Source organism: Apium graveolens, chromosome 3 (assembly GCF_009905375.1).
Source record: "Apium graveolens cultivar Ventura chromosome 3, ASM990537v1, whole genome shotgun sequence".
NCBI lineage: Eukaryota > Viridiplantae > Streptophyta > Magnoliopsida > Apiales > Apiaceae > Apium > Apium graveolens.
In genome coordinates this window covers 16,955,414-17,099,592 of record NC_133649.1, presented here as the reverse complement: position 1 = coordinate 17,099,592, position 144,179 = coordinate 16,955,414, and the positions used below count along the sequence as shown (strand labels likewise).

At 36.2% G+C, this 144,179-nt stretch overlaps 6 protein-coding genes, 1 long non-coding RNA gene, 2 other non-coding genes and 1 pseudogene across 10 annotated transcripts; 5 read left to right on the top strand and 5 right to left on the bottom strand.

Annotated features, from left to right (window-relative positions):
• The first annotated feature begins 7,512 nt into the window (after positions 1 to 7,512).
• LOC141715900 (small nucleolar RNA R71) lies at positions 7,513 to 7,619 on the top strand. The gene has a single exon (XR_012572642.1). It is a non-coding gene; the product is annotated as a small nucleolar RNA R71 (small nucleolar RNA).
• A 2,811-nt stretch (positions 7,620 to 10,430) lies between these two features.
• On the bottom strand, positions 10,431 to 10,537 carry LOC141715982 (small nucleolar RNA R71). Its single transcript, XR_012572719.1, has one exon. It is a non-coding gene; the product is annotated as a small nucleolar RNA R71 (small nucleolar RNA).
• A 33,613-nt stretch (positions 10,538 to 44,150) lies between these two features.
• On the bottom strand, positions 44,151 to 59,526 carry LOC141713935 (protein FAR1-RELATED SEQUENCE 5-like). Its single transcript, XM_074517494.1, has 3 exons — positions 59,327 to 59,526; positions 56,975 to 57,943; positions 44,151 to 44,604 (listed from the first exon to the last, which is right to left on the bottom strand). The coding sequence occupies exons 1-3, from the start codon at positions 59,524 to 59,526 to the stop codon at positions 44,151 to 44,153; spliced, it is 1,623 nt and encodes a 540-aa protein (XP_074373595.1).
• LOC141711842 (uncharacterized) lies at positions 59,446 to 78,406 on the top strand. 2 transcript variants are annotated; one of them, XM_074514528.1, is made up of 15 exons: positions 59,446 to 59,862; positions 62,651 to 62,777; positions 62,899 to 62,939; positions 63,454 to 63,556; positions 64,777 to 65,750; positions 66,753 to 66,884; positions 67,574 to 67,646; positions 68,339 to 68,378; positions 68,535 to 68,607; positions 68,965 to 69,030; positions 75,582 to 75,659; positions 75,749 to 75,921; positions 76,937 to 76,983; positions 77,538 to 77,739; positions 78,043 to 78,406. In XM_074514528.1, exons 1-15 carry the CDS (start codon positions 59,525 to 59,527, stop codon positions 78,357 to 78,359), a joined length of 2,784 nt encoding a protein of 927 aa, XP_074370629.1. In that variant the 5' UTR covers positions 59,446 to 59,524; the 3' UTR covers positions 78,360 to 78,406. The 2 variants fall into 2 exon arrangements, with proteins under 2 accessions (XP_074370629.1, XP_074370628.1); XM_074514527.1 differs by having other exon boundaries at positions 63,442 to 63,556.
• Positions 78,407 to 78,693: 287 nt separating this feature from the next.
• On the bottom strand, positions 78,694 to 81,803 carry LOC141711843 (IQ domain-containing protein IQM3-like). The gene is made up of 9 exons (XM_074514529.1): positions 81,284 to 81,803; positions 80,968 to 81,082; positions 80,783 to 80,848; positions 80,580 to 80,668; positions 80,273 to 80,360; positions 79,998 to 80,144; positions 79,803 to 79,895; positions 79,446 to 79,547; positions 78,694 to 79,319 (listed from the first exon to the last, which is right to left on the bottom strand). The coding sequence occupies exons 1-9, from the start codon at positions 81,541 to 81,543 to the stop codon at positions 78,771 to 78,773; spliced, it is 1,509 nt and encodes a 502-aa protein (XP_074370630.1). The 5' UTR covers positions 81,544 to 81,803; the 3' UTR covers positions 78,694 to 78,770.
• Positions 80,985 to 81,424, top strand: LOC141711844 (uncharacterized). The gene is made up of 2 exons (XR_012571469.1): positions 80,985 to 81,123; positions 81,216 to 81,424. It is a non-coding gene; the product is annotated as an uncharacterized LOC141711844 (long non-coding RNA).
• A 2,884-nt stretch (positions 81,804 to 84,687) lies between the features above and the next one.
• LOC141710609 (large ribosomal subunit protein P2-like) lies at positions 84,688 to 86,882 on the bottom strand. The gene is made up of 3 exons (XM_074513177.1): positions 86,649 to 86,882; positions 85,230 to 85,459; positions 84,688 to 84,940 (listed from the first exon to the last, which is right to left on the bottom strand). The coding sequence occupies exons 1-3, from the start codon at positions 86,734 to 86,736 to the stop codon at positions 84,914 to 84,916; spliced, it is 345 nt and encodes a 114-aa protein (XP_074369278.1). The 5' UTR covers positions 86,737 to 86,882; the 3' UTR covers positions 84,688 to 84,913.
• Positions 86,883 to 87,658: 776 nt separating this feature from the next.
• LOC141711839 (monodehydroascorbate reductase-like) lies at positions 87,659 to 94,290 on the bottom strand. Its single transcript, XM_074514525.1, has 10 exons — positions 94,229 to 94,290; positions 94,068 to 94,139; positions 93,831 to 93,882; positions 93,630 to 93,710; positions 93,415 to 93,533; positions 93,092 to 93,308; positions 92,869 to 92,984; positions 92,672 to 92,797; positions 88,449 to 88,589; positions 87,659 to 88,075 (listed from the first exon to the last, which is right to left on the bottom strand). Exons 1-10 carry the CDS (start codon positions 94,277 to 94,279, stop codon positions 88,046 to 88,048), a joined length of 1,005 nt encoding a protein of 334 aa, XP_074370626.1. The 5' UTR covers positions 94,280 to 94,290; the 3' UTR covers positions 87,659 to 88,045.
• Positions 94,291 to 96,911: 2,621 nt separating this feature from the next.
• LOC141711840 (tyrosine-protein phosphatase RLPH2-like) lies at positions 96,912 to 100,341 on the top strand. Its single transcript, XM_074514526.1, has 4 exons — positions 96,912 to 97,560; positions 99,126 to 99,193; positions 99,382 to 99,561; positions 100,016 to 100,341. The coding sequence occupies exons 1-4, from the start codon at positions 97,032 to 97,034 to the stop codon at positions 100,184 to 100,186; spliced, it is 948 nt and encodes a 315-aa protein (XP_074370627.1). The 5' UTR covers positions 96,912 to 97,031; the 3' UTR covers positions 100,187 to 100,341.
• Positions 100,342 to 100,492: 151 nt separating this feature from the next.
• On the top strand, positions 100,493 to 103,714 carry LOC141711841 (tyrosine-protein phosphatase RLPH2-like; annotated as a pseudogene).
• Positions 103,715 to 144,179: the final 40,465 nt, after the last annotated feature.

Sequence of the window (144,179 nt, the reverse complement as noted above, 5' to 3'; positions counted from 1 at the left end):
GTCACAGACTCAAAACAACTAAAAATATGCATGAATGCAATCTATATGAAAATGCAACGATCCCCCTTACTACAATTAACCAACCAAATTGTCACGTCTCAACGAATGCAGTTAGACACTAAAGATCAATAAACTCATGCAAACGGACATACAGCCAGAAACGTGGTGTGTGCAAATGCTTAACAGATATGCTTCAGAACTAGACCAATTACTATGACTAGACTATCCTCAAGGCAATCCTACGATTATACAAAGAATAAAAATTCTAGGCAAAAAGTGATATACAACACTACAAGAACTTTGGAGCTTACTACGGAATCGTGCTTTTTATTTACAACTCAAATGCTTATTTGACCGTGCAATGAGTGAGGTCCACAAAAGACTTATACAATGGTATCCATATAACGAGCGTTAGGTTAGCGGATCCCAGACTCTAAAAGCCTTAGGTCACTAGGCACAAAGTCCCCTAAGAACTTAATAACTCGAATACCAAAGAACCCACTCTTGATCAATTATGCAAATTTTTTTTTTTCTCTGAGCAAGTGCGTTTCGCTCCATCTTGCTCAACCCTAGACTACTCGCATAACATGCGAGCCGGCTACTAGCCATTTGACGCCTAGCCACAACTAGCAACAAATTCCATTTTTACTCCATTTTTTTTTCTTTTTCATGCCTTTACCACTAAGAACCTATTATCAAATTCTAAGCATAATAAATAGATTATCCTCAAAAATAATCAGATCATAACAACAATCTAGCCCTTAAGCATTCTCTAAGACTTAGTGAAAATACAAGTGCTTCTAGCATGCATATCAACCTACACAACTTAATAACACTTTAATGCTATCACTACACTCGCATCAATATCACAATTCAGTCGATAAATCATTGCAAAAGGGATCATGGTATATGCATGAGCTATATGATATGACAAACAAATAAAGCTATATAAAAAAACTATATGGCAAAAATTATGTAACTATATGAACTAACTATCATGAATATGCAGCTATATGACACACACAAAATATTCCTTAACTACCACCCCCAAACTTAAAATCTTCACTGTCCCCAGTGAAGGTAGTAGAAAGGAACACAGGGTATACCTACTCGGAGTCATCATCATCATCCCCCTCAGTGGGTGGAGTATCAGGCGGCGGGTATGCAGAGTCCTCACCAAAAACTGGCCACTAGATATCAGCTCCAAGGCCTCGAAAAGCAGTCCCTAACGCAAGGGTGAGCTCCTGAGCAAACCTGCTCTGCGTCTCATACATGGCATCCATCCGCCGTGAAAGCCTCCTATACTGGGCATCACCCATCCCAGCACCCTCCTGAGCTCTCGAAGAACCAGCCTCACCACGCCCTGGCCTAGCCATAGTAGCACCTCGTGCTGGACGCCCTCCTGGAAGACGATAACCCAGCCCATGCTCCTCAGGCTCACCACCGGTCCACTCCTGCATCCCATTCAGAGTGCCAGAATCTATCGGAGCTGCTGGCAACTGCAACTGCTCATGAGCCGGCCAGTTCACTCCTACTGCTCGACATAGCTTCGTAACCGTGGATGCATAAGGGATGTTCATATGCTTTGCTCCCCTCAAAAACTTTAGAATTCCTTGGTAGATAAACTCACCAAGGTCCACATAGTATTCCTCATTCAGAATTCCCCACAACAACTGTGCTCTCTCAACTGTGACCTCGTGTGCATGTGAAGAAGGCAAAATATTAGCACATATAAATGCATTCCATGCACGGGCATACCTGTTCATGGCGATCGCCGGAAAGTGACGATACTCATTATTGGCTGGACTGCGGTTCCAAACTGTGCCCGGTCGACAGAGAGTCGCACAAATCAAATCCAAGTCAAAATCCTCAGCAATTCTTTTCATTCCAGTTCTCCTCCTCGGGCTTCCTCTCTCGCTGTCCAATCACACGGTGAATCGCCGCAGGATGATAATCAACTGTCAGCCCACGAACTACAGAAAACCCATTCTTTTCAGCCTTCGCGTTCGCGTAGAACTCGCGAACAACACTCATCGGTACTGCTTCGGGTGACTCACAAAAAGCTATCCACCCCTTCTCTGCAATCATGGGCAACAACTCACCATCCCTCCATGATGGTAAAAACCCCCTCTCCTTCAGAATCGGCTTCCCCAACAGCCTAGTGTACTCCTCCTCCGCAGCTCTGTCAGTTAACCGAGGCCTTGCAGCAGTACCCCTTGATGAATCAGCAGTAGGAACTGTGCTGCTGCTGTCAATAGTGCGTGCTCTCTTGGGTGCCATTGATTTGTGAATAAAAGTGTGTAAGAACTGATTTTTGATGTTTATGAGAGGGTTTAAGTGTAGGAAGTTTGTGGGAGATATGTAGGATAGGTGTATGTATATATAGTGTGTGGAGTAGGTTAAATTAGATTAGGAGTGGGGTTGAGGGATAAAATCATGGGGTAATGGGAAAAGAATTCGTGGGTTTATGGGCTGTGATGGGTTTTTGTGTTTTTTTTTTTTTTTTCTGAACTGTAAAAAAATTTCTGGAACTCGACCCCTGCGCGGCCGCTCAGCATTTCTGCGCGGGCGCGCAGCAAGCTGCGCGGCCGCTCAGCATAGCTGTGCGGGCGCGCAGAGGGTCTCTGGAAAAAAAATTTGCAGCCCCTTTTTTCTGATTTTTTTTGTGTTTTTGGATAGGTTATTAACTTCTAAGGGATCCTGTAACAACAATTCATGGGTTGCCTCCCACGCAGCGCTTTCTTTTTCGTCATTAGCTTGACGTTCCGTACCTTTCTCAAGTAGTCAACAAAATGGCACTAACCACCTCTCGGTTTGCCATGTCCCCATAGTAGTGCTTCAACCGCTGACCGTTAACCTTGAATGCTTGGTCCGAATCATTCTCAAAAATTTCCACCGCTCCATGTGGAAACACAGTTTTGACAATAAAAGGTCCAGACCACCTTGATTTTAACTTCCCAGGAAAAAGTCGGAGCCGAGAGTTGAATAACAGAACTTGTTGCCCTGGCACAAATAACTTAGGATGTAGCTTCCTATCGTGCCACCTCTTCACCTTTTCCTTATACATTTTGTTATTCTCGTACGCTTGAAGTCGAAATTCATCAAGTTCATTAAGCTGAAGCATTCTTTTCTTACCAGATGCATCTAAATCCAGGTTCAATTTCTTCAATGCCCAGTAGGCCTTATGCTCAAGCTCCGCCGGTAGATGACATCCCTTACCGTACACCAACTGAAACGGTGACATCCCAAGTGGAGTTTTGTATGCTGTTCTGTAAGCCCAAACAGCTTCATCGAGCTTTAAAGACCAATCCTTCCTTGACGGACAAACAACCTTCTCTAGAATGCGCTTTATCTCTCTGTTAGACACTTCCGCTTGACCATTTGTTTGCGGATGATAGGCAGTAGCTACTCGATGATTCACATTATAACGCTGCATCATAGAAGTGAACTTACGGTTGCAAAAATGCGATCCTTCATCACTTATGATTACCCGAGGCGTTCCAAACCTTGTGAAAATTTGCTTATGAAGAAAATTTAGTACTACCTTTGCATCATTTGTCGGTAAAGCTTTAACTTCGACCCATTTTGAGACATAATCGACTGCCAGCAAGATGTACTGATTATTGCAAGATGAGATAAAAGGCCCCATAAAATCTATTCCCCATACATCAAAGACCTCGACTTCAAGCATCACATTTAATGGCATCTCATCCTTCCTTGATAAATTTCCCACTCTTTGGCAACAATCACACCTTAAAATAAACTGATGAGCATCCTTGAACAAAGTAGGCCAGAAAAAACCTGCTTGCAGAATACGAGCTGCCGTCTTCTCACCTCCATAGTGTCCACCATAAACCGTGGAATGGCAGTCTCGTAATATCCCCTCCGTCTCACAGAACGGGATACATCTCCTGATGATCTGATCAGCTCCCTGTCTAAACAAATATGGTTCATCCCACATATACCACTTCACCTCATGCAGAAACTTCTTCTTTTGAGCGGATGTCAAATTAAGCGGCATTATATTGCTGACAAGATAGTTTACAATATCTGCAAACCATGGTTCTTCCTCCTGAATTGCAAACAACTGCTTATCCGGAAAAGATTCATTGATTAACGTCCTATCTTGTGAAGTAGAATCGGGATTCTCCAACCTAGAGAGATGGTCAGCTACTTGATTCTCGGTACCTTTTCTATCTTTGATCTCTAACTCAAATTCCTGAAGTAAAAGCACCCAACGAATGAGTCTCGGCTTCGAATCCTTCTTAGAAACCAGATAGCGAATAGCTGCATGATCAGTGAATACTGTTACTTTCGTACCAAGCAGATAAGATCGAAATTTCTCAAAGCCAAAGACTATAGCCAAAAGCTCCTTCTCAGTAGTGGTGTAGTTTAATTGGGCCCCATTTAAAGTCTTACTCGCATAGTAGACCACATGGAAGAGATTTTTCTTGTGCTGTCCCAGAACTGCACCTACCGTATAGTCACTCGCATCACACATCATCTCAAACGGTTCTGTCCAATCTGGTGCTGTAATAACTGGTGCCGTGATCAAACTCTCCTTGAGAGTCTCGAATGCTGCCAAACATTCATCATCAAATATTGAAAGGCACATCTTTCTCAAGTAAATTGCACAACGGCTTAGATATCTTTGAAAAGTCCTTGATGAATCGCCGATAAAAACCCGCATGACCGAGAAAACTATGGATTCCTTTCACCGAATTAGGTGGGGGAAGATTTTCAATGACTCCCACCTTGGCCTTGTCCACCTCCAGACCTTTGCTAGAGACCTTATGCCCAAGGATAATGCCTTCACGCACCATAAAATGACATTTCTCCCAATTAAGCACCAAATTAGTTTCCATGCATCTTTTGAGTACGGCGCGCAGATTATTCAAACATTCATCATAGGAGTGTCCAAAGACGGAGAAGTCATCCATGAACACTTCGACGTTATTTCCAATCATGTCAGAGAATATAGCCATCATACATCTCTGAAAGATGGCCGGGGCGCCACATAACCCAAACGAAACTCTACGAAAAGCAAATGTGCCAAATGGACAAGTGAAGGTAGTCTTTTCCTGATCCTCTGGTGCAATACAAATCTGATTATACCCGGAATAACCATCCAGAAGACAAAAATACTCATGTCCCGCCAATCTGTCAAGCATTTGATCAATAAATGGGAGAGAGAAGTGATCTTTCCTTGTGGCTTTGTTCAATTTTCTATAATCCATGCATACTCTCCATCCTGTAACTGTTCGAGTAGGGATGAGCTCATTCTTTTCATTTGCGACCACAGTGATACCTCCTTTCTTAGGTACACATTGCACGGGGCTCACCCACGAGCTGTCAGAAATAGGATAAATGATGCTTGCATCTAGCCATTTCAGAATTTCTTTCTTCACCACCTCCTTCATGATCGGGTTCAGTCTTCGCTGCTGTTCCACAGTTGGCTTACTACCTTCCTCTAACAGAATTTTATGCATACAATATGAAGGACTTATCCCCTTGATGTCTGCTATGGTCCATCCTATAGCCGATTTGAATTCTCTCAAAATCCTTAAGAGCTTGTCTTCCTCACTACCTGAAAGGTCAGCTGAAATAATAACAGGTAACGTAGATGAATCACCTAAAAAAGCATACCTCAAGTGTTCAGGTAATGGTTTGAGCTCCAAGGTAGGTGCTTCCTCTATTGATGGTTTGAGCTTCCCTTCAGCATTCTTAAGGTCAGAAGTACCAAGAGATTCAAATGGTATGTCGAGCTTTCGCTTCCATGGAGAAGCGTTCAGATATTGTAATTGCTCGTTGCTATCTTCATCATCGCTGTCAAAATCCCCCACTAAGGCCTTTTCCAATGCATCAGACATTAGCATGTGATCGAGTTCCGAAGTAACTGCGGAATCAATCACATCCACTTTTAAACACTCCTCATCTTCTGTAGGGAATTTCATTGCCTTGAATACGTTGAAGGTCACATCCTGATCTTGGACCCGCATAGTAAGTTCCCCTTTTTGCACATCTATCAAGGTACGGCCAGTAGCCAAGAAAGGCCTCCCCAAGATTATAGGAATCTTCTTATCTTCCTCAAAATCCAGAATAACAAAATCTGCAGGAAAGAAGAGCTTATCCACCTTGACGAGCACATCCTCAACTATGCCCCTTGGGTAAGTAATGGAACGGTCCGCCAATTGTAGCGACATGTATGTGGGTTTTGGATCAGGCAGATCCAGCTTTTTAAAGATCGACAAGGGCATCAGATTAATGCTTGCTCCCAAATCACAAAGGCACTTGTCAAAAGTTAGATTGCCAATGGTGCAAGGAATGGTGAAGCTTCCTGGATCTTTCAGTTTTGGTGGTAACTTTTGCTGCAGAACAGCGCTGCATTCTTCCGTGAGAGCAACGGTTTCAAGGTCATCCAGTTTCACCTTCCTTGAAAGAATAGTCTTCATAAACTTCGCATAACTAGGCATTTGTTCCAGAGCCTCAGCGAAAGGTATATTGATGTGAAGTTTCTTGAACACCTCCAGAAACTTCCCGAACTGTCTATCCAGCTTTTGTTGCTGCAATCTCTTAGGAAAATGTGGTGGAGGATAGAGCTGTTTCTCCCCTGTATTAGCCTCAGGCAGAGTGTGTTCAACAGTAGTCTTCCTTGGTTCCGCCACTTTCTCCTTTTGCTTAGATTTTTCATCTCTAACTTCAGCTTCGACTTCTTTTGCCTTTTCAGCATCAGCTACTTTTCCAGACCTTAAGGTAATAGCCTTGACTTGCTCTTTAGCTTCCTTCCTGCCTGGTACTTCCGTGTCACTGGGAAGAGTGCCAGGTTGACGATTGAGCACTGCATTGGCTAATTGACCGATTTGATTTTCCAAGGTCTTGATAGAAACCGCCTGACTCTTGCACAACAGCTTAAGTTCCTCAAAATCAGCACTAGTAGGTGCAGCTGCACTTCCCTGTTGAGGATATGATTGCCTTGTAGCATACTGTTGTGGTTGCTGGAATCCAGGTGGGTTAAACTGTTTACTCACTCCTTGCTGATATGGTGGCTGAATAGCATTCTGATTATTCCCCCAGCTGAAATTTGGATGATTTCTGTTGTTAGGATGATAGGTTGCTGGCACAGGCTGCTGTTGTCGCTGATAATTATTCACATACTGAACAGATTCATTGACAAGAGAACACTGATCCGTAGCATGAGAACCTGCACAAAGCTCACAAACCATAGCTATTTGATTAACTCCATACGTAGCCAAAGAATCAACCTTCATTGATAGCGCTTGGAGCTGGGCTGCAATAGCGGTGGCTGTATCAACTTCCAGAATACCTGCTACCTTGCCTGACATCATCCTCTGAGTTGGGTTTTGATGCTCATTTGCAGCCATCGTCTCGATAAGATTATACGCCTCAGCATAGCTTTTAGCCCATAAGGCGCCTCCAGCTGCTGCATCGAGCATGGGCCGAGATTGGGCCCCCAAACCATTATAAAAACCAGTGATTACCATCCAATCCGGCATTTCATGATGTGGACATTTTCTCAACATTTCCTTGTAGCATTCCCAAGCCTCGCACATAGATTCTGTAGGTTGCTGCGCAAACTGAGTAAGAGCACTCCTCATAGCAGCAGTCTTTGCCATTGGATAAAACTTCACCAGAAACTTTTACGCAAGATCTTGCCACGTAGTGATGGACCCAGCTGGTTCAGAATGTAACCAGTCTTTAGCCTTATCCCTCAGTGAGAATGGGAAAAGCCTCAACTTGATAGCCTCATCAGTCACGCCATTATACTTAAAAGTGCTGCAGATCTCGACAAAATTCCTTATGTGCATGTTGGGGTCTTCAGTTGCCGCTCCTCCAAAAGAAACAGAATTCTGCACCATCTGAATAGTGCTCGGCTTGATTTCAAAGGTGTTAGCTTGAATAGCCGGATGAAGGATGCTTGACTGAATGTCATCAATTTTAGGCCGAGAAAAATCCATAAGAGCTGGATCAGCTTGAACAATACGATCTCCCATGTTTACTGGTTCTTTCTGCTCAGTTCCTGAATCCGAATCCTCAAAATCTAACTTCTCCGGAGTATCAAGAACTTCGTCTTTCTCCTCAGCTGTATCTAAGGTCCTCTTGTGAGCACGAGAATGAGTTTGCATAAACGCTTTCTAAAGTACATGAAACACAACCGAAAAGAGTAATTAACTACTACGTCCTAATCACTGAGTCCTAATGACCAATGATGGTAAGTACATAAACTAAACAAATACGCCGAGTCCCCGGCAGCGGCGCCAAAAACTTGTTAGGGCGAAATCACGCACTAATATTCACGCAAGTATACGCGTTCGCAAGTAATATAGAATACTTTCTAGTTCGTTCCCTCAGAGACTCAGACTAAGTTATTGTCTAATTAAACTCACTCACCAATGTATGATTACTTCTCAATGTTAAGATAACACTTAAAATTGTTGATTAAATATTAACTATAATTAACTACTTACTTAACCACTTAACTAACACTTCAATTTATCAATAATAAAACACTCATGAGATCACAACTTCATTATTACTTCCTTCTATAGCCATTGTTATTACCTTTAGCATGTGACAGTGATGATATTAATTGAATAACACGAAACTGATAAAAGCCAACTTTCATTATACTAATACCATTCTACCAAGCATCCACAATTAAGATAGAAGTTGAATAGTCATCAATTATGTTGAGTTCCTATATGTCTACAGAAATTGACAACACAACGATTTAAGCACAAGTTATTCCTTTTGATTACATAAGGCAAATAAAACTGTTAGAGTTACCCACTAATCATGCACAACGTACATGAACCTATGCTAGCATGGCAAGTTCTAAATCTCAAGATCCACCGTCGCTTCACAAGAGATTAACACCCTATCTTATATGTTCGCGACGCACATAAGACGAATACGCACAACCAATACTAGATATCATGCAATCATCACACACTAAAGTATTACACAATTAACTAAAGAATTTCATAATAAATCCGTTGCAACCCCATGATCACGATTAGCCCATAATAGAACTTATCACCATCATGGGTTCATATGAAATCATGATAAACGACACAAGAAAATAATAACTAAACTAATTATATTAAAACAGAGTACGTCACAAGAGTAAATAAGTCAAAGCAAGAAAACTAGCATCCAACGTTACAACGAAACAAGAATCACAAGAATATATTCTTCCTCTTCGTTGCGGTGTGCTAAATCGGTCTCCTTCCTTATCTCCTTCGCTTCTTGCGCAAAACACAATCTAAAACATAATCTCTTTCATATTCTCTATGAAAACGTCTCAAATCTACTTATATAATAGTCCCATAAAACTCAGATTACATAGAAGTTGGAAGCCAAACAGAAGTAGAAGTCTAAAATAATTCAGTTTTTTCCCCGACCCTGCGCGGCCGCTCAGCATTTCTGCGCGGGCGCGCAAGGCTGCTTGCAGCATTGCTGCGCGGGCGCGCAGGACCCTACTGGAAAAATTCCAGGTTTGCTCCGTTTCTTTGCCGTAATCTGCCCGTTCTTTTCCTCTCGCAATGGTGAACACATGCCAAGGCTTATTCTTGATGATTCCTCCTCCGAAATGCAACTAATACCCTGAAATGCATAAACACTAGAAAAACGCATCAAATACACAAAATACTTGATTTCAAGACACCAATTTAAGCCATTTTAAGATGTTCTAAGTGGTATAAAATGCCACTTATCAGTGTGTTCTTAGCGCGTGTTTTTGCCCTAACAAGTTTTTGGCGCCGCTGCCGGGGACTCGACGTATTTGTTCAGTTTATGTACTTACCATCATTGGTCATTAGGACTCAGTGATTAAGACGTGTTACTTATTATTTCCGGTTGTGTTTCAGGTACTTTAGCGAGCGTTTATGCAAACACGTTCTCGTACTCACAAGAGCACTTTAGATACGGCTGAGGAGACAGACGAAGTTCTTGATATTCCGGAGAAGATAGATTTTGAAGATTCGGATTCAGGAAGTGAGCAGAAAGAGCCAGTAACCATGGGTGGTCATTTAGTTCCGGCAGATCCAGCTCTTATGGACTTTTCTCGGCCCAAAATTGATGACATTCAGTCTAGCATTCTTCATCCGGCTATTCAGGCTAATACCTTTGAAATCAAGCCGGGCACTATTCAGATGGTGCAGAATTCTGTTTCTTTCGGAGGTGATGCGACTGAAGACCCCAACATGCACATAAGGAATTTTGTCAAGATCTGCAGTACTTTTAAATATAATGGTGTGACTGATGAGGCTATCAAGCTGAGGCTTTTCCCATTCTCACTGAGGGATAAAGCTAAGGACTGGTTACATTCTGAACCAGCTGGGTCTATCACTACTTGGCAAGATCTTGCACAAAAGTTTCTGGTGAAGTTTTATCCAATGGCGAAGACTGCTGCTATGAGGAGTGCTCTTACTCAGTTTGCGCAGCAACCTACAGAATCTATGTGCGAAACTTGGGAGCGCTACAAAGAGATGTTGAGAAAGTGTCCACATCATGGAATTCCTGATTGGATCGTGATCACTGGTTTCTATAATGGTTTGGGGGCCCAATCTCGGCCCATACTCGATGCAGCAGCTGGAGGCGCCTTGTGGGCCAAAAGCTATACTGAGGCTTATAATCTTATTGAGACTATGGCTGTAAATGAGCATTAAAACCCAACTCAAAGGATGATGCCTGGGAAGGTAGCAGGTATTCTGGAAGTCGATGCAGCTACAGCTATTGCAGTGCAGCTCCAAGCGCTGTCTATGAAGGTCGATTCTCTAGCCACCTATGGGGTCAATCAGGTAGCTATGGTCTATGAGCTTTGTGCAGGTTCTCATGCTATGGATCAGTGTTCTCTTGTTAATGAATCCGTTCAGTATGTGAACAATTATCAGCGACAGCAGCAGCCTGTGCCAGCTACGTATCATCCTAATAACAGAAATCATCCAAACTTCAGCTGGAGTAATAATCAGAATGCTATTCAGCAACCATATCAGCAAGGCGTAAGTAAACAGTTCAATCCACCTGGATTCCAGGAACCACAGCATTATGCTCAAAGGCAATCATATCCTCAACAAGGAGGTGCAGCTCCACCCTCTAGTGCTGATTTTGAGGAACTTAAGTTGTTGTGCAAAAGTCAGGCGGTTTCTATCAAGACCTTGGAAAATCAAATCGGTCAAATAGCCAATGCAGTGCTCAATCGTCAACCTGGCACACTTCCCAGTGATACTGAAGTGTCAGGCAGGAAGGAAGCTAAAGAGCAAATCAAGGCTATTACCTTAAGGTCTGGAAAAGTTGTTAATGCTGAAAAAGCAAAAGAAGGAGAAGCTGAAGTTGGTGATGAAGAAGCTAAGCAAAAGGAGAAAGCGGCGGAACCAAGGAAGACTACTGTTGAACACACTCTGCCTGAGGGTAATACAAGGGAGAAACAGCTCTATCCTCCACCACATTTCCCTAAGAGATTGCAATAACAAAAGCTGGATAAGCAGTTCGGTAAGTTTCTGGAGGTGTTCAAGAAACTTCACATCAATATACCTTTCGCTGAGGCTCTGGAGCAAATGCCTAGTTATGCGAAATTTATGAAGAGTATTCTTTCAAGGAAGGTGAAACTGGATGACCTTGAGACCGTTGCTCTAACGGAAGAATGCAGTGCTGTACTGCAACAAAAGTTACCTCCAAAGCTTAAAGATCCAGGTAGCTTCACCATTCCTTGTACCATTGACAAGTTGTCTTTTGACAAGTGCATGTGTGATTTGGGAGCAAGCATCAATCTGATGTCGTTGTCGATCTTTAAAAAGTTGAATTTGCATGATCCAAAGCCCACCTACATGTCTCTACAATTGGCCGATCGTTCTATTACTTACCCACGAGGCATAGTGGAGGATGTGCTAGTAAAGGTGGATAAGCTCTTCTTTCCTGTAGACTTTGTTATTCTGGATTTCGAGGAAGATAAGAAGATTCTCATAATCTTGGGAAGACCTTTCTTGGCTACAGGTCGTACCTTGATAGATGTGCAGAAAGGTGAACTTACAATGCGGGTGCGGGATCAGGATGTGACATTCAATGTATTCAAAGTAATGAAATTCCCTACAGAAGATGAGGAGTGCTTAAAAGTGGATTTGATTGATTCTGCGGTTACTTCAGAACTTGATCATATGCTAATGTCTGATGCATTAGAGAAGGCTTTAGTGGGGGATTTTGACAGTGATGATGAGGATGGCAATGAGCAACTACAATATCTAAATGCTTATCCCTGGAGGCGAAAGCTAGACATGCCATTTGAATCTCTTGGTACTTCTGACCTCAAAAATGCTGAAGGAAAGCTCAAACCATCTATTGAGGAAGCACCTACCTTGGAGCTTAAACCATTGCTTGAACACTTGAGGTATGTTTTTTTAGGTGATGCGTCTACTTTACCTGTTATTATTGCATCTGACCTTTCAGGTAGTGAGGAGGACAAGCTCTTAAGGATCTTGAGAGAATTCAAATCGGCTATCGAATGGACTATAGCAGACATCAAAGGGATCAACCCTTCATACTGCATGCATAAGATTCTGCTAGAAGAGGGTAATAAGCCGACTGTTGAGCAACAACGCAGACTTAATCCTATCATGAAAGAAGTGGTGAAGAAAAAAATTCTGAAGTGGCTGGATGCAGGTGTCATTTATCCTATTTCTGACAGTTCTTGGGTGTGCCCCGTGCAATGTGTACCTAAGAAAGGAGGTATCACTGTGGTAGCAAATGAGAAGAACGAACTCATCCCCACTCGAACAGTCACCGGATGGAGAGTATGCATGGACTACAAAAAGTTGAACAAGGTCACGAGGAAGGATCACTTCCCTCTTCCGTTTATTGATCAGATGCTTGACAGATTGGCCGGTCATGAGTATTATTGTCTTCTGGATGGCTATTCAGGGTATAATCAGATTTGTATTGTACCAGAGGATCAAGAAAAAACTACCTTCACTTGTCCATTTGGCACGTTTGCTTTTCGCAGAGTTTCGTTTGGGTTATGTGGCGCACCGACCACTTTTCAGAGATGTATGATGGCTATATTCTCTGATATGATTGAAAATAATGTCGAGGTGTTCATGGACGACTTCTCCGTCTTTGGACATTCGTATGATGAATGTTTGAATAATCTTCGTGCAGTACTCAAAAGGTGTGTGGAAACTAATTTGGTGCTCAATTGGGAAAAATATCATTTTATGGTGCGTGAAGGCATTATTCTTGGGCATAAGGTCTCTAGCAAGGGTCTTGAGGTGGACAAAGGCAAGGTGGAAGTCATTGAAAATCTTCCACCACCTATTTATGTGAAAGGAATCCGTAGTTTTCTTGGTCATGCGGGTTTTTATCGGCGTTTCATCAAAGACTTTTCGAAGATATCTAAGCCGTTGTGCAACTTGCTTGAGAAGGATGTGCCTTTCAAATTTGATGATGAATGCTTGACGGCATTCGAGACTCTCAAGAAGAGTTTGATAACTGCACCAGTTATTACAGCACCTGATTGGATAGAGCCTTTTGAGATGATGTGTGATGCGAGTGATTATGCGGTGGGCGCAGTTCTTGGGCGGCGCAAGAATAATCTCTTTCATGTGATCTACTATGCTAACAAGACCGTAAATGGGGCCCAAATAAATTACACCACTATTGAGAAAGAGATCTTGGCTATAGTCTTTGGTTTCGAAAAATTTCGATCTTATTTGCTTGGGACAAAGGTGACAGTGTTCACTGATCATGCGGCCATTCGCTATTTGGTTTCCAAGAAGGATTCGAAGCCGAGACTCATTCGTTGGGTGCTCTTGCTATAGGAATTTGAGTTAGAGATCAAGGATCGAAAAGGTACTGAGAATCAAGTAGCTGACCATCTCTCTAGATTGGAGAATTCCGAGTCTACTTCACATGATAAGACATTGATCAACGAATCTTTTCCGGATGAGCAGTTGTTCGCAGTTCAGGAGGAAGAGCTATGGTTTGCAGATATTGTGAATTATCTTGTCAGCAATATAATGCCTCCTAATTTGACCACGGCTCAAAAGAAGAAGTTTCTGCATGAGGTGAAGTGGTATATGTGGGATGAACCATATTTATTTAGACAGGGAGCTGACCAGATCATCAGGAGATGTATCCCATTCTGTGAGACAGAGGGGATATTACGAGACTGCCACTCCACAGTTTATGGTTGACACTATGTTGGTGAGAAGACGGCAGCTCGTATTCTGCAAGCAGGTTTTTTCTGGCCTACTTTGTTTAAGGATGCTCATCAGTTCGTTTTAAGGTGTAATCGTTGCCAAAGAGTGAGAAATCTTACGAGAAAGGATGAGATGCCGTTAAATGTGATGCTTGAAGTCAAGGTCTTTGATGTTTGGGGAATCGATTTCATGGGGCCTTTTGTCTCGTCCTGCAATAATCAGTACATCTTGCTGGCAGTCGATTATGTCTCAAAATGGGTAGAAGTCAAAGCTCTACCAACGAATGATGTCTAGTAGCCGGCTCGTATTTTTATGCGAGTAGTCTAGGGTTGAGCAAGAGGGAGCGAAACACACTTGCTCAGAAATTTTGAAAAATAAGAAAAAATAAAGAGAAAAAAAATAGAAAAAAGAAAAAAAAAGAAAAAAAAAAGATTTAATGCATAATTGATCACGAGTGGGCTCTTTGGTATTCGAGTTATTAAGTTCTTAGGGGACTTTGTGCCTAGTGACCTAATGCTTTTATAGTCTGGGATCCGCTAACCCAACGCTCGCTACATGGATACCATTGTATAAGTCTTTTGTGGACCTCACTCATTGCTCGGTTAAATAAACATTTGTTGTTATAAATAAAAAGCATGATTCCGTAATAAGCTCCAGAGTCTTGAAGTGTTATAAGTCACTTTGTGCCTAGAATTTTTATTCTTCGTATAATCATGCGATTGCCTTGAGGATAGTTGAGTTATGATAATTGATCTAGTTTCGAAGCATATCTGTTAAGCATCTGCACACACCAAGTTTCTGGTTGTATGTTAGTTTGCATGATTTGATTGATCTTTATTCGCCAAATTGAATTTGTTGAGATGTAGTAAGTTGGTTGGGTTGCTCGTAGTAAGGGGGATCGCTGCATTTCATATAGATTGCATTCATACATGTTTTTGTTTTGTTTTTGAGTCTGTGACGCTTGAGGACAAGCATCGATTTAAGTTTGGGGGTCTGATAAGTGGCATTTTATACCACTTAGAACGTCTTATAATGGCTTGAATTGATGTCTTGAAATCAAGTATTTTGTGTATTTGATGCGTTTTTCTAGTGTTTGTGCATTTCAGGATATTAATTGCATTTCGGGAGAGATTTCGTCAATAATAAGCCTTGGCATGTGTTTAGCATTGCAAGTGGGAAGATAGGAGCAGATTGCAGCGAAGAAACGGAAGAAAAATAGATCAGTTTCCAGTAAGGGGCTGAGCGCCCGCTCAGGAATGCTGAGCGGCCGCGCAGGGTCGGATTTTTAGAATTAATATTTTAGACTCCTATTTATGTTTGACTTCCAACTTCTGAGTTAACTGGGCTTTATGGGACTCCTATATAAGTAGATTTCAGAGACATTTCACAAAGGTTGGATCGTAGTATTAATCGAAGAGCGAGGAGATAAGGAAGAAGACCGTTTTAGCACACCGCAACGAAGAAGAAACATATTTTCTTGTGATTCTTTATTTCGTTGTAACGTTGGATGCTAGTTTTCTTTACTTTGAACCTATTTACTCTTGTGACGTACTCTGGTTTAATATAAGTAGTTTTAGTTATTATTCTCGTGTGTTATTATCATGTTTTCATATGAACCCATGATGACGATGAGTGCTATCATGGGCTAATCGTGATCATGGGTTCGTAACGGATTTACTATGAAATTCTTTAGTTAGTTGTTTAATACCTTAGTGTGTGATGATTGTATGATATCTAGTATTGGTTGTGCGTATTCGTCTTAAGTGCGTCGCGAACATATAAGATAGGGTGTTAATCTCTTGTGAAGCGACGGTGGATCTTGAGATTTAGAACTTGCCATGCTAGCATAGGTTCATGTAAGAGTATGCATGATTAGTGGATAACTATAACCTTTTATTCGCCCTGTGTAATCAAAAGGAATAACTTGTGCTTAAATCGTTATGTTGTCAACTTCTGTAGACATATAGGGACTCAACATAATTGATGCCTATTCAACTTCTATCTTAATTGTGGATGCTTGGTAGAATGGTATTAGTACAATGAAAGTTGGCTTTTATCAGTTTCGTGTTATTCGATTAATATCATCACTGTTGTATGCTAAGGGTAATAACAATAGTTATTGAAGGAAGTAGTAATAAAGTTGTGATCTCATGAGTGTTTTAATACTGTTAATTCAAGTGTTAATTGTAATATCCCATATTTTTAAATATTATTATTATAATTATTTGGAATTATTTATGTGATTTTAGGTGAATTTTAGTAAATTATCTGATAAGTGGAATTGATGTTTGGGTGTTTAGATGTAATATTATTTGAGTATTTGAATTTTTATATGTCCAGAATAAAATATAAATAATTGTGGTATTTTTCTGGTAATTTTTGGACTGTTATATGATGTTATAATGATTTATGAATTATTAATTATTTTCTGAATAATTACAGAAAAATTATTTTATAAAGCCGGGAATCATCCGACTTCAACCGTTTTTGCGTTTTTACAACCCGAAACTCCTCCGAAAATTCCTTCCTAACCTAATCGGGTAATTCCGGACATTTTCCGTGTTTTGACTTTTTCGATTCGGATTACGGTTTAACCCGTGCGTGGCCCGGCGCAAGATTTTCGATACGATAGTTATTTCGGTAATCAATAAAACCCGTATTTTCGAGAGACGGGATATTTTTATATTATTCTCGTATATAATGTTTTATAAAAAGCTCGGTTTTGATAATTATCTAATTTTGGTATTGAATCGGATCGTTATTGCAGTTACTTAGCGGCTAAGCAACTAATTTAACGATCCAAAACGATCCAAAACGATCCAGAACGATCCAATATTCCATAAATATAAATAGCCTATTTCTTATTTCGTTTATTCCGTTTATTCATTTGCAACCAGTTAAAACACCGTAAATACAGAGAAAACCCCGAGAAAACCGATACGTTCCCGAGAATCAAACACACGAACGAAGGCGTTATCGAACTCCGATTCGGGCGTGCAGCATATCAAAACGAAGCTCTCGGAATCCTCTATCTGAATCAATCATCAGTTTCCTTCCAGAAATCACAGTAATTTTCTTATTTAATTATTTATATTCGAATTATTTGATAATTAAATTACGAATTTTTGTTCTTGATGTTGTTGAGGTGATTTGATGCTTCCATGTTGTAGAGCATGTTTTTTCTGGTCAATTTGGTATATTATATGTCAAAAATAGAGTTCAATATCATATAGAAATTAAGGTTTGATTTTCTGAAAATTCTTTGAATATGTGTTCTTGGTGTTCTTGGAGAATTCCGAGAATCAAAGTCAATTTTGAAGGTGTTATTGAACACCAAATCACAAGTATGAATAACCAAAATGAATCACAGATGATTCTCTATCATTTTATATCATCAAATCGTTTCAAGAGTTGTTAAATTTTAAAAACGATTTTTAGGGTAATATTCGAATTTTTGGGGGTTTATGATTTAGTGGGTTTTGATTGTGTATGATGACCTGAGTAGATTGTAATCGTTCTTGGCGTTATTTTGACACTGGAATCATCGTGTTTGGTTAAGGATTGAGTGAATTCGAGTTTTTGCCGGAAAACTCGAAGAAACCGCCGGCGTTAATGGTGATTCTCGCCGGAAACGGAGTCGCGGGGATGATTTTGATACGTCAAATCGTTGTTGTTGTTGCTGTAGTAGACTGGAACTGAACAGTAGTAAGAATTGAGTCAGACGATTCGTAAATCACCTGGATTAGGGTCGCCGGAGTTTGTTCCCGGTCGCCGGAATCTGCACCGGCCGGCCTGTTCTTGAACGACCCGGTCGGGTCAGTTTCGACCCGGGATATAACCCGGTTTTGATCTTAATTTTCCCAAAATCCTATTTTGAAAGTGTTTCTGCATTTTCTGTTTTATTATAATTCAAAAATTCTATTTTTAATTTCTAAAAATTCATTTCTATTTTAAAAATCATTATTTTAATTCTGAAAATTTATTTTAATTCAAAAATAAATCCAAATTATTTAATTAATTAATTTTAGTGAATAATTAATTATTTAATTAGTCAATTAATTTAAATGTTAATTGATTAATTAATTTAATTAGTTATTAATTAATTTTAATTGATTATTTAATTAGATTTAATTATTTAAAATTGATTTAAAAATTCTGAAAAATAGTTTCGAGCTTTAAGATATTATTTTAAATTATTTTCCAGGCTCGATAAATCTTATAAAATTATTTTAGGGTGTTTGAGCCCTATTATTTAATTATTAAATGATTCGGAGACCGTTTTAATTCCGAAAAATGTTCAAAAATTCATAATAAATAAACCGTTTATCTGTTTAATATGAAACGAACGCGTACAGACTCAGAAAAATATTCCGCTTTCATTAAAAATACTTTCGAGACCCAAATCCTTTTTGTTTCAAAAGGTCGTTTGTTTTACAAGTTATTCTGAGTTGATTATTGATCGAAAAATCATATTTTTGACCTGATTTCAATTTTAAACGTATCGAGTCGAACCTTTAGACGAACTGAGTCATATGTGATATGAATTATGTGATACGTGGATTATGTGCTTACGTGCTATGTGAATTATGTGCATATGTGGGTCAAGATTCCTGTGTTTGGCTGATATAATTATGTGTGTGGGCTATCGTATGGGTAGACGATAGGCTTTTGACGCGTAGTTCGTCGAGTGGTTATCGATTAGACAATTAAAGTTCTATATTTTAATTATAGATACGGATCATTCGAGTTGATCAAGACAAGATGTTGGATAAAGAATGAGATGGAATGGTATTGGGTAGCTGACTTCTAGTAATCGCAGGAGCAGCATATCAGTAAAGTGTTGGAAGGGAAGACGATGATGTTTTGAGACAGAATGTCAGAATTGATGCGTTATTGCGAGTGTGCTAACTGCTAAAAACCTAAAGGCAAGTACCCCTGACATCACTTATTGTTCAAGTGATATTTATTTAAAATCTTATCATGCAAGTATTGCTTTTCCTATTTTCAGTTCAAGATAGATAAATGTTTTACATATCGCTGAATTAAATAATTCTGTTTGTGCAAATGCTCATCTGCTATTCTATATTAAGAATAGGCAAGTATTTTTACTTATCCAATTATCGGATTTATAAATGTTTTGGATTTTGAGAAAAGTTATTTGGTTGCGAATATTCCTACCTAAGAATTGGAGGAATAAAATTATTTCGGGTGTCGAATATTATGACCCCTTTTTCAATAAAATGTTTTAATATTGGATGGTTACTGATTGCGTAAGAGGCCGAGGCACCGGTCCAGCGTGAGCTATTATACAGAAGTGTAATACGGAAGTGTAATATCTTACAAGGCTTGTTATGCCTTTTCTGGCGCCCTATAGGTACCTTATGGTTGCGGGATACGGGTAGTACCTATATTTACGGTATGGCTGCGGGATACCGGTGTTGTTTCGTGACTGATCATCAGGAACAGCATAGTGCATAATTGGTTCCAATCTAAATAGATATCTAAAATTCTTTATTATTTTGATAATCATAGCATAAATGATTTATCAACTGATTCTGTTTTGGATTAAAAGTACTAATTTCGTTTTGGATTAAAAGTGAATTGTGGCTTTGATTCAGTTTCTGATTTTGTGGATACTTAGGTTGTTGTTAAATATCAAAGGTGGTATTAGTATAGATGATTGATGTTGACTTCAGTATGGGATGTTGTGAGCATCAAAGTTCGTAGTAATATCTAATTTGATATGACAGCAAAATAAGTATTAATTTCAAGAGTTCGGTTTTTGAGTAAAGTTTACGATTCAATCCATAATCATTGTTTCATGTTAGAATTGTTTACGATATTTCCGTAAACACTATTTTACGAGTTTTATTCTCGTCAAGATTCAAAGTAGTGCTGAAGCATTTCGCTTGAAAATATCAAAAAGAGTTTTATGATTCAGCAATTATGATTTCTAAATGTTCTGCACTGATGCAGATGTCGGTTTTATATCAAACGACCCTATATTTACTATAATGATCTTGCTGAGCATTTCTTCCGCTCATACTTGCCTGTTTTTAAATTTAACCTCCAGTGAGGATTAGCTTGCGCTGTTTAGCTGCATAATTTGAGGAAGCAAAGAAGAAGCTCTTGGAAGGTGGTTGATCCAGGGTTTGCGGGCTAGTGTAAGTTTTATTGTGTTATATTATATTATATTATATTATAGTTTTGTATTTTATTTGGGCCTAGTATACTTCATTTCGAAGTTATACTAGTGAGTTTAGTTTTGAGTTGGAATTTATTGAAAAGAGTTTTAAAAGAAAGTGAAAAATTTATTTATGAAATTTGGAATTCTTGTTTCTAGAACTGTAACCTTAAAAGATCTTGGATTAGTTTGGGGTCATTTATGCTAAATATCTTCCGCTGGCATTTGTTTATTGATTAAACAGGTTGATTTAGATTGAAGTTTTATAGTGACGACCAAATCCCCTGACCCCGGATTTGGGGGCGTTACAGGTTGGTATCAGAGCTGAGGTTATAGTAAACTAGAAACGAGAGTGTGTAGGAGTGTGTATAGCTATGTGAGGACGTTTGAGCTCATATGGAGTTCCTGTTGGACTATCGGATATAGTACCAACGAGTAAGTTAAGATAGGCGCATTCGTTTGAGATGATTGTGCTGAGCTGGATGGAACTCCGGGAAGCTGCAAAATTCTATTCTGGAATCTACCGAGGCTGCTACGATTCGACGACGATGGAGATTATCGATATCCTTAGAAAATGAAGAAGTATCTAGAATCGGATGACGAGTCAACAGAAGAATTCAAATTCAAGATAAATATTAAGACTTTGGCAATACCTTTTCTTTCTATAATTCATTTTGACATCTCTCAAAAGAAGTGATTGATAGAGGATATATTCCCTAACACTCATTTTCAATCCTATCTGTGTTTTAAATGTGTCAGAGGCTGTCATGAAGCCTATTTTTCAGGTTTTGATAGCTCTGTCAACTTATGATAATTAATTCCACTTTTCTTATTTGGTGGATAGTTTCTTGGTGATGTGACACCATTTGCTTATTTGGTGACATAATTTTGTTCTCTGGATTTCATTTCCTTCAGAAATATCAGCTTTGAAATCTTTCCAATTTTATTCATTTGATCTTGGATTCCTTTGATATTCTCTTATTCTAACTGAGATGAACAACCCTATCTATAGGGGACACAAGGTATACTTGTCTGTGTGATAGGAGTTGGATGGGACGCCATCACTTGTGTGTATTGTGAATACATGAAGGTTAACAACCTTTAGTAGTGTCTTAATTTGGACACGCAATACCAAGTTCGTTTGATCATATTGATCTCTCAGTTATTCTTTTATTTCAACAATATTTTTCTCAAATTCAGATTTTGGTTCCATGGTGATATGAAATTCTTTTCTTTTCTATGATTTTATCATCCCAAATATTCGAAGGTATGCCAATCAAGTTAAGTTGAGTATCCTGGTCAAGTCAAAGTAAGGCGGTATGACGGAAAGTTGGTTAGAAAACCCTTAGTGCTTTCTTCTGCTGATTCCGAGGACGGAATCCTTATAAGGAGGGTAGATTGTAATATCCCATATTTTCAAATATTATTATTATAATTATTTGGAATTATTTATGTGATTTTAGGTGAATTTTAGTAAATTATCTGATAAGTGGAATTGATGTTTGGGTGTTTAGATGTAATATTATTTGAGTATTTGAATTTTTATATGTCCAGAATAAAATATAAATAATTGTGGTATTTTTCTGGTAATTTTTGGACTGTTATATGATGTTATAATGATTTATGAATTATTAATTATTTTCTGAATAATTACAGAAAAATTATTTTATAAAGCCGGGAATCATCCGACTTCAACCGTTTTTGCGTTTTTACAACCCGAAACTCCTCCGAAAATTCCTTCCTAACCTAATCGGGTAATTCCGGACATTTTCCGTGTTTTGACTTTTTCGATTCGGATTACGGTTTAACCCGTGCGTGGCCCGGCGCAAGATTTTCGATACGATAGTTATTTCGGTAATCAATAAAACCCGTATTTTCGAGAGACGGGATATTTTTATATTATTCTCGTATATAATGTTTTATAAAAAGCTCGGTTTTGATAATTATCTAATTTTGGTATTGAATCGGATCGTTATTGCAGTTACTTAGCGGCTAAGCAACTAATTTAACGATCCAAAACGATCCAAAACGATCCAAAACGATCCAATATTCCATAAATATAAATAGCCTATTTCTTATTTCGTTTATTCCGTTTATTCATTTGCAACCAGTTAAAACACCGTAAATACAGAGAAAAACCCGAGAAAACCGATACGTTCCCGAGAATCAAACACACGAACGAAGGCGTTATCGAACTCCGATTCGGGCGTGCAGCATATCAAAACGAAGCTCTCGGAATCCTCTATCTGAATCAATCATCAGTTTCCTTCCAGAAATCACAGTAATTTTCTTATTTAATTATTTATATTCGAATTATTTGATAATTAAATTACGAATTTTTGTTCTTGATGTTGTTGAGGTGATTTGATGCTTCCATGTTGTAGAGCATGTTTTTTCTGGTCAATTTGGTATATTATATGTCAAAAATAGAGTTCAATATCATATAGAAATTAAGGTTTGATTTTCTGAAAATTCTTTGAATATGTGTTCTTGGTGTTCTTGGAGAATTCCGAGAATCAAAGTCAATTTTGAAGGTGTTATTGAACACCAAATCACAAGTATGAATAACCAAAATGAATCACAGATGATTCTCTATCATTTTATATCATCAAATCGTTTCAAGAGTTGTTAAATTTTAAAAACGATTTTTAGGGTAATATTCGAATTTTTGGGGGTTTATGATTTAGTGGGTTTTGATTGTGTATGATGACCTGAGTAGATTGTAATCGTTCTTGGCGTTATTTTGACACTGGAATCATCGTGTTTGGTTAAGGATTGAGTGAATTCGAGTTTTTGCCGGAAAACTCGAAGAAACCGCCGGCGTTAATGGCGATTCTCGCCGGAAACGGAGTCGCGGGGATGATTTTGATACGTCAAATCGTTGTTGTTGTTGCTGTAGTAGACTGGAACTGAACAGTAGTAAGAATTGAGTCAGACGATTCGTAAATCACCTGGATTAGGGTCGCCGGAGTTTGTTCCCGGCCGCCGGAATCTGCACCGGCCGGCCTGTTCTTGAACGACCCGGTCGGGTCAGTTTCGACCCGGGATATAACCCGGTTTTGATCTTAATTTTCCCAAAATCCTATTTTGAAAGTGTTTCTGCATTTTCTGTTTTATTATAATTCAAAAATTCTATTTTTAATTTCTAAAAATTCATTTCTATTTTAAAAATCATTATTTTAATTCTGAAAATTTATTTTAATTCAAAAATAAATCCAAATTATTTAATTAATTAATTTTAGTGAATAATTAATTATTTAATTAGTTAATTAATTTAAATGTTAATTGATTAATTAATTTAATTAGTTATTAATTAATTTTAATTGATTATTTAATTAGATTTAATTATTTAAAATTGATTTAAAAATTCTGAAAAATAGTTTCGAGCTTTAAGATATTATTTTAAATTATTTTCCAGGCTCGATAAATCTTATAAAATTATTTTAGGGTGTTTGAGCCCTATTATTTAATTATTAAATGATTCGGAGACCGTTTTAATTCCGAAAAATGTTCAAAAATTCATAATAAATAAACCGTTTATCTGTTTAATATGAAACGAACGCGTACAGACTCAGAAAAATATTCCGCTTTCATTAAAAATACTTTCGAGACCCAAATCCTTTTTGTTTCGAAAGGTCGTTTGTTTTACAAGTTATTCTGAGTCGATTATTGATCGAAAAATCATATTTTTGACCTGATTTCAATTTTAAACGTATCGAGTCGAACCTTTAGACGAACTGAGTCATATGTGATATGAATTATGTGATACGTGGATTATGTGCTTACGTGCTATGTGAATTATGTGCATATGTGGGTCAAGATTCCTGTGTTTGGCTGATATAATTATGTGTGTGGGCTATCGTATGGGTAGACGATAGGCTTTTGACGCGTAGTTCGTCGAGTGGTTATCGATTAGACAATTAAAGTTCTATATTTTAATTATAGATACGGATCATTCGAGTTGATCAAGACAAGATGTTGGATAAAGAATGAGATGGAATGGTATTGGGTAGCTGACTTCTAGTAATCGCAGGAGCAGCATATCAGTAAAGTGTTGGAAGGGAAGACGATGATGTTTTGAGACAGAATGTCAGAATTGATGCGTTATTGCGAGTGTGCTAACTGCTAAAAACCTAAAGGCAAGTACCCCTGACATCACTTATTGTTCAAGTGATATTTATTTAAAATCTTATCATGCAAGTATTGCTTTTCCTATTTTCAGTTCAAGATAGATAAATGTTTTACATATCGCTGAATTAAATAATTCTGTTTGTGCAAATGCTCATCTGCTATTCTATATTAAGAATAGGCAAGTATTTTTACTTATCCAATTATCGGATTTATAAATGTTTTGGATTTTGAGAAAAGTTATTTGGTTGCGAATATTCCTACCTAAGAATTGGAGGAATAAAATTATTTCGGGTGTCGAATATTATGACCCCTTTTTCAATAAAATGTTTTAATATTGGATGGTTACTGATTGCGTAAGAGGCCGAGGCACCGGTCCAGCGTGAGCTATTATACAGAAGTGTAATACGGAAGTGTAATATCTTACAAGGCTTGTTATGCCTTTTCTGGCGCCCTATAGGTACCTTATGGTTGCGGGATACGGGTAGTACCTATATTTACGGTATGGCTGCGGGATACCGGTGTTGTTTCGTGACTGATCATCAGGAACAGCATAGTGCATAATTGGTTCCAATCTAAATAGATATCTAAAATTCTTTATTATTTTGATAATCATAGCATAAATGATTTATCAACTGATTCTGTTTTGGATTAAAAGTACTAATTTCGTTTTGGATTAAAAGTGAATTGTGGCTTTGATTCAGTTTCTGATTTTGTGGATACTTAGGTTGTTGTTAAATATCAAAGGTGGTATTAGTATAGATGATTGATGTTGACTTCAGTATGGGATGTTGTGAGCATCAAAGTTCGTAGTAATATCTAATTTGATATGACAGCAAAATAAGTATTAATTTCAAGAGTTCGGTTTTTGAGTAAAGTTTACGATTCAATCCATAATCATTGTTTCATGTTAGAATTGTTTACGATATTTCCGTAAACACTATTTTACGAGTTTTATTCTCGTCAAGATTCAAAGTAGTGCTGAAGCATTTCGCTTGAAAATATCAAAAAGAGTTTTATGATTCAGCAATTATGATTTCTAAATGTTCTGCACTGATGCAGATGTCGGTTTTATATCAAACGACCATATATTTACTATAATGATCTTGCTGAGCATTTCTTCCGCTCATACTTGCCTGTTTTTAAATTTAACCTCCAGTGAGGATTAGCTTGCGCTGTTTAGCTGCATAATTTGAGGAAGCAAAGAAGAAGCTCTTGGAAGGTGGTTGATCCAGGGTTTGCGGGCTAGTGTAAGTTTTATTGTGTTATATTATATTATATTATATTATAGTTTTGTATTTTATTTGGGCCTAGTATACTTCATTTCGAAGTTATACTAGTGAGTTTAGTTTTGAGTTGGAATTTATTGAAAAGAGTTTTAAAAGAAAGTGAAAAATTTATTTATGGAATTTGGAATTCTTGTTTCTAGAACTGTAACCTTAAAAGATCTTGGATTAGTTTGGGGTCATTTATGCTAAATATCTTCCGCTGGCATTTGTTTATTGATTAAACAGGTTGATTTAGATTGAAGTTTTATAGTGACGACCAAATCCCCTGACCCCGGATTTGGGGGCGTTACATTAATTAAGTGTTTAATTCTAGTAGTTAATTGTAGTTAATAATTAGTTAACCAAATCTAAGTGTTATTGTCTTAACATTGAGAAGTAGTCATACATTGGTGAGTGAGTTTAATTGAACATAATTAGTCCGAGTCTCTGTGAGAACGAACTAGAAAGTATTATATATTACTTGCGAACGCGTATACTTGCGTGTGTTATTAGTGCGTGTTTTCGCCCTAACATATACCAGGGAGCCACCTAAATTAGATGTTGAGAATAAAGTTGGATACACACATTTTTCACTGTTAATGTTAGATATTGAATACAACACAGAGGGTGAATGTGTTTTATATATTTTTAAGCCTTTTTCGATTTGTTTGGTTGTGTGAACAAAGCAGATAAGAGATGCAGTTTTATTATGTTAGCAGAAATAAACTAGCAAACACAATATTTTAAAACTCACTTAATTTTGTATTAAAATTAAGTTATGTCTTGCTACAAATCCTGGGTTCTTTGTAAGTAAAGAACTCAGCTTCTATCTTGAGAGAGTACAAGAAAAACTAGATCTATTTGTTACTTTTTTAAAAACAAAGGACCAGTGTTTACTTTATATATTAATAAACACAGGTTTACACAACATGCAATAAAATGTACTAAACCCTACTTTAAGTTATTTCTAAAATTTTCTATTTATGGCTTAGTAAATCCTTGCAAATCTTGTAGGTCTGTGACCTTCCTTTGTCAGTTAATCTTGACCCTTGATCTTGCACTCTTCAAACTGCTTTTCTAGACTTTTCAATCTAAGTGATTAGATCGTTTGTTGATTGATAATCTTGAATTTTTAACTTGTCCGCATTCTGTACTTGAGGTTCATATCGAGATCTCCAGTTTGTTCTATAGAAAACTGACATCTCGAAAAGTATAATGGCTTATCGATATCTTTGAGTTCTCTATAAGTGTCTTTGACTTGTCGAGGTCTCTGAGTTCTTCATAAGTGAACTTGGCTTGTCGAGGTCTACAAATCTCTGCATGTAGAAATGACTTGTCGATAACTCTGAGATCTCTATATGCATTTTGACTTGTCGATATCTATGAGATCTCTAATGAGAATTTGAATTGTCGATATCTCCAATCTTCATATCTTCACTTTGCCTTGTCGATATCTCTGACTTCTCTATATGCAGAAATGACTTGTCGATATCTCAGAGATCTCTATATACGTTTTGACTTGTCGATATCTCTGAGATCTCTAACGGGAATTTGACTTGTAAATATCTCCAATCTTCATTTGACTTGTCGATATCTCCAATCTTCATTTGACTTGTCGATATCTCTAAGACTTCTATGTAAGCCATTTTGGACTTCTCGATAAGTCATTTTGGAGTTCTCGAATGACTTCTCTATATGACTTGATCTGTGACTTGTAGATTTCTTGACTTAGAATATTTTTCCTAGAACAGATTTATTCAACTCCAAGCTTCTTCACTTTTCTCTGAGGCATGATCTTGTTGATCTTCTTTCAAAGTTTATTCTTAGGCTTGAGACTGTTCATAGAAAAATACTTCAGTCTGATCTTTAACAACTTTATAGACTCAAGTAATACAATACAAAATATAAATTTAGACTATCATACAACTAATTATTAGGGCTATCAATTTGACTTAGTCTTGTTATAATATAGACATGTCTTGCACAACAGTTAAACAAAAGACATACATAAACTCAAAGTTGTCAATTGGAAACACAATCATACCGCAGAGGCAAACAAAAGACTACTGCCCAAGTGATAGTGTTTGAATTAAAAAGTTAGTGGTGGGGAATGAGAACCCCATTCCCTTTTGGTGGGTAAATCAAACCCATCATAGCCCCGTATTTCCATTTCATTCCCATTCCCATTAACCCCATTCCTATCCCCTCAATTCCCATTCTCGATTCCCATTCCCCCAACGCATCTAAACGCCCCTACATAGAATTGTCGAATAATTAATATATCAGTAGTTTACAATTCCACATAATTTCTTAAATTATAAATATATATATATATATTGAGCATGAGATTTTGAGTCTCGCGTGTCTACCATTTCACCACCAAGGCATCTTGAAAGTGAATCGTATTCCATGAATTTGATATCTATCTAGTGTGATGTATGGAATATATGACAAGGGTGGAGTATTTATATTGATCGGTCATGTTATATAGGCCCGAGTTGGACATCCAATTACTTCGATTTGAATTATTCGTAAAATGCCTTATATAGATATCCAATCTATCAAAAAGATATACACAATCAACCCATTTCTCGATTCAATAGAAGCCCAAAAAGGTGAATGGGTTCCAAATAACGAGAGATATGTAAAAAGCAGGTCTGATGCCTACGCCTATTCCTAATCCTAAATGTAATGTAACGATGTAGGGATTTATTTGTAAACATATTATCTATTTAGATACGCACAAATGACCCCTTATCATAGTGAGAATGTATATAACCCTATTCCGCTCTGGTCTGGTATGAAATGAACTTGTTAGGTCACACACACTGTAGAAGGGGGTTGAATATAGTGTATACTACAATCAAATCGAATTAAGAACACAAGTATGAAACACATAATAATCTTATTAATAAAACAATATTACAATGGAACCGTTTTCTCTCAGTGATGAACAAATATCACGAGAGCTGCTAGTAATTACAATGAATAAGATTCTCGATTACAATAACACATCTAGTGTAAACCCTATGTTGTGTTTATATACCACACAGTTACAAGATAATCTTCTAATTGATATCGAATATAAGTCTGCATCCTAAAATATATCAATTAGTTATCTTTTTTCTCCAAATCTTCTATTTTTCATAAAATTCTTCTCCATGCATATCTCTTCTTGTGTTTGTCTTAATCTTCTTTCCTTCAATCATCCGCCTTCCTTATCTGAAAGTCTTCTTAAGTTCTGATATCTTAAGTTCTGATAACTTAAGTTCTGATATCTTAAGTTCTGACTTCAGTATAAATACTGATTTCCAGTTAAGTCCTGATTTGTTATGTTACTCAAGATCTGAAAACTAAACATAAATCATTATTAGACATGACATCACAAATATATCTAACAATCTCCCCCAACTTGTAAATTAGCATAATATACTAGTTCAATAGATATTTGATGATGTCAAAAATATTAAGTATAAATACATATGAGAATTTGACTAGATAACTACAACTCACAGTCCTTGTAGCTTTTACCATCCTTAAAGTCTGATATCAGCTTTAGCCTGTATATTCTTCAAAACTTAACAGTTGTAGTCCTTGACTTGGCTTCAGTTTGTGATCTCTTAAATGTCAGGAGTTGTTCTGAGATAATTTTTCAAAAGAGTTCTCTCAGCATATTCAAGTTCATTTATCATCCTCCTTTTAGCATCTTCAAGTTCAACTGTATCTTCCCCTGTCTGAAAGATAGCAGCCCTGAGATCATTAATCTTTGCTTTCCTTATTTCCTGATACAGTCTGATCAGATAAGCTTTGTCAGACTCCAGATTAAATTCAACACCCTTAATACCCAGAAAAGTAGTGATCTTGGTACTATTAGGCTTCATCTCAAATATTTCACCATTGTGAGGTCTGTACTTTGGATAGTATGGCCTGTCAGACTTTACAGAGTAAAGTTTCTTCTGTCTTTGAATATCAGATTTTAAGTAACTGGCAGCACCATCTGTTGACCTGTTCTTCACTTGAAGTAGAAATAAAACATGATGCAGTTCTTCATAATACTTTAATTGAATTGCATTTTTTCTTATCTGGAATACTCTCTCATCTGTCATAAAATAAAGCATTATATCTTCTTTCAGCTTGGAATTGTAAACCATCTGTACAGACTCTAATTGATTTAGTCTTTCTGGAGTTGTCCCTACTCCTAGTTCAGAAAGAGATGTAGGATCTAAGGCAGAGTTGTTTACTCTTTTCTCATCAGCATTACCTAGTCCTGTTTTATCTCTGGCTTCCTTCCCTTGAAGCAATCTACCCTTAAAAACATTTGTTAAAGTCTTCATAGGTTGAGCAGATTGTTGAGCTTTAGTAAATCCAGGTAGTAGAATTTTTGAAGGTTTAACATGAGCAATGTCAGAGGTTTCCTTTTCTTCTGATGTCAAGACAACTTGAGCTCTGTCAGGGGTTTCTTGAATATTGCTTTTCTTCTTCAAAATCAGAGTTGCATCTTCATCAGATTTTGCTTCCAGATCCATAATTGGCATATATATCTTTACAGGTTCATCAACTTTTTCCTTACCCTTGAATCTAGGATCAACTCCCACCTGTGATTTGGAGTTGGCCTTAGATGCCTCAGTATTTGTCCTCTCTTTGATCACAATGCCCTTAGGCTTAGGTGGTTTCTTTACTGTAACTTGAGCTTTAGACTTTGACTTAGATTTGTCATTTTCAGCTTTCAGTCTAATCTCTTCTTCCTTCAGACTTTCAATATCCATGCCTGGATTATCCTCTAGGAACAGCCTTTTGGAGATCTTTTCATCAAGCTTCAGAGTTTATTCATTAGAAGTTATCCTTTTACCAGTATCAGAACTTGTTCTTAGACTTGTAGTTCTGGCTTCCCTTGATAAAGAACCCCTGCCTTGACTTAGACCTCTACTCCTTTCAGAGTTTCCCTGGTCTTCATTATCATCATCCTTACCCTTTAGTGGTTGATCAGTTTTGCATTTGGACTTAATCACTTTCTCCCCCTTTTTGGCATCATCTGGTAGAAGCAGGGAGACAAACAATTTCACAGAGTTTTGGATTTCATTGAGTTGGTCTTGTTGAGCAACTTGATTCTTCAAAATATCAGATAGTTGAGCTTGCTGCTTTTCTTGAGTCTTTTCTATATACCCAATACGGTCAAAGGCTGGCTTAAAAACCTGTTCTTTTCGAATTTGACATTCATGTCTTGCTGAATCAGTGTTTCTTGAATTTTGTTCACCTTGGCTTGAGTTATTGAGTGTTGACCTTGAAGGTTCCTGGTACTCAATACGGTAACTCTGAGCTGTGCTTTGAAGTCATCATTCATCAGCATCTCATCAGCTTAAGCCAGGTGCTCAGCAAGAATATTTGCAGTAGGAACAAAATCAACTTTGTTCCGCTCCTTGATCCACTCTCTTCCTCTGGAGGTTTCACTCCAAGGTACTGGTGCATCCTCTCTCACAAACTTTTTAATCAAATCAGCTTTATTAACTGTTTGTAGAGGTGCATGTCCTGAAGGATCAGCTGCATCAACATTTACATTTGTAGTAGCTTCACCAGTATTATCAGCATTTACTTCAACAGAACTTGCAGAATCTTCAGTATCAGCATCTTGTGATAGAATAACTGTATGTGAAGCAATAGAAGAGTCATCTGCATGAACATCAACATCTAGCAGTAGAGTTGCTGGTGGAGTTTGCTGAGGAATGGTTGGAGCTTCCAAGTACAGAACCTCAGGCACATTCAAGTTGTGAATATCTATTTCAGCACGTGTACCTGGATTATCAGCATGTACTTGATCAATGATATGAGACACATGAGGTGTAGGCATGTATTCTTGTGTATTCTCTGGCTCTTGAATAGGAGATTTATGAGCTTCAGTAAAGTCTGGTTCAGTAGTGGGAAGAGATTCAATCACAATTGGGTCTTTTGAGATCAGAAATTCCTGACCTCCTTCCTCAGCTGCTGCTTCCATTCCTTCTTCAGAGATTGATGATTCTACAGCCCTCCTTGCTCTTTGTTTTTTAAGTCTCTTAGCTGACGGAGAGACTCTGGGAGATTGATCATCAGAGTAGCTTTCTAAGCCTTTTTAGGGGCCTAGAACTCCCAGTTTCTTAAGTTGTCTGAGAAATGACCTTCTCAGCTACTTCAACAACAGGTTCTGATGGTTGAACCTGTACCTCATCATCAGACTCATCTCTTAAAATCATTTTCCTTCTTTTTTGCTGTGACTGAGGTACTATCTTAGTCCTCTTTGCTCTAGAAGGAGAAGGCTTCACTTGATTATGTGTTGATGGTTGGTTGGCATGTTCTGATGTGAGTGTTTGTTGAGTGACAGTAGTAGGTGTTGATGGTTGTTGTATGTTGGTGGGTTGGACATCAGGATATAGCCATGAATAGGTAACATAATCAGCATTAACCAGAGCTTGCTTTACTGATAAAGGAATCCTAAGGAGTCTCAAAACTCCCTTCTTGTTGTCAGCAGTTAAGAGATCAGTAAAAGCCCTCTTAGCTAACCTAAAAGGTTCTATGTGTTCACTTGCTGGTTGTGGTTCATCTGATGTACAGTAACTGTAAATTAACTGATGGAACCTAGCAAAGTAAACTATATTCCTGTCTTCTTTCATTCTATCTCCTATAAAACATAACACAGTCTTTGCATAATCAAAATGAGACTGGTTTAGGAGTGCATACCCAATTTGTTGTGTCAGAATAGGAATGGCATCAAAATTTGAGCACTTGTTGGTAAACGTCTTCGTGATGCAATCGAAGAAGAAGCTCCATTCCTTTCGAATATATGGGCGTTTCAGTTGACCCAATTTAGCCAAACTCTGTTCATACCCAAGATTAGCCATCATTTGCTGTAGCAATGGCTCCTCAACAGCAGAACTGAATTGACAGTTTTCAGGTAGGTGTAGAGCCTTTCGAACTGTTGCCGGAGTAACAACATACTCAACATCCTTTGTTGTAAACACGATGCTTGGAGTCCCATGCTTGCCACCATCATCATAAAGTCCTGTACGCCAAAATGTCAGAACTTGAGTTCTAGATAAATAGGATGGTTGCGTCAAAGCGAACCCAATTTCACTATGAGATAAGAAATCCTGAATAAAATGAAGTTCCGAAGGAGCTTCACTCTTAGTGAGAATGGCAACATAGTTGTTGGGGACGAACTTTGCTCCATTAAAGATTATATCCTTGGGTGCCATTGAAAATGAGTGAGAATTTAGAGTGCCTGAAAGGTGTTTGATAAAATGTCTGTATAGAAAACCATCAGAGAATGTGAGAAAATAAGAAAAATAGAGAGAGTATAGAATACAAAAGTAGATAAAAGATTTAAAATCTTTTCTCTCTTTTACTTATACACGCTCCACTTGACAGCAGTTATTGAGAAGTGGAACAGACTATACACCTGTCAGCCATGCAGTAATTAAGACAAAAGTTAATGGGCATGGGAAATAAGTAATGATTACTATGCACATGCAGTTTTTCAAAAAAAAAATTGTTCCGACTTAACAAATGATTATTACTGTCTTTATCTCATTTAAACCAATATTCTGATAAAATATAACCGTTCAAGTATTGACCCAAAAATAAATCAAGGAAATAAATACTGCCATGTAAGCATCAGAACTTGATTATTATCAGAATTTAAAAGTCATCAGAATACGGCTCCTTCACTCAAAAAGTGAATGTTTATTTTTATAATTCTTCACACAAATACTGATATGGTTTCAACAGAACTTAATCATCAGAACTTCCATCAGAACTTGTCCTCAGAATTTATGCAACTGACACTTAAACTGTTCATCTAAAATAACATTGATCACCACAGTAATTTTCATCATTCATATGGAGTGTAAGTGTGTGCATTAAGCTAAATATCAGGCAAAGGGTAAAGTCTGATTCACTTCAGTACATCTTAGAAATAAGGCATAACTAAGAACTTTGCTCATAATTTGTCATTAGTCTGAAGTCTACTATAGAATGAGTTCATGCATGAGTCCACCTCAACAGTTTTGTGCTCATTTTATGCATCTTTTGAAATTCCTTTTTACAGTGGCTTCTCAGTGTAAGTGAGTCACGACTGCTTGTCAGAATTTATGTTATTATCAGAGTATTTCTCCAGTAATCAGAGAATGTGAAAAGTCACCAAGAAAATTTTATTTTGCTTTTCTAATGCATATTACTTAATACCAGTAATGCACTTGGGTCTTCCCTTCCACATACATTTTTCTCTAGATCTCAAGGGAGTACCTGATAGTTATTTCTTTTCTGTATTTTTTTTCTTTTGATAAGTGAGGCTTATCAGCACCTAGTTAATCCATAAGATTTACCAACATCAGAACTTAATAGATAAGAAGCACTATTCTAGTTTTTGACTTAGTAATAAGATACACAAAGTAAACCTAACCAAACTCAATATCAGAATTTGCTTGTGTTAAAAGATTTCTACATAAACAATTACTTCAAACATGGGATCTTTAGTATATTAGAGACTACTAGGTCTGCATCTAACACAGTTATCCTCATTGGATTGAATAGTCACAGAAACATTTATATCACTATAGGTATTAGAAATTCACATCAGACAACAATCATCACTTAGGTAAATTTCAATTTAAGCACATATTACACAAAGATAGTAATATCTGTTGATACTGATCATTAAGTCTGATGTATCAGAACATAAACTAAACAGATTTAGAGAAAGAACCTGAAACCATTCCAAGTTCATTTACCAATCTTGTAAAAGTAGCTTCACACAGTGGTTTTGTGAAGATATCTGCCAGTTGTTGATCTGTTGGAATAAAATGCAATTCCACTGTATCTTCCATCACATGTTCCCTTATGAAGTGGTACCTAATGCTGATGTGCTTTGTCATTGAGTGTTGAACTGGAGTACATGTCATAGCAATAGCACTTTGATTATCACAGTAAATAGGGATTTTAGAAAATTCTAACCCATAATCCAGTAACTGATTCGTCATCCAAAGAATTTGTGCACAACAGCTCCCTGCAGCAATGTACTCTGCTTCTGCAGTTGATGTGGAAATTGAATTTTATTTCTTGCTAAACTAAGAAACTAATCAGCCTCCAAGAAATTGGCAGCTTCCACTTGTGCTTTTCCTGTCAATTTTACACCCTGCAAAATCTGCATCTGAGTAACCTATTAGCTTAAAGTCTGATTCCCTAGGATACCACAATCCTAGATCAGTTGTACCCTTAAGGTACTTAAAAATTCATTTCACAACTGTTAAGTGAGGTTCTCTTGGATCTGCTTGAAATCTTGCACAAAGACAGGTAGCATACATAATATCAGGTCTACTTGCAGTTAGATAGAGTAGTGAGCCAATCATACCTCTGTAATCAGTAATATCTACTGATGTACCAGTATCCTTATCCAGTTTTGTTGCAGTGGCCATATGAGTGGATGCACTTGAACAGTCTTGCATTCCAAATTTCTTCAACAAATTTCTGATGTACTTAGATTGACAAATAAAAGTTCCTTCTTCATTCTGCTTGACTTGAAGGCCCATAAAATAACTAAATTATCTCATCATACTCATTTGATATCTTGTCTGCATTAGCTTGGCAAACCTTTTACAAAGTTTGTCATTTGTAGAACCAAAAATGATATCATCAACATATATCTGCACCAAAAGTAAGTCCTTTCCATGGTTGAGATAGAATAAGGTTTTGTCAATAGTCCCTCTGTTAAATCCACTTTCCAGAAGAAACTGAGCTAATGTCTCATACCATGCTCTTGGAGCTTGCTTAAGGCCATAAAGTGCTTTATCAAGTCTGTAGACATGATTAAGAAATTTTGAATCTACAAAACCTGGAGGTTGTTCAACATATACTTCTTCTTCCAATTCTCCATTAAAAAAACACTTTTTACATCTATTTGAAAGACTTTAAACTTTTTATGAGCAACATAAGCCAAAAATATCCTTATGGCTTCCAATCTAGCAACTGGTGCAAATGTTTCATCATAATCAATTCCCTCATGTTGAGAATATCCTTTTGCAACTAGCCTTGCTTTATTTCTTGTAATTATGCCATCACTATCAGTTTTGTTTATGAACACCCATTTTGTACCAACAACTGATCTGTTGTTTGGTCTTGGCACTAGTGTCCAGACTTTATTTCTTTCAAATTCATTTAACTCTTCCTGCATTGCTTGCACCCAATCAGCATCTTGAAGAGCTTCTTCCACTTTCTTTGGTTCAGCCTGAGAAAGAAAAAAATGATAGAGACATTCATTTGATGTTGTTGTTCTAGTTCTAATACCTTCTTCAGGATCTCCAATTATCAAGTCAGGTGTATGTGCTTTAGTCCACTTCCTTGCAGATGGAAGGTGATCTCTAGAACTAGATGCTCCCCCATGATCCATGCTATCTCCATCAACATTTTCTGATGCTCCCCCTAAAATTATGTTGTCTGAGTTGGATTCTTCAGAATTTGAATTTCCAGAATTATCAGAACTTGGCCCATCAGAACTTGATGAATCAGAATTTGAGTTTCCAGAATTATCAGAACTTGGCCCATCAGAACTTGATGAATCAGAACTTGAAGAGCCTGTTCTAGATTCTAATGCTTCTTGAGATGTGGTTGGATCTTCAATATGCTCCCCCTGTACAGGTGCATTTTCCTTTGGCGTAGTCATCACAGTTTCAATAACATCAGAGTTTAACCCATCAGAGTTTGTAACATCAGGATTTAGACTATCAGAATTTAAAACTTCATTCTCAAATCTCAGTTGATCGTGATCATTGAAATCTTCAAGTCCAGTAATCTTCTTATTATCAAAAGAGACATTGATAGATTCCATGATAACCCTTGTTCTTAAATTGTAGACTCTGAAGGCTTTTGTGGAAAGTGGATATCCAACAAAAATTCCTTCATCAACTTTTAGATCAAATTTGGATAGCTGTTCAGGATGAGTCTTAAGAACAAAACACTTGCATCCAAATACATGAAAGTATTTCAGATTTGGCTTCTTTTTCTTCACCATCTCATATGGTGTCTTTCCATGCTTGTTGATAAGTGTTGCATTCTGAGTAAAATAAGCAGTCTGCACAGCTTCAGCCCAAAAGTAGGTTGGTAACTTTGCTTCATCAAGCATAGTTCTTGCAGCTTCAATAAGAGTTCTATTCTTTCTTTCAATAACTCCATTTTGCTGTGGAGTTCCAGGAGCAGAGAATTCCTGCTTTATTTCATGGTCTTTGCAGAACTCTTCCATATTCATATTCTTGAACTCAGTGCCATTATCACTTCTTATAATTTTCACATAGTCTTTGACCAATTTATCCAGTTGTTTGACATGATCAATCATAAAAATACAGTTTCACTTTTTGTGTGCAAGAAATACACCCATGTGTATCTGGTAAACTCATCTACTATTACCATAACATATTTCTTATTTGCAATAGACATGACATTCACTGGACCAAATAGATCAACATGTAGTAGGTGATAAGGCTCAAGAATTGAAGATTCGGTCTTGCTCTTGGATGCAGATTTTCTTTATTTTGCCTTTTGACATGAATCATAAAGGCCATCGGGGGCAAATATTGATTTTGGCAGTCCTCTCACAAGATCTTTTTTGACTAGTTCATTTATATTGTTAAAATTTAAATGAGAGAGTTTCTGTGCCAATCCTAGCTTTCTTCAATTGATGCTCTGCTTAACAGACAGATTGCAGAACCATCACAACTTGTTGAAAGCTTGGCTTCATAAATGTTACCATGCCTGTATCCCTTTAGAATAACTTTGCCTGTAGATTTGCTTACAACTTTACAGTGTTCTTCAAAGAAATCCACATGATAACCTCTGTCATAGATTTGACTAACACTCAGCAGATTATGTTTAAGTCCTGAGACTAGACCTACTTTTTCAATGATGACATTCCCAAGATTGATATTGCCATATCCCAGAGTTTTTCCCATGTTGCCATCTCCATAAGAAACTCCTGGGCCAGCTTTCTCCACAAAGTCTGATAGCAGGGCTTTATTTCCAGTCATATGTCCTGAACATCCACTTTCCAGAACTAGGATATTTTTCTTGTTGCCCTGCAATCACAAAGACCACTAATGATTAGTTTTAAGGACCCATACTTGCTTGGATCCTTTGGCCTTATTAAGTTTGTTAACATTTACAGCGGATTTAACATCAGAGTTTATGTTAACATTTTTCTTATCAGAATTTACAGTATCAGATTTTGCATCAGAACTTACACTAGAAGGAATAATGCTAACTTTCTTTAAAGAAGGTTTTATTTCATAATAATCATAGTACAAACTATGATATTCCTTACAAGTATAAATGAAATTCCATAAACAACCACAATGAAAACAAGGATTTTGTGGTTTAAACCTAACAGACTGACTCTTAACTCCTGATTTAGGAGGTAAAGAGTTGATATCATTATTCTTCCTGTAAAAAGAAGCAAGATGATTAGAGTTTCCACAGTTATAACATTTTTTTCTAGGAGCATTAGGAACAGACTTATAATTATTGCTTTTATTCGCACCTTCCTTTCCATTCCTATTTTTCCTAGGTGGCTTGACCTTGTTTACATTTTTAATCTCTTTTAGCTTATACTTAAGCTGCTTCTTTGTCATTAAGCCTATGTTAACTTCAGCTGGTTTATCCTGTTTTAATTTATCAGAAGTTGACTCTGCCTTAACTTCTGTCTCAATATCTTTCATCTTTTCAGAATCAGACTTTACAATTTTAGCTACAAACTTAACAGGATTTACCTTTGGCTTATTAGTCTGTTTAACAATAATTGGCTTAATTAGTTCAGTTCCTATTTCACTTTTATCATCTCCATAACCTAAGCCCTCTATCCAGTTTCCACTATTTAGCAAATTCTGAGTTGTTCTGCCAGAGTTAGTCCAAGTCATGATAATCTCTCTTTCCTTTTCTAACTCAGTTTTTAGAGATTGATTGAATTTTAACATTTCATCTCTAACATAAAAAGCATCATCTCTTTCTTTCCGAGTTTGATGGAACATAACTAATTTTTTTTTATATAATCATTCCTTTTTTTAAAAGCCAGATTTTCAGAATTTAACCTATCACATGTTAAAGTCTGATCTCTATAGATAATGAATATGGTTTTAAGATAATATCTCAACTCAGTAATATCATCAATATGAAAAGCATAAGTTGTTTGAGGTACCTTAAACTCAGCAGCATCAGAACTACTATCAGCATTTGCCATCAAGGCATAATTCACCTCATCTTCAGAATCTAAAATGTATGTCCTGTTTTTCTTCTTTGTGACAAGTGCCTTGCCTTTGTCCCCTTTTCTTTCTTGCCATCAGGAGATATGTTTCCTTTCTCACCATAATTGTAGCATTTAACATTTGAGTAATCTCCAATGTCAGACTTTCCTGCTTTGCCTTCAGATTTTCTGAATCCCTTCTTATCAGAACTTCCACTTTTCCTGGAAAACTTCTTTCCCTTTCTGAATTTCCTGTAGGCTATCTTTGTGATACCCTTCACCATAAGAGCACACAATTTCATCATCTCTTCATCAGCATCCATCTCAGAAAGACTTTCAGTTTCTGAATCCTCATCATTATCAGAACTTGATGACTCAGTATCAGACTTTATGATGAGAGCCTTTCCTTTGCCTTTCTTTGAGACAGCCACTTTGGGGGATTCCTCCTCAGCCTTAAGAGCAATTGTTCTTGACTTTCTTCCATGCCTCTTGCTTCTTTGTTCCATCTCAAGTTCATGAGTTTTAAGCATACCATAAATTTCATCAAGAGTAGTTTCATCAAGAGCATAGTTATCTCTTATAAAAATTGCCTTCAAATCCCAACTTTCAGGAAGAGCTAAAAGGAATTTAAGATTAGAATCTTCAAGATCATATTCCTTATCCACCAGTGACAAATCATTCAAGAGTTTGACAAATCTATCATATAAATCAGTTAATGACTCATCAGGTTTTGAGTCAATGTGTTCATACTCTTGAGTGAGTATAGTTTTCATGTTCTTCTTAATTGCATCAGTTCCCTGGCATCTTGTCTCCAAGGCATCCCATATCTCCTTTGCAGTCTTGCAGTTAATTACCCTATTTGACATGACATTATCAATGGCACTATGCAACAAATGCCTTACCTTTGCATCCTTGGCAATAAATGAGATATCTTCAACTGTATATTCACTTTTCTCCTTTGGTACAGTCGTTGTTGGCTGATCTGCAACTACAACAGAGAGCTTGGTTGGCTTATGTGGTCATTCATTAATTCTGTCAAGGTATTCTGGATCTGTAGCTTCCAGAAACATAGTCATCCTCACTTTCCATATAGAATACTCAGAAGGTCTTAGTATGGGAACCCTAATAGTCTCATATCGACTATGGATTTGAGTCTTTGGAGTTTCTTCAATTTTGGTGGGCTTGGTTGGAGTTTGTTCTTCTTCAGACATGATTGTTTTGGATCTTTATTATATATATGTTAACAGATTAGCTTTGATACCACTTGTTAGGTCACACACGCTGTAGAAGGGGGTTGAATACAGTGTATACTACAATCAAATCAAATTAAGAACACAAGTATGAAACACAGAATAATCTTATTAATAAAAAAGTATTTCAATGGAATCGTTCTCTCTCAGTGATGAACAAATATCACGAGAGCTGCTAGGGTTACAATGAATAATATTCTCGATTACAATAACACATCTAGTGTAAACCATATGTTGTGTTTATATACCATACAATTACAAGATAATCTTCTAATTGATATCAAATATAATTCTGCATCCTAAAATATATCAATTAGTTATCTTTTCCTCCAAGTCTTCTATTCTTCATAGAATTCTTTCTCCATGCATATCGCTTCTTGTGTTTATCTTAATCTTCTTTCCTTCAATCGGCCGCTTTCCTTATCTGAAAGTCTTTTTAAGTCCTGATATTATCTCCTGATGAATATCTTCTGATATCTTAAGTTCTGATAACTTAAGCTCTGACTTCAGTATAAGGACTTATTTCAAGTTAAGTCCTGATTTGTTCTGTTAGTCAAGATCTGAAAACTAAACACGAATCATTATTAGACATGACATCACAAATATATCTAACAAAACTTATAAGCATGGAATCGATTCGATCATCAGAATATAGATTATAAGTTCATAACCCTAGCCCATTCCCATTTTGGGCGGAACAGATCTACTAATTCTTTGATTTCAGTTAGTAAGATTGAGCTTGAACTAAGAAATAGACCCTAGATACTAAAAAAAAAGGTATCATGAGCAATTACAATAGTAGGGTTTATTGATATTTATGGTATAATAGATGTTATCGCACATACAATCATACTTTCATTACGGTATTTCTGAACAAGTTCCTGGATAATCTTAGTGAGGATATTGACGCTAGTGAGGATTTAACTCATTTTTTTCAATTATTTGAATATTATTATGGTTCGAGAGAAAGTAACAGTATCTACTCGGACACTAATTTTTTCTTTTCATTGATATTTTTCTTTTTATTTTAAAAAGAAGAAATTTGTTGTGAAGTGGGAGAGGAGGGATGTCATAACTGGGGTTTTACTCCAATTACTTGAAATGCGCTATTACGAATAATTATGACAACTTCATGATAAAAAATTGTAAGATTTAGTTACGATTAGAAATCTATTCGATGGAATTATTTGATCTGAAAAGAGATCTTCTATAATTTCGCACGTGAAGGGTTATTTCTTGGGTTCGTCTAGTCATTAATAACTTCATTATTTCTAGATAATAGTAGATAGAAACAATGCTTGTAAGTATTCCTATTAAAACCAAGAAATATAGGACTCTCATCCATACCAATATATATATATATATATATATATATATGCGTATGGTTCTAGAGAGAACACTCTTAAAAATGGAACGAGAGAACCTTTTATATAAAATAAGATTTTAAATATTTTTAGCTTATTTAAAGAAATAATTATTTATTAATATTATAGTGGTCATTACATAAATTTTAAAACCAAAATTCATGAGATTCAATTACAGATTCTTATAATTTATGAGATTCAAAAATAGATTCTAAACTTTTTTTCATGAATTTTTGAAAATTTTAAACAAATTGTTGTTTGTAATTAAGTTTATGGAAGCACCATGAAAATAAAAATAAAATATTTACACCTTTTTTGTATATATATATATATAGGGTCCCTATCCACAACCATAGTTGGATATGGACCCCTTACAACCAACAAATCAGGACCGTTGAAGCGGTAAACGGAAGGTTGGGGTCCGCTACTGCCGCTATGTTTCATTGCGTCAGTCACAATGAAACATTGCGGCAGTGGTCCACATACTTCATTTCCCTTTTTGTCATTTTTCTCTATTAATTCATTTATCAATGCTTTTTTATCTACATAAATATTAATTTAATAAGATATTATTCTTAATATTTTTGATTAAAGATTGTATAATAAAAAAATACTATAAAATATTTTTATAATATTATTAAATATTATATTTAATATTTAATATTTATTTTTTTTAAAATTATTGAAATATTAAAATGAAATTAATATATTCAAATATTTAATAATAAATAATAAAATAATAAATGAAAATATTTTGATATTTAAATATTTTAATTATTCAATATTTTTAATAATAAATGAAAATATTTGAATATTTGAAAATATTAATAATATTAAATATTATATCGAATATAAAATAAACATATCTCTACAAAGAGGTCATGCCGATTTTTTTTCAAAAAAACTGTCGAAATCTAAAAAATATGTAATAAAAACTATCATTTATTCGGTTTGTTTTTGTTTAGCATTATTGGAATTTGTTAATATGAACTTTAAAATATTAATAAATTTTAATTAAATATTTTCGATATTGTTAATGTTGGTACTTGTTGGAATTATTAATAATTCCAAAAAAAGAAGTGACTCCAAAAAAAAAATTTAAAAAAAAGTTATATTTGAAGTTTTTTTTTTCAAAGTTGTGCAGAAAGTTTTCTGTAAAACAGAAAAAGTATTATATAAAAAATATAACATTTGCAAGTACAGTGACCAATCTGCAAAACTCTGAAAAGGTGCCTTACCCCCGCTATGCTTCATTGCGGGGATAATTCCAGTTTTTCGGAATTTTGCAGATTGGTCACTGCACTTACAAATGTTTTATATTTTATATAATACTTTTTCTGTTTTACAGAAAACTTTCTGTCCAACTTTGAAAAAAAAATCTTCAAAAATAATTTTTGTAAAAATTTTTTTTGGAGTCACTTCTTTTTTTGGGATTATTAATAATGTCAACAAGTACTAACATTAACAACATTGAAAATATTTAATTAAAATTCATTAATATTTCAAAGTACATGATAAGAAATTACAATCATTTTTATCCTTTTTTTCCTAATAATCTCAAGGGACAATTTCTTCTATCATGGCCTTCTTCCCTCGCCCCACAAAAACTGCACTTTCGAAATTATTTATTTGAACTTGACGTCTCGATACCCCTTTTGAATCTACCCGCTTTTGGACATCCTTTTGTTTATGACCTTGGGGGATCTAGTAACGGATCATCTTCTTCATCATCACTTTCATAGTCCTCATTTATTTTTCTCTCTCTCTCTTCTCCCGAAAAAGACTTAATCACATACTCCTTTTCTCTCTCGATCACGCTCATCAAGTAATTGTACCGCGGAACGGAGCAACTACCAACAACGGACAAACCTTGGAAAGCTTTACACAATGCACTATATCTTGTCGTTTGAGATTTTACAACATTACCAAGCATCCGAGGGGTACACGGTAGAGGTCCCGCAACTTTGTTTTCGTTTATTGTCCACCTCATTGTGACAAGATCTGGCGGTATCATCGTCTTTTGTTTCTTGTTAAGATAACGGATCATGTGTCTACAAATCATCCCAGAATGTTCAAATTTTTTACATGTACAAGAATAACTCCCGTCGATAGAAACCTTCAAGAAAAAATTCCTTCTATAAATCTCCGGCAAGGTGGACTTTTCTACCAAATACATCTTTGAAAGATAATCTCCACCACCTTTCATGCTTTTCACAACAAAAGATTGACTTTTTTGAAGCTCTTTTTGAAACCGCTTAAATATCTCTTTTGTGTATATCTTGGAGGCATGTATCTTCATTGACGAGTTAGAGAATAGTCTCCTTTCCTTGTACTCGGTGTCAAAATCGGCTTGAACCTCCCGTAAATATTGTGACTCCAAAGCTTTTTGTGAATTCTCAATGAAATCTTTCAAACCGGTCGACGCTTTCACATACTCATCAAAAAATGAATTCATAGACTCGCTCCTTGAGGTGGTAGTCATACCGGAGGCAAAATGTTATTTCGTTAAAGCAAAAACCCATTGTCGTCTAATTGTATACATATCATTTAGCCAATTGTGATTTTCAAGATCATATTTCTCTTTCAAATCCTCCCATCTACCTTCAAATTCCGTTGGTGACAATGACTTGTAGATACATGCATTAAAATCCGTCTTGAACTCCGAGTATTGAATATACAAAATAGATAGTTTCTCGGGAAACTTGCTACTAATATGCCACGTACAATATGTATGGTTGGTGTTAGGCATAACCTCGGCAATGGCATTACTTAAAGCGATGTCATGATCCGTAATAATGGTAATAGGTGGCTTGTTATCGACCGCTTCCAACCAAGTCTTCAAAACCCATCTATAAGAAGTCTCTTTCTCGTCCCTTACAAGTGCAAATCCAAACAAAATATTTTGGTAGTGGTGATTCACTCCCGTAATTTGAATAAAAGGCATGTCATACCTATTAGTCCGATATGTCGAGTCGAAAGTTACCACATCTCCGAAATTCTTGTACGCGTTATGTTAGATATATTTGATAATGTCATGACTAATATGATTTATGTTTAGTTTTCAGATCTTACTTAAACAGGACAAATCAGTACTTAACTGTAATCAGCACTTATACTGAAGTCAGAACTTAAGTCGTCAGTACTTAAGGTTCAGGAGATATTTATCAGAAGATAATATCAGGACTTAATGGAAACATTCAGATAAAGGCGGCTGATTGAAGGAAGAGAAGATCGAGACAAACGTAAGAAGAGATATGCATGAAGAAGGAATTCTATGAAGAATATAATACTTGGAAAAAAAGATATCTGATTGATATATCTTAGGAAGCAGAATTATATTCCATATCAATTAGCGATTATCTTGTAACTGTGTAGTATATAAACACAGACATAGGGTTTACACTATATGTGTTATCATTATCGAGAATATTATTCATTGTAACCCTAGCAGCTCTCATGATATTTGTTCATCACTGAGAGAGGACAGTTCCATATTGTAACAGAGTTTATTGCTTTGAATAAAGTTTGTTTTCTGTTACTTGTGTTATTTGAATTCGATTTGATTGTACTATACACTGTATTCAACCCCCTTCTACAGTGTGTGTGACCTAACAAGTGGTATCAAAGCCTATCTGTTAACACACAAACAGTTTAAGATCCAAAAACAATCATGTCTGAAGTAGAAACTCCAACTAAGCCCACCAAAACTGAAGAACCTCCAAAAACACAAATCCATAGTCGATATGAGGCTATTAGAGTTCCCATATTGAAACCATATTAATATCCCATATGGAAGGTGAGGATGACTATGTTTCTGGAAGCTACAGATCCAGAATATCTTGATAGAATCAAGGAAGGACCTCACAATCCAACAAAACTCACTGTTGCAGTTGCAGGTGAAGCAGCAAAGTCTGTACCAAAAGAGAAGAGTGATTACACTGCTGAAGATATCGCATCAATTGCCAAGGATGCTAAGGTACGACACTTACTGCATAGTGCCATTGATAATGTAATGTCAAATAGGGTAATAAACTGCAAAACTGCAAAGGATATATGGGATGCCTTGGAAACAAGATGTCAGGGAACTGATTCGATTAAGAAGAACAGGAAGACAATACTCACTCAAGAGTATGAACATTTTAACTCAAAGCCTAATGAGTCATTGACTGATCTATATGACAGATTTGTCAAACTTTTGAATAATTTGTCACTGGTTGATAAAGAGTATGATCTTGAAGATTCAAACCTTAAATTCATGTTAGCTCTTACTGAAAGCTGGGATTTGAAGGCAACAACTGTAAGAGACAACTATAATCTTGAAGAAACAACTCTTGATGAAATTTATGGGATGCTCAAGACTCACGAACTTGAGATGGAACAAAGAAGCAAGAGGAAAGGAGGAAAGTCAAGGACAGTTGCACTTAAGGCTGAAGAAGAATCCCCAAAGACAGCTACCTCAAGGAAAGGCAAGGGAAAAGCGCTCATCACAAAGTCTGATACTGAGTCATCAAGTTCTGATAGTGATGGTGACTCAGAAACTGAAAGCTCGCCTGAGATGGATGCTGATGAAGAGATGATAAAGCTGTGTGCTCTTATGGTGAAAGGAATCCCAAGGATTGCATACAGGAAGTTCAGGAAGAGAAAGAAGTTTTCCAGGAAAGGTGCAAGTTCTGATAAGAAGAATTTCAGAAAATCTGAAGGCAAAGGAGGAAAGTCTGACAGAGGAGATTACACAAATGTCAAATGCTACAACTATGGTGAGAAAGGCCACATATCTCCTGATTGCAAGAAAGTGAAGAGTGACAAAGGCAAGGCTCTTGTCAAAAAGAAGAAAAGCTGAACAGACACTTCAGATTTTGAAAGTGAGGAGAACTATGCCTTGATGGCAAATGCTGATAGCAGTCCTGAAGCTGCTGAGTTAAAGGTACCTCAAACTACTTATGCCTTTCATACTGATGATATTAATGAGTTGAGAAGATATCTTAAAACCATGTTCATTAGCTATAGAGATCAAACTTTAACATGTGAAAGATTAACTTCTGAAAATCTTGCTTGTAAAAAGAGGAATGATTATTTAGAAAAAAAGTTAGTCATGTTTCATCAAACTCAGAAAGATAGAGATGATGCTTTCTATGTTAGGGATGAAGTACTTAAAATGAATGAATCTCTAAAAATTGAGTTAGAAAAGGAAAGAGAGATTATCAGGACTTGGACTAACTCTGGCAAGACAACTCAGAATTTGTTAAGTAGTGGAAACTGGACAGAGGGCTTAGGTTATGGAGATGATAAGAATGATAAAGGAACTGTAGATATTAAGCCTATAGTTGTTAAACAAAAGCCAAAGTTAAAACCTGTTAAGTTTGTAGCTGTAAAGTCTGATACTGAGAAATCAGAAGTTAAAAATGAATTAACTTCTGACAAACTAAAACAGGAAAAGACAACTGAAGTAAACGTAGGCTTAATGACTAAGAAGCAGCTTAAGCATAAGCTGAAAGAAGTTAAGAATGTAAACAAAGTAAAATCACCTAGGAAAAATAGGAATGGAAAGGAAGGTGTGAATAAAAGCAATGATTATAAGCCTGTTCCTGATGCTCCTAGAAAAACGTGTCATAACTGTGGAAGTTCTAACCATCTGACTTCTTTTTGCAGGAAGAATAAGAACATAAACTCATTACCTACAAAGTCAGGAGTTAAGAGTCAGTCTGTTAGATATAAGCCACAAAATCCTTGTTTTCATTGTGGTAGTTCATGGCATTCTATTTATACTTGTAAGGAATATCATAGTTTGTACTATGATTATTATCAAATAAAACCTTCTTTAAAGAAAGTTAGCATTGTTCCTTCTAGTGTAAGTTCTGATTTAAAGTCTGATAGTATAAATTCTGATAAGAGAAATGTTAACATAAACTCTGATGCTAAATCCGCTGTAAATGTTAACAAACTTAATAAGACCAAAGGATCCAAGCAAGTCTGGGTCCTTAAAACTAATCATTAGTGGTCTTTGTGATTGCAGGGCAACAAGAAAAACATCCTAGTTCTGGACAGTGGATGTTCAGGACAGTGGATGTTCAGATATATGTTGATGATATCATCTTTGGTTCTATAAATGACAGACTTTGCAAAAATTTTGCCAAATTGATGCAGTCAAGATATCAAATGAGTATGATGGGGGAACTTAGCTATTTTCTGGGCCTTCAAGTCAAGCAGAATGAAGAAGGCACTTTTATTTGTCAAACCAAGTACACCAGATGCTTGCTGAAGAAATTTGGAATACAAGATTGTTCAAGTGCATCCACTCCCATGGCCACTACAACAAAACTGGATAAGGATACTGGTAAATCAATAGATATTACTGATTACAGAGGTATGATTGGCTCTTTACTCTATCTAACTGCTAGTAGACCTGATATCATGTATGCTACCTGTCTTTGTGCAAGATTCCAATCAGATCCAAGAGAACCTCACTTAACAGCTGTGAAAACAATTTTCAAGTATCTTAAGGGAACAGCTGATCTGGGATTGTGGTATCCCAGAGAATCAGACTTTAAACTAATAGGTTACTCAGATGCAGATTTTGCAGGTTGCAAAATTGACAGGAAAAGCACTAGTAGAAGCTGCCAATTTCTTGGAGGAAGATTGGTTTCTTGGTTTAGCAAGAAACAAAAGTCAATTTCCACATCAACTGCAGAAGCAGAGTACATTGTTGCAGGAAGCTTTTGTGCACAGATTCTTTGGATGAAGAATCAGTTACTGGATTATGGGTTAACATATTTAAAATCCCTATTTACTGTGATAATCAAAGTGCTATTGCTATGACAGGTAATCCAGTTCAACACTCAATGACAAAGCACACCAGCATTAGGTACCACTTCATAAGGGAACATGTGGATGAAGGTACAGTGGAATTATACTTTGTTCCAACAGATCAACCACTAGCAGATATCTTCACAAAACCACTATGTGAAGCTACTTTTACAAGATTGGTAAATGAACTTGGAATGGTTTCAGGTTCTTTCTCTAAATCTGCTTAGCTTTTGTTCTGATGCATCAGACTTTATGAATCAGTATTTACAGATATCACTATCTTTGTGTATTCTGTGCTTAATTGAAAATTGCTTAAGTACTGATTGTTGTCTGATGTGTACTTCTAAACTCTGATAGTGATATGAATGTTTCTGTGATTAATCAATCCAATGAGGATAACCGTGCTAGATGCTGACCCAGTAGTCTTTAATATGCTAAAAATCCCATGTTTGAAGTAATTGTTTATGTGGAAATCTCTTAACACAAGCAAATTCTGATATTGAGCTTAGTTAAATTTACTTTGTGTATCTTATTACTAAGTCAAAAACTAGAATAATGCTTCTTATCTGTTAAGTTCTGATGTTAGTAAATCTGATGGATGTCCTAAGTGCTGATAAACCTCACTTATCAAAAGAAAAAGGAAAAGAAAAAGGAATAAAAATCAAGTACTCCTTTGAGATCTAGAGTAAAAAAAATGTGAAAGGGACGACCCAAGTGCATTGCTGGTATTAAGTAATATGCATCAGAAAAGAAAAATAATTATTTTTCTTGGTGAATTTTCACACTCTATGATTACTGGAGAAATACTCTGATAATAGCATAAATTCTGATAAGCAGTCGTGACTCACTTACACTGAGAAGCCACTGTAAAATGGAATTTCAAAAGATGCATAAAATGAGCACAAAACAGTTGAGGTAGACTCATGCATGAACTCATTCTAAAGTAGACTTCAGAATTTTGACAGATTTTGAGCAAAGTTCTTAGTTATGACTTATTTCTAAGATGTACTGAAGTGAATCAGACTTTAATCCTTATCTGATATTTAGCTAACTACACACACATACACACCATATGAATGATGAAAATTACTATGGTGATAAATGATGTTTTAGATTAACAGTTTATGTGTCAGATTGCATTAATTCTGAGGACAGGTTCTGATGAAAGTTTTGATGATTAAGTTCTGAAGAACCGAAATCAGAATTTGTGTGAAGAATTACAGAGATAAGCATTCATTTTTTGAGTTAAGAAATCATGTTCAGATGACTGTTAAGTTCTGATATAAGTCTAAGTTCTGATATTAAATTCTGATTCTTTACTTGACTTATTTATGGTTAAAATCTGAAGCAGTCTTATTTTACATCAGAATATGTTCGGGTGAGATATTAACAGTCACTACAATTAGGGTCAGTGGTACACGTCCATGCACAGTAATGTTTACTTGTTTCTTGTGCGCATTAAACCCTGTTTTACACTTCCAATGACTGTTTTTATTCTCCTCAGTCTAGGGAGACGAGGTAGAATTATTTCTACCTGTAAGCATTAAATTTTCCTTGCGTCTCCTGGCATTCTATTTCCTATATAAACCAACACTTCATTCCAGCCAGTACATCTCTCATTTACACTTAAACTCTCAAACTCATTTCTTTTTCACTCATCACAATCATGGTTAATTACAACTTAGCTCTGAACTATGATACTTTCTCTTTCACCATGAGCTGTCCAGAATGGCAGCAGGAATGGCATGTTACTGCCATTCCTGATGAGGTTTGGGACTCTGTTCCCCAAGAGGTTCTGACAGACCTCTTGTTCTTCTATATGGATTACCATCGCCATGTTGAGCGACTGGAAGAAGAACGGTTGGAAGCTCTTTGACAGCATGAGTGAATCATTCGTCTCGCTGTTCTTTTTGTTGAAAGTAGGAAGAAGAAATATGATTTGTAGCTTAGGACAATCTTGTAATTTTGTGTTGTAATTTAAATTTCATGAATGTATTTTCTCAATATATTAATGAAATTTTATATTTTTTGCAAGATTTTGTCTCTGAGTCGTTTGAAATTCTGATGCATTTTTAAATCCTGATTTATCCATATTCTGATGACCATTTTATCTCTGATACAAATCAAGTTCTGATTCTGACGTGGCAGTACCTGTTTACTTGATTTATTTTTTTGGTCATTCTCTCACTTAGTGTATTTATATAGAATATTGGTCTCGCAGTAAAAATAATTTATTAAGTGGGAACAATTTAAATTTTAAATTAAAACTGAACTACCTTAATTAATGGGATTACTTGGTAAGTGGAACGGTTTTTCCTTGAAAAACTGCATGTGCTAAGTAATGATTACTGTTTTCCCGTGCCCATTAATTATTCTTTATTGCTGCATGTCTGACAGGTGTCCAACGGTTACTTTTTCTACCGTGTATAAGTAAAAGAGAGAGAAGATTGTAAAATCTTTTATTTACTTTCACACTTTATCTCTCTTTCTTTACTTCTATTCTCTCTCATCTCCTGACGTTTTTTTTCTTACAGACATTTTATCAAACACCTTACAGGCAATCTTATTTCTCACTTTTACTCATGGCACCTAAGGATTTGATTATAGATGGAGCCAAGTTTGTACCCAACAACTATACTGCAATCTTAAACCATGATGAAGCTCCATCTGATTTGCACTTTGTGCAAGATCTTCTAGCACACAGTGAGATTGGGTATGCATTAACCCAGCCTCAAGTCATTTCCAGCCAACAAGTCCTGACGTTCTGGCGGACTGGGCATTTTGATAATGGTGGTGCTACTGGTACTCCAAGCATTATTTTCAAAGTAAATGATGTTGAGCATGTGGTCACTCCTGGAGCAGTTCGTAAAGCTCTACACTTACCAGAAGGCTGCATTTTCTCAACACCGGAGGAACCCGTTCTACAGCAGCTCATGGCCAATTTGGGGTATGAGAAGAGTTTGGCCAAGCTTGGACAGTTGAAAAGAGCTCATATCAGAAATGAATGGAGCTTTTTCTTCGCCTGCATCACTAAGGCATTCGGCAATAAGTGTTCCAACTTTGATGTCATTCCTATTATGAGTCAGCACATCGAGTATGCTATTATTCACCAAACTCATTTTGATTTTGCAAGTGTTGTGCTAGGCTTTATAGGGGATAGAATGACAGAGGATAGGAATGTAGTATACTTTGCTAGATTCTGTCAGCTTATATATATTTTTTGCTGTGCTAATGAACCTTAACCAGCCAGTTCTTTATTTCCACCCTTTAAACTTGCAAAACGGGCTTTTAATTACTTGGTAAATGCTGACCTTAAGAAAAAGGTGGTTAGACCCTTACAGATACCTCAGTCTGTAAAACAGATCCTGGTAAATACTGATCCTCACACTTACAGATATGTTTACCCTGATATTCAACCCACCACCACATCCCAGACACCACAACAACCATCAGAACATACCACACATACTCCTCAACCTACTTAACCCTCTATCAGAACACATCTCAACCCTTCACAGATATCTCAACCCTCATCATCAGCACATATTGTGAAGCCTTCATCTTCCAAGCCCAAGAGGACAAAGACTGTACCTCAGACACCACAGAAGAGAAGGAGGATTGTTCTAAGAGATGAGTCAGACAGTGAGGAACATGTTTTTGTATCAGAATCTGTTATTAAAGAAGCTGAGAAGGTCCCTTCTCAGAAGAATACTGGAATTGGGGGATCTAAGCTTCTCAAAAGGCTTAGAAGAATGTCTTATGCTGAAACTCCCAAGGAATCTCCATCTTCAAAGAAAAGAAAGAAACAGAGAGCTCACAGGCCAGTTTCAGAGGATGAGGATGAAGTAGCTAAGGAAGGAGATCAGGAATCTCTGATCTCACAAGAGCCAGAATTTGCTGAAGCTACTGCATCTCCACCTCCATTGTCACCAACTCAGGAAGCTACTATAGATAAAGCATCTACACCACCTGTATCTCCTGTACATGAACCAGTATCTACTGCAGACCCAGGCACAAGTGCTGAAATTGATATTCATAACCTAATTGTGCCTGAGGTTCTCTACTTAGAAGCTCCAATAGCTCCAATTAATCCATCAACAACACCAATTATTGATGCTAATGAAACTCCAGAATTGTCTACAACGCCTTCTTTGTATCTCGATGTTGATGATCGGATTATAGGTGAGCATCAGACTATGGCTGTTGATCAGAACTTGGAAGCAGATCAGCACTTAGAGGATGATGTTGAAGCCTCAATAGCTTCTCATACTGTTCTTTTATCAGAAGATGCTGACTCTGTAAGTTCTAATGCTGCAAATGCTGATACTACTGGTGATGCTGCTATAAATGAAGATGCTACTGCAGCTGGTCCATCAGGACATGCACCTCAATAAACTGTTCACAAAAGTGAGATAGTCAAGAAGTTTGTTACAGGGGAAGCACCAGTACCTTGGAGTGAAACTCCTAGAGGACATGAGTGGACTAAGGAGTGGAACACAGCTACTTTTGTTCCTTCTCAATCGATTCTTGTTAAGCACTTGGCAAAAGCTGATGAGATGCTAATTAATGATGATTTCAAGACACAACTTCGAGTTACTGCATTGAGTACTAGACATTTTCAAGGTCTACATTCAACAACTCATGCAGAGGTGCATAAAATTCAGGAAGAATTGCTCAAGCAAGAAATGACTAAGAAAATTGACAAGAAAACTTTCTTCCAACATACCTTTGACAGAGTTGCTTACATTGAGAAGATCCAAGAGAAGCAACAATCTCAGATTGATGAAATTTTAAAAAATAAGCTTCTCAGCAATCTCAACTCGATGACATCCAATCCTCAGTGGAATTGCTTGTCTCTCTTCTCTTACCTGCTGATGCCAAAAAGGGGGAGAAAGTAATTAAGTCCAAATGCAAAACTGTTAAGACACTGAAGGGGAAGGATGATGAAAAAGATGATCAGGGAAACTCTGGAATGGGTGGAGGTCATGGTCAATGTAGAAGTCTCTCATCAAGAAGAGTTGAAACTATAAGTCATAGAACAAGTTCTGATACTGGAAGAAGAATTACTTCTGATACTGGTAAAAGGATATGTTCTGATGAACTTTTGGATCTTGATGAAAAAATTTCAAGACAGTTATTTCTGAAGGAAAATCCAGGAATGGACTTTGAGAGTCTATTGGAAGAAGAAGCTAGACTTAAGTCAGAAAAAGTGTTAGGTCCCAATTTGTTTGTAGAAGGGGGGGGTTGAATACAAACAGTACCAAATAATCGAATAAATGCGGAATAAAAAATGTGAAACAAAATTCAAGTTAAATAAAAATATTATTAAACTTGAAAGGTGTTACAACAACTGTATCGATTACAAGGTATTAATCTCAAATCAATTATCACAAATCTAGAATAAATTCGACATGAACTTTTTCTATTTTTGCAATAATTAGAATCAAATGCTAAACGCGATTTGAGATTAAGTTCTAGGGATTTTGATCCGCTAGATTGTTACGCAAGAACAAGATAAAGATTTCTAGTTGATTGGATTTAACTTTGCAATCTAGAAATTGATCTTTGAATTTCAGCAGAGAACAATGAAATATTTCTTAGGCGGCTGCTGTGTTCTTGTATTTTTCAGTGTATGAATGTCTTCTGCTTCTTTTTCTTTTTGTATGCAATCCAACAAAATTACTTGAACTGCAATGACAATCGGTAGGACAATCTCTTTGGCTCAGCAAGACTTTCAGTAGGACTTTCAATTGTACTAGCAAGACAATCTGATTGAACTACAATGACTATCGGTATGACAATCAGTTGAACTAGCAAGACAATCTCCTTCCTAGTGTAACTTTCGGTATGACAATTGAAATGACTTGGCATGACAATCGGTATGACAATCCAGATTGTCATGCTAGTTCATTTTCAATTGTCTTGCTGATTTAAGACTGTTTTTAAACCAATTAAACTTCTGAAAATTCCTAAAATTAATTCAGAATTAATTAATCAATTAATTCAATTAATAAATAAATTATTCTTCGCAGATATAATTTATTTTCTTAATTAAATTAGATGACTTAATTAATTAATAGAGAATTAATTCTAGTCTTGAGCAGCAACCATTCTTCTGCAAATCTTCTGAAAATCTCTGAAAATTATGAATCAATTCCACCACTTCAACATTGACACTCGATGTACTGTCTGGTTCATGAGTGACTAACTTCCGTGACGTTTCTTCATGTATTGACTTTGATACTCTGATTTTCTTCAGATTAAATCCTTGTAATTAATGATACTCTGACGAGATCTCTGTCACTTGATTAAATCCACGATCTTGATTTATATCACTGAGGCATGATCAACTTCTTGAACTTCTTCCAGTGAATTAACTCCTCAAGTCTGTAGATGAACCTTGTTTCTGAATCCTTTGACAGATATTACTTTGCGAGATCTCTCTGACGGTCGATCCACTATTTACTTATTACATTCTTATTTGAGTTGAGTTGAATCCTCGAATATACAAATAGGCCTATGACATATGACTTACAAAAAGTTAACTCTAAATCTGAAGCTTCTGTTGGTAAAAAGAAACTTCCAAAGGCCAAAGGCATTGTGATAAAAGAAAGGACAAATATTGAGGCAACCAAGGCCAAATCACAATTGCAGATAGATCCAAGGTCCAAGGGCAAAGAAAAAGTTGGTGAACCTATAAAGGTTTATGTGCCTCCTGTGGATGAAGAAATTTCTGTTGAAGATGCTAATCTTACTCTGACTTCAAGAAAGATTTCTAAGACAACCTCTGACATGGCTCAAGTTGTTCAGAGTCAAGATTTAGTTAGTTCTGATATTACAAAGAAGCAAGTAACCTCTGACATAGCTCAAGTTGACTTGATATCAGAAGATAAATCAAAGGAAACCTCTGATATTGCTCATGTTAAATCCTCAAAATTACTCCTACCAGGATTCACCAAAGCCAAACAGACTCAACCTTTGAAGACTGCAACAAGTGGTTTTGAAGCAAGAGTGGTTACCGGAAAGAAAGCAAGAGATAAATCTGGATTGGGTAGTGCTGATGAAAGAAGAGTACAGAACACAACCAATGATCCAAGTTCCTTAAGTGTACCAGGTGTTGGAGCAACTCCTGAAAGATTGAATCAACTAGAATCTGTACAAATGGTTTACCATACTTACTTGAAAGAACACATCTTGATATATTTCATGACAGATGGTAGGGTTTACCATATAAGGGAAAATGCTATTCCACTGAAGTATTTTGAAGAACTGGAACATGTTTTTTTTTACTTCAAGTGAATGACAGAATAACAGAAAGTGCTGCAAACTATTTGAAGACTCAAATTCAGAGACAGAAAAGGCTTTACTCTGTAAAGTCTGATAGCACATATCTTCCAAAGTATAGAGATCACAAGGGTGATATTGTTGAGATGAAGCCTAACTCTGCTAAGATTATAACTACCTTTCTAGGTTATAAGGCTGTAGAATTCAATCTTGAGTCTGAAAAGGCGTATTTGATCAGACTGGATCAGGACATAAGGAAAGCTAGAATTAATGATCTCAGGGTTGCTATCTTCCAAACTGGTGAAGATTCTGCAGAGCTTAAAGATGCTAAAAGGGGGATGATTGATGAACTCAGATATGCTGAGAGATGTTTGTTAAAGAACTATCTCTGAACAACTCCTGACATCAGAGAGATCAGAAAGTGAAGCCAAGTCAAGATCTACAACTGCTCAAATTCTGATATGTATACAGACTGAAGTTGTTATCAGAAGTTAAAGTTGGTAAAGCTTTAAGGACTGTAAGTTGTAGTTATCTAGTCAATTTCTCATGCATTTGTACTTAATATTTTTGACATCATCAAATATCTGTTAAACTTGTATATTATGCTAATTTACAAGTTGGGGGAGATTGTTAGATATATTTGATAATGTCATGACTAATATGATTTATGTTTAGTTTTCAGATCTTACTTAAACAGGACAAATCAATACTTAACTGAAATCAACACTTATACTGAAGTCAGAACTTAAGTCATCAGTACTTAAGGTTCAGGAGATATTTATCAGAAGATAATATCAGGACTTAAAGGAAACGTTCAGATAAGGAAGGCGGCTGATTGAAGGAAGAGAAGATCGAGACAAACGTAAGAAGAGATATGCATGAAGAAGGAATTCTATGAAGAATAGAATACTTGGAAGAAAAGATATCTGATTGATATATCTTAGGAAGCAGAATTATATTTCATATCAATTAGCGATTATCTTGTAACTGTGTAGTATATAAACACAGACATAGGGTTTACACTATTAGTGTTATCATTATCGAGAATATTATTCATTGTAACCCTAGCAGCTCTCGTGATATTTGTTCATCACTAAGAGAGGACAGTTCCATATTGTAACAGAGTTTATTGCTTTGAATAAAGTCTGTTTTCTGTTACTTGTGTTATTAGAATTCGATTTGATTGGGCTATACACTGTATTCAACCCCCTTCTACAGTGTGTGTGACCTAACACGTTAAGCGAACGAGGATCAACCCACACCAAACCCCTAACCCAATTTTCCTCATCCACATCCACTCGGTAGAAAAAATTTCCATCACTTTGTTTTTGCAAGTCTCGTAACAAAACCAATCCACACTTCGCATCACCGGAATCAAAAACCCGTCTTCGAATGTCACGTATTACATTTCGTACGTCTTGAGCGGAAAAATCAACTTTTTCAATACCACCACACGTCTCACTAAGTAAATTCATCACTTTCGGGGTCTCGATACCCGATTTGTTGAATAACTCAATCAAAGATCGGGTAAATGGATCTATGTTGCGTGATCTTTGCATGAATTGTACCTTATCCGATGTAACCATAGCATGATTGTGCTCTAGGTTAACCTTGGTTACTTCCCATTTGTTTGAGCTTACTTTGTGAGCAACACACATACGAGCACGACAACAAGTTCGAGGAATGGCATCTCGAGGTCGTTTCCCTTTAACCCTATCTTCAACTTCCAAGGGTTTTGGGCCCAATCTTCCACCCTTTCGACATATATACAAACGTGACGATATACCACCATTTCTTGAATGCCTATGACTAATTCGAATAATTATCTCGAACCCTATACTTCGACCATAACCTCGATAAAAACTTTCCGCTTTATCCAATGAATCAAATATCATACCAACACAAGGAACTACATCATTCATATTTCCAATAAAATTTTCATCATTAATTTTATCATCATCATCGCCATTAAAAGAATCATTACTATAATCGGAATCACCTTGAACATCGTGATTCTTCCAACCGAAACCAACATCATCATCACTATGAACATGCGTTTTTCCCTTCCCCAGATCATTAACTTTGTCTTTAATACTATCAACATCTATTACTTCATCATCATTAAAATTTTTACAATAAACCCTCTTTTTTGTGGGGGGGGGGGGGGTAACATAATTAAAATCGTTATGATCACTAGATGAACTTGAATAATCAAATAAATAAGAAGCAATGAATTTTGAATACTAACCTTGATTTTTAGAAGAAGAAATTTGTGTAGAATGTTAAGCAACAGCAAAAACAACAGTATAAGATCAAAAATACAGACAAATTAAGGTAGGTGTGTGCATTTAGTGCACTACAACATTGTTTCATTACGGGGGCCGCAATGAAACAATACGACAGTGCATACACTGTACACGCCCCCCAAGCCAACAGCTGTAAGTATTTACAGTTTTAAAAAAAATGTACAACACCCCCCCACAATGTTTCATTGCGGTGGGTTTTTTTTGTTTTTTCTTTAAAATTAGAAAATTAATCAAAAAAAATATTAAAAAATAGTTTCCAGACTTATTATATTTCATTTAATATGTTAAATTTAATTTCAAAATATAAATATTTATAAGAGTAACTTAATTATAATATGCAACTATTTTACATATTAATATTAATATTAATATATGATGAGTAGTATTTAATATTATTATTTTATATCATTATATTGAATTATTATATGATGAATATGATTTATTATTAAATTAGTATTTAATATTGAAATCTTAAGATATTCATATTTAATATTATTAAAATATTTAATATTTAAAAACTACAGAAATAATAAAATAAAAAGAATAATTTAAAGTATTAAATAGTTATTAATATTAATAAATTAAATGAGCTATATTATAATATTTTAAAATATTACTTTTACTTACATTTTAATGTTAACAAATTTTAAAAAATTAATTACTGTTGAATATTTATATTATTTTTATACTTTTAATAAATAATATTAATATTTCTTATTAAAAAATATTAATAATATTTTTGAATAAAGTAATTAAGCTATATATTAATATTGAATATTAATAATTATTACATATTATTAAAAAAATTAAGTGAAATATTAATATTAGCTATTTATAATAATAAGTTATATTTAATTATAAAAAGTGACATATAAAGCTAAAAGGGGCATTAAAAACTAAAGAGAGGGGCAGTTGCCGCATTAAAATCTGTAAGCCGACCCAATAATGAAACATTGTGGAGGCCACAATGTTCCCTGCATGGGCCACCTGCCGCAATATTTCATTACTGTGGTCCCGGTCCGCATTGGAACATTGTCTCCGGCCGCAATGAAACATTGCGGTAGGTTGGCTGCCACTCCCACCCAACCACGTTGGTTCCTGATTGGACCTCATATATATATATGTGTTTCAGTTTTTCAGTTGGGTTAAACTCAAAAACTGAAATCGGACAATTAGTATCGATTCTATTTCTCAATTTTAATTCAGTTCGATTTTCATAGATTTCGGTCCGATTCCGGTTTAGTATCGATTTTTCCGCTGTAAATAGATTAAAAATTACCAGGCCCAGCTTATAGAGCCCACGACCAACCCTTTCTCTTTGTCGATAAGAGCCCAACCATAGCCCCCAAAATCCAGCCCAAAATAAAGCCCGAAATCAAAATCTGTTATTTGGCCATCTCCCTGCCTGTCTTCTTTAACTAACTCTGTAACACCAAACAAATCGGAATTTAAAAACCCTAGAAATTTATACAACACCATGGAAGAACAAGCAATTGACATTGACATGGAGCTCACAATTGCTCAAGCATTACGTCAATTCAAAGTCAAGAAGAACAAGAAGAAGAAAAAATCACACACACAACCAGAAGCTACAAAAATATTACCACCGAAATTGTCGGAGGACTTGCCGGAAAAAGAAGTGCCGGAGAAGGACACGCCGGAGAAGGCACCGGAAATTGAAGTTTGTTTGTTTGATCATTCTGTTGAGAATCACTTTAGAGCGATGGACAAGATTGCTGAGTTGTGCGGATATGGTGAATTACAATTTGATCAGAAAGAGCTTCAGCGTTTGTCTTCTTCTGTCACGTTTTTAAGGTAATCGAGTTTTTCGTTAAGTTGCGATAATTTGTTAAGATATGCTTGTTTTGTTTATACATAAAATGTTTTGGTGAGTTTGTTAGCATTGTGGCGGTAAGTAAACTAGCATAGCACATTAATGTAGCTGGAGTATGTAGTAGATTAACAAGTAAAATGCAATGTGTGTACCTCGAGTTCAATAATTACAAAATGTGCATTTGAACTTTCCGTTTTGATGCAAAATGTGTACTTCCGTTAACTCATTTTTAACACCGTTTATACAGTCTAGTGCATGTGTATAGACTATATACTCTCATTATATATATTACCTTATATATATACTCTGATGATGTTGGTGGGACTTTAGATAATTTTGATTGTCTTACTAGGTTTGATCAGCTCAGGGGTTTGCTCGTATTAGATGATGGGCTTTATAAGGTTCACAAGGGAAAATTGGTGATAACGGTAGTCCTAGAAAAGGTGATAAATCTGTTGAGGAATCTCTTGTCATTACCCTGAGCACTAGATGAACAGTTAACTTTTATGCGCTACAAACATGTGACATTGGAAATTCTGTAAATTACTTACGTACTCATAGGAATTCTCAAGGAACGGGTAGAAGCTAAAAGGAATACTATTGGTTCTTGGCTAATTAAATTTGTAAATTATGAAGTTTCTAATATTGTTGGTCGTTGGAATGGAAAAGTAACTGAGCCTAGTGTTATAAATTCCGGTGTGCGTTATGGTTCATCTAAAATCCCATTTGCTAATCTCTAGTGATAAGTTATCAATTATTTATCATGGAATGACAAAATAGTCACCGTCCATGACTGCATCAGGTACTAAGGATTTGAGTTATGCCACATTGGCTGGTGGAGGATCTTCTGATGCCCCTCTTACAACCATTTGAGACTAGAGAGGACAAGAGTAACCAATCTAGCCAGTCTCAAAACAATAGCCAATCTTGTTCCAGTGAATATGTAAGGTGTTAATAAGACACATATCAGCGTTGCAATTGGTACTCGCACATAAGCCATAATATTACAACTGTCCAAAAGATTCAATTGGAAATTAGTAATGGAAAGATGAGTTCTGAACATCAGATTAAGCCTTCTGAGAAAGTCTTCTCCGACCCGATTAACATTCAAGAACACCTAATGCACAAGCTATGGAAAATGGTAGCCACAGGAGGCTCCATGTGAAAAGTATGTTAATGTTATGTGTAAAAAGAGGAGGAAAGTTGAACACTGATTTCACCGAGACATGAGTCTCTATTTGGTATAAGGCTTTTTTTATCCACTGCAGCTTCATTGGTAATATCCTGTTGAGATTAGGATGACAATTTGTGTGAGTTGATTATTGCAGAGGATTATTTATATGTTGTTGCAGAGATATATATATACATAGAATGCATATGTATTATGTTGGTTATTAGTCTCATATATACAACTTCCCGAATATAATAAAACTGGAAAGTATGATATTAGCCTCAGCTTTTCTTCTATGTAAACGGAGTTAAAAAGAGTTGACAGAAGTACACATTTTGCAGCAACACAGAAAATCGGAATACACGTTTTGCATTTGTTGAACTTGAGGTACACACGTTGCACAATGACCAAACTTGAGATACACATATTGCATTTTACTTTAGATTAACTTATATAAAGTTTCGACTTATAGCAATTTTGTAATTCCGGTGTGCTTATTTATGGTTTGATCATTTACTGGCATGGCATTTTTGTTTTGGGTTATATGATGTTTTTTTTCGTATGTTAATTTTTTGGTAGAGATCGACAGGTTGTATGGATTAGAACTCATGTATTATCATGTTGTAATGGGGTATTGGCCCTTTCTAGCACAATTTAAGTGAATTGTGTCAAAAATAGCACATTTCAAGAACTTGGCCCTGTCCTGGAATATTGATAACGCAATTGAAGGATGCTGCGTATTGTGTAAAAAGTAGCACATTTTAAAAACTTGGCGGCACATTGATAACGCAATTGAAGGATGCGACAGGAAACGCATTTACTACACTTGTTTCCTTCTTATTCTACTAATTTTTTGCCGGTCAAATGCTTAGTATACATGCATTGTTTTGAAAGTGAATCTTAGCTGCGTTTACAATTGCACCAACGTGAATATTAAATGCGTTACTTATCGGACTCAATTCAACGCATGACTACATATCCACATTCTCAAGCAGCTGGACTGATAAATATAAGCTGGGACCCACCTTAAATAGCATAACCTGCATTCAAATCATCGGACAACCTGCTTTCGCTGTTATTCACAAATCGCGAATAAAATTGACGTTAGGAAAGTGCCTGTGAGGGGCCAGGTTTTTTAGGTAGTGCTGTTTTGGGTACTTAGCTCTGATTTCTGTGCTGTTTTGCCTTTTTGGTCATTATCTCGTTGTAATGGGGCGGGGATAGTTGTTCCCACCACAGTGGCCATGAATCCATGCTGACTTGGCATTTTAACTTGGCCCAGCAGTTCGTCTATTTTGAGTTGAGGGATTAATGAGCAGTTCCTTTGATTTTGTGGAGGCTATGTTGAGATTAGAAGAAGCTTTCGCGCTTACTCTTGTGTTTTAAGGTGTCCTTTTAAATGTTTAATTGCTTGCATTGGATTTTGGTACAAGTTTTTTTCCCCTCTGCCCCTCCATACCCTGCTTGTCCAACTATCTTTTACTGTAGTAGGTAAATTTGCCCCATTGTTGGAAATTGAAATCCTTTGAGGATTTTTTCTGTTGTGTCTGCTCTCTGAAGTTATTGCGGATTTAATTCTTTACTGTTCATCTGGGCAGAGAATGGAAGCACTTCAATTACCGACCTAGAGTTATTAGATTTGCTTCTCAAAGTGAAAATCATCAAGAGAAAGATGTATTTGGTGAGATCAAACTACCCCAGTTTTCAGCTGCTATTGTTCCTAAGGTACATTCTTGAGAAGTTTGCTGTTCCCTTTTCCTCTCTGCTAGTATACTATGTCATGACAAGTGACCACAGTAATCTTATAAGTTGGCTTCTTCTTATATGCATGTTCACTTTGATGCAGAAAGTCAAACAAATTGGAAATGCAGTCTTGTCAGATTCTGGGTATGTTTAGGTTCATGCATTATCTGTATGATAGTTACTTCTTTCTGGTTGTATGTGTGAAAATTAGTCAACATGTCTACCTCGTATTTCGCCCTGATAGTATAAAATGAAACTCTTTAGAGTTTCTTCATTTAAACTGCTAATTTTGAATGGGAGATCCCCCCCCTCCTACATACAATCTTATATTCTGCGTGTATCTCGAATAGAATTAAAGCAGGTGCTTTGGCTTGAGGTTTCTGTGTAAAATAATTTCTATTTCCAATAAATTAGAAGTCCTCATCCTCCATGCAGATTAAAATAACAGAGAAATATTGAGATTCTGATAATTTACTTGCATATTAAATTATTAATATATGTACACTAAAGGTATCCTGACTTTTAGTGAAAGCATCCAAAAAGTTTCGTGAGCATATGAATCTGCGCTCACTCTGCAAGAGGATGAACATTCATTTGCTTCTCACATAATTACTCCAATTGCTTTATTTTGACTCTACCTCATCAGATCTTGTTGCAGCAAAGATAGCAAAGATTTTGTACTGTACGTTGGAGGATCTGTTTGGGCATTGGATTGGTGTCCTGCAGTTCATCAAAATCCCGAGTCTCATGCCAAGAATGAGGTACAAAGATTTTATTGTTATACTAATTTTATACTCCATTTATGTGCAATAATTATTAGTGAAAAAACACTTAAATTTTCTTTGTTATTAGAAGTATAAAGTAAAACCTTTTTACGATGCAAATCAAATTAAAATGTCTGCAGTACCTCAAAATTGAAATTATTTAGCTGGTGTGACAAATTTAGGTTTTTAACTTGTTTGAGTTTTATAGCCGACATTAACAATGTTTTCCTTGGAATTCAGCTTGGTTTATAAGAAAAAAATATCGGGACAGGCCCATGATCTGTTAGCAATTTAACATGCCATCACATGGTGAGGAACGGGGCTCTATATCCTTTGCGAACTGGGATAATATTACTTCCCAGCACCTTGTGCAGTTTCAGTTGCTTAGAGTGGGTCTTGAAAGTACTCACGTGCCTTTTCCCCCATCCTATCTCCAACCGGAAAATGCCTAGTCATTGTTGACTTATAGGCTGATATGCTAAGTTACACAATATGCAAACATGGTGTATATGTCTAGATTGATGGCAAATGGCCTTTATACTCTTATATTAATAGCGTAGAACTTAATAGACATTTTATAATCATGTGCATATAGTAGAGACCCCGAGTTAGGGTTGTAATTCGGGCCGAGCGACCCGAGTTTCGAGCCGGACATAATTCGAGCCGAGATTAATCGAGTCGAGCCGAGCCGGCTCGTTTAGTTAAACGAGCCTAAACCTCTGCCCGAACTCGACTCGTTTAATTTCACGAGTCGAGTCGAGCCGGCTCGTTTAGCTAAACGAGCCGGTTTTAACGAGTCGGGCGAGCCGGCTCGTTTAATTTTACACTTAATCGAGCCTAAATCTCTACCCGAACTCGGCTCGTTTAATTTCACGAGTTGAGCCGAGCCGGCTCGAGTAATTAAACGAGCCGGAACCTCTGCCCGAACTCGGCTCGTTTAACTAAACGAGCCGAGCCGAGCCCACTTAAACGAGTTCGAGCCGGGCGAGCTCGCGAGCTGCCCGACTCGAATTACAGCCCTACCCCGAGTCTTGCTGTTTACGTGGCATTTGTGTTTTACAGAGGATTTAAGATGCCATGGTTATTATATGTTTTTCTATTTTTCACAAAGGATTTTACAGGACAATGTACTGATTTTTTTTATTCTGCTTTGAAACTGTCGGACAATGTTTAACATGAACTTCCATGTCACTGTTCTTTGGCTATTGAACTATTAGTTTCTTGCGGTTGCTGCTCATCCTCCTGAATCTTCATATCACAAAATAGGTGCTCCCCTTACTGGAAGAGGTCTGGTTCAGATATGGAGTCTATTGAATGACAAATTTAATGAGGATTATGTGCCTTCTCTAGTGCATAAGATTTCAACTCAACCACAGAAACCAAAAGGGAGACCAAGAAAAAGACCAGTATCTGAGTCTGAAGACGACACTAAACCAAAGAAGAAAAAAGGGAGACCTAGAAAAAGACCAGTATCTGAGTCAGAAGATAATTCATATATTGACATAGAACATATTGATTCTTCTTTAGGATTGATTCGAAACGTGGAGGTTTCTGGGAATACCCATGATCAAGTTGCTACAAAATACTCAGTTAGGAAAAAAAAAATCTCTGCCAAAGTGATGTCTGCAGAGCCACAGCAAACACCCGGTAATATTGGTAAAATAGAGATCAAGTCACATGTGGAAAAGAAGGCAGGAGAGAGACCGAAAAGAGTTACCAGAAAGAAACACGAAGATCAATATTTGGCTGTTCAATCACCTGAAGTAAATAATAGTGATAGCGAAAAAGAAACTGAGTCCCCTCGACCTAGGATCAAAAGAGGGAGATCTAAAAAGAAGTCAGAAGGCAAATATATAGAAGCCCTTGCAATTGAATATCCGGAGTCCACTTCATGTCCAATAAACGAAGTTTCTGGAACTACCAATGAGTCCATCAAGAATCAGGTGCCCTCAAACTTTGGAGAGGTTGGACGGCTGAATGAGAGTTTTACCGGCAGTGGTCACTTAAAAATGAATCCTTCCAGGTGTTCTTCTTGTAGGGATGTTGAAATACCTAGACCTGTGTTGTGTCTAGCTCACAATGGGAAGGTTGCGTGGGATGTGAAGTGGCAGCCTTCTGATTCTTTTGATGCTGATTCCAAGCACAGGATGGGCTATCTTGCTGTCTTGCTAGGAAATGGAGCTCTTGAAGTGTGAGAACTATTTTTGCTCAATATCTTTTCTATAAGTTTGATTTGTTGGTATGTGTGTCTGTATGTTTGTATGTGATGTATTTCCTTAGTTAAAGATATATTGTTGTCTCTTAAAAATTGTCTAATTTCTTGCGTCCTATCTGATGACTTGAATACTATAGCAATATTCCAATATTGTTATGCTTAATGAGGCGGTCATCTGACTGAAAAATTATACCTGTTACCTCTCTTATTTTTATGTCTTTTTTCTTTTTCTTCTCTCTTTATTTTCAATAAGTATAGAATTTTTTATTGTAGATTGTGGCTTAAGAAGATCTGATATAAGAGATATCCCAAAACTAACTGAAGTTTGATATATGCACTTAGGTTTGACCAAAGGATATGGTTGTTAATCGAGGAAGGTGGATACATATTTATTGATTGATATGATACTGGTATTAATTGATAATTTCGAAGAAAAATAATTGAGAAATGAGAAAGGTTGAAAATTAGTGGAAAATGATCAAAGAAGGGTAAAAAATAAGTTAGTGGCCTAATGGATAAATAAGAACCAGGTATATAGTGGGTATATATCACTTGCATATACGTAGTTTTGATTTGAGTAATACCTCAATACAAATTATTTTTATTGACTAACTAATTTATTGATTTAATAGAATATAGTAACCCACACTTCCTCCTAACATTCTGTGAAATAGGGTTAGGAAATCAAGGAATCTGAAAGTATAAAATAATTAGCATTAAGTGGTCAATCTGGAAGGCTAGTTTCCCCACCCCGTATGACCGTCTTACATGCATGCACAGTTGTTCTGGTAGTGCAAGTGAAACTGGAGCAGTTCTAGACCATAGGGCTGGCTTTGTCATGTCATTCAACTTAAGCCAATAACTTTTTCTTGTATTTTGTTTCCCTTTATATGCATGCTCATATTTCTGCCAGAATTGTGGCCTTCTTGACATGTGGGGAATTGGGGATGTTGACATGAAAAAACTATGAAAATGCAGGTGGGATGTTCCTTCACCTCATGCAGTTAAAGTAATTTATGCTGCTATGCGGAAGGATGGCACTGACCCTCGGTTTATTAAATTAGACCCAGTCTTCAGATGTTCCAGGTTGACATCAGGTGATAGACAAAGGTAATAGATATCATAAATATTGAACATGTGTACACTTTTTGAAATATTTAGGTATGTGAACTATATGGTCTATGCTGTCCTTGTGACAAGGAAATATGAAACCTATGTCTACTTTGTGGTCATTAAAATGATTAACGAGTACTAGCAAAATCTTTGTTGAAGTTGTTATATAAGCAGAACTCCACACGAACCATGATGAAGAAAAAACTATACTATATTCTTAAATACTTGCAAGGAGGACATTCATCTCCGGAGCTTGGATCTTGCAAGTTAAAAGCATTACAAAATGTTATCATCTTATTCAGCATGAATGATGTTTAAATATGCCGGAGTAAAAGAAGATTTATGAACAGGAAATATGGATTAATATTGATGATGTAGTTTGCATACACATAATGAAGTAAACCAACAAGGAGATTGTTCAGAAGATACTCTTAGCTGATTTGCTTTTCAGCATATTTTAATTTACAGGTTTCTTTCAATTGTTCACGTGACTGCTAGCTGAATTGATGTGTCCTGTAATCAGTACCTTTCAAACTTAGCGACTATCTCCATGACTTAAACTTTCTGGATTGGTGCTATTTTGCTAATCTTGGATTTTAACTTCCCTTGCAGTCTTACATTAACTTTTTATTGAGTTTCTTATTTTAATTACATGTTTATCTTATTTGTTGGCTCTATATAATCAGTGTGCCTCTAACAGTGGAGTGGTCAGCATCACCGCCTCATGATCTGATTCTCGCTGGATGTCACGATGGAGTGGTAATTTGCATCAAATGCTTTATAGTTTTCCATGCTCTTTATTCCTTTCTATATTTTCTTATTGCGACTTAACAAAGTAAAACTGATCTTTGAATTTAGATCACCTTATGAAAAACTATTTAGGCTGTAGTTTAGGTTCAGGATTGCATGATCTCTCTCTCTCTCTCTCTCACTCTCTCTCTCTCTCTCTCTCTCTCTCTCTCTCTCTCTCTCTCTCTCTCTCTCTCTCTCTCTCTCTCTCTCTCCCCCTCCCCCTATCTCCCCCTATCTCCCCCTCCCCCTCTCTCTCCCTCCCCCTCTCTCTCCTTCTCTCCCTCCCTCTCTCTCTCTCTCTCTCTCTATATATATATATATATAATTAAATGCAGTCAATCACTGTAATTGTGTGATGGCACTCCACTGCGAGAGGAAGGGAGGGATCCTAGCGCTTACCACTGTGCCAAAAGCAGCTACTTAACTATAACCTTTATAGTGTAGCAGCCAGTCAAATGCAGTCAATCATTGTAATTATGATATGGTACTCCACTGGGTTTTTTTGTGCTTGGAAGTAGGATTACGCAAAAAAAATAATTGATTATTTAGTTCATTTATTTTGCAATAAATTTTACATATAACTAAAGCGTTTTTGTTTCTTATTTACCCACCTGAATTCATCCTTAGTTCCCACATTGAAAAATTTACCATACATTCAGGTTGCATTGTGGAAGTTCTCAGCAAATGTTTCTTCCAGAGGTATTTGACATCCTGCAGTTCTCTCTATCAGATAGTTTCTTTCGTAAAATATATTTTAATTAGGCTAGTTTCATATCTGTACCATAAAGTATGTTCAGAAGTTAAAAAAGGGATATTTTAAGTAGTTGAGCATTATATTGTCCTTTCTGCGTGCAGATACAAGGCCATTGCTTTGCTTCAGTGCAGATACAGTTCCTATTAGAGCTCTAGCTTGGGCACCAAGCCAAAGGCAAGTATTGCTTTATTTCAGCAAAGTTTTAATGAAAGTGGGCAATACTAATAAAGTAAATCAGTGCCTGGCCTAAGCGGTCATAATAAAGAAAGAACAACATAGCAGTGTGCACTCTGTTTTCTTCATATGTTGACCCATCTATTGATGGTTTGAAGTACCTGCAACTAGTCTAAATGTCGTTTCCTAGTGTAGTTTTTTATGCTCATGCACATAAACCATGTAGAAATTTTCAACCCCTGCCATAATAAATGCAGTACAGACAAGCTATTGTATCAATAAAAGAATATTTTTCTTCATTGTCATCTGTTTAATTTTGGATTCATCATGCACAATGTTTGTTGCTGAAATTTGCAGTGATCCTGAGAGTTCAAATGTGATTGTTACTGCTGGACATGGAAGCCTGAAATTCTGGGACATGCGGTCAGTATAATTATCTTTTTATGCAGTGTTATTTAAAACTAAAGCCGCATCACTACCCTCCCAATACCTAGGTATAAGGGAGTAAGCCACTAATGTGACATCTCACCAAAGTGAGGCATATGCCTCACAAGAGGCCAGGTGCATGGATTTTAAACTAAAATATTATATATATGTATAGAAGAGTAATCAAACTCAATAAGTATTAAATCAATCATATAAACAAATAATTATAGTTCAATACAACTTGAAAAAAAACACCACTTTACCAAAACAATCACAATTTCCCAGAAAATAGTAATATTATTAACCTTAATGCTTAACCTATTCATATCAGCGTTCATTTATTATTAGTTTATTATCATGTAGGTTTGTATGTTTTAGAATCAGAGTATTATTTACACAATGAAGATATTCAAAATAATCTACTTGTGTATTATGAATGTAAGACCTTAAAGTTCCATTTATTGATAAGTGATAACTATTACAAAATTTATTGTGGTTTTTTATGGAAAAAAAGTAGAAGAGGTTGTACTACTTTTTTTTAGCTAATTGAAAGGGTTGTATAGTTGTCCATGTAAAACATAGCATCATCAATTATCAATTACCTTAATGGTTTGTTTATATTATATGATTTTAGTAATTACCAAAGCCATAATGACAAAGAAATCTATTGCCTATTACATTTATTGGCTCAAAACGAAGAAATGTAACATGCACTTGCAGTCGGACCTGAAGTGTGAATACGATCACTTGAGTCCTTTTTTTAAACATTACACATCTTTATCTTATTTATTTTCAGTAGGTTTAACTTATTCAAATTTACAAATTGACGGGTTCATATATATTCTTTTCTTTTTTAAACAACATAACCGGACCTATTATGCACCTCTTGCCTTTCATCGCAACACCTCAGATCATAAGCAAACACTTCTCTGAAGACGATTGCATTAGCCCTTCTAAGGTGCCTTTAATGACCTTGTTCTCACTTAATCAGAACACTGATGTGTTTTATTCTCACTTTGAAGAAAATCAAGGTACTAATTGATTTAGTAAGAGCTATTAAGGATGCAAACAAAATTTCATCTTATAACCAGAAAAGAGGCTGTTTTGTTTTGAGGCTCTTAACCTAGAAAGTAATTCTGCTTAGCTTTATGTAGTACACTATATACACTTAAGAAATAAACCGGACCTATTATGCACCTCTTGCCTTTCGTCGGAACATCTCAGATCATAAGCACACACTTCTTTGAAGATGATTGCCTCAGCCCTTCTAAGGTGCCTTTAATGACCTTGTTCTCACTTATCAAAACACTGATGTGTTCTATTCTCACTTTGAAGAAAATCAAGGTACTAATTGATTTAGTAAGAGCTATTAAGGATGCAAACAAAGTTTCATCCTATAACCAGAAAAGAGGTTGTTTTGTTTTGAGGCTCTTAGCCTAGAAAGTTATTCTGCTTAGCTTTATATAGTATACTATAGACACTTAAGACAAAAAGCATCAAAGGAAAATACAGCAAATAAAATACTATGTAAATATTTGTACACCCCATCTTCAAGTTGGACTTGGGACAAAGTAGCAAGGCCTAGCTTGGAAGAAATAAACCAATGTTGGGCAGGCAACAATTTTGTCATGATGTCAGCCAGCTGAAGAAAAGACTTTACGTGCACAGTCATGATGGAGCCATCTTCAATGTTGTCCCTAATATAGTAACAATCCAGCTTCGGATGTTTTGTTCTATCATGATGTGCGGGATTATGTGCAACTATCATGATGTGCGGGATTATGTGCAATATACTCCGCAGACTTGTTGTCACAGAATAAAGTCACTGGCGATGGCACATTGTGAAACAGATCTTCAAAAATTCCAGTCACCCAAGCTATCTTGCTAGTAGTCTGAGACATACTTCTAAATTCTGCTTCACAAAGATGATTTTGATACCACTTTCTGTTTCTTTGTCTTCCAAGATATCAAAGAAGAACCGAAAAACATGCAATAACCAGTTAAAGATCTTTCACTATATGCACAACTTCCCCGGTCTGCATCACTGTATGTTGATAATATGTTCACCATCACTAGGATGAAAAAGTCCCAGATCAGTTGTTCCTTTTAAATATCTTACGACATGCATTGCAGCTTGCATATGAGGCTCTCGAGGGCAGCTTAAATATTGAATCAGTTTTTGAACAGAAAAGGAAAGATCAGGCCTTGATAAATTAAGATACAAGAGTCTTCCGATTAGTCTTCTATAGTCCATCCATATTTTGTAGAAAGCTTCACTCCCTTGGGGAACGGAAATACACAAGTAGTACAATTGTCCATTCCAGTGTCATAAACAATATCCATGGAATATTTTTTCTGATTGATTATTGTTTCTTTTTCACTTCTACTAACTTCAATACCCAGGAAATATCTCAGTAATCCCAAATCTTTTATAGTAAAAGCTTTATCTAATTCCAACTTCATCTATGCTATACTTTCTTCATCATCACCTGTCAAGAGCAGATCGTCTACATAAATAAGAATGATGCAAAATTTATTGTTCTTTTCTCTAACAAATATGGAATAATCCCTTCTGCATTGCTTGAAATTATGGAAAAACAGAATTGTCTTTAGCTCCACATTCCATTGTCTTGAAGATTGTCTCAACCCATATATACTTTTGATAAGTTTAAAAACTTTTTCTTCTCCAATTGAACTAAAACCATCCGGAATCTTTAGATATATTTCTTCATCCAAATATCCATGCAAAAAGGCATTATTATTATCTAATTGGTGCAATTGCCAAATTTTTGAAGTAGCCAGTGCGATAAAAATTCTTACACTTGCAAATTTTGCAAAAGGAGAAAAAGTTGCGTTGTAGTCTTTTCCAGCAACTTGCTTATCTCATCTAGCTACTAATCTGGCCTTCAATCTTGTCACATTCTCATCTTCATCGAACTTCATTTTGTACACCCATCTGCTCTCAATGGCTTTCTTTTCTTTTGGCAGATCCATGATTGTCCAAGTTTCATTCATTTCTAGTGCATCTATTTCTTCCTTCATTGCTGTTATCCATCTTGGATCTCGAGCGGCTTGATTGTATGTTGTTGGTTCCTTCATTGTCAAAACATTATTCAAGGATTTTACATACTCCGGGGTATAATAATCTGCATTGTCAAGCTTAATATGTGTCATGTTTGCACTACTTCCAACTTCTTCTTCCTCCATATCTTTGAATTGTTGAAGTCTTTTGTCACAAACATACTCCTTGTATTTTGGAGGCAGTCTTCTATCTCTATCTTATCTTCTTATTGTAACATCTGGTTGTGAACGTGTTTCCGTTATACGTTCCATTTCTTGAAGCAAAACTTTTTCATTTTGATCTCCCAAAGCAGCTTCTTCGTGATCCTATCATATCCATCATAATCAATAGTATCCTCCATTTCAACAGCATTTTTCAAATTTTGAGCATCTTGCTCTTGATCAATTAAGACCATTTCATTTGCATCCCCAACATTAACATTAACAGGTAAGCTGTAAGGAATGTTAGAAAATTATTCCACCGTCTGTTTAGGAAAAATGTTTTCCTTGAAAACTATATCTCTAGAAACAAAAATTCTTTTAGATTCAAGATTAAGCACTCTATATTACTTTTGATCAGGAGGGTATAACCAAGCAAAACACATCTTGTTGCTTTCGGAGCAAATTTGTCTCCTTTTGTTTAAGTGTTGCCGGCATAACCAATGACTTTTAAACGATCATAAATTGCATATCGTTTCAGTAATCTTTCAAAAGGTATTTCCCATTTCAGAACAGACTAGGTAAAAGATCAATTATGTGAGTTGTTGCAAGAACACACTCACCCCATAGGTTGTTTGGAAGTTCTGCGTGAATCTTGATTGCCCTTGTTGTTTCTATTAAGTGACGGTGCTTTCTCTCCACTCTTCTGTGCTGTTGAGGATTACCTGCTACACTTCTTTAATGCTTGATCCCTTTTTCGTCCATCAAAACCGAACATTCTGACTGAAATAGTTCAGTCCCATTATCACTTCTTATCGTCTTCACATTAGTATTAAAATGATTATTAACATATGCAATGAAACACATAAAAGTATGTTTAACTTGCTGCTTATTGGCCAAAAATAAGTCCAAGTGACTCTTGAGTGATCATCTACGATAGTTAAAAAAATATTTAGCACCTGTCACTGTTTGAGATAAGGACCCCATTTATCTATGTGAATTAAATCAAAAATACCATTGGCAATTGAAAAACTAGGATAAAATGGAGACTTATGATGTTTAGCCACAGAACAAGTGTCACAAAAATATTCACTGATTCCTTTACGATCACAAATTGCTAAGTGTTTCATTTTGGACAAAGAAGTGTGTCCTAGCCTCTTGTGCCTTAAACTTAGATCAGTTCCATCCATATCTATCATAGGATTCTTTTTACAAACTGACAAAATATTCCTACCAAAAATGCTCCTTCTTTCTGAGTTATTAATAATTTGTTTGCTTTTCTCCTGCTTAACTTCAAACTTGTACAACCCTCAATGTTTTCTTCCAAAAGCTACAATTTTCTGATCAAAAGGGTCCTGAAACAAACATCCATTGTTAGTAAAAACTAATCTGAGCTTCGTTTGTTCCATCAATTTACTAACTGAGAGTAAGTTGTGCTTGAATTCAGGTATGAGTAAAACATTTTTAAGGACAATGTGGGGATCAAGAAAAATAGTCCCCATCTGCTTAACACTTCTTATTGTTCCATCTGGCATGCCAACATTCACATGTTCCTTTAAATTTTATAGATCAGTAAACAAACTAGAACAAGCCATGTGATCCGAAACTCCCGAATCTGTTATCCATGATTGTTTATCAAACACTTCATAGTATGAACAAGTATTAGAAGTAGATATAATACCTGCAAAGTTGCTTAGGTTTTCTCTACTACCTGAAGAATTTTCTGATTGTTGTTTTTGGTTCATTGCCTTCATCACTTCTTTGGTCACTATATTAAGCATTTGAGTATCCGCCATCTCGGTCTTGTTCGAATCAGAATAATTTCCGAAATCTAGAGGTGTGTCCTGCATAAAATCATCTCTTGTATTGCTTCCAACATTTCCAGCATATTTTCCATCTCCTCTTGATTTTCCATTCTTAAGCCAATCAGGATATCCATGGATCTAGAAGCACTGATCCTTGGTGTGTCCTCTCATGTTGTGATGATCGCATTTCTTTTTAAGTTTTTCTTCTTTTGTCTCCCTTCTATTATTGCTAAAAGATACGGAGCTACTTTGTTGGTGAGGATAAGCAGCACTTTTGGTTTGATGAGTATAAGCTGAATTTGTATCCTGGCGAGAATAATTATAATTCTGCCTAGTAGCTGCCAAAGCACTCATTTCAGTTCCAATTTCAAGAACACTGCTAATTTCCTTTTGCTTCTCAACTTGTAAGACCATTTGATGAACCTTGTTCACTGAGGGAAGTGGTTCCATGCTTATAATATTTTGCTTCAAGTTGTCATAACCAGTGTTTAATCCCATTAGAAAATCAATGACCTTGTTCCTTTCGTCTCTCTCTGCTATTTTTTTCATCAAACTGCAAGTACATTCTGCCATTTTTCCACATGAACATTGTGGAATACCATTTAAACTAGTAATATGATCCCAAAATGACTTAAAAGCTCCATAATAATCACCCACACTCGTATTATTTTGCTTCAAGTCATTTAGTTCCTTTTTTAGCATATTTAATTCAGGGGCATTAGAAACTGGCCATATCTTTCTGCTAACTCATCCCAAAATTCCTTGGCGGAATTGACAATCAACATTTGTTCAGCAATTTTAAGATTTACACTAACTTGTAACCAACATCTTAGCATATAATTGTTTCTAACCCATTCGTCATAATCATCAGAACCAATAACAGTTTTAGTAATCTCACCATCGATGAATCCCAACTTATTCTTGGATCCTAAAGCCATTTTGACACTCCTGCTCCAGTTAATATAGTTTTTCCCATCAAAGATAATACATCCCAGAGGTGTATTAGACTGATCAGAACTTCCCAAATGGAAAGGATCAGCATACGGCACAACACCCTTCTTGTTACTTTCATTTTTATCTCCCATGATTTGTTTGAGTTTGATTTATAGATATATATGTATTTTTGGGTTTTGGTTTAATTGCTCAACCTGGTGAGCTCTGATACCATGAAGAAAATCAAGGTACTGATTGATTTAGTAAGAGCTATAAAGGATGCAAACAAAGTTTCATCTTATAATCAGAAAAGAGGCTGTTTTGTTTCGAGGCTCTTAACCTAGAAAGTTATTCTGCTTAGCTTTATATAATACACTGTAGACACTTAAGACAAAAAGCTTAAAAGGAAAATACAGAAAATAAAATACTATGTAAACATTTCTACACACTTCTGTCCTGGTGAATAGACCAATATTGAAAACCCTTTTTTTCTGATTGAATTGGCACAATCTATAGTGTCTTGCACTTATAATCAAGTCTAGCAATCAATATCATTGTAATTAAATTTTGCTGCTTCTACATTGCTTGCAGTGATCCATTTCATCCAATATGGGACCTTAATCCAATTCAAAAGGTGATTTGCAGCTTGGATTGGGTGCCAGATCAAAGGTATTATTAGGCATCAACTGAGATAGAAGAAGTACCCCTATGACGACTCTATCTCCTTTCTCATTATTATGGTATTTTTATGTTTCTAGAGGTATTATTATCTCATATGAAGATGGAACAATAAGGATTCTCAGCTTGTCGGAAGCTGCAAATAATGTTCCCGTTACTGGAAAACCGTTTGTTGGGACACCACAAGAAGGATTACACCGCTATTGTTGTTCGTCTTATACAATATGGAGTATTCAAGTTTCCAGAATAACTGGTAAGTTCCTTAAAAAATATGTATTTCATATTCTTTCCAGTAGGTATAAAATGTACAATGTGCCTATCTACTGCTATATGCTCCAAATTTTCTTGTTTGTTTTTAAAAAAATCCGTCGTATTTCATATCCTTTGGACGTGTCCTGATGTTCCATAACTCCATTATTGATCTGTAGATAGCTATGTTAATTGTATTATACCTCTATACACAATCTCTAATATGAAGGAGGTAGGTTTACGCCGTTCACTTTATTTTTTTAAGAGACAATTGTCAAAGTATAATATCATGATTGAGTGTGCTGATTGAGCGACAGAGATTCAATACATGTTCTTAGTCCATATGAAAGTCTTTTAAAGCTAGAGCTGTCCAGAATATATATTCTAGGGCGTAGTGTTTATAGATAATTTTGATATGTGATATTATAGTTGTGATCATATTAAAGGCATAGTTTGTCAAAGATGTTTTTTCTTCTTTGATTGTGAGCTCTTTGTAAGGTAAAAATGTAAGCAAGAATCTTTCGCATCGATCTATGTTTTTGTTCCTTTCTCCAGAGTCTGAATTAACACCAATCCAACACTTAAATCGTATTGTTTTAAAATTATATTAGTGTAAGTATTCATGTGGGATCCTATTTGCTAGATTTTTCTGTGTTTTTTTTTAATTTCAAGTGGTTGGAGTGCGTTCTTGTTTGTTTTAGAAGAAACAGAAAGCGCTGCTGTTTTTTACATTTTGTATAGTCTTCTTTGTCTATTTTCTTCACAAATTCTGAAGTTATTAAAACCTAGCATGTAAATGCTGGCCACTAGCCTTGTGGCATTAATCATCACCAATAAAAGCTCCATTAATCATCTCTCTAAAGTGACAAATTCTAATTAGGATAGCTGTAAATTTATAGGTTTTTCCAACATACAATTACTGACCTACTGTAGTATGAGTCTTTATGAATGTCAACTGTTGGTCGTTAATTTAATATTTGGTATTTAATTTGAGTAATGACAGTATTTCTTGATTTCAGGAATGGTTGCATATTGTAGTGCAGATGGCACTGTTCACCATTTCCAGGTGGGTGTTCCATATCTTCTGCTGCCAAGACTTGTTTATCTCACTTCTATTGATCATATAGGTTGAATTCATGCAAAAATATGATGGAAACATCCTAGTCTTTTTATTTTTCTTTTTTTGGTTAAAATTAATTAACAGAAATCTAATTACTCATGCACACATGACACATTTCCATCACCAAGGCTCGAACCCTCGTCCTTTAGTTAGGACGAGGGACATCTGCCAGGCTAAGCCTTGCCGATGAATTTCCTAGACTGGGATCCATCTATTTAAAGACATTACATTGCCTCTAAAGAATAGTATTAGATTCCATTCCCACCGCATTCCATCCTATGTCCTAACAAACTGAACAGAACCTTGGTTTTTTGTTGTACCGTGTCATTCTGCCCTGAGGTCGAACAAAGAAAGTTTTGGAAACTTTCTTCTTCTATAATTCTACTCGACCAAAAGGTTAAGGAAGCTAGTGGGTACTCTTTTGATCTTTTATTACATTAACAGTATGGATGTCATTGATCAATTCTGGAGGATCTTATTCCAGTAATATTTGTACTCAGCTTACTAATAAAGCAATGGGAAGAGATCCTCTGCGACATCGTGCCCCCCATTTTCTATGTGGGTCACTAGTTGAGGAAGATTCCACTCTGACTATGTATACGCCACTTCCTTATAATCCACTCCTTATGAAGAAACCATCAAATCAGGAGAAAAGAGTGGAGGAAACGACTGGAGGTCAAACATCAAATCAGCAACCTTTAGGTGAGTTTAGTTTTGCCTTTTTTTTGGGTTCTTTTCAAGAGCTTTCAATAGATATCTCTACCTTGTGTTACTGATAATAAAGATATGTACTCCCAACAGAAATGAAAATCTGGTTTGACTGAAGTGTTTTCCACTCGACTTTGTTTACTTGTCTTACCACCACTTTTGTCAGATTGATCTGAAAAACTACAGAATAAATAACTCATACATGATACACTACATGACCTTTTAAATATCAAAGCACCATAATTTACATGAACTTAATGATAAAGGCATTTCTAATTAATCGTACAATTCTTGCAGCTTTGTGTTATGGTGATGATCCAGGAATCGAATCTGGATCTGAGGACATGATGACTGGAAAGAGCAAGAAGTCCTCAAAAAGTAAGAACAAAAGCAATACGATGCCAAACATTAGTCAAGCGTTAGTATGTAGAGGTGATGATCCAGAGCCTGTGCAACTGAGAGAAGGCAATGCAAATGAAAAGGACACTAAAGTTGAAGTTTTGCCTCCAAAAATCATTGCAATCAATAGAGTACGATGGAATATGAATAAAGGCAGTGAGAGATGGTTGTGCTATGGAGGAGCTAGTGGTGTTGTAAGGTGTCAGGAGATTTAATCTGTCTGTTTGTACTGACTATAATCTTATACCGAACTTCTGTATAATTGTTTTCGATAGCGTATATTCAATATATGAACTTGAATATTAAAAACTTGCAACACCATATCATCCAAGCACAGTTTTAGAATTTATGGCGTTAGTTGAATAAATGTAAAGAAATATATTAAGGTTCTGTTTACTTGGACTAAAATGCATATTTTGGCTGAATGGAATAGAGAGATAATCTTAAATTTCAGGCAGTGAGTTTGTAGTGTTTACGTATATACACCAAGATTTACGGAACTAATAAATATAAGATTACGTAAATTTTGCATAAAAACAACTCATCAGGTAGTGCATAACGTATTCTCCGATTAATAGGAATTCTTGTTGAACTTTTGTTTGTACATATATTACCACATATAGTTTCTACAGTTCGTCTTTAAGATGAGAGTTGTTTAAGTCTTTGACATAGCTTTCTGAAGGTTCTATATCTTCATGACCTACAAGCTGTGAAGGCGAGGACAAGGATGAAACAAGTGAACCAATTCGCCTATAGATTGGTGGCGTAGGTGAAGTTTTCGGAGATAGGCTAGTAAACTCCAAGGCTTGGAACCTTAGTTCTGCAGGATAGTCAGCAATGCAACCGATTCTTGGGCCAGCACCTGTCGACCATTTCAGTGTGAGTTGGTGTCCTAACTGATTTGACTTCGCAGCCTTCTTGGAATTAATTCTTTCTAGTATTGATTTCTTTGGTACGTCAGCTCTAGGACTCTGAAGACCGCCAGAGTGAGTTCTTCTGTAATTGTTTTTCACTTCACTTTTCGACACTTCAATTTCTTCATTTACTGAAACTGTATCCTCTATTTTGGAAATAATATCAGGTTGAAGGGACTCTGGGGTTGTATCATTAGTACTACCATCTCTACTTAATTCTCCGTCATCTTTATTTTCAGCATCTTCACTTGCTTTGCGTATCTGATGACAATGTATTGCATTAGATAAGTCCTAAATAATGTGGTTCCTTAGAAGACAGAGACACTATTCTTTCTTAAACATGGAAGCATATTAATACGAATTTGCAAAACAAATATACAAACTCACTTCAACTTCATCAAGGTTGACTCCGTTATCCTTGAGAAACGACAAGAAACTGTCAAGCCTTTCATCAGTTGGCCGGTAATGTCCACTGTATGCGGAGATAGACTGGATAGATATTTAACGGGAAACAGATACCCAATTAGATATTATAATGTAGACAAAAAGTGTCTTCAGTCAAAGAGACATTTGTCAATTGTACTACAGTTGTGGTACTAAATATGGATAATGGTGATACATTTTAACTCGAAATTCTTAATAGATCACAGAAAGAACTCCAACATAGTCTTCTTTGATATTTCATTACAGAAAGGAAAGAATGATATTCAAGATAAGATACCACAGAGTACTTCTTTAACGCACCTTAAGTGTTCCATTATTTACCACAAGCCTTCCAGCAGCTAAAGTAGCCCCTCCAGCGAGGAAGCTTGAATGATGAAAACATCCTTTCTTTTTCTGAATGAAGATGACATGAAGCAAATATGAGTAAGTGAAAATATGACTCAAATTTCGAACAAAAAGTCCACCACATATTTTTCATCATCTTTGAGATCTCACCTCACCAGCATAGAGCCTCTGACAGGTACTCATCACAAATATCCATTTTGCCCCAGGTAATCCTTCGTTTGTTTCAAGCAATTTTCCAGTCAGCTGATGCACTATTTTGCCCTTGACAACAATATATTCATAGTGTTCCCTCTCTTGCTGATTATTGCGGGAAGATGAATATGATAGCAGTGAGTAATAATATCCAGAAATAGAAATGGTTGTTCAGTCACATTTACTATTGATTGGAATACAGTCAGATAAAACAGAGCACAGAGTACACATACAGTTCCTAGGTACTTGATACATTGTTGTCGAAGCTTTGATCTAGGGCATTTTGGAAGATCAACTTCTTTGCCATCTCCAACATCTAACCTGGAAAATTATGAATAACAGAGTGATTTTTCTTTACTTCAGAATAGATGTCATTCACAATGAACAAATTGTAGGTCATAAGCAGGCTTCAATTTATTTAGTTCTTTCTAAACACTCGAGTTAAACATTTAAAGGAAATTCATGCCATCTTTATGTAGGAATCCGTAACTGACATGATTTAAAATATGCAAGCCGAAGCTGAAAAAAGAAAAAACTGACCAATAGAAAAATGGTTGCCCAGCATCAGCTTTACACCACTCCTCATAATACAAATGCAAGCTATGTCCATATCGGTGTCGCGGATCAATCTAGTACATAAATACATGATCAATAACAAATCAGCAAGGAGCCAATGAGGGAAACAATGTGGTTAAAGAGTAAAAAACTGAGGCAAAAAAAATAAAAATAAATAAAAAGATTACAGCTTCAATCCAATGCTGAAGTGCCAATTTTTGTGCTTTAGCATCTACGGACAAACCCTGACCCACCTACTCAAGATTTAGAAACACGTAATTAGAAAATCACAATTTCTGTAATTTGACATCTTTAAAATTTCCTTCATTTTACTTTCTTACAAAAATTAGAAAAACACACTAGAAACATATACCTTGGAAGCATTGAGGGAGACTCGGTTCCACCTTGAAGCAGCAGTCTCTGGCTTGGAGAAATTGAAGAAAGAAATCGTACTATGATTCAGCCTTGCAAAATCAATTGCTTGCCACCTAGATTATTTCCAGCCAGACAAACAAAATTATATACTGAGGTATCTTTTAACAATTCTACTCGACATATCTCACTCATAAGCAGGGTCTATGTAATAGTTCTACATAAGCTAATTTATTTTCTAATAACCAGATTATTCGTACAGCTATAAACTAAGTAGCCTATTAGTCGAAAAAGAGCAAGAAACTAGACGGTGGTACCAGAACTCCTCAGCAGCAACAGCAGTATCTGCTAGCAAGCGGCGAGTACGATAACCTCTATAGTACTTCTGCACCTTCATGGCAGCAGACTCACTATTCCACTCACACAACGACTCATAATCACACTTTGAGTTATCGCCTTTGATCGGAGACAGGAGCACATCATTTTCCATGGACTCAGAGGAGCCTGGTTGTGTACAGAATGGCCTTGTGGTGGAGTTGAGATCAAAGCTTGGAATAGTATGCGTTTGAACCTCCATTTAAGTCTACAAATAACCACACAGCTCTGGAAAGAGGGGTGCAAGTTTAAGAGTCAGTCTAGACGCTTTTGTTTCTATATGAGACTTGTTATATAATGGCATGCTACTAAAAGAGAAGAGAGACGACTATTATACTTATGTAGTATTATAGTTTCATGGTTGGTCAGGTTCAGGAAAAAAAAAATCCAAAACTAACAACTCTTCACTTTCTGGTGGAGTTTCGTTTAACAAATTAATGTAAATGGATTTATTATGTGATACATGGGAGTAATAATATTTTTGGTCATGACTAATGATGACTTATAAACCTCATTACTAATGGTTATCAAAATTTCAATATGCTAACATTTAGATTAACAGTTTCATTATATAGAGTTTGGATTTCAAATCATTCTCATTTGCATTTAAGCTTATTTCATATACCCATCATTCGCATTTTCAATTATCAAGTACCCCTACAGTTTGTATATTATCCTGTTGCACTTTGTAACAAATAAAATCGACAAATTTGTAAAATCAAAAATGGACTTGAAATAAAAAGGATGAAGAAGGGGGGGCCATAAGATGATGAAACAGACAGACGTACAAAAAATGAAGCGCCATGAAATAATAACCAATGGATTTGGCATTAGTTAGCACAGCAAGAGTGCCAATTTGCATTTATGGGCCTCACCAAACACATGTCCTTCTGTAGCCATCGCGATCAATGCATATGCTCCTATCTGAAAAATGAACTAAAGTTGTTTTTGCAGCTAAATTTTTAGCAATGCATATGGCCTTGTACACTCAGCTTAATGCGCTGTTGGTTGATAACGACTGATACACTATTTATATGACTCTAAATTGTACGTGGATGCGTAAATTGACCAAACAACCAACTAATTACTACTCTTATTAAGTACGCTTATTTTAACTATCTTGGTGGTTTAGCTGGACTTACATGAGGAGATAATGGACGAGATTCAAGCTCTAGCCCTCCAAAGATCAAAGAGACATTACAAGGCCCGATCTCGACTATAAGTGAGTTCAGTATCTAGGACTCCCAAAACTTGAGGCCTCCAAATTTATAAAGTGAGGCATATATACATGTAGACATATTGCTTTATTGTTATCTATAAAATTAATTTTATTTTTATTTTTTTTAAGATTAACTTTTTTATTCTTGAAATTTTCGTAGTACCGACCGCACTACCAACAGAGTTCGGTTTCGAAATTTTCTTAACACAGGTTAAAATATGTCGATATCACATCAAATAACCTTGGTTAATTCTTGGACTAAAAAGTTTCTTTACTGAGATATTCTTACTTATCCATTACTTAAAAATAGGGGATAATTAAACACAAACTAAAAAAATTAATAATAAATGGGAGGTTGAGATTTAATAAAGTAGTAGCAGGTGGATGGTCCAACTTTCACATAAGAAATTAAATTACCAAATCAAGTTAAGTTATTGTCACCTACTTGAATGGTTTTAAATTGGAATGATCTGTTTGATTCAAAGCTGACCAGAGATACTATTGGCCCAAAGACTTATCAAGCCAATGTCGACTGACCGACAATTCCCCAGTCCTAGTCGGAGTCAGTCAACCCAGCGCCTGACCGTTCGCAGTCTAGCGGACGCTCTTTCTCCCCTTGCTACAAATTACGATACATTTTTAGAATCATATCGATATTTACTGAAAATCCCAATATTACGATACATTTTTTCTTGTTAACTCTATAACGATCTTTTTAGTCCCGCCTCAAACCGAGATAACTTGAGAGTATTAGGTCAGCAGCAAATATTTCATAAATTTTACAATATATGACATGGTTATTCAGAATCTCGGATCCATTCCGCAACGAAAAGTCGAAAACATTTATTGGAATTCTGTATCGATATCCTCTTACGTCACTTCAGTCGACCAATTTTGAATTTCCAATTGATGCTCGCCTGCCTGTTTCCATTATACAATGCCTCCATTTTCAACGTGTGTATATTACCAAATGCAACATCCCCCCCCCCCTAAATACTTTGTTATGTTCCCACAGTTAAATTTTAAACAGAATTATAATATCTTCCCAAATAAAACGATAAATTATAAATTTCGTTTAACTGAACATTTCACAGATACTACCCTGTGCAGTGGAAGCCAGAAGGCATCCACTTGTTTGAAACGGACTTCTACAATGATAAATAAAAAAAACATAAAGAATATTCATAACAAAGAGAAACATAAAGAATATTCATAAGAAAGAAAAATCATAAAGAATAGTCATCTAACAGTAGTCCAGGAAACTCAAAGTTCTTCCTGCATATTCTTATTTCGTAGTGTAAGGGTAGTATTAATACGTCCAAGTATTATCATTTTCTTTTTCACTGCTACAACTTCTACAATCTCAAGTTAATAACACCCTTAATGCAATAATTTGTGCAGACCAGTATAGAAATTAAAGAGAGAACTTGCAAGGTAAATTTATTCCACCACTTATTTTAATACATACAACATGACAAGATTCTAATCAGAAATGAAACTCATAGAAGCATATCAAACAATGTCTGACAGTAAACAAGGATTATTTTTCTAATTGGTAGGAGTGGTGCCACACTAGTAATCAAGTGGGAAAGATGAAGTGGTTTGTACTTTATAGTGCCTGCTACATTGCATGTAATGATACTCCACTTTGCAGCTCAAAGCAGGGAGAAAGCACAGGCTTTGCATAGAGTACTACAACATAAACTGGCTATCTGTGGCTCTGTGCCCACTTTTCGGAACGCACTATATACTAGAGAAAGTGAGGACTTGTTATCTCCCTTACACCCAGTCTAGTATAACGATACAAGTTACAAGCCTGAAGCACCACTGTCATGGGGAAAGCTATATTCAGGTTCAGAATGTTTGACTTATAACAACCTCAAAATTAAAGTGTAAAGTGTATAGAAAATCCCAGGGTGATGACAGAATTACAAAAACTTGCAGAGGTTTAGTATCATTAGCTAATATTTTATAGTGAAGCACATATTAGCAAGATTATAGAATGGTACAACACACATGCTTTGGGTTCTTTATATGCAGATTTAGTTCATGTATGCACTAGACTACAGTCACCAGTAAAATATCCATGGTCACCACATAATATGCAATCCCATCAGACATTTGAAATAAGCAATAATAAGAACAATAAATTCACAAAACGGTCTGTGAAATTCGACAACGATAAGATATCTAACAAGATACCAACTTCCAAGATATAGATTGAGTCATTAGATTCCATCATACCATTTAAACTAATAGCAGTCTTTCAATTATTTAACAAGTCTCTAAAGGATAACTAAGATCACTTTCCATAGAAAGAGTCTATATCTCCACACATCAGGAACCGGAGCATCTAATCAAAGAGGGTAAGGATCATGTCCTGCACAAAGATGATTTAAATCAGATACATAAGCATATTCTCTTCTCTGTACATGCATCAAGAATGCGAAAATATCCTAATTGCATTGATTGCAACAATATGCTTGACAATTTATTAGACTCTTGCAGATAAGAGTGTGTTTCCACCGGTAGAGTGCTATTGAAAGTCTACATGTCAGTGGGGTAATGAAAGTGACTTTACACATATAATGATATTTAGACATAATAAATAGTACAACAGTTAATTAAGACATAATAAAGAGTGCACATAGAATTGATATTGTACTTACATCATCAGATTCCTCATCCTCCACCTTTTCTTCTTTCTTGGACTCTGCTGCATCTGGAGGAGCAGCACCACCACCACCACCAGTAGCAGGTGCAGCTACAGCCATAGCACCACCACCAGATGGGACGGATGCCAACTTCTCACGTCCAGATGCAATAATTTCTACAATATCCTTGCCCTTAACTTGGGAGAGAAGCAATTCAATTCGATCATCCTCAGCTTCAGCTCCAACTTCATGGCAGAAAAAAATTGACAAAAATTTATAATCAGTAAATTTGCTATTAAAACCAAAACGACCAAACAAAAAAAATTGCAATAAGAAAAACCTTCTCAATACCAGGTATTACACAATCAAACAAAAAAAAATTGACCAGCCTAAAGAAACTGACAATCCTGACCAAATATCAATAAAAAAGATTGGAACATATAAACAGTCAGAAATAGTAATGTTTGACATTGAAGAATACTGCAATAAGAAAAACCTTGTCAATACCGGGTAATTTAAGTGACGAAAAAAATTCTCTCGCAACCAATACTATGATTCCAGCATTCAGCTATCCTATCTAATAGGGCTTGCGAGTGCCCAAGTACTCTCAAATTTCAGGGTCTTGCTTTTTTGTTCATCCAGGTTTATCACATACATAGTTATATTAAACCAAAATAGTTAACTGCAGAAACTTGAAGGATGGAGTATCTTTTCATAATCCCCTGACTCTTAATATAAAGCATGTCTGTATACACAGACCACACCCAAAAGCATTGAACTCAATCTAATGATATAATCAACTCTAAAATTATTCAAAGTTTCAAACCTAAGCACTCTCAATTCAGCATATCTCTCATGGAAATAAGTTAAAATTTGTTACATCTCTAGCAGACCGCAAAATAGGTACAAAATTAGGATGTAGATTATATCTTTTCGTGGTACCTCGAAAATTAAATAATACCTTAACTGAAAGCATGAAACATTTATTTTATACCTTCTAACAAAAAATTACGGCAGAATTTAAAAAATTATCGACAAGACGACGAGATACGGGCTGACCACACAGCAGAGCATACAACAGTAAAATACACCAACAAGACAAGTGTGGCCCCTTGTAGATCTCTTCTCATTAAAATAACAGTACACTAGTATTCACTACTTGAAACAACAAAAATCGCCTACCAACAAACATAAAAGTATCAGCACAGGCTAATAATCAAACACTAAAAACATATCTGCGAAAATATATTTGACAAACAAAATTATTAAAATTTGCACCAACAAAAATAATCAGGCAAAACCCTAGATAAAGTTTTTAATCAACTATGCCTCGTCTACATATGTGTAATGTAGTACGGACGCAAAACAAAACAAACACTTAAAAATAAAAAATTAAAAAACGCATAAATAAATTATTTAAAGAGCAGAAAGTACCAGATCCGAGAATGTTCTTGATATCGTCGGCAGTAGGAGATTTGTTACCACCCAGAACGGCGAGCAGATAAGCTGCAGCAACCTTCATCTTTTTCTTTTTCGCAAAACCCTAGCGAAAAATATGCCCGAACGAAAATAAATGACTTAATATTTAATGCGATTTGGTTTTTATTTATAGTTGGGGAATAAGTGTTTCGGGTTTGTGGTTATACGGAGTATTTATTTTCTGGGAGGTTTATTGGGCCTACAAAAGGCCCAAAGGGATAAATAATTTGATATTTTTATACCCAAATTTTGGTGGTTAGAAACAATCAGCATGAAAACATGCTTACATTCAAAATACATGAAATTGAGTTGTTGTTCAACAATATTTGTGAGGTGTGAGCTGCATTGTCTAAGCCTAGGGCTGTAAATAAATCAAGTTGAATCGAATTTTTATTTAATAAGTTCGACTTTTTTCTTAACAAGTTGAATCAAACTTGATTAGCTTATTTGTCACGTTTTCTTGTTTGGATTCGAGTTCGTTAATAATCAAGTCGAGTTCGAGTTGTTCACGAACTTGTCGAATCGGATCAAGCTCGAGTCGAATTCGAGTTGGTCGATAATTTTTTTTAACATATATTGTTTAACCGGTCAAGTTTAACGAGTCGAATTCAAGTCGATCACTTTTAAAACTTAGATCAATTCGATAAGGCTTAACGAGCAAATTTTGTTATTCAAACTCGAGCTCGATTAATAAATGAATCAATTCGAGACAAATCTAACAATTAGCTCGATTTGTTTACACCCTTATTCAAGACTCAATGCCTTACTCTTTTTTGTAACTAGTTATCTTTCTTTTACGTTTTTTCATCATGTGTATTTACGAATTGAAATTTGAATCCAAGAGGCTAAGTGCATCACAAAAAAAACAATTTATTATTATTTTATCATATATATTTGCCCTGTAATCTCAACATTCACCTGCAATAAATTTTTTAGACAAACAAGTAATATAAAAAAGGAAAATGAAAATTCATTTATGCGGTGAACTAATAAAACTTACATATAGAGGAATTATTTAAAACAAGGGTTACACCAAAAAAAGGTAAAAGAAATGTTGACTAGATGTTGCAGGCAAAGTTGAGACCATCTTTAGATAGCAGGTCTAAACTCTCAACTGCAGATTGTAGCCTGGCGACTTTGGCAATGGCCTTGTTTTCTTCAGCACTTCCATGCTCTAGAAATGCTCCCATTACCTTCCCATCTTTGATCCAGTAGGAACCGAACTTTGGTTTTTCTGATGTTGGGTTGTTGTCACCAAATACCACTGCTTCACCCACATTGTCACCGTAAAACTGCCATGACAGATCGAAGGTACGAGAATAAAAGAATGGAAGGTAGTCGTATTCATCGACTCACTTCCCCTGCTCGCTTGCAAATATAGCCTGCACCAGTAAGATTGTGTTTTAAAGCTCAGTCTCCAGGATACATAAGAAAAAACCAAGCATAAAAATAAATTTTTGAAATTCAATAATATTAATGTTATTGCAACTATAAAGAGGTCTATCACTTGATTATTGGTCCATTTCGTGTCAGCTAAATCTCTCCAATTAATCAAGGCATAAAATCATTACAATAGTAGATGATGCATTACAATAGTAGATGATGCATTAACATTAAATTATTAACATTTATGCACTTACAGTGAAACTGAACTATTGACACTTATACACTGTATAAACTTCTTAACTGAATGAGGCTTAAATGCATGATATCGAGAGATTCATATTTTAGCTGAAAGATGAAGCATCTACCTACCTTTATAGCCTGCTCAGCAGATTTGCGGGCATGATCAACGTGTTCAACTCTTCTGATGTCATTGTATAGTTTCATGGGGAAAGTTGCGACATCACCAACAGCATATACTTCAGGAACACTAGTCTTGAAGAATGCATCAGTCTGTAATAACAACACAAAGGAGCACAAGGCATGATCGATCTTCACATCATATCTACCAAGGAAGAGAACAGATGGAATTCTAATATGTTACAGTATCAGTAAACAATAATCAGTATGTACTAGCAAACTAATTACCTGTAAGCAATGACAGGTTTAATACAGTTTTCGTTATGTGTTCTGGATATGCACAGTAGAAGTGCCATACAAACTCTTTGATGTTCCTTTTCACTATAAATCATATATTGGTAGTTGTTATGTCAATAATTATATTCGCCATGTTTCTTAATCGTGAAAAGAAAATTTGTAGCATCTCTCTTTGTAACAGCCCGCACTTCCGGACCATTAACTCTAAAATCGAAACTAAAAGCAAATACAATTTCTTGATTAAAAAGTCTATTACAGAGGTCACTATTACAAAAGCGCAGCTAAAAGCGGAAGCCCAAAGGTCAATCTACTCCCATACTAAGATCCTCGAACTCCAATGATTTCCAACTCGAATCTTATACGAAACCTGAAATATAAAAGGGGTGAGTTACAAAGCCCAACAAGTACAAATTAACTAACTATTTAACCGGAAAACAATGGATGTTTTAATAAAATGATTTCCCTCAAAACAATAATAATTTTGTAAAATATTTTCTAAAATAAATCCAACCCAAAGTTTTATATTTTAAAATTCAGAATTTAAAACAGAACAGAGCATATTTTTATAACAGATTAGAACTGCGTAAAACAGAACGAAACGATAATTCTTATAAATACCACAGTCTTGATCTACGGCCACACTTTGCCAGTAGCCGGCATCTAATTCTTATTCTTATTCTCATATACCACACTTTGCCAGTGGTCGGCATCTAAAGTTCAATAATTACGCGCCCTTAATAGGTATCTAAAGTTGCACACTTGTGCGCCTAATAAGGGTATCTAAGGCTAGTTCCGGAACTATAGCGTAAATTACGAACAGGTTCGAAAACGTAGAGACTGGGTTTCAAAAGATTCTCGTATCTTATTTCTTATACAGTTCGAAACAGAATTCTTATATCTTATACGAAATTCGAAAATCAGAGTATCAAAACTTTTCCGAAAATATAAGTAAGTCAAAAAGTACTTACCTCAAAGCCTGACCAGATCTGAATTTACTCTTTTTGACCCTCTAAATGATATTTTCTTGGAAAACACGAAACACGAAAGCTGAAGATAACGAAAAGACCTTTCCGAAAATTCCAGAATCACTGAATTCTGACTTACGATGAATTTTCTACAAATTTTACAAGACTACTGATTTTTGCTGAGAAGAGCCCTACGAATTTTATTAATTAAGGCGGGGAAGACGAATAGGGTGTATTTATAACGAGACAAAACCCTATAGCTTAACCTACAAGTTATCCATATTAGAATCTGATCCAAATTTTAGGCCCAATATTCTAACCCAATTTTAAATCCTAGTCCTTATCTAATTTTAATCTTTTTTATTCTATTATTCTTTTATTAATCGAATTCTAAAAAAATTACGGGATATTACATACTACTATAACGGCCCGCACTTTCGGACTATTAATTCCAAATCAAAACTAAAACAAAATACAATTTACCAATCCAAAATTCTATTACAAAGATCACTATTACAAACGCGCAGCTAAAAGCGGAAGTCCAAAAGTCATTATAGTCCAATCCTAAGTCCTCGAACTCCAATCATATCCAACTCAAATCTTAGACAAAACCTGAAATATTAAAAAGATGAGCGGCAAATCCCAGCAAGAAAACAATCGATCCAACTAGTAGGCCAAGTAACATGAACACATATAACAAAATACGATAACATATATGAGACGATATACGAAATAAACACTTTCGGTACATATTCTTATTCTTATTTGATACACACAATACACATATCACATAAACAACAATAATTCAAAATCCACAATTCATGCCACGACCACTATAACCCGGTGATAACGGTCCTAAATTTTCACAAAACTGTCACTACAATCCGGTGACTACGACCCTAAGTTCTTATTCGACATTTTCACAAACCGTGGCACAAATCAGAGATCCAAAATTATCGCCTAGATACCACACATACATCTCGATATATATTCTATAAAACATAATACTTTCAAATATATAATCACTTAGCTCATGTTTTGATAATGAAATACATACACATAACACACAGTTTTAAAAACACTAGTAAGATCGATCGAAAACTTACCTCAAAACCTGACCAAATCTGAATTTACTCTTTTTGACCCTCTAAACAATGTTTTCGTGAAAAACACGAAGCCCGAGAGTTATAGATAACGAAAATATCTCTCCGAAAAGTCTAGAATCACTGAATTCTGACTTACAATAAATTTTTTACGAATTTTACAAGACTGCTGATTTTTGCTGAGAAGAGCCCTGCGAATTTTTATATTAAAAATGAGGAAGACAATATGGTGTATTTATAACGATACAAAACCCTATACCTTAACCTACAAGTTATTCATATTAAAATTGGATCCAAATTTTAGGCCCGTTGGTCTAATTCAAATTTTAAATCCTAGTCCTTATCAACTTTTAATCCTTTTAATTCTATTATTCTTTTATTAATCGAATCCTAAAAATTACGGGATATTACATACTACCCTCCTTAAAAAGAATCTGGTCCCCAAATCTACAACAATCTTAAAGTTCGAGACACATCTACCCCGTTTACCCCATGATCTACCAAAGGTCAAATTATGGTCCACAGGAGCGCATCCTATAGAATGTACTAGTCCCGTACCTAATACACTCCGAAAGACAGTCTGCTATTGATACCAACTGTAACGGCCCGCACTTCCGGACTATTAATTCCAAATCAAAACTAAAACAAAATACAATTTACCAATCCAAAATTCTATTACAAAGATCACTATTACAAACGCGCAGCTAAAAGCGGAAGTCCAAAAGTCATTCTAGTCCAATCCTAAGTCCTCGAACTCCAATCATATCCAACTCAAATCTTAGACAAAACCTGAAATATTAAAAAGATGAGCGGCAAATCCCAGCAAGAAAACAATCGATCCAACTAGTAGGCCAAGTAACATGAACACATATAACAAAATACGATAACATATATGAGACGATATACGAAATAAACACTTTCGGTACATATTCTTATTCTTATTTGATACACACAATACACATATCACATAAACAACAATAATTCAAAATCCACAATTCATGCCACGACCACTATAACCCGGTGATAACGGTCCTAAATTTTCACAAAACTGTCACTACAATCCGGTGACTACGACCCTAAGTTCTTATTCGACATTTTCACAAACCGTGGCACAAATCAGAGATCCAAAATTATCGCCTAGATACCACACATACATCTCGATATATATTCTATAAAACATAATACTTTCAAATATATAATCACTTAGCTCATGTTTTGATAATGAAATACATACACATAACACACAGTTTTAAAAACACTAGTAAGATCGATCGAAAACTTACCTCAAAACCTGACCAAATCTGAATTTACTCTTTTTGACCCTCTAAACAATGTTTTCGTGAAAAACACGAAGCCCGAGAGTTATAGATAACGAAAATATCTCTCCGAAAAGTCTAGAATCACTGAATTCTGACTTACAATGAATTTTTTACGAATTTTACAAGACTGCTGATTTTTGCTGAGAAGAGCCCTGCGAATTTTTATATTAAAAATGAGGAAGACAATATGGTGTATTTATAACGATACAAAACCCTATACCTTAACCTACAAGTTATTCATATTAAAATTGGATCCAAATTTTAGGCCCGTTGGTCTAATTCAAATTTTAAATCCTAGTCCTTATCAACTTTTAATCCTTTTAATTCTATTATTCTTTTATTAATCGAATCCTAAAAATTACGGGATATTACACTCTTCGAACCACCATATTAACAATGCTCTGCATGCTGGTTTTTCATTAATTAGCAAGAGCCAAGAGGATTTAAGTTTCAATTTTTTTAAAATTGCAGGCAATTCATGTGTTGTTCATGAACATTGGAAAAAAAACACAAGTCACATCTATTATCTTCAACAGTTAAGTGAGACATACCCTAAATCCACCATTCTCCTCTTCAACCTGTCCTTTAAACAATGTTGTAAGTGGCCTTCCTCCAACACCAACAACAACAATATCGGCTTCCAGTACCCTCCCATCCCTAAGTTTTACTTCTTTTACCTAATTTGCGGGTCACAAAAGTGTAATTCAAATGATACAATGGAACATAAGATTTCGATGGCCAGACATACTTCTCCATTAGTATCACTGTTAAATCCTGCAGCCCTTCCCTTGATGATTTGGATTCCCTCTTTTGCATAATAACCTTCGTAAAATGATGCTAGTTCAGCAGTAAAAAGTCGAGGCACTGCAGATGCATAGAATTTAGTAACACAAAAATCAGATATTTATTAAAGTACCTTAAGATACATCTGTTATTCTACGATGAAAAAGTGTTCTCTACTTAGTACTTACTGAACCATGGTCCAGGATAAACCATTGTGACATCTAATCCATTGATCTTCATTGCTGCACTAAGCTCAAGACCGATGTATCCACCACCAACAATCACAACCTTCCTGTTTTTTGTTTTGATAGCTTTTGCAAGTGTCTCAGCCTCTTCAATTTCTCTCAAGTAATAGATATTTTTGGAATCTGCCCCTTGCACACCGAAATCTGTTAGTTTTGTTGCCTACACAACAGAACACAACACAACATTAAAACAATGGAATCAGAGAAAGGAAAAAATGTGCATAGATGGACTAGTGCATACATATGTAGAGATAATAAGTGCTTACTGTGGAACCAGTTGCAATAATGAGAATTTGATATTTAAAAACCTCTCCAGCTGCACTGATCAAAATCTTTGAAGCAAGGTCTGCTTTTACTATTTCTGTGCTAAAAATCAATGATATCCCTATAATGGACAACTGAACTTACTTAGATCCACGTAAATAAAAGATTTTTAGGTACACCTCTTTACAGAAGGTTGACAAAAATTGATTTGCATTACCTTTCGCAGAATACCACTCCGGTAGCATTATATCTCCCCCAGTTCCCGCGCACACATGAAAGCCGGAGAGTCTTGCAGGTCCTGTAAAAAGGATGAAATTTAGCTGAGTGATTGTATACCAATTACAGAGACCTTGAGTAGGAAAAATATTAACTGGAGACTAAAGAGATACAAGAATGTCATGCACAAGTTTAGACATACCCTGAGGGGAAAAGTATGCCTTGCTCAGAGCAGGACGTTCATAAGGAGCAACCTGAGAATGAATTAATTAGACAAGTATAGCTAGTTGAAATAACAGAACATTTTGCTTATAAAAAACATATACTACTTAACACTCTGATCCGTTTGGCGAATACATTAAATATACAGAACCTATACTATAAGCAATTTCTTTGGAAGAAAACAAAACAGAACATTATTGTTGGACTGGTAGCATACCGACTCTTTGGAAATGATGGCCAGCTCGCCTGGTTTAACTCCTTGGTTTGCAAACTCTCTAACAGCATAACCCTGAACCAGCATAATACAAATGATACGCAAGCTCAGAAAATGTGTGTTAGCACGATAAATGTAACATGTAAAATTAGATTTGTACTCACAGCTGAAACACCACCGCCAAGAATCACGTACTTGAAGTACTTGTCCGCCATTGTTAAAATTAATTTTGATCAGAGATGAAGGTAAATTCTAGTCTAAGTTTACTCAAATTTTATAGGCACTTTAAGATTGCAAAGTATAACAGTGCACAATGTGCGAAACTTGCAGGAAAGTACTTAAACTAGAGGAAATCAACTTCAGTAAAGATTATATCAAATGTTCATACCAAGTTGTTATGTGGAAATGCATAACATGACATTTTGATGTTAGCTGTGTAAAAATTAGTTTACAAAAATACTAATATCAATTTCAACAGAGTTTGTTAAACTTTTGTATTATCTTCACAGACACCTAGTTATCATCTTCAGACAGACTAAAAGAGCATGTCTCTGTCACCCATTATTAATTTACGATGAGTTTAATATTTGGTAAGTACACATTTGTAGACTATTAGAGAAGTTGGATAAGATAAATAAAGTATGATTAATATTGCATTACAGTTGGGGTGTTTTGTTACAACATACTGATACTCCTCCGGCTCCGGCAATGCACTTCATTGAATTGATGAATGGACTAATGGACGGGACTGCTACAGTTGTGCATGTGCAGCCCACTGAATCTTACATATACTTTAAAAACCTTATAACTTTTAAGAGGAAGGCCTTCATAAAGTTGAGGGGAAGGGTCTGCGGCCCTGTGTTGTGTTAAATAATGTTGTCTGTGATTGTTTATGCCAGGATCTGATTAATGATCCAACTATTTTGGTAAGCGGTCACCATGGAGAGCTCCATATTGAAGGCCTTCGACTGATAATGGACGAGAGTGGCGGACGAGAGCATAATCCAATTGCTGCTATTGTGCTTCCTTCGATGACAATTGTCCGTGATACTGATCAACCCAAATAATTCGGCCTCTCCTGCTCGACGGCTTACTGAATTACTGTCATGAAAATGTTACCTCTGTATTATACACTATGTACTATTAACAGCAGTGGTGTGGATGAACTATGCACTGAATTACTGGCATGAAAATGCTACTCTCTGTTATGCATACTATCAGTAGCAGTGGTGTGGATGAACTATGCACTAAATTACTCTCATGAAAATGTGGTGTGGATGAACTATGCAATGCATATGTTCTGTAAACAAATGGAGATGTTTGAATGAATCCATGCTATTAATTACCCTGATCCTTTTGTTACAGGCTTGCGATTCACAAGTAAAAATAAACACAGCACTCGGCCACTTATTATAAACCAATTTTGAGAATCTTGAAAGAATTAATTGAAAAATTAATGAGTCATTAAATCGGGAAATTTAAGCCCATTATATATATATATAAATAATTGGAAATATTATGTAACCACACATTTTTTATTTCTAGCGATGCTATATATTAAAAAAAAATTAAAATATTTTTAAAATAACACATATCATCTTTTTATTTTTGAAATTCATATTAATGAATAATAATACATCTATACTATATTATAATATACGAAACATTAAAAGTTTGGTAATCAGTCGGTCGGTACTTGCTGAAATTACTTAATTACCCTTATTTAATTGTTCTAATTTTAATTATTAAGTTGATCAATTCTAATTCTAATTCTAATTCATATTGAAGTAAACTTCCTATATTATTTTACCATTTTCAATTCTATTTTATATCGAACTCTATATCACTATAATTTATATTAAATTCAACTTCTTCTACCAATTTAAATTTTAATTCATATTGAGTTTTATATCATTCTAATTTGTTACTTCAAACTAAATTAAATTTAAACAAACTAAATATAATTCTTAAGATTTGGTTGATATATAATGTGACTCGGGTTAAGATAAAATAATAATACTATCAATCCTCCTAAAAAAATTATACAAATTAACTTGGATAAACAAAATAATATATTTTATTTATCCAGGATAAAAAAATACATTATACAATTGATTTAGACTAACAAAAAACTAAAATAAAAATACAATTCGACCAACAAAAATAAAATATTATATAGTAATTATTCAGTCTAAAACAAAATTATCTTATTGATCCACACTTAAAAAATTAAAATTAAACTAAAAATAATTAGTTTGATTTGGCCGGTGTATTGGGCATCGGGCTAAAATAAAATAATATAAACCACTCATACGAGATAAATCAAATTAATATTAGACCAAGTATAATTCGTATCCTATTGATGTGAACATAAAATCAAATTTTAATTAAAACATAAATATTATTTTTTTTTTAAAATACACATAAAATTATCAATAAAACTATCTCGTTCAATCAGTAATATTGTCTTTTTTAAATATCTTTTATAGAATTATTGTTAATCGATTAAGTAATTAATATGCTAAAATAATATTTTTTAAGTTTCCAACATAATGAAAATATTATATTTTTATCCTCAATAAAATAATAATTTCGTTATAATAACATTTCCCTCCTATCACTTTAAATAAGTTTAAATATTTTAAAAAGTTATGAACATATATGTTTACTAATATAATTATTATGAAATCAAATCATTTAAAATTTTAAATGAACAAAATTAAAAATTAAATTCAATTTTCTTTTAAAAATTATATAATATTAAGAAAAATATGTGCAATACTTATTTATGAGTAAATATCCGATATACTTCATTTATAATTTATAAGTAAACATTCAACTTATCATTCGGGTACGTTGTCGTTGGGAACGATTTCTGTGAACCGATCATTTCTCTTTTATTTCAGGAGAGCAGGAAAAAAAAGAACAAATCCCAATTCAGACAGAACTCAAACTCATCTGACAAAAATGGAGGACCAACGACACAAACCCAACAACAAGTACAGAACAGTCTGCTGCATAGGAGACATTCATGGACACATAACCAAGCTCCAAAACTTATGGTCCAATCTCCAAGCCCAAATTAACCCACCCGATTTTCACTCAGCTTTGATCATTTTCTTGGGTGATTATTGTGACCGTGGCAACAACACTCCAGCAGTTCTTGATTTTCTCATTTCTTTACCTTCTAAGTACCCTCAACAAACCCATGTTTTTCTTTCCGGTAATCATGACCTGGCTTTTGCCGGGTTCGTCGGAGCTCTTCCGGCGCCGGCAGACGGGTCGAATTTTAGTGACACGTGGAGTGAGTACGAGGCCAATGAGGAGAGAGAAGGGTGGTATAAAGAAGTGGAGTTTGAGAGAATGCATGTGCAAGCTAGAAGATGGGCTGGGAAAATGAGTGGGTTTGATCCTGTTAAGAAGATTGAGTATAAGGGGTCCATTTATGATGCTGGCCCAACTTTTGAGGCTTATGGGGTTCCACATGGATCACCTGGTATTATTTTGCTCTTTCACTTTTTCTTGATTTTGTTCTTTGCTTTTTCTTGATTTTGTATGTTTTGGGTTAATTATGAAGATGATTAGCAAAATTTCAAATTTACCTGCCACAAATACGGGGTCTCAAATTGACTATTCTTAAGAGGGTGGGGTTTTAGATTGACCACTTTTAAGCAGGTGGCAAAGCTATCCAAATCTCAAATTTACCACCGAAAATTAGTAATTTAGTGTGAAATGTGGCCAATTTTAGACCTCGAACCAGTCGGTGGTAATTTAATATTTTGCTAGTTATATAATGGTCAATTTGATACTTAATCCGATATGCTTTATTTGTGTTTTCTTTATAGTTAAGATGATTTAGGTGTCGTTGGGATCTTGATATTACAACTTGGTTAATGAGAATGAGATTTCAATATAAAAAGATATTAGAATCGCATTCTGATTCCCGTTAACCGGGGTTGTAGTCCACGATTCAAACAAATTTATGTTCATTTCTGTACTCTTTATTGGCAACAATGGGTATGGGGATGTCAATGGTGTAAAAAGCGTGCACTTCGCGAGTTTGCAAAGGATCTGCTAGTGAAAAAGTTGTGATATTAGGTAAGATTCAAACTAGCGATAAATCACAAAAACACCCGCAGACTTGTGGAGTATGTATGAAGAGATAGTGAGATACTGTAAATCACCCTTAATGAGTAATGACATTTTCTGATTTGGTACACTTGAACTCTGCAGCAAAACTTGTCATAATATATAGTATTTGGTTTGTGCAACTATGTTAGCTACATATGATCCAGGCCGAGGAGACACATTATGCCTTAATGGTATCCAAAAAGCTTGTAATTATTAAAATGCAACAATAATCCACACGTTATCGTGGAACACAGTCAGTCAACACAAGAGATGAACAGACACTTTAGCCTTTAGGTCACTACAAAGAGCTTATGTTGTGAAGGGATAGAAAGTCTAGAGAAAGAAGTTATTCTTAATGACTAAAAACCTACAAACAGTATTTGTTTATCTTAAAAATAAGGAAATGGCGGCTTTGATGGTAGGTGCTCCATAAGGTACCAATCTGATGTCATGTGTCAAACTTGCTGATGTTCTAATATATTACTTTTATGGAGTGGTTCACAAAATTTGGGGAACTCCTGCTAATTTAGATGAACAATTTCTGACGGTTTAACTTTGGGAGTAAATAGCAATTGTGCAAACAGCATACATACTTGGCAAAAGAGTGTAGGTAGAAAGACTATTAGATGATGTGGGATTCAATTTAGATGCAGTATCTGGTTTCAGCTGTCAAATTACGTGGTTGATCTTGTTTTAAGCTTTAGTTATCAGTAAGGCATTTTTCCTGTTTCTTCTTGTGTATTATTTGAGATTAGACCACTTTAACGTTTTAATGTGCTTTCATAATAACAGAATGCAAGGGTCTACTTTTATGAAGATTATTCTTTTCGGTCTAGTGTCATTTTTCGAACTATATTTTTTATATCATCAACAAAAGAATATTTGTAGTTGTAATCATTTTGTAACCAAGAGTGTTACTATTGTGTACAGATCTTATCAAGGCAGTTTCTGCCGAACACAAGAAGTTTCTTGCTGATATGGTTTGGGTTCATGAAGAGGTCAGACTTCTATGCTTGACAATTTGTTGTCTTTGCTAGCTGAAGTAATTATGAAATGGTTTTACTGTACTTTTGGGAAAACATTTTGCTCTGCACTGGACAGTGCTGATAGTTCTGTTCATCAATTCATTTTTTAATATGGCAAACGAGCTGAACATATGGATTCTTCAACCATTTTCATTTCATAGGATAATGTTTGCATAGAGACTCAGGATGGAATCAAACAGTGCAAATTAATAGCTGTGCATGCTGGATTAGAAAAGAAGAGAGGGATAGAAGAACAACTAACATACCTGAGAGCCAGGGACACCAGGATTTCTAAGGTGGAGGCTCTCAGCGGCAGAAAAAATGTTTGGGATTTACCAGAGGTAAATTTATCTTTCTCAGATATAGAAATACATTTTCATGTTGTCTGGTCAAAATTTGAAGGTGCATTTTAGTTTTAGACTATAAAGTGACATTAACATTCCTGGCATGCCCTTTCTTATATAAAATTGATTAGCACGCCAACAACATGAATATCTAAGATTGTAAATGATGCTGAAAAGAAGTTACGAATAATAAAATGTTTCCCGAAAGTCATAGTAAAAAAGTTTATAACTTTTATGTGGAGGGTTTGTGGCCGGCCCCGTATTGTAACTCTTGTTGCTGTAGCACCAAAAAAAATCTGATATAACTTGTATTACTCTTACTGATATGTGAGAAGCTAGCCTGACTGCTTATGCTATTGTCAAACAGTTTAACTGATAAGGCCTTATAAAACTGAATATTTTTACTGGGGAAAAACATAAGTTAGTTGTTTTTGTCTATCATATCTGACAGGATGTAGCTGAAAGTTCAACTATTGTAGTAAGTGGTCACCATGGGAAACTTCACATTGAAGGTCGTAGACTGATTATAGATGAGGGTGGTGGACTAGAGCATAATCCAGTTGCAGCAGTTGTTCTACCTTCAGTGACAATTGTCCGTGATACAGATCAACCAAAGAAATAGTTGTGAGTGCATTCTTCACTGATCGTCATCATGATCCCCCCAATGTCTGTGGTAGAAGCCTGAGATATGTTCCCTTCTATGTTATCCATATGTTAATCAGTTTGTTGTACAATGCACTCTGTATTTCTGTGTGGAGTAATATTCTTCCAGATCCAGCTCGGCTTCCAATTTTTCTTTTCTTATTGCTTTTTGCTATATGCTAATGTGTATTAGGAAAACACTCGCTTTAAATGTCCTTCTGTATTTAGTCAACTAAATAAATCTTAGTTATCTGGAAAAAAACACCCATACTGTGAAGGAGGAACCCGTGGATAGGGATTTGCTAGCAAAGCAGATGCAACAGGAATACTGTATTTTTGTAGTATATTTGATTGACCTTCAATTTAGAGGGGCATACAAATTGAGCTAGTGGCCATTATAGTTTTACGCTAGATAGGTAACTTCTCAGAGCTAAACGGCCTCTTAGAGGCTCTTAATTTAAGAGCTAGTACATTCCTAATTTCATGATAGATATAATGTACATTACTAATTGCAGGGTGATTATATAACCATTTGGACTAATCATTATTCCATATTTTTGTGTTAGGCTTGTAATTGTTACATGGACCCACTAGTAGTTTCTGTTTATGTTACCGTATGTCCTCACTGTACTGAGAGGAATTATGCAAACATTTTAATGACAATGCTTCTCTTTTCTGCATTTAGGTTTTCTGCTGTCATGATTGTCATATGTTGTATAGCAAGTCCAGTTTCATTGATAGCTGTTAATGACCTTCAAAAAGTTCATAGTATATTCTCTCTTCTCAAACTTTAAGAACTAGTACATGGCTCTTAATTTTTATTTATTAACAAAAATATTCATTCGCTCCAACTCTTACCTCCCTATTGTCTCCCGTTCTTGTTCAAATATGAATAAAATATAAATAGAGAGTGGATATAAATAGTATTGTTAAAGTTGACCCTCTTAAAAATGTGCTAACTTATTAAGAGCATAATTTTTAATTTTATATTTAGGAGTTTAAGAGACTATTGGAGATGCTCTAAGTGCCTGTATAAGGAGATCCATGTATTTAAGCTTTCATCATCCAAGTTCAACGTGGACAAGGGCATGCACCCAACAGTTTGGTGTTGGTATGAGAGTTTGGTGGTGCAGCCTATTTCAAGTACTTGACCAAATAAGTCAGGTTGCCTCTATTCCGAAGGATTGTAATATAAGTTTGGTACTGATAATATAGAGTGTGCATGAGTTTGGTACTGACGCTAGAATGACTAACAGTGCAAAACTGTAGTTTAGACACAGCCTCTTTTCTGATTTCTTACATGAGGTCTCTATCCAGATTTCACCTCATCATCACAATGTCATTCCCTGCAAGTATAATTAACATGACAAATTCTTGTACAGTTGTATTCAACAAATTTAAAGCTTTGTCATCAAAAAAATATGGAAGAACAATACAAAGATGAGAAGCAGAGTCATATGCTGCATTGGCGACATTCATGGCATTTTAACAAGCTTCGAAATTTGTTGTTCAATCTTGAAACCAGAATCCTCCCATCTGATTTCCAATCTGCTTTAATCATATTCTTGGGTGATTACTGTGATCGAGGTTTTGATACTCCCAAAGTTCTCGACTGTCTCATCTCTTTACCCTCAAAATACCCAAAACAGACCCATGTTTTTCTGTGGAAATCATGACCTAGCATTCGCAGCATTTCTCGGAGTTCTTCCTACGCCAACGGACGGGTCCAAGTTTTCTGATATGTGGAGTGAGTATGAGGCGAATGAGAAGAGAAAAGGGTGGTAAAAAGGGGACGGGTATGAGAAAATGCACGTGCAAGGCAGTTTTGGCTGGGAAGATGAGTGGTTTTAATTCTGCTAAAAATACTGATTTCAAGGATCACTTTAATATGCTGCTATAGCTTTTGAATCTTATGGGGTTCCACATGGCTCAGCTGGTATGACTTTCTCCACCCCCCGCCGTGTTTGCACTTGATTTGTTCTTCACTTCTCCTAATCCTCTACGGTTTGATTGGTAAACTTGGTTTGGGTTCTTTTTAGAGTGAAGCGTAAGATGATTTTTACCTAATATACGTGAGTACGGGTTGTTCGTTTTTAAACGTAAGCTCTATTTTCAGTTGATCCTGGTCGGTCATATTACTTTCTTTCCGTTGTTTTTAGCTTTTAATTAGAATAGAATTTTCCTTCTTCAATCAAGAACCTAGACCATTTTTTGATTTGTTCATATACTTCCATAAAACATGAATGCATTAGATTTTAAAGTATCCACTATATGGAGAGGGGAAGGGAGGTTTCTAACCCACGACCTTTCGCTACGAGGGGGATGAGTCTTGCCATTAGGCTATCGCGACAACAATCTATCATGGCTCATGGGCTATCTATCACTTTATGATTGTATGTCATTATTTTAGTCGTAGTCAATCTCTCGTTAAGTGGGATTGTTGTGTACAGATCTGATCAAGGCAGTTCCTGTTGAACACAAGAAGTTTCTTGCTGAAATGGTTTGGGTCCATGAAGAGGTCAGACTTCTATGCTTAGTAGTTGTTGGCATCGTGTCACATGTAGATTGCGAAAAACTAAACATAAGGGTAATTAATTCACCATTTTCATTCCCCGGGATAATGTTTGCATTGAGACACTGGAAGGATTCAAACATTGCAAATTGATAGCTGTACATGCTGGATTGGGAAAGAAGAGAGGGGTAGAAGAACAACTAACATCCCTGAGAGGCAGGGAGGATTCCTAGGGTGGACTCGCTAAGCGGAAGAAAAGATGTTTGGGAAATGCCAGAGGTAAAATCTTCTTCCTTTCACAATTTAGAAATACAGTTTCATATTTGGTTTGCTCTGACCTAAAAAAAATGCATTTTTAGTTTTAGACTATAAAGTGACATTAGTATTGGTTGTGTTGAGGTTGTTGCACATAATGAGCTTTCTCTTAAAATCGTCTAATAAAGTTTTTAACACTTCGGGTGGAAGGGTCTATGACCCTGTTTTGTAAAAAAAAAAACAGTTTCTGTGTCAGACTAATTCTGATTGTATATGTTTAGTTCTGTAGTGATATTTAGTAAGCTGTTTTGAATGTGCCCACTTCATTGATTTAACAACAAAAACGGTCTCATTCATTGAACAAAACTTTTGGTAAGAAAAAATAAATTTTAGTTTTTGTCCTGATATATATGGCAGGAACTGAGGGAAGCTCCACACTGAGAAGTGGTCACCATGGGAACTCCACACTGAGGGCCTTCATCTGATTATTGATGAGAGCGGTGGACTAGAGCATAATCCTATTGCTGCTGTTGTGCTTCCTTCAACGACAATCATCCGTGACACTGATGAATTACTCCAATAATTCAGACATGCTTAATAGTCTGCTGTCTCGAAATTGTTACTTGCATTTTGTTAACATTTATGTGTGCGATAAAGTGGAAGGATTACGTTATGTTTCCCTTTCCGCTTGATGAAAGAGTTCTCGTGTACTATGGTTAATATTGTGATAATAAAATACTGATATCTGATCATAATTGACCTTTTAACCAGTACTATGTTTGGAAGACCAGTCTCATTGAATAAACACACTTGAAAAAATGTTCGATTAACTAGCAGAAAAACTTAACAATCCAAGTCCATCTGATTGCGACTGAATAACCAGAAGCTAATATGAACAAGTCCGAGGGATAGTTTAACCACCGTGGATAGAAATTTACACACAACTAACAAACCAAAAGACATACAATTGTTTCCATATAGACACCAGAAAACCTCCTCTTTCCAAATCAACTCCAGCCACAAGAGCTGATATAGCTTGTATTTCTCATGTAGAAGCACGCAGCTGGTGCAGAACACTCATAGGCGACGAAGTAGACGTTGATGATCCAAATGCTTCGGCCAATGGTCCACCCATTTGGTTTCCACCCCATGTAGTTCCCCAATGCAACTGGAATCGCTCTCTTTCACCATTTCCTTCTCCGCATCCAGACTCGGGCTCACACCTGATACCAGTGGACAGTTTCAATGAAACATCAGAATTTGGATATATTCCAGGGACCAATATTGATAGTGCAGTTCCGAGGCTAGCATTATTTATGGTGTTCTGAGGTTCCTGAATTGCTCTAGGCCAATCGTCGAAGAAGTGGCGAAGAGTCTGGCTATCAGATCTGTCAACCTCGGATGGATCATTATGGATTCTTAATAGACCTTTGGTTTCAGTTATGGATTCAGCTGACCTGCAACACAACACTAAAATAACACCAATTTAGAGACTGTTAAAAAAATCCAAATGGCATGTTAAGAAAATAACTAAAATTACTGGGTTCTAATGTGTTGTCCAGTCAACTTACAAGAAACAATGATGAAAATGTTCAAAATATTTGGTACTAGTCATTGGTGGACACTGTAACAATAAGTTGTTGGAGTACTAGAGTATGAACCATTGTTTCCAAGATTTCACTTCATGTGCATGATTCTTGATTATTCAAGAACGGGGACCTACTATTTGTCTATACCTCAAAGGCCAAAAAACATGTTATAAGCGGGCCATGCTCAATGTAAATGTTATTCCTTGTATCATTAGATGTTGGAAATTGAAGTTTCTGGCGCAACTCGCAAGCATCTAAAAGTGTTGTTCAAATTGCGAGTGATTCTGTTAGCTGTTTCCCTTTCCTTTTTAAAGGAAACATGTGACAAGAAGAGACAAAAAGTAAAAGAACAGATACCTTTGGTTGAAATGGAGAAGATCAAAGGAATGTTTATGTGAAGGCCCGGAAAGAGGGTAACTGGTGCTTCCACCGCCAATAAATGTCAAGGGCTTAGCTGCCATCGGCGACATGGTATTCGATTTGAACAAACCTCCACTGCCATTAACATTATCATCAGTAGCAGAACTAGTAATAGCAAGACCAGTGTTATGCCCGCTTTCGGCCATGGGCCCTAAACAGGTCCCTCTGGGTGCACTAAATAGCTGGACTCTTGTGTGTGGGCTAGAACCATGGATTTATATGACTTGGGCCAGCACATGCGGGCTGGGCTCGCAACATGCGAGCTGGGTTCACATGCGGACTGGGCTCGTAACATGCGAACTGAGTTTACATGCGAGCTGAGCTCATGACATGAGAGCTGGGCTCAAACATGCGAGCTGGGCTCAAGTGAGGACATGCGAGCTGGGCTCACATATGTAAGGTGAGCTCATATTTGTCATTTGGGCTCTCATGTGCGAGCTGAGCTCGGTTGTGCCCACGCGAGGTGGGCTCAGGTGCCTTCATGCGAGGTGGGCTTAGCTGCCCATACGCGGGCTGAGCTCATGAGCCCACATTTTATAGAAACAGAGGTAACATTATATTTATTGTTTGAACGCGGTGCGGGCCGAGGTGACCAGGCCGGCCCGCATCGAAAGACTTTGTGTGCAACATGGAAAGTGACTCATAGATGACTGAGTTGCTCGTAGATTTCGGGGTCGACACGGGTTGTTCCTACGATCACGGGAAGGATTGCGGAGATGCCGCGAGATCGTAGGAAGCGTGTGGAGCCGATCGAGATTTACGTGACTAATTGGCTGAAGGCCTGACTTTATCGTGGGCTTGGGCTGCGCGGGCTGAAGAGTCCTAACCCTAGCCTACGTGACTTGTTCCCCAAGAACTACGTGAGGCTTGATCCCTATAAATAGGGTACGTAGGCACTTGTATGAGGGATGAGTCGACACTTGATAGAGAATAACAAACCCTATTCTTTCTTAAGGAGTCCACATACAAGTTCAGCCACCACCAAACAACCTTCCTCCGCCCTCAAACACTGTCCTTGATCTTTGTTCCGCCCATTAACCTCCACAACATTGTTATACGAAATTCTCCCTATAACATTTGGCGCTAGAAGGAGGGGCTTATTATTCGAGGAGGACGAATAATATTACAAAACTCGTGGGTTTATGGTTCATCCATACAATGGGGGATCGATAGTCAATTACCGATGGTGAAAAAAAAAGGGGCTCGTGGCAGATATATCCTATATGGATGTACAATAACACACAATTCAGCGGAGTCCAGGCGGTGCAATATGGTGCAGCAAAGGCAGTCTCATGATGAATAACAAGACTCAGCGGCGGCATGCAAACTTGGCGAAAAAAATAATATTTAACATGGAGCGACCCGTGGCATTTAAGAAAACCCAACGATCAGGCGTTTGTAGTCACACGCGGACGGACATGTTAAGGTAATATACACGCGCGGACAAGGAGAAATAAAAAAAAGGGAAGCAACCATGGAGTAAAAAGAATGACGAATGAACATGTCATGTTGAGATTGTGGGGCCAGCAGGAAAAAGAAGACAAACAACTTGAGGAACACTGAAACGCACCATAGAAAAATGGTGACACTCGGAAATTCATAGCCTGTTAGAAGCGGAAAATAAAGATAAGATTTTTCTTCTCCTGATTTATTTCTGCAAATTTATTATTACGTGATGAATGCATAGATATTATGTTTTTCTTCTAATTTTTTATAAGAAAAATATTTAGTGATAAAATTCGTGCGAGTCACATATTTTTATGATTGTAAAATTATTGCGTCATCTTAATTTTGGACGACACACATATTTTGGGAAAAAATCGTACGAGATATTTATTTGAGAGAATTGTGGATTTTTAGAAGATCGTACGAGCTGCATCTTTTGGAAAAATAAATTATATATGCGAGATGCATAATTTTGGGAAAATATTTAAGAAAGAGCATTATTTTTGGGAAAAATAAATATCGTGACAATTTTAAATTGGCATATTTATTATGTTTGAATTGCGTTTAAAATATTTTGCATATACTGTCGCGATAATACATATATGTCGAAAAATATTTTCAAACTTGTGAATGGGAATTGCTATGTTTGGTAGCTGAGACAACCACTTGGAATGATATACACTACCGATTGTGAACTTGTATTGTTGACACCTTACGCCTAGATAGGCAGAAAGATTACAAACGGAAAGATTGAAGGTATGAGCTCACCTTATCTCAAGTATGGAAAGAGATTCAAGGTGCGAGCTCACCTTATCTTAAGTACAGAAAGAGATTGAAGGTCGGGAGTTCCGCCTTATCTTTTGCTGAAGGCATGTTTGTTGATCTTGTTACATTCATATAATACTAGCAGTTCACCTCAATAATACAATTTTACAATCGGCTGTTATATCTATCTTGAAGTGTGTACGTCAAGGTCCAACTTAACATCATTGTTCGCAATGGATTTATAAATTTGTGCTCGCACAACCACAAACAAGGGAAATATGTATCTTTTTCGGATCTTGCATGGTCTCGCACGTGCATTCGCATAATTGTTTTGAGCACGAAGGTGCTCTATGTTATTTACTAAACTCCGATTTTTAGTTGTTTCAGCGATTGAAGAATATTTAGTTCTCCACTGCAGCAAGCTACACTGAAGAACTGGGGGGTAGTTGTTATGCCACGTTTTGGCATGACAAATACTTTTTAATAATTCCGTAATTTGTTAATTATTAATTACAGCTAATAATTAATTGCTTAAGCCCCAAGTTATCCTCTCTCCGAAACGAGGAAAGAATCAATCTCAATAAATCAATAACGGAAAATATCTCTCAACGATATTCTTCAAATCAGGAAGATATCACAACGCTCAGATTAAATCAGATAAAATCGGTAATTACCACATTAATGATATACGACGAGATTCTATACAGAAGAGGGTTCAGTGTTCCTCTTCTCAAATGCATACATGGGGAGGAATGTAACTACATCCTAAGGGAGGTACACGAAGGTATTTGTGGCAATCACTCGGGGGGTAGCTCTCTAGCTCAGAAAATCCTCCGTCAAGGCTACTACTGGCCAACGCTGAAAAAAGACGCTTTTGAATTCTCCCGAGCTTGTGATAAGTGTCAGCGATATGCCAATTATTACAACAACCCCGTGGCCTCTCTCACATCCCTCATGAGCCCCTGGCCCTTCTCCATGTGGGGAATTGATCTGATTGGGGAACTCCCGAAGGCCAGGGGAGGCGTCAAGTATGCGGTAGTTGCGGTAGACTATTTCACTAAGTGGGCAGAGGCCGAGCCCCTAGCCACTATCACAGCGAGAAAGCTCAGGGAGTTTGTACACAGGGCTATTGTATGTCGCTATGGCATCCCTTACAAGCTGATATCTGACAATGGGAAACAATTTGATAGCAAGGAGATGCGAGAATTTTGTGAGCAGCTGGGGATTCAGAAGAGCTTTAGCGCAGTCTGCCACCCCCAGAGTTTCGGGCAGACAGAGGCTGTTAATAAAATCATTAAGCATACCTTAAAGGCAAAGCTTGAAGAGAAGAAAGGAGCATGGCCAGAAGAACTCGCCCAGGTCTTATGGTCTTACAACACTACACCCCGAACTACAACTGGAGAGACCCCTTTCTCTCTGGTGTATGGGTGTGAAGCTATGGTGCCCGTTGAAGTGGGAGCAGGATCTTTTCGAAGGGACAACTATGACTCAGAGGCAAACGAGGTCAATCATCGGCTCTATTTGGATATGATCGAAGAAACTCGAGAAGAGGCTCATATCAGGATTGCGGCATATCAGCAGAGGACAGCTAGGCATTACAACAGTAAGGTTCGAGCCCGAACTTTCAAGGTGGGAGATTTAGTTCTGCGCCGGGTCATGCCAAATACCAAGGTGGTGAGTCACGGAGTCTTGGGAGCAAGTTGGGAAGGCCCTTACAAGATAAAATCGGTGCTCTGGGAGGGAACCTACCACCTCAATGATATGCAAGACAAGTCGATCCCAAGAGCCTGGAACGCGGAACACCTTCGCAAGTATTATCAGTAATATTAATCTTTTCAGACTTAGTATTATCTTCAAATATTCCTAAGTCTCGGGGGGTAGTGCCATATAGGTGCCTCCCTGAGACCACAAGCATGTATTTCTTTCACTTCCCATTATCTATGAATAAACGATTGATCTCTATTTGTGCACTTGATATTTTAACTTCTGTTAATAGATTAAATACCCAGCAGGGGACCCCATCCTTGGGAACCCATGCGAGGACAGAACAGTTATTTTATTAACATGTTAAATCAAGCTGGGCCCCGACCCGCTTGATGCCAAGAACATGAAACGAGCCGGGCCACGGCCCGCTTAGGCAAATACGAACACATAGTAGATAAAAGATGTTGATAGAAATATAGGCCCGCGATGCGAGCCCATACCCTGGCCCTCAAAACCATAAATGCGACCCAGGGGGCCCAGCCCTCCATCAAACATACTCAAAGTCGCATGATGCGAGGAGAAGACACATGCGAGCTCCTAGTGCGAGCACACCTACAACACCTGCGAGTCGATGCGGGCTTGTTCCACTTGGCATTCTCTTTCAATGGTTGTTTGATTGAACAAATGACACGAGCTGAATAAATTGGGCTCGCAGTGAAGGGGTAACGCTCGCCATAAGCGGCCAGAGTTATGATTACTTTTTGGTCAGTAGAAGCATGGTAAAAAAAAAAAAAGCTAGCACCGTAAAGACATACGCGGGCACAAAAAACTTAGACATTTTATACAAACAAAAGTTAAATAAGTTATGCCCCGTGGCAGAATATTTCAAATACAAGCGCGAGGCGAGAGGGGTGCCCGCTTACCCAGTCAAAAGTCTAGTTCTAATCAAAATTACATCAAGGGTTATCAGCCTCTGCTCCCTCACAATTTTCACCAGCGACCTGGGCCTTCTCGGCCGCGAGCCTAGCCTCCTCAGCAATTTGGGCATCCCTCTCCATCTCCAGCTTCAACTTGTCAGCATGCCTCGCTGTGCTCGCACCCAGAGCCTCCCAATCGAAGTCAGGAACCTTCTTCATAAAAACTTTCATGAAATTCCTGGCCCCCAGGTTCCTAGCATCAGCGAGGGCGGCCTCACAGCCCTCGGTCAGGGCAGAGACTGATCCCTCCAGCTCGAGCACCCTCTCCTCGAGGGCATCCTTCTCCTTCTTACATGCCTCAGCAGCCAGGTCATGAGCCTCCTTCTGCTCCCTTAGGGCCTTGTCGTGAGCAGCGTTCAGGTTAACTATCTTCTGATTATAGTTGTTCACCAGCGTAACTTTCTCTTGCCCGTGCTCAGCGACCTTACTCTGAAGGGACTTGACTTTAGCCTCGAGCTTTGTGTTGGTCTGGCTGAGGGCTCGCATCTCTCGAGCCTTAGATAACTGACGATAGTATACTTCGGCCGCGGCTCGGGAGAGGGCATCCTGGTTAACCTCGAGAGCAGAAGAAGACCAATCCTTTAAATCCTGCTCGCTGATGTGACCTTGGGCGAGCCGGCCGAATGTGGTCGCAACCGCATTGGCAGAAGAAGAAGAGGGAAGAGGAGCATCAGAGGGAGCAGCTTTCTTTGGCTCAGGCTCGCCATTTTTTCCTTCTTTACCTCTATGTCTCTTTAGTCGAGGAGAGGGCCCTGAATCCTTGAGATGCTCGGAAAGAGTAGTCATGCGGGCCGGAGGATTGGCCTGAGAGCGAGCCCTTGTGCTCGCAGCTGTGGGCTGAACTGGGCCCGAGGCCGCAGCCTGCTCAACCTCCTCCATGAAGGGGATAGGGGAGATGGCCATTTCTGAAAAAGAAAACAACAAAGCAATAGATTAGTCACAGCAAGATGCAAAGGAAAGAAGTAATGCGAGCAGGTGAAAAATACGGAGAATTAAAGTGCGATGTGAAACAAGATGCATGCAGGAAAAGTGAGCACGCGAGCACACAAGCTCGCGCATGCGAGCAGCCAGGCCCGGACGTGCGGGCCCGATATTCTTACCCTTTCTGGATCTCTTACTAGATTTCTTCTGAGGAGTCAGCCTCACTCCTTCCTTCAAAAACCCACATACGACCAGATTGGAGGTCGTTATGAGTTTTCGGATGTCCCGGTCCGCCTTAGGAAGGTTTAGAAGACTGTCCGCGTTTATCTTTTCCTGTCCCACAAGGACAGTGCGAGGCGGGGTGGCTGGAGATAGAAGAAATTCTTGTTAAAAGGAAAGAGCTATGGTAGAAGAGACGAGAGCGGGCAGGAGAAAACTTACATGGATTATAATAAAAATGAGTCTGGACTCGAGGCACCTCGTGGATATAGAAGTAAGGGCTCTTCCACTTCCCTGAGTTGCTCGGCCCGTTGTGGATGAGGTTCTTCTTGTTGAAGCACGGCCAGACAGAGAAGTAGAAATACCCAAAGTCGTTAGGAGAATGCTTCAAATGGAGGAAGTAACCCAGCTGCCTCGCGGTTAGAGAAGGGTACCCGCATTTGTGGTACATGATGTACAATGCGAGGGCGGCCCGGTATCCGTTTGGATTGATCTGAAGGGGTGCGAGCTGGAAGTACTCGCAAACATCTTTGATGAAGGGATGAAGAGGAGAGGAGATTCCCAGCCTTAATAGGAAGGTGGACAAGACCATGCGAGGCACCCTGCCTCCATTCTCCGAGTGATTGAATCTATAGCATCTCATATGAGGTAGGGGCAAGACAATATGGCCCTCGAGCTGAAACTGCTCAATGTGCTCGGCCAGATGTTTCTGAGTCAGCGAGGTAGGCAGGTCGCGGCAAGCGAGCACCTTAACCTCCTCGTTTGCAGTTGAGCTCTCCTCCCCATCAGGAATGATCTGCCTTCTGAAAACAATCTCACCCTCGAGCTCAGGCTGGGCAGGAGGCACATAAGGCTCGGGAGAGGCTGCGGGGGCATAATTATAGTTACAAATCTTGTACTGACTTGTAACATCTGCCACCTCCTCGCTCTGAGGAGAGTCATAGGACCAATGCGAGCCGTCCTCTTCACCCTCGAGTCCCAGGATGGGATACTCAGCAGCTACAGGCTCTTTTCCTTTCTTCCTGGTGTCATAGTATGCACTCCCCAGGTCGCTGTCAGTTGATTCTGAGTCAAGGTGAATGGGGTCGAGGTGGTTAGCTGCTGCTTGCCTCAGACGGGCTGCCCTCTCTTCAGCCATTTCTCTTAAAATCTCCTCGGCTCGGTCTTTATCCAAGGGAGCAGGCTCGCGGTTTAGCAGCTCTTCTACCCCAAGGGAGGCTGGAATATGAGAGAGGTCCACGGGCCTATTTCTCCAATTATATATATTCTTCTCCCTGGTAAAATCCTCAGGGTTCGGGTCGAGGTGAATATCAAGCGAGCCGGATCCAGCTGCTCGCATCGAGTTCTCAACTCTGGCAATGTTCAAAGCCCCTTGAGGGGTGATAGCTGAGCCGGGAGAGATAGGTTGGCTAAGACGACCAGAAAGAGAGGTCAGCTCGCGTTGGAAGTCCTTGGAGCCTCGCTGCTCAGGAGGGTATTGGTTTAATGGAGATGGAGTAGCTGAAGAGCAAGCCGGGCTAGCAGAGGTGCGAGCCGGGCTCGAGGAAGAGCGAGATGATCCATAGGAGCGGGCTGAAGACGCACTCGACATCTGTAAAGGATGGTGAAGATTAGTGTGTGGGCCTAAAAAAAAAAAAAAAAAAAAAAACAAGTATGGGATCGCACCTAAGTGTCCTCACATCTCACACGGGATCGCACCTAAGTATCTAAACGAGCAAAAGGACTCGCATCGCGCGTTGTGGTTGTGTGTGAACTCGCATCGAACAGGTGGTGTGTGCTCGCATGGTGTGCGTGAATGAAGCATGAATAAAAAAACGGGCTCGAATCGAAGAGTACCTGTGGGAGAGGTGTATGAAGATCCTGATGAATCTGGTCCCGGAGAATATCGCCGCCGGTAGACGGTTCTTGTTGAAATGATAATCTTCGCCGTGGTAGATCCTTGAGCAAATTGAGCAGCAATTCAGGAAGTGTTTTTGGAAATGTGAGAAATGAATTGAAATCCCACATATTTATAGGAGATAGGAGAGAGAAAGGAGGAGGCGACACGTGTCGTCATCTCATAAGATGACATGAATCCCCACGCCAGCTGTCCAACGGCTGTCAAAATGAATGCAAAGATGAAAGGCATGCGAGGCGAGACACGCGAGGCGGTTTGGTGCGGCCTGGTGGGCTCACACTTGCGAGGCCATAAAAGGATTAGAAAATACCTGGCCTCAAGATGCGACCAGGAATTTTGGGGGGTAGTTGCTATGCCCGCTTTCGGCCATGGGCCCTAAACAGGTCCCTGTGGGTGCACTAAATAGCTGGACTCTTGTGTGTGGGCTAGAACCATGGATTTATATGACTTGGGCCAGCACATGCGGGCTGGGCTCGCAACATGCGAGCTGGGTTCACATGCGGGCTGGGCTTGTAACATGCGAGCTGAGTTTACATGCGAGCTGAGCTCATGACATGAGAGCTGGGCTCAAACATGCGAGCTGGGCTCAAGTGAGGACATGCGAGCTGGGCTCACATATGTAAGGTGAGCTCATATTTGTCATTTGGGCTCTCATGTGCGAGCTGAGCTCGGTTGTGCCCACGCGAGGTGGGCTCAGGTGCCTTCATGCGAGGTGGGCTTAGCTGCCCATACGCGGGCTGAGCTCATGAGCCCACATTTTATAGAAACAGAGGTAACATTATATTTATTGTTTGAACGCGGTGCGGGCCGAGGTGACCAGGCCGGCCCGCATCGAAAGACTTTGTGTGCAACATGGAAAGTGACTCATAGATGACTGAGTTGCTCGTAGATTTCGGGGTCGACACGGGTTGTTCCTACGATCACGGGAAGGATTGCGGAGATGCCGCGAGATCGTAGGAAGCGTGTGGAGCCGATCGAGATTTACGTGACTAATTGGCTGAAGGCCTGACTTTATCGTGGGCTTGGGCTGCGCGGGCTGAAGAGTCCTAACCCTAGCCTACGTGACTTGTTCCCCAAGAACTACGTGAGGCTTGATCCCTATAAATAGGGTACGTAGGCACTTGTATGAGGGATGAGTCGACACTTGATAGAGAATAACAAACCCTATTCTTTCTTAAGGAGTCCACATACAAGTTCAGCCACCACCAAACAACCTTCCTCCGCCCTCAAACACTGTCCTTGATCTTTGTTCCGCCCATTAACCTCCACAACATTGTTATACGAAATTCTCCCTATAACAACCAGCATTAGGCTTAGCTGTTAGTTTGTGAGTGGGACTTTCCACAGGCTTTCTTGAACGGTTCCGACCGCGGTGCACATGACGGTCACAATATTTGTGGCCAGCCACAGCGTCTTTTGAGCACCTCCACTTTTTCCCATCAGTCCTCCTGCATCTACCTGGCTCCGGATCCATAGCACCTTTTCCCAAAGATTGCATCCCTGGTTCCAAAATTAAAGTCCACCCTTATAGTATTTCTATAAATGCTTATCGATTCAACTTGTATAAATGCTTATCGATTCAACTTGTGTTGAATAATTTCATTCATGAAAAACTTTCCAGGTCCAAATTTCATAGTTCAAACTTTAGAGTCTTACATTTGGCCTGAAGTAAACAAGAAGAAAGCTTTTTCTTTTTTCTATTGCATATAATTAATATATCGAATTGATTACACCGAAATGGAAGGAAGCCACCAACAAATTGTACGCTATCTTGGGGAAAAGATACTAACTGAACTTGTATCATATAAAAAATCATAGTAATAGGGACAATGTTGATAAATGAATTAGAAACGAATTAGAAACTATGTAATTAACTAAAAAGAACCAATGTAGCAACAGGAAACTTACAGGCTGGGTGATAGTGCTGAAAAGCTAGCTGGTTTTGGTAATATGGAGAAGAAAGGGAGGAGAGAATAAAGCTTTTTTTGGTGATCAGGAGGTGAAGAAGTTGAGGGGGAATAGTAGCACCAGATATGATATGCCTAAAAATCAAGGCTTGCAATTCAAGCTCCTGCCACTGCTCCATGCTAAATCCAACTCCCATTCCTTGTTTTTTTCCATGTTCATAACCTAAACAACAAATATCAATCAGGGAACTCAATACTGAGTCAATAGCGAACTAGGAGCCCTTTGGATCACGCGATTACAACTCGGTTAACCGGAATGGGAATGAGGGTATTGAAATCTCATTTCTACTCACACTCGCATTCCTGTTAAACGGGTTGGAATTACATCATCCAAATAGCACCATAATAAACAAGGAAAATCTAGGTAGCAAGAAACCAAGTTGGTTGTATTACTTGTTACTGTTAGTGCTTACCAAAGGTAGTGGAATGAGCTGACAGGTTGGTGGTGGTGGAGAGTTTGGTGCATGTGGGTTCATCATCAGGTGCAAACAATGAAAGCGCTGAAGGAGAATGGTGATGATCATGAGATAGATAGAGTCCTGGTAACTGTGTTTCTTGTTCTGACTCTTTCTTCTTTAGCTGATCTCTCCATTTATTCAGTTGCAGCTCCATGCCTGCAGTAGTACTGTTGTGGTAATAGACAATGTCTAGAGAGTTACTATGGGAGAAACTCTTTATTTTGTGCGTTGAGTGATGGCTCAAGAGAAAGCTTTACCTATAGACTTGGGTGAACTCTTTATCAATTACTATACCCTTTTCTTCACTGGAGCTACAGAGTTTAACAGACTTGGTTTTGTGGCTAGGGACAGGGCACTTGACTCTTGACATATACTACTATGACAACAGGCAAACAGTTCATCAAGAGTTGAGTAAAACATTATTATAAATATAATCAATATCATATGATATGAACTACAATAACAGTAGTAATATCCTACTATATGATTGTACTTTTTACTTTCTAAACCTGAACAAATTATTTTTCCAATTTGGATGCTGAAAAAGAATAAAGATAGCAGCAGACCGATCTTTTCTGCCTTTTTTTAGAAATGAGAACCAGTTTATCCACAAACTCCATCTGCTGTTATATTCTGCACAATCAAAGCTTTTAAGTTTAACCACTTGGACTGCCTAGAGCCCCAAAATACTACTCATAATTTAGACTAAAGGATGATGAAAGTTAAATCTCCTGTCACTTAATCTCCCTCTCGAATATATTAGCAGAGTGGATCCTCTGGGGCAAAGAGGTGGAATGACTCCCTTATATTTTTAATTTAGTTAAACATGTATATTTAAATTATATAAAAATTAAAAATGATTATCCTTAATTTTTGCAAAAAAAAAAATTACCCCCTCCTTAAAGTTTTTTTATATCAAAAGTATTTTCGTGGGCCAACATTTATAAGTGAAAATTATATTTTTTTTGTTTAAAAAAATTATGAGTTACAATTGAAAAGTAGAAATTAGGAATAAATAACAAAAATAGATAATAATATATATTGAACGAGTATTTCTAATTAAACCACTTTAACATCATTAATTTTGATAGAATATATAATTTCGGCTCATTTAATTTCACGAGTCGAGTTGAGCCGACTCGTTTAATTAAACCAACAGAAACCTCTACCCGGACTCGACCTCGTTTACGAAATGAGCCGAGTTGAGCCCAGTAAAACGATTTCGAGCGAGCTGCGCGGATCGTATTACAGCCTTACACAAAGATATTGAATATCCTTGAATTTATATATTGGTAAAATTGTCGCTGATTCCAATGATTGCAACTACAGTAATTAAGATAGAATTTTTAGGCGAAAATATTTCAATAATCTAGTATATAAATCGTATTTTTGTCAAGTCGAGCTCGAGCTTATTTCGAGCCGAACATATTATATGCTTAACTCGAGCTCGTTAAATAAAAATTCCGACTCCTTCATATTTAAAGCTGAATTTGCAACCATATATTAATATTTCCCATCCTTAGCACGAGTTATATATCACACTCTTTTCGGAGTAAGCCCTTGCCCCCTAATATTATTGTTACAAAAAGATTGAGTTTATAACTGTTCAAAACATAACCCATCCATGACTTGATCGAACATCAAAGAAAAAAATAGGTTCTATACTAATATAACTCATTTGTGTCATCCAATTGTCCAGAATAAGGACATTGATATATGAAAAATTGGTGAACAACAATATGAGTATATGATTAGATGTCAGTAAATTTCTACAATATTTTCACATTTACAGAATACGTAGTATCTTAACATGGGGCGGTGCATTCGTGTAAGAGGTGTTAACACTGTTACAAAGTGAAAACTGTCGGAACATACTGTTGTGTCAACTAGTGAATGACAGTGGCCAGGTGATTTCCCGGCTCCTTCCCTTTTTCAGCACATTTGTTCATTCAATTTCATATATATTTCAGATGTTATTCAGATAAAGTGGCGTTATAGGATAATAATTTTTTTTCCTCCTCTCTGGGTACTGTCACGAGACTCCCGGAAGACATACCTATACGCATGCTTTTTGCCAAAAGGTATACCCAAATGACATGCCATTTATCAATTAAATATAATAAAATTTAATAAATAATTATTATACTAATATACAATGAATTTGAATATAAAATTAAAGTTATTTGACGGTAACAATCAAATACCATCATAATACTCATTTAAATTAGTAACTTTTTAAATATTAAAATATATTAGTTTTACAACCCGTGCGATGCACGGGTCTTCATTAATATTTTTATATTATTTAAAATTATAATAATTTTTTTTGGATCATTATCTTATTAGTATATTTATAAATAATAATAAAAATATTTGTTATTGGCAGAATTCGAACCTGAATCTTGGATAGTGTATAAATAATAATATAAATGTTTGTTTTTCATGGGGTTCGAACTTGAGAGTTTTAGTATTGTATAAATAATAATATAAATATTTATCGTTGGCGGGGTTCGAACATGGGAGTTTGAGTAATGTATATTTTTTTAGTATTTGAATCAAATGGTCCTTATCACTTGATTAAAAAGATCCGACGGTCATAAATGGGGATAACCAAACCAACCAAAAAAAGGCATACCAAATTATACCTCATTCCGGTTATTATAGTATAGTATATATGTAAATATTTTAAATTATATTTGTTATTTCTGGATATTTCTAATATTAAAAAAATTATTAAAAAATAAAAAAAAGTTAGTAAAAAAGCATGCCGAATCATGAAAAGGCATGCCTGGCTAAATGACGTCATGACATGCCCATCTTGGCATGCCCGTGCCGTTGTGACATGCACCCTACTTAGTTGCCTCGAGCAAACTGTAATTATAGATGATAAGTTCATATTTTTTTACATCTTTTATTAAATTAATAAATTTTAATTTTGCTGTCAAATTTTTTTATTTAGCAAGTGATGTTAACTTATTGTAAGTAGGAATTTTTTATTTTAATTAAAAAATTGTTTATATATGATTTTTCGTAGCTTGAAAAATGGTATCACGTGGGAATGTGCATATTTTGACGACAACTCAGATTCATGAATTTTAGAAGTGCAGTTGTACACGATATATAAAAATATTATTTGTTTGATATAAAAGCACTTTACTATATTTTGGTCATTAAAAATTATTTCCAAAAAAAATAGAAAACATGATATTTTTGAGTACTAAAGAAAGTGTGTAAAATAGTACATCCATAAATTGAAAATGAAACTATCAATTAAGAAAGAAATTCATGAAACCGGTGAAAAAATCCGTTAAAAATAAAAAAGATTTAGAATCAAATAGGTACAATAAATGAAAAGTGTAATATATAATAGATGATGTCAAAAATTACTAGAGCTAACAATGTCATTAGAATCTATGATCTGAATGGAATATTAATGAATAGTTATTTTCAGTAATCAGTTAAGCTTGGGGCCAACCCTAAGTAAGTTGTATTGTTATTTAAATTTATATTCTGTACTTGTAACACTTAAAGTCTGTAAAAATACAAAGGAGCAGACTGAAGTCTTTTTCCTAAAACAGTATCAAGCCTAAGGATTCTATCTGGAAGAAGATCAAGAATATCATGCCTCAGAAGAATTTTGAAGAAGTTTGGAGTTGAATAAATCTGTTTGGAGAAAAATATTCTAAGTCAAGATCTCTACAAGTCACATATTTAATGTTATAGAGAAGTCATTCGAGAACTCCAGAATGACTTATCGAGAAGTCATTCAAACTCCAGAGAGTACCGACGAATAAGCAATATCTACTCGACAGATGAGCTATATATCCACTCGATGGATGAATAACATCTACTCGACGGATGAGGAATATCTACTCAACGGATAAGCTATACATCTACTCGACGGATGAGCAATATCTACTCAACGGATAAGCAATATCCACCGGGAGTAGAGAAGTCAGGAAAGCCACTCGAGAAATCAAAAAGATATCGACAAGTCATTCCTTCACTAGAGAACTCAGAGTTATCGACAAGTCTATATCCATTCGAGAACTCAGAGATATCTACAAGTCAAGTGAAGTTATGAAGACTAGAGATCTCGATGAGCTGAAGACCTCTACAAGCCAAATTCATTATGGAGTACTAGAGATCTCAATAAGCCTTTATACTTATCAAGATATCGAGTGTTCAAATGAATCAAACCGGAGATCTCGAAGTTCAGTCTCAAAGTACAGAATTGCAGATCAGTTTAATATCCAATATAAACAATCAACAAACAATCCAACAGCTGGATTGACAAGTCTACAAAAATCAGCTTGATGAGTGTGCAAGATCAATGACAAAGATTAACTGATAGAGGAAGATTAAAGTAAACACGGGATGCTAAAGATATGCTAAGCCAGAAATGTAAGATTTGCTTTTCTATAAATAGATATGTCTGCTTGAACACTTTTCTATACAAGATTTAATTTACTTTGTTCAACCGTTATCTTTCAAGAAAACCCTAAAATAAGAAAAACACATTCACGCCCCTCTGTGTGTGATTCATTACCTAACAAGTAGTATCAGAGCTAAATCTGAAAGAAAACAGATTCAAGATCTTGGAAGAATGAATACACAGAAAATCAGTAGCATCAAAATCCCTACCTTTGACAAAGCTAACTACACTCTTTGGAAAAAGAAAATGATGCTGTGTATCAAGATGGCCAATCCACTCTATGTTCAGATTCTCAAGAATGGACCTTTCAATCCTATGGTAAGAGTTGAGCAATCTACAGATGGAGACATGGTCATACCAGCTCATTATGCTCCTAAAGATCCATCTGAGTATTCAGACCCTGAAAAGGAGAAAGTCTCCCTGGACAGCAGCTTACAATTGATATTGATTGAGTCACTTGACAATGTGATGTACAACAACATTGTCAACTGTGACACTGCCAATCAAATATGGGAGAAAATTGAAATACTCTGTGAAGGAACTGAGGAAGTTAGATCTAATCAAAGAAGAATACTGATTTCACAGTATGAGAGTTTTATGGCTAAGCCCAAGGAAAGCATTACTGAAGTGTTTGGAAGATTTAATAAGCTGATAAATGACTTGCAGCTTCATGATAAGTACTATGAAGCTGAAGAGGTGAATCTAAAGTTTTTGCTTACTCTTCCTGATCATTTGGAACATAAAATCTCAGCAATCAGGGAAAGGAGAGACTTGAGCAGGATAACTCTGGAAGTTCTATATGGAATTCTCAAAACCTATGAACTAGAGATGATTGAAAGGCAATCTTTGAGATCTGGCCAAGGACATGTTATAGATGGTTCAAGTGCTTTAATAGTAAATGAAGGCCAAACATCCAATGATGAACTCAGATCTCATACCTCAGTTGTCTCAACAAGTGAGCAGAGAACAATTGATTCACAGGAGCAAGTCATACTAGAATTGGAAAAAGATGAGTTCTACACTCTTGAAGAACTGGATGAGCTAGATCAGTCAATGGCTTATCTGGCTAGAAAATTCTCTAACATTAGAGTAAGGAAGCCAAGATACTTCAAAAGTAAAGGACAATCCTTTAACAAAGACAACAGCTGGAAAGAGAAAGGGAAGTACAATTCTGATAGCAAAAGTGGTTATAAAACTGGATCTATTGACAGATCTAATATAAGGTCCTTCAGCAGTGATGAACTAGGTTACTTTGCTACAGAATGTAGGAAACCCAAGAAGGCAAAGAAAGATAAGGCTTATCATGAACTTGAAGCAAAGTATGAAACTCTTCTAAAGAAACAGCAAAGTAAAGCTTATATTGCAGAAGATAAAAGTTGGGATGATTCTGAAAATGATGAAGATGAAGAACTTGGAAACTATGCACTCATGGCCTTGGAGCAAGGAGAATCATCCTCATCTAAATCACAGGTACTAACCCTTACCTCCAATGATTTAAATAAAAATCAATATAAGGAAACTGTTGAAAAAATGAGCACATAAATGTTTCACATTCATACAAGCATGATTGCTGCTAATGAGGAAGTTAGAAGATTAAAAAAGTTAAATGAGAAGCTTGAAAGTGAAAAACAAGAAGCTGAATTGTTGATAGTGGAGCTTGAAGCCTTGAAACAAGAAAATAGCTATCTGAAAAACAAGCTCAAGTGTGCAAATGAGATTGAGAGTGTGCTAAGAGAAAAACTGGAGAAAAGTGAAGTAAAGTTGAAGTCCTTCAAGAATGCATCTGAATTGGTTGGTCAGTACCATGAGAAAAACAAACCATATGCAAACATTACCATTGGTCTTGATTATAATACCATAAACAGCAAGAAGAAAAACGCCGGTGGCAGAGAAAAAACAACAAAGAGTGAAAATGTTCCAGCAATGCTGAAAAATGTTGGGTCACCAGTATTTAAGACTTGTGAGGTAAACTTCAGTGAAGAAGAATTGATTATAAAGCAAGAAATTACAGATGAGGATAATGAAAAGAAGAATGCAGATTCAATTCAATCTTCCAAGGCTGAAGAAAATCTCATGGACAACCAAAGTGCCAAGACTCCTGTCAAAGAAACCTAGATTGAAGATGCAAGTAATAAGAAGAAAAATAGAAGTGGAAGAATTGGGAAAAATAAAAGCAACAATCTGAACTATGTTGCAGACATTCCTGGAAAGAAGTATGGAATATGTAGTTCTACAAATCATCTAACTCATCTTTGTAAAAAGGGTGTTAGTAAGCCAACTGAAGGAACCTGCAAATACAATGAAGCAGATTTAGATGATCCCTACTCATTATGTGATAAGTTTGATTGCATCCCTTGCAACTTGAAAGTGATGAAGAGTTGTCACAAACCGAGAGTAGACTTAAGAGAAGCACAAATTGAGTCTACATCAGAAAGGGAAAATGCACAACAATCATTGAACTCTATTTTATCTAAAACAAATCACTCTACTTCTGCTAAAACAGTTAACAAGAAGAAAGTACCCAACACTGCTTGGGTTACTAAACACACCTGAATCTCATTGTGTGCAGGGCAAAGTGAAGAAAGTCATATGGATCATTGACAGTGGATGTTCCAGACATATGACAGGTGATAAGGCCCTGCTATCACAGTTCGAGGAGAAAGCTGACCCATTGGTGACCTTTGGAGACAACAATAAAGGATTCACAATGGGATATGGCAAGATTGTTTCTGAAAATGTTGTCATTGATGATGTAGCACTAGTAGATGGTCTTGAGGTAAATCTTCTCAGTGTTAGCCAATTTACAGACAAAGGCTTTGAAATTTTATTCAACAAAGAAGAATGCACCTTTATCAGCAAGAAAACTGGTGAAATTGCTCTGAAAGGTCCAAGGAAAGGAAGCTTGTTTGTTGCAGACTTGGACTCAACAAATAAGGATGGTATTTACTGCTTCTATACCAAGGCATCAGAAGAACAAAGCAAGCCATGGCATAAGAAGCTGTCTCACTTGAATTTCAAGGCAATTAACAACTTAGTCAAAAAGGAGTTAGTGAGAGACATGCCCAAGCTGGAGTTTGCTCAAGTTGAAGTCTGTGAAGCTTGTCAGAAAGGAAAGATGAAAATATCTAGTCACAAGTCAAAAACTGTGAATTCTATTAGTGCACCCTTGCAACTAATTCATATGGACTTGTTTGGCCCAGTAAATGTCTTATTTATTTCAAGGAACAGATATGCACTTGTGATGGCGGATGATTTCTCAAGATACACTTGGGTAGAGTTCATGAACTCTAAAGATGGAACTCCACATATCATAATTGAGCACATTAAGAAGATAGAAAAACAGGATGAGGATTACAATTGTGTGAAAAGACTGAGAAGTGACAATGAAACAGAATTCATAAATGCTACATTAAGTGGATTCTGCAAAGGCAAATGCATTGTTCAAGAGTTCTCAGTTGCCAGGACACCTCAACAAAATGGAGTAGTTGAGAGAAAGAACAGAACATTGGTTGAAGCTACTAGAACAATGCTGCAAGATGCCAAGTTGCCAACAAGTTTCTGGGAAGAGGCTGTCAACACTGCATGTTATACACAGAACAAATATCTCATTAACAAGGCACATGGCAAGTCACCCTAATCAATCATGTCCAAGAGAAAGCCTACTGTAAAGCATCTTCATGTATTTGGAAGCAAGTATTACATTTTGAAAGACAATTCTGAATATATGGGAAAATTTGACTCAAAGGTCTTTGAAGCAATTTTTCTGGGATATTCACTGGAAAGAACAGCCTGCAAAGTCTATGTGATTGATAAAAAAAAAGATCATGGAAAGCACAGATGTGACCTTTGATGATGACAAGTGTCCAGACTTAGAATGCCTTGATGACAATGAAGCTGAAGCCCTTGCATTTGAAAACCTCAATATTGATAGTGATTCTGATGAAGAAGATGAAGGTATTGCACAAAAAATGATGAATGAAGAGTCTATCGAACAGGAAAATCATGAGAATGGAAGCTCATCTCAAATACGTGAAGTTGATGGCACAAACTCAGGGGGAGATAGAGAAGAATGATCTACCAGTCACACCAATAATGAAGAAAATAATGAAGGCACAAGTCAACACACTCACACAAGAAAGTGGGATAGAAGTCACTCCAGAGAAGCAATTATTGGTGATCCTACTGTTGGTGTGAGGACTAGAAGTGCAACTGCTAATGAGTGCTTACATGCATGTCTTCTGTCCCAAGTAGAGCCTAAGAAAATTGATGAAGCTCTATTGGATCCAGACTGGATATCTGCCATGCAGGAAGAGCTGAATCAGTTTGAAAGATGCAAAGTCTAGAAGTTAGTTCCTGCACCAAAGAACAGAAGCATTATTGGAACAAAATGGGTGTTCAGGAACAAATGGATGAAAATGGTATAGTTACCAGAAACAAAACAAAGTTGGTTGCTAAAGGCTACTCACAAGAAGACGGAATTGATTTTGATGAAACTTTTGCTCCTGTTACAAGACTTGAAGCTATAAGAATTTTTCTAGCATATGTCAAAAGTGCCTTTCTGAATGGTGAGTTAGAAGAAGAAGTTTATGTGTAACAGCCTCCTGGCTTTGAGGATCCAAAATTTCCTAACTTTGTGTATAAGTTACTCAAGGCTCTATATGGACTAAAGTAGGCACCTAGAGCTTGGTATGACACACTGTCAGATTTCTTACTGAAGCATGAGTTTACTAGAGGAACCATAGACAAGACTCTCTTCTACAAGAAACATGGTGAAGATATGATCCTAGTTCAGATCTATGTGGATGATATCATCTTTGGCTCTACTAATGAGAAGTTGCGCCAACGATTCTCCAAGCTTATGCAGGGTGAATATGAAATAAGTATGATAGGGGAACTGAGTTACTTCCTTGGACTTCAAGTCAGCCAAAGAAGTGATGGTATCTTCATCAGCCAAACTGAATATGTCAAGGATTTTTGAAAAAGTTTGGAATGGTTGATTGTTCACCTGCATCTACTGCAACAAAGTTGGATGAGGATAAAAAGGGCAAGAGTGTAGATATCTCAAGCTACAGAGGGATGATTGGATCAATGCTTTACTTAACATCAAGTAGACCAGATATCATGTTTGCAACATGTCTATGTGCAATATTTCAAGCTAATCCAAAAGAATCACATTTGATGGCTGTAAAGAGGATTTTCAGATATTTGAAGGGAACTCCAAACTTGGGATTATGGTATCCTAAGGGAACTGGTTTTGAAGCTGTTGGATACATAAATGCAGATTTTGCTGGATGCAGGGTTGACAGAAAGAGTACCAGTGGAAGCTGTCAATTGACAAAGACTTGTATCTTGGTACAACAAGAAACAATAATCTGTATCAACTTCTACAGCTGAAGCTGAATACATAGCTGCAGGGAGTTGTTGTGCTCAAGTGCTTTGGATTAGAAATCAACTAATGGATTATGGCCTAGTGTTACACAAAATTCCTATCATATGTGACAATACTAGTGCTATATCTATAGTAGCTAATCCAGTAAATCATTCTAGGACAAAGCATATTGATGTGAGGTATCATTTCATTAGAGAACATGATACTAATGGTACCATTGAGCTCATTTTTGTACCAACAGAAAAACAACTAGCTGACATTTTTACTAAACCTTTGGATGAAGCAACTTTCACTAGACTTGTAGGTGAAATTGGAATGCTCAATTCTTCATCACAAGGCAAGAACTCAGCTAATGTTTTGCAGCAGATTAATCTCCGGTAAATCAAAGTTAATTTGATTAAATTGGAAATTAACTGAAATATGAATTATAAATATTTCAGAAATATCTGCATATTTATTTTTCAAATTCAATTAACTTGGAATTTTTCAAATTCTCAGTAAACTGCTTAGTTGTTAATTTACATCATTTATATGTAAAATTAACACAAGGCAGAATTACAATAACCAAAAGTATCTAGCAAACTGAGTTCTCGACAAGTATAAATTAACTTCTCGACAAGTCATTTTAGGACTTCTCGAGTGAGTCCTCGATAAGTCAACTCACTGACTTCTCGAGTGACTTCTCGATAGGTTTAAAATGACTTATCGACAAGTCCTTGTTGAGTTCTCTAATAATGTTCATTCACAGAGTTCTCTACAAGAACAATTCTTGACTTATCAACAACTCAGAACTGAAATAATTTAAACTGATAAATTATTTTGGTAAATTATTTTTGGAAAATTTATTCTAATTTTATTTTAAATTTATTCAAATAAAAGTTAGAATTAATTCAGTCCACTTGTTGGACAAGTTGGGTATTTATTTGACATTTCGATAAGTCAAGTTTGAGTTCTCTATAAGAGTAATTTAAAATGACTTCTCGACATGTACTTCACTTCTTTAAATGACTTCTCGATAGACAACTCCAAATGTCTATTTTTGAGTTCTCGACAAGTCATCTAGTTTCACTATAAATACCCAGACTTCTCGATTAATTTGAACTTGGAATTTTTTTAAAAAAATTCTAAGTAAACTGAATATTTATTACTTCATATCCTCAGTATATGAACTTAATAAATAACAGATCAAAAGAAGCAAAAAGTATGAACATCTGAACAAATTTAATTCATAAATTTTGTTCAGAAAAATACTTTTGACATACTTTGTCTCTAATTTCTCTGACTTATTGACACATTTACATGCTTATATGATTTCTTGTTTACGTGGAAATAAGTTACTCCAATGTTAGTAGACTAGTACTTTAGTTGTGTTGTTTTGAGTATGCTGATAGTGGTTAATTTATTTGACTGAATGCTGATAGGAGGAGTTACTTTATGTGTAGGGAGTACGTGCTTATTTGCATGGGGAATAGTCACTCTCTAAAGTAAACTAATATTCTTGAGTACTTGCATGGGGAATAGTAACTAGTCATTTCTAACTGTCAAATATGCGTATGTGTTTATTGTTCGTATTATCCGGGCAACTCAAGAGTCCATTGGTTTCTATCTTTACTCCCTTTATAAATTAAAAACGTCTCCCTCTTTATCATTCATCACCACTCTCTTTCTAATAAATTATTTTAGCCTCAAAACTCACCTATTGTTCTTTTCGCTCCAAATGGCTGCCCCCATTTTTCACACACTCAACCACGGTGTTTTTCTTCCAGCTCAAAACTTGACTGACGATAAGGTCTATTATGACCCTTTTGGACTTGAAATCCGCATCAAGGGGATCGTATGCAGCCCTTTTGATCTTCCACGAAAGATCTTTGATGAACTCTCATGGGATGATCAACTTGGTATTCTTTTCTTTGAGATGGAAGTCTCTCTCGAGCAGTAGAGATGAGCCAGGGTGGCTGAGCAACAATGACTTGCTGCTCTAGAGCTGCAGGAGAGAATCATTTCTCTTGCAAACTCCATGTCCAGAGCGTACGTGCGCAGGGCAAGGAGGTTGGAGGCAGAGAAGAAGGAGCCCAAACTAGAGTAGTTAGGATTATGATTTACTTGTTAAGTGTATGTCTTAATATACTATACTTCTATAATTAATGAAAATCCAAATTCTTCTCTAAGTATTCTTTTGTTTGTGTAATAATTCCTATGTGCTTATATCTATAGTGAATTTTGCCTTCTCTGCAATAATTCTTGCAACTAAATTATCTTACAATGTATTTGTCTAATGAAACTCCAAAAAGATACATTTGTTCAGTGCATTACAGGTCTAATAAAAGACATCAACAGGGAATTCAAATAATCAATTCACAGGTATTGGTACTAAAACTGCAGCTAAAACATTTCAAAACCAAACTGCAGTTTACCCAGGCACAACAACACAAACACAAACTCAAACATAATCCTACTCAGGTAACTCTCAAAAGGAACCTGTTTTACAAAAGGACAAAATCTCCAAAATGTTCTTCAGTTGTTTTGTTGTTTGAGAAAAAGGAATTGGTATCACAAACATGGAACTTATCAGTTTTTTATGAATATCACTAATGCACCTTCATGTGCAAAACAATCTTCACAGACTGAAAGGTTTGAGGGTAGTACTCCTGAGGGGGAGCTATCTAAATCATGAATTGGAGGTTCCTTATGAAGGAACAACTCCCCTCGTAAGTCTAGCAGAAGCTGCCTTAGCAGTCAAAGCTAGAAGAATAATTGCCCATGATCCTGTCATAGGGGAGGCAAGCTTAGCACATTCAAGTGCCAGTGTGTTGCAAGACACACAAGGGTTTGAGGCTGGTGCACATGACAGTAACCCAGTCAAATCCCCTCCAATTCAATTGGAGGTTCCCACTACAAGTGGAGGATAACATACTGTCAATCACAGAGCAATATGTGAATCAAACTGTTATCCTAGTCACAGATGTTTATGAACTCACTCATTTGATGAAATGAGTATGATTAGACCTATATGGATTACCCCTAATCATATGATCACAGACAACTCTTCTCAGTCACCTCTTATTTATGTAAGTCAAACTCAACTGAGCCTTTCATGTGAGAATGAGAGAAAAGATTAAGAGAAAAATAGAAAATAAGAGAGGCAGGATCCTTCCTGGCAAAAGGAGAGGTAAAATAAGTGTCTGGATTTAGCAATCCTTGTGAGGTTACTCTGACTCTTAAAAGTCACGAGGATAGTGCAGTGAGAAGTAGTGAGACTACTTATTCAAAAGAACAGAGAGTTTAGGATTTTCCTATTCTAATCTACTTGGTAAACTCATCACTACAGACTTCACTAAAACTTGAAGCTGCTGATAGTGTTCTACATGAACATTGACAAAAGCTTGAACAATGTGCATCTAACTGGATCTTTCTTCATGAAGATAATGTCAAAAAGGGAGAGAATATATCTAAATGCCAAAACAGCTAATGGATGTTGCCATATAATAATATTCTTTTCTTGATAGGGGGAGAAGGAAGAATAAATCTAAATGTAACTCATAAAAGAAGATCAAATTGGGTTCTTGGGTTCTGCATTTAGATAAAGTTTTGACATCATCAATCAGAACTTGTGCATAATTTCATAATGAACAAGTTGGGGGAGATTGTAATATATAATAGATGATGTCAAAGATTACTGGAGCTAATAATGTCATTAGCATCTATGATCTGAATGGAAGATTAATGAATAGTTATTTTCAGTAATCAGTTAAGCTTGGGGCCAACCCTAAGTAAGTTGTATTGTTATCTAAATTTGTATTCTGTACTTGTAACACTTAAAGTCTGTAAAAATACAAAGGAGTAGACTGGAGTCTTTTTCCTAAAACAGTATCAAGCCTAAGGATTCTATCTGGAAGAAGATCAAGAAGATCATGCCTCAGAAGAATTTTGAAGAATCTTGGAGTTGAATAAATCTGTTTGGAGAAAAATGTTCTAAGTCAAGATCTCTACAAGTCACATATTTAATGTTATAAAGAAGTCATTCGAGAACTCCAGAATGACTTATCGAGAAGTCATTCAAACTCCAGAGAGTACCGACGGATAAGCAATATCTACTCGACGAATGAGCTATATATCCACTTGATGGATGAATAACATCTACTCGACGGATGAGGAATATCCAGTCGAAGGATAAACTATACATCTACTCGATGGATGAGCAATATCTACTCAACGGATAAGCAATATCCACCGGAAGTAGAGAAGTCAGGAAAGCTACTCGAGAACTCAAAAAGATATCGACAAGTCATTCCTTCACTAGAGAACTCAGAGTTATCGACAAGTCTATATCCATTCGAGAACTCAGAGATATCTACAAGTCAAGTGAAGTTATGAAGACTAGAGATCTCGATGAGCTGAAGACCTCTACAAGCCAAACTCATTATGGAGTACTAGAGATCTCGATAAGCCTTTATACTTATCGAGATATCAAGTGTTCAAATGAATCAAACTGGAGATCTCGAAGTTCAGTCTCAAAGTACAGAATTGCAGATCAGTTTAATATCCAAGATAAACAATCAACAAATAATCTAACAGCTGGATTGACAAGTCTACAAAAAACAGTTTCAAGAGTGTGCAAGATCAATGCCAAAGATTAACTGACAGAGGAAGATTAAAGTAAACACGGGATGCTAAAGATATGCTAAGCCAGAAATGGAAGATTTGTTTTTGTATAAATAGAAATGACAAGTGACAGTTTAGAAAAGCTAATAGCATGTTTATTATCCACTGTGTAAACCAACATTTAACTGAGCTATAAAGTTAACACTGGTCCTCTAGTTAGAAGTAACAATTTAGATCAAAATTCTTGTAACATACTCAAGAAGAAGCTGAGCTCTTTAACTTCGAAGAGCTTAGAAATCTTGTAACAAAGCATCTTAATTTTTAATACAAAAATTAAGTGAGTTTTGAAGATCTGTGTTCTTTATTTTATGCAAGTTTAACTTCTGCATGAACACTTTTCTATACAAGATTTAATATACTTTGTTCAACCGTTATCTTTCAAGAAAAGCCTAAAATCAGAAAAACACATTCACCCCCCTCTGTGTGTAATTCATTACCTAACAAAAAGTATATGATATCATAACTAAATATAAAACTATAATGTTGTAGATAGAAATCCAGCATTTTATAATATTTAGAATAATCTATAATTTTACTATCATCGAATTTAGTGGGAGATTTTAAATCTACAATGATTATCACCAAATTATTTTTATTTTGAGTGAATATTAAAAAAAATTGTTTTTCAAGATTAAATACTATTACGAAATAGCTAAATAAACTTGATGCAATCAAATATTTTAAGATTTTAGGATTCTTTATAAATCAAAACTTCTAATTTTACTATTCACCAATTTTAATTTTTATACTATAGAACTATTTTATTAAATTATAAATTGGACTCTACATATTTTACTTTTCATTATTCTATAATTTGTAGTAAAAATTAAAACATTTAACTCTATAAAAAATTCGAAGAAAATACATTAATACATTTTTATATTTGGAGAATATCTTTCTGCTAGATAAAACTAAATAACTTCTAACAAATTTATTCAAAAACGATTAAAAATATTATATGAAATCAAATTAAAACGTATATACATATGTATAAATAATTTTTAATTTGCATGTACTAATAATTTTTATAAATTTTAGTTTGTACTTTTAGTCAAAAAAATAAATAGTGTACAAAATATATCAATAATTTTAATTTTTTTGACAATTAATTAATCATTTTAATAGTGTACAGAATTACTTAAAATCATCAATGTTAACAACATATTAACAGTCTGTACAGTTGATGAAGAAGCTGAAATGAGGACAGTTGAGTAAGGAGATGCAACAAGGCCTGACCACATCACAACTTCTGCTAGTAAGAAAAAAGCCCTAAAAGAGATGAAGAGACAAAAACTCCAAATAAGAAGGCAAGACAAGGAAAAATCTATTGACAATGAAGGACAACAAATATAGGGGCTGGTCAGAGGCAAAGATCCAGCTCATTTCTTTTTGTTAAGGTGCCTAAAAAGAAATTGCCTTTTATTAATGAGGCCGGTGATGATGTGGTGAAGAAAGGCAAAGATCCAACTCATTTCCAAGAGAACCTACTAGGTCTAGTTGGGTATAAAGCTGTGTTCATGCCTACACCAGGCTTTGTCCCATTCTTGCTCCCAAGAAGCACTCCAGAAGCTTCTACACCTCCAGCACTTCACTTGTCTAGCCAACAAAGTTCTACCACTAGAGGAACTTCATCCAGTCTAGCTCAAATTGGAGATCTAGCTGACATAAGGGCTGAAGAAGAAGCTGGAGTTGCAAATATGGAGGCAGCAGAAGAAGATGAACTTGCAGAAATTGAGGCAGCAGAAGAAGATGAACTTGCAGACATGGAGGCAGAAGATCCACTTCAACCAAGCAGGAGGTCAGTAAGGCTTCTTGAGAAGAGATCATTCAAGTGAACTAACATACCAGATGATCCAGTTAAGCTGGATGACTAGACCTTTGTTATGTCTACTTTTGCTTTGCTTCATTAAGTAGATTTAAGACTATGACCATACTTTTGAGATGGGATTTATGGTGTTTTTGTTATGCTTTGGACCAGGAGTATGCCCGTGCTTTAAAACTATTCTGCTTTGCTTTTTGTATGGCTCCTATAATATTTGGACCCGGCCTTATCCTAGTGGAATGGAATCTTGTTGTTTTATTTTATTCTAGTGTCATCTTTCTGTAAATATTCATTACTTTGCACATATTTTACCTTGTATGCGGACATGACAACTATATACACACTCACACACTATAAAACTTATAATACAGAATGGAAATTTTTATTGAAGACACCATATCAATCAACTGCAATTTCATTAAAAAGAACCAACTACATCTTCTAAATACAACCAACTGCATCAATATTACATCTACCTAACAAACAACATTATTAAGACTGCTGCAACAACAACAAATACACACAGTTTCAAATTACTTTTAAGCATTTCTATCTCAGCTTCTAGGTCCTTGTTTGCCTCCTCTACTTGCATATTCTCACCCTTGACCATTCTTCTTTTTTCAATAGCTTCCTCTAGATTTTCTTCAACAAGTTTTAATTTTTCCTCCAAATACACCCTTCTATGATTCAAATGAGTGACTACATCATAAGCCCTCCCATTAAATTCTTCATTAATCCACTCAAAGAAGTGGACGCCTTGGACCTCCTAATTTCATAGCAAAAAAATCAAACACAGTGCATATTATCAAAATTTATTTTATAAAACCTCACATAAACAATAATATATATCTTAGGTTTTGAACATGTATATAACCTTCTCCCTGGATTTTTCAGTGTCCAAGAAGTACTAACCCTTGCTAATCTCCCACAAAAACATTGTTGATAACCGAACTTTTTTACTGATTCATTTGAGGTGCTACCACACGTTTTTGTGTTAGGGCTTTCACTCCTCATCATTGACAGCTGCTTAATCTTCAATAAATTACACTAATTTATCCGTTCACTCCCACTATTGGATTTTGGATGTAAGAACCCTATATGTAGAGAGGGGACTGTGTTTTCTATCTTTTTATAATCATGTGTATCATCTTAGCCGTTACAATCCACGTAATACATTAGTCACCCGTTGTTTACACTATGTCAAACAAATCACTGCCACATAGATTCGTCCGTTAGGTCAAGTAAACAATGTAATGGCATTGTCATTCTCCGCTAGTAGAGTGGTACTTTAGAGACCCCGGTAAGAATAATGAAGATTTTGATCCTAGGCCCTCACTTCAGTGACCAAAGTGATATTTAACCTAAAAAACAAATGTTTGATTCCAAGTAAATTCAAATACTTCTTAAATTATACTTCCTCCGTCCCACTGGATTATTTACATTGGGGGACAGGGGATCGTCACGTATTTTAAGTCTCCCGTAAAACATGATTTCTTAAATATTTAAATATTTTTTGTAAAAATAAAAATATTATGTTTCAACTTTTATATAGAAAAAAATTCTAAAAATAAATTATAGGATTATATTTTATAATAATCTTAAAATACGTGTCAAGCAAATCATGAAAGAAAAATATGTGAAGAATCCGGTGGCAGGGAGGGAGTACAACCGGTCGACACAAATAAAGAGAGAGGGGAGAGGGTTAATTGTATGAAAAAGTTGCATAAAAAGTTAAAATCGCGAGGGGAGCTGACATGAGTCGGTTATTTGTATTAGAAATGCCTGTTTGTGGGATGCATATTTAATATGTATATGGACACGGGACACCGCAATAGGAAGACAGTCAGATAGTCAGATATGACAACTGTTCCATCCATAATTATGTCTAAACATACTTAGTGGAAGACTTTTCAACATATAAATTGAAATAAGGTTTGTGTGTTTTGTGCCCATGTCCATGCTAATAAATTATGATTGATGAGTTATAAAAATTATATTGGTGGAGATTTTTGTGCATGCCGGGGGAGTTTATCATTATTAATGAACTCTCCGCCAATATTTTGTGAACACCTCACCAAGTATTTACTCTTAGCACGTGCTCATGGGTACTGTAATATCCGGGATATATCGTGTAATTATTTTTGCTATTATACAATTATTATGTGTGTACAGTATCTATTCTGTGAGTTAATTGTTAAATGTTATCTGTACTTTGATATTCAAAAATAATATTAATTGAGTATTTTAATTTTTATATGTCCAAAATAAAATATAGATAATTGTCATATCTTCCTAATTATTTTTATGTTGTTTTATGGATTTATAAGAATCATCTGAAATTTCTAAAATCTTTTTCCGAGTATTTAAAATCTATTTTATAAAAACGGGAACCAACCGACGTCATCCGTTGTTATGTTTTTAGAACCCGAAACTTTTCCGAGAACTCCTTCCTAACCTAATTGTAATATTCCGAGCATATTCCATGTTTCGACTTTTTCGATCCGGCGTACGGTTTGTCCTGCGCGGGTCCCGGCGCAACATTTTCGATACAATATTCGTTTCGGTAAATCAATAAAACTCGTATTTTCGAGAAACGGGAGATTTTTATTAAACTATCACAATTATCACCTCGTAATACGTGTAACCAGGCGCTGAGACCAAGACCTCAGTACAAATTGTACTGATTTGGATAATTATCACGAAAACCGATACCATTTGGATCAATTTTTATAAATAAACGTACCGTTTTATATCTGGAATGATCCAACGGGATACTAATTTTTCATAATTATAAATAGCCTTTTACCGTATTTTATTTCGTATCAAAATCATTTGCAGATAGTTAATTCTATAATTTTCATAGAAAAACCCTAATTACATAAACTGTTCTAAGAATCAAACAGCAAAACGAAGGCGTTACCGATCTCTGTTTTCAAAGCTTGAGTAACCAAAACGAAGGATTTGAAGTGTTCTATCAGATTCTGAGCTTTGTTTCACTGCAGAACCAAAGGTTTATTTTCTGAAAATTTATTTATTTTTGAATTAAAATTATTAAAAATATGAATTTTTGTTCGGATGATTGTTTGTATGATTTGATGATTGCATATTGTAGAGCTTGTTTTCCTGATGATTTTCATATGTCATACGTCTGATTTGGAGTTCAATAACATGTTCAAATTTGAGTTTGATTTTCGAATTTTAAAATTAGGGTTTATAACCCGTATGAATGTTCTTAATTGAAATTTGGGGGTTTCTTATTCTGTGATAGATTGATGTTGTGTTATAGTGGGTTGTGTTCTCTGTGAAATTTGCAATCTAGTCGTATAAGTTTCATGAATCAACGAGGTCTGTAAAAGAGGGAGGTAGGTTTTAAAGTTTTCGTTGAACTCGCCGGAAACCGGCGAGATTCTTGATCATTTTCCGGCTAATTCCGGGATGATTAGAATGAATTGATGGCATGGTTGTGTTCCTTGTGAAGTATAGATTAAATCTGGAGTTTGTGGTGGTGGGAGGAGGCCGGAGTTGAGTTCTCCGGCGAACCCGACTGTTTTCCGGCGAAGGGCTGGAAAATTGCAGTTTAGTACCCCAACTTTTGAAAACGATGAAGTTAAGTCCCTGAACTTTCCAGAGTTTGCAAAAGTTGGATTCCTGTTTTAAAAATGTTTAAAAATCATATTTCCTATTTATATTTATTATAAAAATTCATTTTAATTTCTGAAAATTTTAAAAAAATTAGTATTTTAATTCCGAAAATTATTTTTAATTCAAAAATAAATCTGAATTAATTAGTTAATTAATTTCAGTTAATTTTTAATTGATTAATTGGTCAATAAATTCGAAAATTAATTGATTAATTGATTTAATTAATTATTAATTGATTTTAATTACTTATTTAATTAGATTTAATTATTTAGAAATGATTAAAAAAAAATTCCGAAAAATAGTTTCGAGCTTTAAAATATTATTCTAAATTATTTTCAAGGCTCCATAATTATTCTAAAATTATTTCGGAGCCAGAATTGGCCAACCGAACCCTGTTTATTACTCCAAAATTGATCCAATGACCCGTTTTAATTCTGAAAAATGTTTTAAAAATCATTTTAAGTAACCGAAAGCCTGTTTATGACCCGAGACTTCTTTATAAATGGGATGGCATTGATTATTTAACGTGTTATGTGTTATATGTGACTTGTTGGTTGACTGTCGGTCTATATGTTCGGTAATTACTTGTTTATAGCGTAACTTTCAATCCGTTAATCGGATTTGAGTAAAACGAAGGGTAGATAGAAGTGTATGTCAAATAGAATGGTATGAGTCAAATATTAATAGATACTTATGATGCCTAGCAGAGTAAGCAAGGCGTAAGAAAGAGAAGCAGATGATCAGAAAATAGAATTGACATGTAGAAAATACCGCAAGTGATCAGAGGATAGAAGCGAGGCATAAGAGAAACAGACGACTGATTGTTGAATGGGGTCATTAGACAAGTACAAGTGAAGTTGAAATCGATTATGATAAGGCAAGTATTTCTAAACCTTTCTCAAAATACAATGCAAATATTTCTAAATTCTCTTGTGACATATTATTAATACCCAAAATAGTTCTGTTTTATACTGTACACATTTTGAATCCTTCAGCCTTGAACCTGAGCCACAGCATTTGATCTTTGAGCCGTAAGCCTTATTCTTTGTAAACCATTTCTTGTTGATTTACCAGATACTAAACCACACAAATAAGATACTACTCCACAAATATATATCCATCATATATATACCAAACACTGGAACAGAATTGTTTACACATACAGACACTTTTATACTCAACCATACCTTGTGATATCAAAGTACTAAAACATTGTAAAAACACTATTCATCTAATATCCGATTATCCTACCGGCTGGAGGCCACTTCTTTTATGTATTTTGACATACCCTTTTTGGTAACTATGAATTTTTACCATGCTCTTTTACAAATGTTTTATGGTTATTGATTATGATATGATTTTATTGAACTCTATTGCTTATCATATTGAAATGCTTTAGAATTGGATAGTTTTCTTTGTGTGGACCAGATTCGTGGTCAGACCATATCGATGGTCAAGTTAGACCAATGTGTGCCTTGGATCCAGTAGTTAGAGCAGTGTTGTGTGCTTTGCTCGGGGTTAGTGCGTGACTGATCAGCAGCCTAACCTTGGTTTTAAAAACTTAAAAGGAATATCCAATTCTATTGACTGTTTAACAGGAAACTTGATTCTTTTGAATCACCTTGTTTATTATTGTTTAACCTCAGTTATTGATAATATGACTTGCTGAGCTAGTTAGCTCACTCTTGCGAACCTTTTTATGTATTCTATAGTTAAGAAGGATACGGTTGATAGCGAGGTTTCCCAGTTCAATGTTCGAGCTAGGATTCCAGATTATGATTGATAGAGCTAGCATGAACTTAATGCAGTAGTGAGATAGTAAGGTTGTAAGAATAATTTCATATCAGTTGTAAATTAAATTAGTTGGGATTTGGTACGTTGTAATAAAAGTTAAGGTTGTGGTTTGTTTTCATACTTTAACCTGTTGCGATCCGTGGTTATGTAAAGCAGGGTCATTACAAATAATATTTTATATATACAGGTTTATATATTGATTATATGTTGTGGACCCCAAACTTCTGACCCGGGTTTGGAGGGTGCCACAGGTACACACAAGAAAAACCATCAAATTAAGATCTCTTTATTAATATCATGATAATATTCTTCCATTCCATTTTACTCATTCTATCCATTCACTTCTATTCTGGTTTATCTGTCATGTTTGATTTTTTGTGGTAAAATCGACCCAACTTTGACCGTAAATTAAACATCAATCATTTATTATTTTAAAAAACTGAAAAATACATATTAAAGTAGATTACATGTACTTTCCAATAATATAATTTTTTTAATTTTTTTTCTTATTAAACTTTTGAATTAGCCAATTATTGACATGAATGTAAAATGCTGTGTTAGATATATTTGTGATATCATGTCTAATCTGATTTGTTTAGTTTCAGAACCTAATATCAAGACTTACTGGAAATCAGAATTTACTGAATTCAGAACTTATATCAGAACTTAAGGCCGTCATAATTTATATCAAGACTTAAGTGCGGGTATTTATGATAAGGAATGCAGCTGATTTACAGGAGATGATCATGACTAAAACAATAGAAGATATGCATGAAGAGTTGGAAAGCTAGAAGACTTGTAAAAGATAATATCTGATTGATATATTTTAGGAGATATAATTATATTCATTATCAATTAGAAGATATCTTGTAACTGTGTACTATATAAACACAGCTTAAGATTTAGACTATATGTATTATCATTCACGAGAAAGATTATACATTGTAACCTAGCAGCTCTTAGTGATATTGTTCATCACTGAGAGAGTAGTTTAACCAACTTTGTAACAGAGCTTATTATATTGAATAAACTTGATTACTGTTACATACTTGTGTTCAAAATTAATTTGATTGTATAAACACTATATTCAACCCCCTTCTATAGTGTTGTGTGACCTAACTAGTGCTATCAGAGCTTCTCTGTTGATATAAAAATAGTGAGATCCAGTTTACAATCATGTCTGAAGAAACACAAACTCCAACTAAGCCCATCAAAACTCAAGACTCAAAACAATTAAACCCACAGTCGATATGAAACCATTAGGGTTCCCATACTGAGAGCATTTGAGTATCCTATATGGAAGGTAAAGATGGCGATGTTTCTGGAAGCCACAGATCCAGAATACCTTGATAGAATTAATGATGGACCATATAATCCTACTAAGCTTTCTGTTGCAGTTGCTGATCAACCAGCAAAGATGATACCAAAGGAGAAAGGTGATTACACAGCTGAAGACATCTCATCTATTGCCAAGGATGCAAGGGTAAGGCATCTGCTGCATAGTGCAATTGACAATGTCATGTCAAACATGGTAATTGGATGCAAGACTGCAAAGGAGATATGGGATGCTTTGGAGACAAGATGCCAGGGAACTGATGCAATCAAAAAGAACATGAAGACTATACTTACATAATAGTATGAGCACTTTGACTCAAAAGCTGATGAGTCATTAACTGACTTATATGACAGGTTTCCCAAACTCTTGAATGATCTGTCACTGGTGGACAAGGAATATGATCTTGAAGATTCAAATCTAAAATTCCTTTTAGCTCTTCCTGAAAATTGGGATTTGAAGTCTCTTACCATAAGAGACAACTATAACGTTGCTGAAAATACTCTTGATGAAATTCATGGTATGCTCAAGACTCATGAACTTGTAGTGGATCAAAGGAGCAAAAGGCATGGAAGAAAGTCAAAGACAGTTGCTCTTAAAGCTGATGAGGAATCTCTTAAAGTGGTTGTCTCAAAGAAGGGCAAAGGAAAGGCTCTCATCATATAGTCTGATTCAGAGTCATCATATTCTGATGATGATGACTCAGAATCTGAAAATTTATCTGAAGTTGATGTTGATGCAGAGATGATGCAACTGTGTGCTCTTATGGTGAAGGGCATTACAAAGATAGCCTACAAGAAATTCAGAAAAGGCAAGAAGTTTTCCAGGAAAGGTGGAAGTTCTGAAAAGAAAGGGTTCAGAAAGTCTGATGGCAAAGGAGGAAAGTCTGATAGAGGAGACAACTAAAATGTCAAATGCTACAATTATGGTGAAAGAGGCCACATCTCTCCTGATTGCAAGAAAGGAAAAAGTGATAAAGGCCAGACACTTTTCACAAAGAAGAAAAACTGGGAAGACACTTCAGATTCTGAAGATGAGGTGAACTATGCCTTAATTGCAAATGCTGATAGCAGTTCTGATGCTGCTGAATTGAAGGTACCTCAATCAACTCTTACTTTTCATACTGATGATATTTCTGAGCTAAGATTATATCTTAAAACCATGTTCATTAGTTAGAGATCAGACTTTAACAAATGAAATATTAACATCTGAATGTCTTGCTTTTAGAAACAGAAATGACTATTTAGAAAAAGAGTTAGTTATGTTCCATCAAACTCAGAAAGAAAGAGATGAGGCTTTGTATGTTAGAGATGAAGTGCTAAAATTGAATAAATCTCTTAAATCTGAATTGGAAAAGGAAAAGGAGATAATCAAAACTTGGACTAACTTTGGAAAAAAAATTCATAAAATCTTAGAAAATGGAAATTAGAAAGAAGGACTAGGTTACCTAGATGATAAAGAAGAAAAAGAGACTGTGTCATCTAAACCAAACTTTACTAAGAAAGCTGAAAAGCCTAAAGTTAATCTTGTTAAATTTGTAGCAAAAACTATTATGTCTGATTCTGAAAAGATGAAAGACTCAAAAACAGAAGTCAAAGAAAAGTCAACTTCTGACAAATTAAAACAAGACAAACCAGCTTCAGTAAACATAGGTTTAATGACAAAGAAGCAGCTTAAGCATAAGCTGAAAGAGATTAGAAATGTGAACAAGGTAAATGAAGCTAGGAAAAATAGGAATGGAAAGGAAGGTGTGAATAAAAGCAATAATTATATGCCTGGTCCTAATGCTCCTAGAAAGAAATGCTATAACTGTGGAAACTCTAACCATCTTGCTTTTTTTGCAGGAAAAATAAAGATATAAACTCTTTACCTCCTAGATCAGGAGTTAAGAGTCAGTCTGTTAGGTTTAAACCACAAAATCCTTGTTTTCATTGTGGTAGTTTATGACATTCTATTTATACTTGTAAGGAATATCATAGTTTGTACTATGATTATTATCAAATAAAACCTTCTTTGAAGAAAGTTAGTGTAATTCCTTCAAGTGTAAATTCTGATGCAAAGTCTGATATAAAGTCTGATAAGAAGCATGTTAGCATAAACTCTGAAACTAAATCTGCTGCAAATGCTAACAAACTTAAAAAGGCCAAAAGATCCAAGCAAGTCTGGATCCTTAAAACTAACCAATAGTGGTCTTTGTGATTGCAGGGCAACAGGAAAAATATCCTAGTTCTGGACAGTGGATGTTCAGGACATATGACAGAAAATAAAGCCCTGCTATCAGACTTTATGGAGAAAGCTGGCCCAGGAGTTTCTTATGGAGATGACAACATGGGAAAGACTCTGGGATAAGGCAATATCAATATTGGGAATGTCATAATTGAAGCAGTAGCTCTTGTCTCAGGACTTAAACACAATCTGCTAAGTGTGAGTCAAATCTGTGACAGGGGTTATCATGTGGATTTCTTTGAAGAATACTGTGAAGTTGTAAGTAATTCAACAGGCAAATTGGTTCTTAAAGGTTACAAACATGGTAACATATATTAAGCTAGACTTTGAACAAGTTCCGATGGTTCTGCAATCTGTTTGTTAAGCAGAGCATCTATTAAAGAAAGCTGTAATTGGCACAAAAGACTCTCTCATTTAAATTTCAACAACATAAATGAGCTAATAAAGAAAGATCTTGTGAGAGGACTGTCAAAATCAGTATTTGCTCCTGTTGGTCTTTGTGATTCATGTCAAAAGGCAAAACAAAGAAAATCTCCATTCAAGAGCAAAACTGAATCCTCAATTCTTGAGCCCTATCACTTATTGCATGTTGATCTATTTGGTCCAGTCAATGTCATGTCCATTACAAAGAAGAAATATGCTATGGTTATAGTGGATGAGTTCACAAGATACACTTGGGTGTATTTTTTGCACAAGAAGACTGAAACTGCATCTACTCTAACTGATCATGTCAAACAGCTGGATAAATTGGTCAAAGATTCTGTTAAAATCATAAGGAGTGATAATGGCACCGAGTTCAAGGATTCAATCATGGAAGAGTTCCGCAAAGAGCATGGAATAAAGCAGGAATTTTTTGCACCTGGAACTCCACAGCAGAATGGAGTTGTAGAAAGAAAGAACAGGACTCTCATTGAAGCTGCACAAACTATGCTTGATGAAGCAAAGCTACCAACCTACTTTTGGGCTGAAGCTGTGCAGACTGCTTATTTTACACAGAATGGTACACTCATAAACAAGCATGGAAAAACACCATATAAGATGGTGAAGAAAAAAAAGCCAAATATGAAATACTTTCATGTATTTGCATGCAAGTGTTTTGTTCTTAAAACTCATCCTGAACAACTGTCAAAATTTGATCTAAAAGTTGATGAAGGAATTTTTGTTGGATATCCACTTTCCACAAAAGCCTTCAGAGTCTACAATTTAAGAACAAGGGTTGTTATGGAATCTATCAATGTATCTTTTAATGACAAAAAGATTACTGGACTTGAAGATTTCAATGATCATGATCAGCTGAGATTTGAAAATGAAGATATAAATTCTACTGTAAATTCTGATGACCTAAGTCCTGATTCTGTAAGTTCTGACGGGTTAAATTCTGATGTCATTGAAACTGTGGTAACTACTCCAAGGGAAAATGCACATATTCAGGGGGAGCAAGCTAATGATCCTACCACATCTCAAGACTCTCAAGAAGCATCAGAACCTGTCACTGGCTCTTCAAGTTCTGATTCATCAAGTTCTGATGAGCCAAATTCTGATAATTCTGGAAACTCTGATTCTTCAATTCCTGAAGGATCCAATTCAAATTCTGAAATTTCAAAAAGCATAACTTCAGGGGGAGCATCAGAAAATGCTGATGGAGACAACATGGATCATGGGGGTTGATCAAGTTCAAGAGATCAACTTCCATCTGCAAGGAAGTGGACTAATTCACACCTGACTTAATAATTGGAGATCCTGAAGGAGGTGTCAGAACTAGAACAACAACATCAAATGAATGTGTCTATCATTCCTTTCTATCTCATATTGAACCAAAGAAAGTGGAAGAAGCTCTTCAAGATGCTGATTGGGTGCAAGTAATAAAGGAAGAGTTAAATGAATTTGAAAGAAATAAAGTCTGGACCCTAGTGCCAAGACCAAAGAACAGATCCATTGTTGGCACAAAATGGGTGTTCAGAAAAAAAACTGATAGTGATGGAATAATTACAAGAAATAAAGCAAGGCTGGTTGCTAAAGGTTACTCTCAACAGGAGGGTATTGACCATGATGAAACATTTTCTCCAGTTGCTAGATTGGAAGCCATAAGAATCTTTTTGGCTTATGCTGCTCACAAGAAGTTTAAAGTTTTTCAAATGGATGTGAAAAGTGCTTTTCTCAATGGAAAATTGGAAGAAGAGGTATATGTTAAACAACCTCCAGGATTTGTAGATCCAAAATTTCCTAATCATGTCTACAGACTTTATAAAGCACTTTATGGCCTTAAGCAAGCTCCTAGAGCATGGTATGAGACTTTAGCTCAATTCCTTCTGGAAAGTGAATTTACCAGAGGCACAATTGATAAAACTCCGTTCTACCTCAACCATGGAAATGACTTACTTTTGGTACAGATATATGTTGATGATATCATCTTTGGTTCTAAAAATGCCAAACTCTGTGAAAGGTTTGCAAAGCTAATGCAGTCAAGATATCAAATGAGTATGATAGGAGAACTTAGTTATTTTCTGGGACTTCAAGTCAAGCAAAATGAAGAAGGTACTTTCATAAATCAATCCAACTATACCAGAAATTTACTCAAGAAATTTGGAATGCAAGACAGTTCAACTGCATCCACTCCCATGGCCACTGCAACCAAGTTAGATAAAGATACTGGAGCATCAGTAGATGTTACTAACTATAGAGGTATGCTTGGCTCTTTACTCTATTTAACTGCAAGTAGACCTGATATCATGTATGCTACCTGTCTTTGTGCAAGATTTCAGGTTGATCCAAGAGAACCTCTTATAATAGTTGTGAAAAGAATTTTAAAGTACCTCAAGGGTACAGCTGATCTAGGATTGTGGTATCCTAGGAAATCAGATTTTAAGCTGATAGGTTACCCAGATGCAGATTTTGCAGGATGCAAAATAGACAGGAAAAGCACTAGTGGAAGCTGCCAATTTCTTAGAGGCAGATTGGTTTCTTGGTTTAGCAAGATACAAAAATCAATTTCCACATCAACAGCAGAAGCAGAATATATTGCTGCAGGAAGCTGTTGTGCACAGATTCTTTGGATGAAGAATCAGTTACTAGACTATGGGTTAGAATTTTCTAAAATACCTATTTACTGTGATAATCAAAGTGCTATTGCTATGACAGGTAATCCATTTCAACACTCAATAACAAAGCACATTAGCATTAGGTACCATTTCATAAGGGAACATGTGATGGAAGGTACAGTGGAATTGCTTTTTGTTCCAATAGATTAATAACTAGCAGATATCTTCACAAAACCACTATGTGAAGCTACTTTTACAAGACTGGTAAATGAACTTGGAATGGTTTCAGGTTCTTTCTCAAAATCTGCTTAGTTTTTGTTCTCATACATCAGACTTTATGATCAGTGTTTACAAATTGTCTTATCTCCATGTAATCTGTGCTTAAATTGTAATATATTAAATATTGTTTGTTATCTGGTGTGATTCTGTATACTCTGATAGTGTTTTGAATGTTCTGTGACTATTCAATCCAATGAGGATTATTTGTTAGATGTCGACTTAG

What these genes read in the sequence shown, in the direction of transcription:
- LOC141711842 (XM_074514527.1), top strand. Translation starts at nt 59,525, where the DNA reads ATGGAAGAACAAGCAATTGACATTGACATGGAGCTCACAATTGCTCAA. An exon ending in GCAGTCTTGTCAGATTCTGG is followed by an intron (nt 62,940 to 63,441) that starts GTATGTTTAGGT and finishes CTACCTCATCAG; the next exon opens with ATCTTGTTGCAGCAAAGATA. An exon ending in CTGAAATTCTGGGACATGCG is followed by an intron (nt 69,031 to 75,581) that starts GTCAGTATAATT and finishes CATTGCTTGCAG; the next exon opens with TGATCCATTTCATCCAATAT.
- LOC141713935 (XM_074517494.1), bottom strand. Translation starts at nt 59,526, where the DNA reads ATGGTGTTGTATAAATTTCTAGGGTTTTTAAATTCCGATTTGTTTGGT. An exon ending in GGCTCTATAAGCTGGGCCTG is followed by an intron (nt 57,944 to 59,326) that starts GTAATTTTTAAT and finishes TGATTATTCAAG; the next exon opens with TTCATCTAGTGATCATAACG. An exon ending in GATCCTCGTTCGCTTAACGT is followed by an intron (nt 44,605 to 56,974) that starts GTTAGGTCACAC and finishes TCGGACTAATAG; the next exon opens with GTATGACATGCCTTTTATTC.
- LOC141711843 (XM_074514529.1), bottom strand. Translation starts at nt 81,543, where the DNA reads ATGGAGGTTCAAACGCATACTATTCCAAGCTTTGATCTCAACTCCACC. An exon ending in GGGCAACCATTTTTCTATTG is followed by an intron (nt 80,361 to 80,579) that starts GTCAGTTTTTTC and finishes ATAATTTTCCAG; the next exon opens with GTTAGATGTTGGAGATGGCA. An exon ending in TCAACCTTGATGAAGTTGAA is followed by an intron (nt 79,320 to 79,445) that starts GTGAGTTTGTAT and finishes CATTGTCATCAG; the next exon opens with ATACGCAAAGCAAGTGAAGA.
- LOC141710609 (XM_074513177.1), bottom strand. Translation starts at nt 86,736, where the DNA reads ATGAAGGTTGCTGCAGCTTATCTGCTCGCCGTTCTGGGTGGTAACAAA. An exon ending in CAAGAACATTCTCGGATCTG is followed by an intron (nt 85,460 to 86,648) that starts GTACTTTCTGCT and finishes TCTGCCATGAAG; the next exon opens with TTGGAGCTGAAGCTGAGGAT. An exon ending in AGGATGAGGAATCTGATGAT is followed by an intron (nt 84,941 to 85,229) that starts GTAAGTACAATA and finishes ATCTTTGTGCAG; the next exon opens with GACATGATCCTTACCCTCTT.
- LOC141711839 (XM_074514525.1), bottom strand. Translation starts at nt 94,279, where the DNA reads ATGGCGGACAAGTACTTCAAGTACGTGATTCTTGGCGGTGGTGTTTCA. An exon ending in GGAGTGGTATTCTGCGAAAG is followed by an intron (nt 93,534 to 93,629) that starts GTAATGCAAATC and finishes TGTCCATTATAG; the next exon opens with GGATATCATTGATTTTTAGC. An exon ending in CTGCTGAGCAGGCTATAAAG is followed by an intron (nt 88,076 to 88,448) that starts GTAGGTAGATGC and finishes TTACTGGTGCAG; the next exon opens with GCTATATTTGCAAGCGAGCA.
- LOC141711840 (XM_074514526.1), top strand. Translation starts at nt 97,032, where the DNA reads ATGGAGGACCAACGACACAAACCCAACAACAAGTACAGAACAGTCTGC. An exon ending in GGTTCCACATGGATCACCTG is followed by an intron (nt 97,561 to 99,125) that starts GTATTATTTTGC and finishes TATTGTGTACAG; the next exon opens with ATCTTATCAAGGCAGTTTCT. An exon ending in TGGTTTGGGTTCATGAAGAG is followed by an intron (nt 99,194 to 99,381) that starts GTCAGACTTCTA and finishes TTCATTTCATAG; the next exon opens with GATAATGTTTGCATAGAGAC.